At 36.0% G+C, this 144,179-nt stretch overlaps 1 protein-coding gene across 3 annotated transcripts; it reads left to right on the top strand.

The window, feature by feature from the left end:
- Window positions 1-41,133: 41,133 nt before the first annotated feature.
- On the top strand, window positions 41,134-131,874 carry UGT8 (UDP glycosyltransferase 8). 3 transcript variants are annotated; one of them, XM_010340050.2, is made up of 7 exons: window positions 41,216-41,298; window positions 66,963-66,994; window positions 68,852-69,675; window positions 109,749-109,891; window positions 111,422-111,498; window positions 113,725-113,944; window positions 121,092-131,874. In XM_010340050.2, the coding sequence occupies exons 3-7, from the start codon at window positions 68,854-68,856 to the stop codon at window positions 121,453-121,455; spliced, it is 1,626 nt and encodes a 541-aa protein (XP_010338352.1). In that variant the 5' UTR covers window positions 41,216-41,298; window positions 66,963-66,994; window positions 68,852-68,853; the 3' UTR covers window positions 121,456-131,874. The 3 variants fall into 3 exon arrangements, with proteins under 3 accessions (XP_003929485.1, XP_010338352.1, XP_074253072.1); XM_003929436.4 differs by lacking the exon at window positions 66,963-66,994 and having other exon boundaries at window positions 41,134-41,298; XM_074396971.1 differs by lacking the exons at window positions 41,216-41,298; window positions 66,963-66,994 and adding an exon at window positions 41,527-42,023.
- The last annotated feature ends 12,305 nt before the right edge of the window (window positions 131,875-144,179 follow it).

Genomic DNA, 144,179 nt, shown 5'->3' with positions numbered 1-144,179 from the left:
AAATTCAGAATCCACCATACTACAGAAGCCTTGATGCCTGAAATTTTGAACCACAACCTCTTGCTCTTTCAAGTCTCCCAGTAAATACAACGCTCATTACTTTTAGGACCAAATGACTTTCAACCGTCTTTCTTTGCCAACCCTGTTTTTCTTTTCTATCCCTATGAAGTCTAAACCACATAGGTCAATATTTCAGCTGTACATTCAGTGACACCTCAGATTCCTTTTTCCCCTAACCTAAGTCTAACCTTCCTACGAGTTCTTAGTTCAAGGTACACTCAAGCAAATGTACCAGTCCCTTGGTTCTAAATAATCTTTACAGGAAGCATACAACTAGATTGGTTGTCTATAATAAGCCCTCAGTGTTATCTTTCAATCCTTTCATTCACCTATATTTATCTCCCCTTCTCTGTGGGTTCTAGTTCTCTATCCCTAGAAATGATAAACACTTCCCAGGAGGTTTGTTAAAAGGTTTACAACCCAATCTGCATGTAGATAGATAGAATCTCCAAGGTAAGAATCTCTATGGAAATGCATATTTTTCAACAATATTATAGTTGATTTTCATAATCTGGTAAATTTAGGAAACAATGAATGCATAATTCCCAAAGAGTAACTCTTCCGAATTTAAAGCCTTGAAACCCTGGCTCAACTCTTTTTCCTTATTTGCCTAGATTTAACACCAAAAGAGTAAAACTATTTCATTATTCCTCTCTCGCAACTTTGCCTATTCCTTTCCCTTCCTGTCCCTCCACCGTTCAAAGCCTAACCAATCTGTTATAGACCAAATGTTGGTACCCACCCCTCATTCATATGTCAAAGGCCTAACCATCCCTATGACAATATTTGGAAATGTGTACTTTCTGGAAGTAATTAATGTTTAATGAGGTCACAATATTGGGGCCCTGATCCATAGGATTGCTCTCCCTACAAGAAGAGACACAGGAGTTCACTCTCTCTCCAAGCAATGAAAGACTATGTGAGGACACAGTGAGGTGGTAGCCACCTGCAAGCCAGAAAGTGTGCCCTCATGAGAAACTGACCATGCTGGCACCCTGATCTCAGGCTTCCAAATCTCCAGAATTATAAGAAAATAAAAACACCTTCTTTCTCCATTCAATTCCTCATCTGTTTATAACTCACTTAAAACCATTTCTTTACAAAACTTCCCTCATTATCCAAGTGAAAAATGATTCTTTGGATGTCCCATACAACATTTCACTAGTGTGTTTAGCATTGAGTTCATTGTGTTTCTGTTTTTTTATTTGCAAACCCATCTCCTCTAATAGGATTCCCTTGCTAAATAAAATGAGGATTGTTCATAAAAACAAGTATAACCATTAGTTTAGATGTGAACTTGTTTCTTAAACCAAATAAGTGAACATAGTTAGGCATATTCTGCTTGTTTTAAATGGTTTTTCTTTTACTATCTGTTATCTAAAAATATACTAAGATAAACCAAATGTAAATAAGTTTACAAGTTAGTTATAAATATATAACACAAAAATTTGATTAGAAACATTTCTGATATGACAAATGATGCTGTTTTACTGAAACCAAATGACCAGTGCTGGGTTTAATGACAAAATGATATAAAATCAGATTTAAAATGTTCCTATTTTTACAAATTCAATACTACTAACACTTCTTTTGAGCATTTACCCTGCATGAGGTACTATTCTAAGTGTTTTTTTATACATCACTAATTTAATATTCAAAACAATGCTATTAAATAGAAATTGTTATTATCACCACTTTACAAATCGGGAAATGAAGAAACATGTTCAGCAACTTGTCTGGTAAAGTGATGTAGATCTAGAGAACTGTGATTCAGATCTAGGCATCCTGACGCCAGAGCTTGAGCTTTACATGGGGAAGCTACATTCCATTACCGTATTTGCTTAAATTTGTATAGTCAAATCTAGAAATGATGATTGAATGAGGTGTCACTTGATAACAGTACAAGACTATTTTAGTCACTTAAAGAAAAGTATCATGAGAATTATAAAATCCACAGGAATAGAATATGTTATCAATGCTTGCTGGAATGGAAAAAAAAAGTTCTTTTCACATTCACGACTTCACTTATAAGTGAAGTAATTCTGTAAGATAATTGAAGAACGCAATCGAGAAAAATTATAGGTGTTTCCTGGCATGAGCCACAGCACTGCCAATGACACTTACAGTATTTTAAGTTATTTCACACAATGAAGTGAATCCCAACCAGCAAAATAGCCAATTACAGTACATATGTAGTCTGACTACTAAGCGGTCTATACTACTGGGTGTTCTTTGACTCAATTATCCTTTTATTTTCCTTATTTGCTGCAAAAATTTTCTACCTACTGCATTCTGTGGTATTTGGCCTTCACTGAATTAAACATACCTATGAATGAAACAACAAGTAATGGTGCTAGAATAAATGTTTGCCATCCAAAATTACAGAATGCACTAAAATAAATTTTAATTTCTCATAAGAAACTCTAGAGTACCAAAGAATACATAACATTTGAAGAGTTTCTGGCCTAACTGAAAAAACAGCTCATTCTCAGAAAAATACTTCCTGTTCAAGAGGTCTTAACATCATGGAGGGTATAGATGCGAAATAAACTGAAATAAGGAAATGAGGGTCAAAAGAAAGTGAAATTTTTTTGAGGTTTAGAGCACAACTTAAACCATTGTTTTGTGTTTACCATCCTGACATAATCCCCTAAAAGACTTGATCTTATCCCTAAAAGACTCAAGGAGTGAAAACATAGGAAAGCCATTCAAAAGGCCCAACACAAAGACTTTTAAACCCTTCTGAATCACAATGAAAGCTCCGTCCTCAACACTTGGCTTTCACTTATCTCAGCACTTCCATTCCTCAAAGTGAAGGAAGAGGAGTGTCAGATCCCCCCAAATTGCTAAAGTTTAGTGTTTAATAACAACTAGCCCAAAGGTGAGTGAGACAAAAGAGAAGACAGACAGTGTGGACAGGGGAAGTTTAAAAGTCTTGGACTGAGAGTCAGGAGGCATAAAAACTAGCCTTTATCTCACTATGTGACTTGAGGCAAATTAGTTAATTTCTCTGTTCACTAGTTTCCCTTTCTTTCAAATGTGGCATTTGGACTAAACTAAAAGCATTTGTCCAGTTCTGATTTAAGATGTTATGATTCGGCAAGATTATTGTGAAACATGATGGAGGAAATCATAGATAAGTTTTTTCTGGAATTGAGGCACTGATTCCTGGTATCTGTGTTGTTGGATATAAATAATTGAGGTAGTTGTAAGTAACTTTGCCCCTTTGGATAGGTTTGGAGAGGTAACCTCTGTATCCTGTTGTACTCAGAAGAACATATATGGTGTTTCAGTGTAAGTCACTTTAGAAGGTGGAGTAGTACATTTTCTTTTTAGGAACAAGTTGCTCCACTTTTGATCTTAAAGAATATGATGAAGATAAATAGTAAGTTTAAACCAAGAAAAGCAATATTAGCATCACACCCTGAAAATCATCTTCGGGGAAGTAATATTTCATCACAGTAGTAAAGTACTAGTAAATCATTATTAAGTTAATAACCTCTCAATTGTGTGCTTAGTGCTTATTTCACAAGGTAAGGGCCCACATGCTTCTATCTATCTATCATTTATCTATCTATCTCCATCTATGGCTAATTTTATGTGTCAACTCGACTAGGTTCAGAGATATTTGAATAGCTGGTGAAACATTATTTCTGGGCATGTCTGCTCTCAGGGTATTCTGGAAGAGATTAGAATTTGAATTGTTGAACTCAGTAAAGCAGATGGCACTCAGCAATGTGAGTGATTACCATTTAATCAGTTGCGGATCCAAATTGAACACAAAAGCAGAGGAAGAGCAAATTTATACTTTCTGCTTGAGCTGAGACATCTGTCTTTTTCTTCCCCTAGCCAGCAGCACTCCTGGCTCTTGGGCTTGTGAACTCACACCAGTACTTATACATTGATCTCCTGATTCTCAGGCCTTTGGACTCTGACTTAATTACACTACCGACTTTCCTAGTTCTACAGTTTGCAGACAGTGGATCAAGGAACTTCTCAGTCTCTATAAACATTTGAGCCAATCTTGTAATATGGCTTCTCTTATATATAGCTATATTCCATTGGTTTTGTTTCTCTGAAGAACCTTAATATATATTTATCTATCTATCTATCTAAATACACATACATCTATACATACAAGTGTGTATGTGTACATATATTTAATATCGTTTTCAGTGATGATAAAGAACAGGCAATTTGAACTAAAGAATGTCATAATCATCAATTCCAAATAATAGAAGCACATCTCTTTATACTGCATATTATGAAGTTAGTTAAAGGTGGATAATTCTTTCTCTAACTATTTTGAAATACAAACTTACATATCAAATTTAATAACTTCCAAACTGTGTGTTTATAAGGATCACCTGAAACTTTTGCTAAAAACATAGATTCTTTGTCACCACCCCTGACTTTGGGAATCAGTCTGTAGCACAATGGCTCAAAACTCTGGTTGCATTCCTAAATCAAAGTGGAGCTTTAAAAAATACTCATGCCTGGACTAAGCCTTAAGGATTTTGATTCAGTGCGGAATGTGCCTTGTATATCTGGATTTTAAAATGTGCCCCAGGTAATTCTCTTGGGCAGATGAAGGTTTCCCATGAGATGAAACTGGGAAAGCTCTGTTTGAAAAAGTTCTCAGGTAATTATTATCATCAGACTTGTAAGCAGAACAATGATCTAGTACCAAGTTATCTTCAGAATCCACATAGATTTAATTTACATTATGGTCTAGATCCTGATCTCATAAAACCCATCTCCTGGTTCACACTCACTATGATGCATCTAGCTCATCTTCAAAACAATAATTCTGGTGCATCAGAACTTTCTTACCCTTAGTTCATCTTAAAAATGAAGATTCTTGAAATGCACCCCAGGCTTAATGAGTCCAATCTCTAAAGGCGGGCGTCAGAAATTTCTAATTCTAAGAAACTTCCTGTGTGATTCCTGGGTACATCAAATTTGCAAACTACAGCTTTAAAAACTGTGTAGAACGAGAAGCAAAAGAAAACAATGAGACGTAGGAGCCCAAGGGGCAAATGATGTCCTGTTCTCATTTCCTTTCAGTCATAGTGTGAAACCAAGCCATTTTACAGCAAAACTAAAGAAAGCTTTACAAAGTGTGTGGACATGAGAACTATATATAAGAATAATTAATGTGAGCTATAACTCAATGTAATTGCATCCTGTTATCAACAAATATAGTTGATGATATAGACATGTAAGTTTAGGGACATAGCCTAAAACTAAGGAAAGTAGGCTAGTCACTGCTTATTGCTTGGTCTTCTTGAGATTTCTGTGTAAGTTAGGAACTTCATTGAAGTAATGAATCCATTTGCTAGAAAAAAAAAACTTAAAATTTTGATTAGTATTATGAGCCCCAAATATCTGAGACAGCTCCCAGCCAATTTAGTAAGTTTATTTTGCCATGGTTAAGGACTCACACTCGTGACACAGTCTCCAGAGGTCCTGATGACATATGGCCAAGGTAGGTGGGACACAGCTTGGTTTTGTACATTTTAGGAAGAGCTGCGTGATCAAATTTGAGTGATCAAACAATATATGTAAGATGAACATTGGTTCTGTCCAAAAAGGTGGAACCACTGGAAGCAAAGGTGGGACAACATATATATATATATGTGTATATAGGTTATATATATATATATATATATATATATATATATATATAAAATGTATACATATGTGTATGTGTATTTAAAAGGCCTTTATGGTTTTTTTAAGACAGGGTCTCACTCGGTTGCCCAGACTGGAGTGCAGTGGCATGATCTTGGCTCACCACAACCTCTGCTTCCCAAACTCAAGCAATTCTCCTGTCTCAGCCTCCTGAGTAGCTGGAATTACAGGCATATACCACTATTGCCCAGCTAATTTTTTGTATTTTTAGTAGAGATGAGGTTTCACCATATTGGCCAGGCTGGTCTTGAATTACCGACCTCAAATGATCCACCCACCTCTGCCTCCCAAAATGCTAGGAGTATAGATGTCAACCACTGTACCTGGCCAATTTATGGTGATCTTATAACTTCTATTTCAGATCTTATAACTTCTATTTCAGAAATCTAGCCATGAGCTATTAATACAAATTTATCAGCTTGCAAGAAAAAAAAAATCAACAACTGGATCCAAATAGTGATTTTTATCTCAGCAGCAAAGTAACAGCAGTTTAAAGAAGGCAGAAAAGAAAATAGAGAAAAAGAGAGCTTAGGAAACTACAATGTGCAGGTTTACCTCAGGGCTCTTTTTTCTTGAAGTAAACATGCACAAAAACCGTATTTCAGTTTTACACTGACTCTAGCAAGTAGAGGTGCCATAAAACTAATGGAATGCTAAATAGGGGGTCATTCTCGTTTTCATTCTTGGATTTTTCCCACTTTTTATTTTTTTTCTTAGGAGGAACAGAGCTGTGGCCTAGGGCTTTTGTAAAGTGTATGGAAGTGTGCTGGTGTTACCAGTTGAAGGCGTCCATGTTCTTGGCATCTTGAACAAAGAAATGGACAAAATGCACAAACAAAGCAAGAAAAGCATGAAGCAACAACAGCAAAGATTTATTGAAAACAAAAGTACACTCCACAGGGTGTGTGTGGGCCCAGGCAGAGTGGTTCAAGAGCCCCATTACAGAATTTTCTGGGGTTTAAATACCCTCTAGACTTTTCCATTGGTTACTTGTTGTAGAACCTATGTAAATGAAGAGGGTGAAGTAAAATTACAAAGTCATTTACTTGTATGCCCTATGTAAATGGAGAGGCTATTTCCTGTCATAGCTGAAGTGTTTCCATTTGATTTAGTTTTAGGAAGTCAGTGTAAACTGACCTATATTCTCTGCCTCCAGAACCTATTTTCCTGCCTCATTTTCCCCTTGAGAGATGTGATCCCCATAAATCTTTATGGGTGATGGAAAAACTGATGATCTTCTTTCTGTAACTGCTTCATGCTGGCTTGGGGTGTAGCACCTACCTGTGAGGGATCATGAAATTTTGCCCTGCTCTGTCTAGTGGAGTCAGGGTAGTTTCTTGATGGCCAGGGGTGGTCTTCACTTGAAAATGGCTGGAACCCTTGTCACATGATCATCTGAAGTTTGATGGTCTCTAGACAAGAGGAAATGATTTTGGTTAAAAATGTAATGGAGATGTAAGGAAGTAGATACCCATGCTGTCAGGAATGTTTGTTATATGGATTTGCAGGGGAAAAACAAAACCTGGTCTGTGGTCTGTTCTAGGATCTATGTTTTTCCTTAAACTCTTAGCAAGAAGAACTCCATTTTGATTTTGGTTTTATGTGTTGGGGCCTAGTACATGAGCTCAGTCCAAAACAATGAGCTCTCATAATTGTTTTAAAAAATGCCCCACTTTTAGTCAGGTTCTCACAGATGTGAGAGTGTGACCAAAACTTAGGGCCTTAGCACCACCCTCAGTTACCATAATTTTGAGTTTCTGGTCTCAGAATCTTATTCACCAGTTATAGTGTCCTCATGATCATGCATTTCTTTCAGCTCTTGTCTTTCTAAAGAGAGACCATTTGACACTTTAGCAGTCATTGTATGCAAACATTTAAGCCCTTTGAGAGAATGCAGTGCACCAGGGAGACTATCATTATGATTATCAGGAGGAGAATATCAAGAGTTTGTAGCATGCTTCTTACCCAGGGTCCCCATAAACCAAACCTCCTAAAATCAGATAGATCAAAGAATGAGCAAAATCAAGAGTATTCACTTAACTAAGCAGTCTCTTCATTAATCCATTTTCTGTGGTTTAAATATCCTCTAGCGTTTTCCATTCATTACTTGTTGTACAATCTATGTAAATGAAGAGAATGAAATAAAGTTACAAAGTCATTTACTTTGTACACTACAACTGAATCTATGTAACACCTAATATTTTTTCTATAGGCCATGAGTGCCAGCAGCTGCATGGATACTTCTCTGTTCAGCCAATTTTATCATAACCTTCACAAGATTAAAAGTCTGTTGTGTAACTGTAGCCTTTACAATAGAATTTGCTATAGAGCCTGTCACAAGTGGTATATTTCTGATCATTGCTTCTTTTACTTCAAACTAAGAAAATCCTGTTTGTGCTTTTATTTTGACATCCAATTTATGGAAAAACCAGAAAATGACCCTTTAAAATTAGTCAATATATTCACACATGTGTTTTACAAGATTTTTGTTTTTTACAAACTTTCTACAACTTGTCCAAACTATGGAAAAAGGACTTAACAAATGATGCCATTCTAGAAGAGTAAAGGCTTTTTGGCAATGTTCTCTTTAACCCATGATGTGAGTTTAGAGAAGTGAACAAATGTTTTGTTTCTGACTGATAATAGGGTAATATATGTACCATGAATGTTTCTCGCCTACATTGGATCTTCGTATTTTACCTATCAGAGTATAAGTTACTCATGTATAAACTGGCTGAAAACTTTTTCATAAATAAAAGTGTATCCCATAAGTTCACATAACAGACCCCTTTTTTCATTTCTATTGTTCATAGAAGCATAAGCAAGAAAAAAAATACTCAAAGATAAGTTTCATAATAGTGGAGAAGTCTTGATCCATGATTTTGGGAAAAGCTGTTCACATAAAGGATGGGAGAAACTATGCTGATTAGCTTTACCTTAAGGGTTCCAATGGGTGTTCAGGTGCAAGAGTATAGAGGGATGCTTCTCAGTTGTGAGATTATGAACCCAAGGTTTAAGGTCCTCAAGATTTGCTGTAGTGTGGATGGCAAGGACAGTCTTTCTCTGATGTTCTCAGAAGATATAATCTTTGGGTTCTAGATTGTGAAGGGGTTGTTTGTCCTCATCAGTGAACCAAAGGACGCTTTCTTTACCTGACAAAAATACACTGTAGTATAATAATCTACTGTTATAACATCAACCTTCTTGCATGTCAAAGCTTTTATACAACCAGAGAACATGTATTGAAAATGTCAATTGAATGAAATTCATATATATAATGTTTAAATGGTCTATCAGGTGACCCAATGTACCTGAAGCTTTGATTGTTTTCCCAGGAAGATGAGACTAAACATTGATTATCAACTAGTTTAACAATTTATAAATCACCACAAAAAATATATTTAATTTGGATCATTTTGTTTTTTCCATATTGAGTAACGGAATGTAGAACTTCTAATAACAAAAGCTTTAAGGACTCAGGAAGGACAAGGTGACTCATTCTGCTTCTCCATGAGTCCATGCTTAACTAAGTTTAGGCTTATATCCTCCTGAATACCAGTTGTTTCACCAAATTAGGTGCATAGCACTGAAAACTGATGGGTTATCAAGGTAATTTGACTTAGACTGTGGAGTTCATTCAAATTGTATATCTAAACAGTTTCAGTATCTGCTCGTTTAACATGAAAATCTGACAAAGTATTTTCTTGGTATTCAACTAACTTCCTTCGGATTAGTAGCTTTATACAAGGAAATTGGTTATTTTTTTTTATTTACAATAACTTAACATAATAACCATAATTAGAATTGATAGCATGTACTCAGACATATTAGAATTTCAGAAATAGCATACAATTTTAGAAACTATATTAATATCATTCACTAAATATATCCCGAAAATTAAACTTTTTTTGGACAATGCTTCCCATTTAACTAAACATGTCAAATAATCATGTTTACCTCTCTTTTGGATGTTTCAGGAGCCATCTGTAGCATCTCATAGTTAACAGTCAGAAAAGACTATTTTAAAGCTGCAATTTGATTTTGGGAGGACTATCAAATATGTTAAAGGTTTAAAACATTTGATATTATGAAATAGAATTTCAGGTTACTATAAGTCATTCATTTAGTCAAAATGACTCAAAAATTTAAAAGGCAAAAACCTTTACTCATTGATAGAGGGAAGACTCAGCTTTCCAAACAATTGGTCTCTTGTCTTTCCATTTTGTTGGTAGTTTATTCAAAAGGCAAACAAAAATCTTTCACTGTATTTTAACATTACATGAAAATACTGCTCAAGAGAGGAAGCTAAATTTTACTGTTGCATTAGTGTACAATTAATGTCAGCTCCAATTTTTAATAAAACCTTGCAGACAAATCTTTCTAATTTTAATCACTTTAATCATAAAGTGAGATTCTCATAAATCTTTATAACCCTATACAAATTTCTGTTAAAGTAGATATCAGTGCCTTAAGAAAATCCTGTTTGTGCTTTCATTTTGATGTTCAATTTATGGAAAAAACAGAAAGTGCGCCTTTAAAATTAGTCAATATGTTCACACATGTGTTTTAAAAGATTTTTTGTTTTTTACAAACTTTTGACAACTTGTTCAAACTTTTAGCTTTATCCTAACTTAAGTCAATCCTTTAACCCTTTAGGCAGCAGCAGCAACAACAACAACAACAACAATTTACATTCCCCTTGCCTTTTTATAATCTTTTACCAAAACACATTTCACTTTTCTTATACACCTTGCATATAAAACTGTTTCTTCAGTAGTCTCAATTACAAGTTACAATGTTATATCTTAGTGACTTTTACTTTTGGCAAAAACCTTGGTAACTTCAGGACTTGAATTATGTATTAGGTATAGAGCCTAGAACCCAGATAGAAGTGCAGATAAGTTGTGACCCTCTTCACTATCTCCATGTGTCCCAGGCCTTACCCAGCTGTGAAGCAGACACGTTGTACAGTTAAAAGCGATAGTGAAATTTTTGAAGCATTTAGATCGCCAAATCACCTTTAAATTGTACATTTCTTGCATAAATTCTTTCACAACTAACATAGATCCTCTATGACATTCTTTTTTTTTTTTTTTTTTTTTGAGACAGAGTTTCGCTCTTGTTACCCAGGCTGGAGTGCAATGGCGCGATCTCGGCTCACCGCAACCTCTGCCTCCTGGGTTCAGGCAATTCTCCTGCCTCAGCCTCCTGAGTAGCTGGGATTACAGGCACGTGCCACCATGCCCAGCTAATTTTTGTATTTTTAGTAGAGACGAGGTTTCACCATGTTGACCAGGATGGTCTCGATATTTTGACCTCGTGATCCACCCGCCTCGGCCTCCCAAAGTGCTGGGATTACAGGTTTGAGCCACCGCGCCCGGCCTTAACATTCTTGAACGTTCTGATTTTTCCTAAACATTCCACTTTTAAACAACCAGTTATTTTACTTTTAGACAAAAATTTACGATACAAGATCCTTTCTTATATAAAACCTCTTTTTTTCTGTAACCTTCTTTGCATAGCTAGGGGGCATAGCTAAATTCCTGTGTCCCCAGGCCTTATCTAGAATCAAATCCTCCAAAATACATTGAACAATTTAAAAGTCAAAAAAAGTAGTTTATGATTTTTTATGCAAGTCAGTAATATCTGACATGTATAATTTAAGCCAGGTCAGTAATAATTATGCAGGTCAGTAATATCTCACCTGCATAATTTAAGCCAAATATTTACATTTTTGAAGATTTTTATTTTACCAATAATCTTTAAATCTGTCTTTAATTTCTAAGATTACTTAAGACACAGGATCTAAATAAAAACCATTAAACTTTTCTGACAATATATTTGATTTAAGCTCTTTTATTAAACAAATTAATTAAAGCTCTTTTATATTACACATATAACATATTTAAATACAGACAGATAGAAGATAAATGACTTGTTCCGTAAATGAGAAATTGAACCCTAAAGCCATTATAAAAAGAGAAGGCACAGCCATATGGTTACAAGGTCAAACTCCCAAGGACATGGCTGGTCAGTTTGCTGGGCCGTCTATGCCTATAACTACAAAGTTATAGGCATGCATTTTATCCTAAGATTTCCCTCTTTATAACAGAACAATACAGAAAGACATACAAAACACAACAGATTCACTACAGTTTAAGATAAGCCTCAGAATTCTTTTTTGTATTAATCAAAATTTTACAGAGGAGATAAACAGTAACTTTTATTATTTATTTAACCAGTTTGCACAGAGAGAGGGAGGCTACAGTGTGACTGGTAATAAATTTTTACCCTTTTCCTGGCATGCCATGTTTCTGGGTTTTCTCTCCCTGAACGGTCTTAGCAACCCTGCTAAACTGTATGCAAACAAACATATTGCCATGAATTAAAAATATTGGGCCGTGCCGGGCGCGGTGGCTCAAGCCTGTAATCCCAGCACTTTGGGAGGCCGAGGCGGGTGGATCACGAGGTCGAGAGATCGAGACCATCCTGGTCAACATGGTGAAACCCCGTCTCTACTAAAAATACAAAAAATTAGCTGGGCATGGTGGCGCGTGCCTGTAATCCCAGCTACTCAGGAGGCTGAGGCAGGAGAATTGCCTGAACCCAGGAGGCGGAGGTTGCAGTGAGCCGAGATCGCGCCATTGCACTCCAGCCTGGGTAACAAGAACGAAACTCCGTCTCATTAAAAAAAAAAAAAATATATATATATATATATATTGGGCCAGGCGCAGTGGCTCAAGCCTGTAATCCCAGCACTTTGGGAGGCCAAGGCAGGTGGATCACGAGGTCAAGAGATCGAGACCATCCTGGTCAACATGGTGAAACCCCGTCTCTACTAAAAATAAAAAAATTAGCTGGGCATGGTGGCGCGTGCCTGTAATCCCAGCTACTCAGGAGGCTGAGGCAGGAGAATTGCCTGAACCCAGGAGGCGGAGGTTGCGGTGAGCCGAGATCGCGCCATTGCACTCCAGCCTGGGTAACAAGAGCGAAACTCCGTCTCAAAATAAATAAATAAATAAATAAATAAATAAATAAAAAAGAATATTCATAAGCAGTTTATAAATTTTGAAGAAATTGGTGAAATGCGACTCAAATTTTGTTTACAGAAATATTTTCAACACACTTAAAGTATCAGGAAGACTAAAATCCAAAAACTTACTTTAAGGTTAAAAAGCTGGTATGTTCCATCAGTACCTGTGGGGCTGGATAAAGGTAGCCTAGGAATTCAAGATTAATGGAACAAATAATGACTTACTAGAAATGCATAGGAAACAAAAATAACTATTCGCAGAACCAAATAAAAGCCTTCCACTAGAAGCTAAAAAGAAAAAAAGAAAAAAAAGAACAAACTATGGTTTTATATCTGCGTACACAGCCAAAGCCAAAGAATAAACAGCAAATGCATGAAAACTAGAAGCCAAAACAAACAGGAAACCAAACCTAAATTTTCCAATTCAGTCTTCCCAGGAGGCTACGGCGTTATCCAGTACGGTGTTATACAGGACCCTTAAAAATCCTCATAATGAATATTTTTTTCCTGATACACAATTCAATATCCTCAAGTTTACCCATGTCATAAATCCTGCGCAATTAAGAAATTCACTTTAGGCACATGACCAGTAAGTACTCCAGTGCCAGCACTATCCATGCAAAACAGTAAACATAGTATGAAGTAATGCAAGCATGTCTGTGAAATTTGGCTCTACACTAAATCCGGCTTCATGCTTAACTGTATTTACAAAAAGAATTGCCCAACTGTTAACGGCTTTTTTTTTTTTTTTAACAATACTTCTTATTTTACTTTAATCAAGAATCAGATCTTTAACTATGAAAATGTTAATTAGCCAAATGCCTCTAATTCTCTATCAGGTTTTAAAGAATATTTTATTATTCACACATTTCCCACATCTTTCTCCCCTACTCGCTGGTTCTTTACTACATTGTTTCATAAATAACCTTTTCAAATCTATAATTTAAACTTTTAGATAACTTTTGAATTAGACAAAATTATTATTTTCCTCACCTAATAACAAACTTTTCTGGCACATTTGGTATACAGAATTATGTATTAACTAGAATTCTTATTCTTAGTAATCTAAAACTTTAATGAAACTCTAAAAAGCAAGAAATCCTAAACCATCAGATATGGGCATTTATAGATAAAAACAAATCCACAATTTTAGAAACACGGCTCCCCATATCATAACCCTTTTTAAATTGGAAATGATGCAGATATTGAATGAGCATCAAAGATCTTAACTTACACAAAAAGTTTACCTAAAGTGTTATCCCATTCACTGTATTCGATTATTTTATCAGTTTATCTAGATTACTTCTGTAAACTGAGATATTAGATACTATCATTTAAAGTTACTTATTTCCTCGTTAACCACATTTTTTTTAATAGTCAATGAACATCAAGTGCTTACCTAAACCTAAGTAAAAGCCTCAACCTTAAATATGCAGGTATTTTTGCCAATAACTCAGAAGATTTAGTTAACAGTAAATTTGTAAGCCCTCAAAACTTGAGACAGGCCTCAGTTAATTTAGAAAGTTTGTTTTTCCAAGGTTGAATACGCATGCCCATGACACAGCCTCAGGAGGCTTGGTTTTATACATTTTAGGGAGACATGTGACATCCATCAACATATGTAAAATGGAACAACTTGAACTGGGAAGGGGGCTTCCAGGATACAGGTACTGGAAACACAAATGCCTGCATTCTTTTGAGCTTCTTATTAGCCCTAGGGGATGCTGTGGAAAGAAGGTGATCTTTCCCTGAAGCCCAGCGGTCTCTGGCCAGGCGCCCCTCCGAAACCTCACCATCTGATGTTAGCAATATTTATCCATGGTCTCCAATGCTCAGTTACTTCTCTGCTCGCCACTCAGTCACTTTTATCCCCGAGTCTCAGCTGCTTGTGTTGCTTTATTTTTCTTCTGCCAGTTGGGCTGGTTTTTAATAGGCATGGGATAGGTGGCAGGGTGGGAAAAAAAGCAATCATTTGGAAAAATGGGGTCAGCTGCTTTCACGTAAGGTCTAGGTCCCAGGCTTGAGTGTGGAGTGTAGCTGGGAGCCCGGCCCTTTTATATCAGGGTTAGTTGTTTTCACTTAGGGCTGAGGTTCCAGGCTTGAGGATGGAATTTGGCAAGGAGCCCTGCCTTCTATATCAATGGAGGCAGAAAAACCTGCCTCCCTTGTTGGAAGCAAGTAAAACTCAAAAAAAAAAAAAAAAAAAAAAAGTAGCACAGCCAAATAAATATCAGATCTCACATAGATTTTTGGAGATCAGGGATTCTCTGGAGGGAGTGCTTCCAGGCCTCAGATAGATGTCCTATTGGTTTGAGCCATAAAGTTAGCTCAAACTGGTACCAAGCACCTACAAGAAAATTTTCAAAGGTCATGGGCATCTCCACTCAGAATCACTTCGTAGTTACCAAAATGTGAACACTGAATATCTAAGAAAGGTCCCAGTCAATTTAGAAAGTTTATTTTGCCAAGGTTAAGAATGCATGCCTGTGCCACAGCTCAGGAGGTCCTGATTGTCAGACCTCCATGTGCAAGCCCGAACCCAGAAAGTCTAAAGTTCTGCCTGCTTGGCTGACCCGCCCCTCCCACGTGTGAAGCTTCCTCCTGGACGTAAGCTTCCCCTTACCTCACCCTGCCATCTTAACTGTTATTATGATAATGTGAATACTCCTCACCCCACCGGATCATTTTAACTACTCTTATCCCACCAGCTATTGTAACTGAACTTATGGTAATGTATACTCCTTGCCTCTACCCTCACCACTGTAACTGATCTTACTCTGTAACTTTCCACTGTCCACCCCAAACCTATAAAACCCACTCCCATCCCACTGCCCTTCGCTAACGCCCTTTCGGCCTTAACCCACATGCACCCAGGTGAATAAACAGCCATGTTGCTCACATAAAGCCTGTTTGGAGGTCTCTTCATTCAAAGCACGCATCTTTAACACTGATGACATGTGCCCAAGGTGGTCAGTGCACAGCTTAGTTTTATACATTTTGAGGAAACATGAGACATCAATCAATACGTGTAAGATGAACTTTGGCTCAGTCCAAAAAGGCAAGGCAACTGGAAGCAAAGGCTGGACAACTCAAAGTGGGGAAGGGACTTCCCAGTTATAGGTAGATGAGAGAGGAAGGACTGCATTCTTTTGAGTTTCTAATGAGCCTTTCCAAAGGAAGCAATCAGATACCCATTGATCTCAGGGAGCAGAGGGATAACTTTGAATAGAATGTGAGGCAGGTTCGCTCTGAGGAATAGGCAGCTTAACTTTTCCCTTTTGCTCAGTGATTTTGGGGTCCCAAGGTTTATTTTGCTTTCCCACTATCTTGCATATTAAGAGGTGCTTTCTTATTTTCACTCTTCCTCCAAAAAAATAAAAATAAAAAACCCAAAGCTAATACATAAACATTGAATTAAATACTCTATAAAGTACTCACTTTTTAAACATGTTTACCCAGCTGGACCATAAGGGCAGGGCAGGAATTGCATATTCTGTCTTATTTGCATTATAAAACTAGCACTTGGCACAGTACCTGGCATATGAGTGATTAAAATATGTACTGATCAAATGAAAGTCATATCTATCACTTGTTAAAATTCTCCTTGAAAAAAAATTCACAGCTGGGCGTGGTGGCTCACGCCTGTAATCCAAACACTTTGGAGGCCAAGGCGGGCAGATCACCTGAGGTCGGGAGTTCAAGACCAGCCTGACCAACATGGTGAAATCCCGTCTTAAAAAAAAAAAAAATAAATAAATAAGAAAAAAAATTCACTTACAATTGCAGTGGTGTGAAAAATAATAGCAGCAGTAGCAGCAAAAACAACAATCTAGTAGTTTTAAATCTGAAAATAGAAAACTCACAAATTTCTTTATGGCACTTATTTGGATAGATAAAAGTATAGACATTCTAATTATCCATTGTAGATGTGAAAATTTATGTTTCAGACCACCACTTTAGACCAGTAGATAAATCTGAAAGCCCAAATTAGTGGCTTGCTAGCTGAATATCCATATCTCTCCCTCTAGATATAATAATATAGAGAGATATATTGGCTATATTTTGTATATATATGTATATATATACATATATATATATTTTGAGACGGAATTTTGCTCTTGTTGCCCAGGCTGGAGTGCAATGGCGCGATCTCGGCTCACCGCAACCTCCGCCTCCTGGGTTCAGGCAATTCTCCTGCCTCAGCCTCCTGAGTAGCTGGGATTACAGGCACCCGCCACCATGCCCAGATAATTTTTTGTATTTTTAGTAGAGACGGGGTTTCACCATGTTGACCAGGATGGTCTCGATCTCTTGACCTCGTGATCTGCCCGCCTTGGCTTCTCAAAGTGCTGGAACTACAGGCGTGAGCCACCGCACCCGGCCTATTTTGTATATTTCAACAATATAGCCACTATATATCTAGCTAGATATCTATTTACATATGACTATGTATTAGCTATGTTATAGTCATATACATAGTTCTATATCTAGCTATATGGCTATATTAGAATTGAGAAGACTGTTTAAAGAAACCCATGTGATTGTATGAACAATAGTAGATTTAAATTTGAGAGTTTCTAAGCTTTAAACTTGTTTTTGTTATTTCTTTGCTGTTTTACCTCCTCCTATTATATATTTATTTATTTAGAAAATGATGAAAAACAAATGGAATTTCACCTATGTTAGCACAGTGATAAGAATATTTCACAATAGATAGCGGCTGTGGTTGGGATACTGGCCTAACTTTAGTTTCTGAATGTATCACTTAACAGCTTTATGTGTGTGACCTGGTGTGAGTCAAAGTCCACTCGGAAGACCCTGCTCCTATGTATGAAGTTGTTAATTAGGTCAGAACAAAGAGAGTGATCATTAAAATTGAGGACCTTAGGGGAGGGTTCCTGTGGGAGTGGGACCTGGCTCTCTAAGGAGAGGAGCTTGATAAAGCTGGCTCTGCACGTGTTGGATAATCCCAAACTAGAATCTTATACAAAAACTTCTGCTGCTTCAGTAGGGAACTATGCAGTTCTCATGTATGCCGAGTGGGCGCACGACCATATAAGAAGAATACAGGACACCCACAGGAAGCAGCCTTGAAAGTCCGTCTTCCTCCTCCAGCCTTACAGTCACCCTCTTGTGCCTCCTCTTTGGCAGACGCTAACGTAGATCCTGCTAGAAAAGCAGAAATGTGGCTTTCCACCTTTAGAATTTCAAAGCCAGCTGAGGGGCGAAAGATATTTTGAAGCTGAGATACAGATTAATAACTAGTGCAAGTAGCATAGTGACAAGAAGTATTGCATGGTAGATAATAGCTGGGACTTGTAGATTGCTTAAATTTAGTTCCTGATCCCTTAACTTAATAGCTTTGTGACCTTTGACTACTTGCTTGATACAAATCAGTTGGCCTCAGGTATAACATGGGAACAGTGTTAACATCATGAAGTTGTTATGAGAAGTAAATCTGATAATGAAGGATATTCCTTACTGTGCTGCCAAGCATAGCAGTATGTAACAAATATTAACAACTATACATTTTATTGGCCAATAACATGCCCAGAAATTAATATGCACATTTCAAACCACAGGAATCTGACAGTCTACTATCATTCATTAATTTGTAATTTTCCCATTATATACCTATATTTGTCATTATATAATTTACAGTTTAGCTTGAGGATACAGACAACGAAGCAATTACATTAAAGCAGCACAAGGACCAGACTAGAGATGGACAACCAACCCTAAGAAGGGCTCAGAGGATATTTTCTGAAGAAAAGAGACCTAAAGTGAATCAGGCAAAGTTTACAGAGAAGAGAGGCATATTACTTACTTTTTAAAATCAGAAATGAAGAATTTACAAGCAAAGGTCTGCAACATTATTGACAATGGAGAAGCTGGTATTCAAGGAACATGTTAAAGATCTTCATATTGCAGTGAGAATATTTAGTTGTATTTCTTGAAAGGGGTAGGACAATGTCATATGCTTCTTTCCAATCCTTCTAAAGAACTCAGTGGAGTGCTGAGTCAAGACTTAATATACACTTTTTGAGAAGTACAGTTCTATAGTTTTGCATTGTTATGGCTCAGGTGTGTCTGGTGAATTAATGTCTGTTCACACTGAGCTGAACACCTTGACATATTGTAACAGAGATTACAAAGTGAGAAAGGAACAGAATGGTATGCGGTTAATCCAGTGTGTGTGTGTGTGTGTGTGTGTGTGTGTGTGTGTACTATATACTTTCAAAATCCTTTCACATACATATATACATGCGATATATAATATATATGTCATATATATTACATACAGCACTTTCACCAATATTTGTGTATTCCTACATACGAGACTTAGGGAGTGATGCTTCAAAACTGTTGCAACATTTTTTATCCCTCTTGATTTTTGGCTTTCTATATCCATTGTGTTACAGAGACGAAAGAACTATTGTTTTAAACCTCTCATCAGAGTTATCATTTCAGTGGGAAATGACTCTAGATGTTCCTGACTTCCTTTTACAATTAAAATAACAACTTAATTATAAAAGATAAATTAAGGTTTTGTATTGAATTTGCATACATAATGTTATTTGTTGGATAATGTCATTGGCCAGGAAGCATATGCTCTTAGTTCAATTTCAGACTTGCTTTTAAGATCTTGTATTCTCTGAGCCAATAAGACACACTTCGGCCTAGACGACTGTTTCTTTATAAAATACATGGGAGATTTAGCATCAGGCTACCTTCAAGGATTCTGCAAATGACTCCTGTCACAAGGCTTTCAAAGCTATTTGGTCTTCCCTGGGGGACCAGTGCCTTGCATGATATCATCATTAAATAAGAGAACACATCCACGTCCACATGAAAAACAATGATAATTATTTACATTTTGTGTGATCAAACTGTATTAAGAAGAAAAGAAAAACGATAAGGCTAAAATGATTAAAATAATGATACAGGTGAAAGATAGGCAAAGACATCAGGGCAACAGAAGAAGGTGTTCAGATTTAGATCCACATCCTAATCTAATTCAGATAAAAACTACTGTTGCAATAAAACAGAGTCTGCAAAACAAATGCTTAATCAATTGGTCGTCTATTTCTCAAAGCAGTTATTATGTATTTCCTCCTTCTATTCTGCTTTGGTGTAAGAGTCTTGATATAGCTTAGGTATTTCAAGCCATCGTGAACGACAGTAAATCTTCATATTTCTTCCTTGAGTAGTTCTCACCACCTAAATGGCTGTTGAGAAGTAACTGGGCAAATATTTGCCTTTCTAAACATGGATATTACTTTATATATATATATATGTATATATATATATATATATATAAAGAAAAAGAGTAAAATTATAAATCTGTGACTCTTTACTTCCTCTGGTTTATTTATTTTTTTAATAAAATGAGAGAGTGCTAAGAATAATAATCATAGCTTATTGAGTTTTATGTGCAAGGCAATGTGTTTGGACTTTATATGTGAAATCTCATTCAGTGGCAATTAACTGGTAAACTTAATAAAATAATTAAAGCAGTTGTAAAAATGGGTGCAAGAGAGTATTTTTATAATATTTTCTACCATGAAGGGAAGGATGCCAAAATATAAATGTGTCTACATACATGTGTAAGTATGTGTTGAGGAGAAACTAGCTTTGGGGTGAATAATTGAAAAAAACAGAGATTCTTGATGTTAGTTTTAGCAAAGACAGTATACAATTGCAAAATAGGGCTACTCATAGCAAAATCCATAAATTGTTCATTAATTGAACAGAGAAAAAAGACTCAAAAAGAAGAAATGGTTTTCTCAAAGTTATACAAGAAGAGAGAACACAGAGAGAGGAGGCTTATCTTCCAGGCCAGATCAGGTCAATAAATAAGCATGTGCTAAACATTTTCTTTGATAAATGTCAGAGTAAGGTGCCGTTTTTCAGAACTGTTCTGTTTAGTATAGTTTCCAACTCTTCATAGATGTATACCATATTAAGAGAAGTAATGTGTAGGCAAGGCACAAACTTAGGGTCCTTGTAATAAAAATACATCATTCTGCAATACCCAGAGTGACGTGCTGTGATATATACACGTATAGATATATGTATGTATATTACCATAGCCACAGGCTAAAGGTAATGCATTAAGATTAGTTCTGGCTTTCTTTGACCAGTAGCTACTTTGGAAGTATTCTGTATAGATACATGTGTCTGTATCATATATAAATACATGTATATATAGATATACCTTTGTGTGCATATGTGTATACAGGTGTTAAATTACAATATGAATAGGAAAGTTAAAATAACTTTTTTTTTGAAAAACAAAGTAGGAAAATGCAACAGGTTAAAGACAATCTGTTATGGAAATATTTTACACTGGTGTGCAATAAATATTCATCAAATTAATATAAACATAATACACCAAGATCCTATGTTAGTTATACTTTCAAAATATCTGATCATCTTTCATAATTTTCTATTTGCCTGTTATTGTCATATATTTAAGTTAAAAAGGAGATTAGCTCCTTATCTGGGAGGCATACTCATTGATACTAACTTTCTTTGTGGACGAATTTCCCTTCTTTTATGTGTAATTAAAATCAAATGCAACCATTTTGTTAAGAAAACTATACTACTGCCGGGCGCGGTGGCTCAAGCCTGTAATCCCAGCACTTTGGGAGGCTGAGGCGGGTGGATCATGAGGTCAAGAGATCGAGACCATCCTGGTCAACATGGTGAAACCCCGTCTCTACTAAAAATACAAAAAAATTAGCTGGGCATGGTGGCACGTGCCTGTAATCCCAGCTACTCAGGAGGCTGAGGCAGAATTGCCTGAACCCAGGAGGCGGAGGTTGCGGTGAGCCGAGATCGCGCCATTGCACTCCAGCCTGGGTAACAAGAGCGAAACTCTGTCTCAAAAAAAAAAAAAAAAAAAGAAAACTATACTACTGCTCCTCCAGGGTAATTTTTATAAATAGAATACATAAGACTTCTAAATAAACATCTAAAGTTCTAAATAACTTTATGGTTTTCTAATTACTTACTTAGATAATTAATACATTTTACATTTACAGGGCAGAGCAAACTACTTAACTTGTGAAGGGCTGTCTCAACTACAATGATTATATAATCTGTAATGTTTTTATTGTTGCTACCGATGTTGTGGGCCAAGTCCATGCTCAGATACACAATTTTAGATCTATATAATCTATACTGCTTCTAAAAACTTAGACAATTAATTCATATTATGAAGATTCTCATGAAGAAGTATATCTTTGAATATGACAGTAATAAACCAAATGAAAAACACAGGTTCTATTATGATACACTTAAGTAGGCTACTTCCGCCTAAGCTGAATTTCTCAATACTTAAGTCAATAGGGAAACTCAGTTATCTAACAGCATTTATCAAGTACCTATTAGTTTCTTTTTTTTGTTTGTTTGTTTTGTTTTGTTTTTTTGAGACGGAGTTTCGCTCTTGTTACCCAGGCTGGAGTGCAATGGCGTGATCTCAGCTCACTGCAACCTCCGCCTCCTGGGTTCAGGCAATTCTCCTGCCTCAGCCTCCTGAGTAGCTGGGACTACAGGCAGGTGCCACCGTGCCCAGCTAATTTTTGTATTTTTAGTAGAGACGGGGTTTCACCATGTTGACCAGGATGGTCTCAATCTCTCGACCTCGTGATCCACCCGCCTCGGCCTCCCAAAGTGCTGGGATTACAGGCGTGAGCCACCACACCCGGCAGTTTCTAAGCTCTTAGAAGAAATGTCTGTAATAATTATCTCACTTCAAAGGTATACGTTTAAATATATATGTTTTATGCTAAGCTGATATGTTTGAGACTAGTATTATTAAAATTGGCTTGGTTTGAAGGTAATTATACATACACAAACGAATTTTACACATAATTTCTAATATAACTGCCAAAAATAGTATTGTCTAACTAGGTTTTGGGATGCCCTACAACTCTGCTTTCCAAGTAGGTTTAGAATATTCCACTTGGAATTGTTTCTAGAGTATGTTAACAAGGCATAATAAGCATAAAAGATGTTTCTTAGCGGTCACTATTTTTTGACCAAAATATTGCCATACCCACCTTGACTACCTATTCAATTCTCAAGGCTTGGCTCAAAGTGGCATTTCTGTATTTTCAATAAGCAAATTCATTCACTAAGGACAAAGATTTCCTATTACCAAAAGTAGCCCTTAACGATGTGCCACAGGCTAATGGTAATGCTTTAAGATTAGTTTGGGCTTGCTTTGACCAGTGGCTACTTTGGAAGTATTCAGTTTATCAAGGTAATCACTTTATAGGAAAACAATCATGTGTAGGTCTAAGTTCTGTTATTTTTGTTAAAACGATGTTTTATTAATTTATATTACTTGATATAGGCATTGAGAGTTAAAATGTAATAATTATCTCTGCCATTTACAGTTATTCACAGATGCTGCACGTGAACACAGCTCTTATTCCACTTTACTCAAGCTTTAAAGAAATCATTTGAAGCTAAGCATTAAGGCAATAACAAATTTTCAGTTATTTCTACTAATTAATGAATCTGAGGCCAACAAATATCTACTGTCTATATCACAGTAATTATGGACTATCTTTTATGATGTTATAGACACTAATGGTTTCCTTTCTAAGAGTTACTTTCTTCCCATCACTGTTAATAGAAACTCAATTTTGTTAAGGTGTGATGTACCAACACTAGTGGGTGAATTTCAACTGTCTAAGCACATCATAGCAGTACCCTTCCTTTATGTTAGTTATTGCACTCTATAACTTGGCCAGTGAGAAGGGAAATATGCTAAGAAATGTCTTCTAAGAAAGACATTCTTTTCAGAGAGGTGCTCAAGAAAAAAAAAGTCTCTGTTTCTGTGTTCACCTAGCCTTCTGGCTTGGGATACTAGATGTGCAGCTATGGCATTCGTATTGCAACCCTAAAAGTAGAAGACAGAAAAAGCCTAAATCCTGAAATCGCCATTGAGTCACTGCCCCAAACTTCGGATCTCTAACCTCCAGGCTTCTTACTTTATGAGATAAAGGTTTTATCGTTTGTTTAAGCTACTGTAGATGTGTAATGCAGTATTTGCAGATGAGAGCATCCTAACTGATACAAGGAATAAGAAGCATGCAGCAACTTCCCAGTGATTATCAAAAGGCATTTGGATGATATGTAAAAGTTATTGATTCTGTAGCTATCAGAAGCAGAGGTATGGTTTCCCCTAAATAACATGAATTTTAATAAAATATATCCATCAAAATCATTAAGTATTCTTTTGTTAACTTTTTTTTTTTTTTTTGAGACAAGGTGTTTCTCAGTCACCCAGGCTGGAGTACAGTGGTGCGATCTCAGCTCACTGAAGTCTCTACCTCCTGAGCTCCAGGCACATATCACAATGCCCTGCTAATTTTTGTATTTTTGGTAGAGATGAGGTTTTGTCATCTTGTTGCAAAGGACTGAGTACTTCTATCATAACATGTTTATATCACACAGTCTGATTACCTTTCTGTTTATTTTCCAAAGTATCTTTTGCATTTTGCATTGCCATCATAAGTCTTGTATCAGCATTTATGTTTTCTTTATTGTTTTAGAAAATGTCAAGTCTCTTTTCCTGTAAATATATCAGGTTATACTTTTCTTTCAACATTCACTCAGCAAATGTTTATGTGTATGTGTATTTGAGGGGAAGTTGGAAGAGGTAAGGTCAAGTATTAGAAAAAAAAAAAGGTATCATTCATACCTACAAAGAACTCACATTCTAAAAGGAACATGAGGTGTACTTAATTCAGTACAGACTGTATTAATTTTGAGAGAAAGACCTGACCAAAGAGCTATGGGTGCATGATGGAAGCAGCAGAGATCATTTCAGGAATGCCTCACCATGGAGCTGACATTTCAAAGACGGTTTGCATTTCTTTTTAATGGAAATGGGGAAGCATATGCTCTACAACTTTCTCCATATTTTTACCATATAGTACATGTCCATAGCTTGGAGAGTCTTTAGTTTTGCTGGAGTGAAGGTTTTACAATAGGATGCAGTCTGTTCAGATTGTATCTCAAAGAGTCTATCGAATGTCTACAATTAGTTTCTAATTTTTCTTCATTCAATTTCTGTTCATCTGATCAAAATAATTATTCTGTAAGCATTTTTAGTCATAAAAATATTTGGTCCCTCTGAGCAAGCTATGTAAATATATGTATTTGTGGGGAATTGTAATGGAATAAGCAGTTATGCTTGCCTTTTCCTCAACTCCAGACGTCTTTTTAGTTATTTATTCTTATTATCAGATCCTTTCTAGTTCGTAAAATTCTTCATGGACCCCAATGGAAATTGGAATGATCTAAGATGGAGTCATCCAGTTAACCAGCTTGACTTATGCTGCATTTCAAGTTACGTGAAAAAGATAACTATGTCAGGAGTTGCCATAAAAGACATGATTTAACTCTCGAGAAAGTAAATCTTTTCATTCGGGTGCTCCTATCACCAAGTCGACTTTCATTTATTCATCCATTTAACATAGGACTTTCAGCATACCATGAACCAGGTAGTGTTTCCAGCAGTAAAGATACAAAGTTGAACATAAAAACCAAAGTAGAGATTAAATTTTGTGCTAGCTTCTGTTATTTTGAAAATAAATTATCTATCAAATGCTGTTCAAATGTCATTTTTCTTCAGAAAACTTTCTCAAACACTTTTTACGCTCTGTTCCCATATTGCTCTGTTGTTAGTGCTACTAGAATTTTCTGTCTCTATAGCAATAATTTGCATTCTCTCTCTCCTTCCCACTTCATTCCCTTTACCCTTCTTAATAGACTGTCAGCTACTTGAAGACAAAAACCAATATCTTATAATCTTTGTATTAAAGTAAAATATACTCAGTAAATGTTTATGAGTGAATGAATTTAGCAAATGTTCAGTATCCATTCCATTTGTGAAAACTTTGGGGCCTTTTCATCAAAATCCTTTTCAATTTCATGGAAATCTATAAACTGTATGAAATAGAATGCACTGAATAGAATCTATTCTGTATATGGAGTTCTAAGAGTATGAACCAAACTGGAGAATCCATAATACATCATGAATCTTTGATGGTAGATGTTTAATTAGCAGTAAGCAGTTACAGTGTCTTAGCTTGAACCACTAGGCTATGAAATACAAAACTCTTAAAATTACATTGGAGGAAAATGTAGGCAATTGCTCCAAATGTTTCTGAAGGTCAGCTCATTAAGCTGGAATTTATATGATTTAATGTTAATACGGTTGGTAATGATGCTGTGTATTATCTAGTTGTGCCCATGTAACATCATACAATTATTCTATTTTGTATTGAGAGTCTGTGGGAATACATACAAGGAAGTTTCCTAGAAATGAAATTAAAATTTAGTTGCAAAGAAAAGCATGGTTGAACAGTGTACTTCATTTTCACCATGTGAAAATGGGGAAGAAAAACACTTAGAAGTTGAGTAGCAACAACCTGCGAGACTTCAGTTTATGTAGAGTCTACTACATCCAAATTCTCTGCAACAAGGCCTAATCGATTTAGAAAAAAACTGATTTGACTACTGGAGGTAGATTAAGAAGTGACTATTTTTTCCTATAGAGTGTATGACAGGGGTCCCCAACCCCTGTGCTACAGACCGGTACGGGTCTGTGGCCTGCTGAGAACTGGACCACACAGCAGGAGGTGAGTGGTGGACAAGCAGCATTACCCGTTGAGCTCCACCTCCTGTCAGATTAGAAGCAGCATTAGATTCTCACAGGAGCAGGAACCCTATTGTGAATTGTACATGCGAGAGATCTAGGTTGCATACTCCTTTTGAGAATCTAATGCTGATGATCTGAGGTGAAACAGTTTTATTCCAGAACCATTCCCCATCTCCCAGGCCCTGTCCATGGAAAAATTATCTTCCAGGAAACTGATTTCAGGTGCCAAAAAGGTTGGGGACAGCTGGTGTATAGGTTTCCTTAGAAAATGCAAAGTATTCTCAGAAGTGGGATTTAATGACTTACATCCATAATATCTCAGATATTTTATAATATTCTCACATATGCTACTTCATTTAATCTCTACAACACATCTATGAAGTGGGAATCCTGTGGCCATTTTGCAAGTTAGAAAACTGAGGCAATGGTTTGTACGTGCTATACTTAAACTCACACATACTTAGTAAGGGACAGTACCACTGCAAAATTCCAGAGCTCTTTTCACTAGAGACAGCTGCCTCTGTGAGCTGGCCTGATGTAAAGGGAGGCCTGTTAGAGGACAGAGATGATAAGAAAAATTAGTTGACAATAAGGTATGTTGGTAAGTGTGCCGGGTAGGACAAGAACTTGTATATGGAGGTGATTCCCTTCTGGGAAAATTACCAGAAAGTGGGTGTGAAGAAATGTAGAAAATAGATGAGATTTGAGTGGGGACATAGCCAAACCATATCACACTTTTACCATATTCTAGTGACTAGGAGTAGTCACAGGTTCCAGCTGCACACGTAAGGTGGGAATCATAGAAGGCATGGGTGCCAAGGGTTGAGAATCATCGAATCACCTTAGGCTCCATCTGCTATAAGCACCCTCAGTCCCAAAATCACCATCTATATCCTGTCCTGGAAGCCACAGCACTTGGCCTCAGCTTGGTTGCCTGCTTTGCTTTTGTGTTTTATTTCTAGTTCATGAAAATGTTTACCTAATTTTTAAATTTCTCTTATTTTTTCCTTTTTAAATTTGTATCATTTTTCATTTTTGTTTGGAGTACAAGGTTACATGGAAACATCAACTTATGAAGCCATCTTGCTCCATCTGTGTTTTGTTACAATTTTTATTTGATCTGTGTTAGGACAGATTTCTGAAATCCTAGGTATGTTCAATGGCAGGCAATTTTTTAACCAAATGCTTTTGGGAAGATAATCTGAAAGAGAGGATTATTTTTGGTCTAAAAAATAGAGATTAAACATAAAGGGGAATCTTTTAATTAGACATCACATTTTTTTAAACCTTTGTTTTAGGTTCAGGGCACATACACGTGTTTGTTATATAGGTGAACTCATGTCACAGGCATTTGCTGTACAGATTATTTCGTCTCCCAGATAATAAGCTTAGTACCCAACAGTTATTGTTTTCTACTCCTCTCCCTCCTTCCACCCCTCCATCCTCAAGTTGACCCCTGTGTCTGTTGTTCCCTTCTTTGTGTTCATAAGTTCTCATCATTTATCTCCCACTTGTATATGAGAACACGTGGTATTTAGTATCGTTTCTGTGTTAGTTTACTAAGAATAATATCCTCCAGACCCATCCATGTTCCCACAAAGGACATGATCTCATTCTTTTTTATTGTTGAATGATGTATATGTACACCATTTTTCTTTATCCAGTCTTTCATGATCTCATTATTTTTTATTGTTGAATGGTGTATATGTACCGCATTGTTCTTTATTCAATCTGTCACTGATGGGCATCTATGTTGATTCCATACCTTTGCTATTATGAATAGTGCTGCAGTCAACATTTGTGTGCATTTTTTATGGTAGAATTATTTATGTTCCCCAGAGTATATGCCCAACAATGGAATTGCTAGGCTGAATTGTAGTTCTGCTTTCAGCTCTTTGAGGAATCACTATACTGCTTTCCACAATGGTTAAACTAATTTACACTCCTACCAAAAATGTAAAACTGTTCCTTTTTTTCTCTGCAACCTCACCAGCATCCATTATTTTTTAACTTTTTAATAATAACCATATTGACTGGCATGAGATGGAATCTCGTTGTGGTTTTAATTCTCATTTCTCTAATGATCAGTGATATTGTTGAAAGCATGTATGTCTTATTTTCAAAGGTTTCTGCTCATATCCTTTGTCTAGTGTTTAATGCGGTTGTTTTACTCTTGTAAATTTCAGTTCCTTATAGATGCTGGAATTGGACATTTTCAGATGCATAGTATTTTCTCCTATTCTGCAGGTGATCTTCCTACTCCGTTGATAGTTTCATTTGCTGTGCAGATCTCTTAAGTCTAACTAGATCACATTTGTCAATTTTTTGTTGCAATTGCTTTTGATGTCATTATCATGAAATCTTTGCTCATACCGATGTCCAGGGTGCTATTGCCTAGGTTGTTTTCCAGAGTTTTATAGTCTTGAGTTTTACATTTAAGTTTTTAATCCATTTTGAGTTTTTGTTGTTGTTGTTGTTGTTGTTGTTGTTTTTACTATAGTGTAAGGAAAGGGTTCAGTTTCAATCTTCTGCATATGGCCAGCCAGTTATCCCAGAACCATTTATTGAACAGGGAATCTTTTCCTTATTGTTTTTGTCTGCTTTGTCAAAGATCATACAGTCGTAGGTGTGCAGACTTGTTTCTGGGATCTCTATTCTGTTCCATTGATCTATGTGTCTGCTTTTGTACTGGTAGCATGCTGTTTTGGTTACTGTAGCCTTGCAGTAAAGTTTGAAGTCAGGTAATGTGATGCCTCCAGCTTTGTTCTTTTTGATTAGGATTGCCTTGGCTATTTGAGCTCTTTTTTGGTTTCATGTAAATTTTAAGATGGTTTTCTCTAGTTCTGTAAAGAATAAAAATATAACTGAATCTGTAAATTGCTTTGAGCAGTTATGGCCATTTTAATAACATTGATTCCTATCCATGAGCATGGAATGTTTTTCCATTTATTTGTGTCATCACTGATTTCTTTGAGCAGTGTTTTGTAATTCTCATTGTGGAATCTTTCACTTCCCTGGTTTGCTATATTCCTAGGTATTTAATTCTTTTTTGTGGCAACTGTGAATGGCAATACCTTTCTGATTTGGCTCTCAGCTTGGCTGTTGGTGGTGTATAGGAATGCTAGTAATTTTTGTACATTGATTTTGTATTCTGAAATTTTGTTGAAGTTGTTTATAGTTGAAGGAACTTTTGGGCCAAAACTATGGGGTTTTCTAGATATAGAATTATGTCATTTACAAACAGGTATAGTTTGACTTCCTCCCTTCCTATTCAGATGTCCTTTATTTCTTTCTCTTGATTGATTGCTCTGTCCAAGACTTCCTAAACTATGTTGAATAGAAGTGGTAGGGGAGGGCATCCTTGTTGTGTGCCAGTTTTCAGGAGGAATGCTTCCAGATTTTGCCCATTCAGTATAATATTGACTGAGTTTGTCATAGTTGGCTTTTATTGAGGTATGCTACTTCAATACTTAGTTTACTGAAAGTTTTTAACATGAAGAAATTTTGAATTTTATCAAAAGCCTTTTTTCTTCTATAATCATGTGGTTTTTGTCTTTAGTTCTGTTTATGTGTTGAATCACATTTATTTATTTGCATATGTTGACCTAACTTTATATCCTGAGGAAGAAATCAACTTGATCATGGTGAATGAGCTTTTTGATGTGCTGCTGGATTTGGTTTGCAAATATTTTATTGAGAATTTTTGCATCAGTGTTCAGCAAAGATACTGAAATAAAGTTTTCTTTTATTTTTTTGCTGTGTCTCTGCCAGGTTTTGATACCAGGATGAGGCTGGCCTTATAGAATGAGCCCATTCATGAGTCCCTCCTCCTCATTTTTTTTGGGGAATAATTTCAGTAGAAATGGTACCAGCTCTTATTTGTATGTCTGGAAAAATTTGGCAATAAATCCTTCTGGTCCTGGGCTTCTTTTTGTTGGTAAGCCATTTATTATTGATTCAATTATGGATCTCATTATTGTCCTGTTCAGGGAATCTGTTTTTTTTCCTGGTTCAGTCTTGGGAGGCATTATGTGTCCAGGAATTTGTCTACCTCTTCTAGGTTTTCTAGTTTGTGTGCATAGAGGTGTTAAAAGTAGTTTCTGATGGTTATTTTTATTTCTGTGGGGTCACTGTTAACATCCCCTTCATCACTTCTAATTCTGTTTCTTTGGATCTTCTCTCTTTTCTTTAGTAGTCTAGCTAGAAGCCTATCTTATTAATTTTTTCAGAAAACCAACTCCTGGATTTGTTGATCTTTAGAATAATTTTTCATGTCTCATTATCCTTCAGTTTAGCTCTGATTTTGGTTATGTCTTGTCTTCTACTAGATTTGGGATTGATATGTTCTTGCTTCTCTAATTATTTCAGTTATGATTCCAGGTTGCTAATTCAAGATCTTTCTAACTATTTGATTGGGCATTTAGAGCTATGAATTTCCCGTTTAGCACTGCTTTAGCTGTGTCCTGGAGATTCTGGTATGTTGTATCTTTATTCTCATTAATTCCAAAAAACTACTTGATTTCTGCCTTAATTACATTATTTATCCTAAAGTTATTCAGGAAAATATTATTAAATTCCATGTAACTGCATGATTTTGAGCAATTTTCTTAGTCTTGATTTCTATTTTTATTCTGCTGTGATCTGAGAATGTGTTTGGTGTGATTTCAGTTCCTTTGCATTTGCTGAGGATTGCATTTGCTGAGGATACCATCCAATTTTGTGGTAGACTTTAGAATATGTGCCATGAGGCAATGAGAAGAATGTATATTCTGTTGTTTTTTGATGGAGAGTTCCATACGGGTCTATCAGATCCATTTGGTCCAGGGCTGAGTTCAGGTTGTGAATATCTTTGTTAATTTTCTGCCTTGATGGTCTGTCCAATACTGTCAGCAGAGTGTTTAAGTCTCTCATTATTATTATGTGTTATTATACATCTCTTTGTAGATCTCTAAGAACTTCCTTTATGAATCTAGGTGTTCCTGTGTTAGGTGCATTTACATTTAGGATAATTAGGTTTTCTTTTCTTTTCTTTTCTTTTTGAGATGGAGTTTCGCTCTTGTTACCCAGGATGGAGTGCAATGGTGCAATCTCGGCTCACTGCAACCTCTGCCTCCTGGGTTCAGGCAATTCTCCTGCCTCAGCCTCCTGAGTAGCTGGGATTACAGGCATGTGCCAGCATGCCCAGCTGATTTTTTGCATTTTTAGTAGAGACGCGGTTTCACCGTGTTGACCAGGATGGTCTTGATCTCTTGACCTTGTGATCCACCCACCTCAGCCTCCCAAAGTGCTGGGATTATAGGCGTAAGCCACCATGCCTGGCCTAGGATAGTTAGGTTTTCTTGTTGAATTAATCCCTTTACCATTATGTAGTGCCTTTCTTGATCTTTGTTCATTTAAACTCTGTTTTGCTTGAAATTAGGATAGCAATTCCTGCCTTTTTCTGTTTTCAATTTGTTTGGTAGATTTTCCTCCATCATTTTACTTTGAGCCAATAGGTGTCTTTACATATGAGATGGGCCTCCCGAAGATGGCATACCATTGGATCTTGCTTTTTGCCCAGCTTGCCACTTTATGCTTTTTAACTGCAGCACTTAGCCTATTTATGTTCAAGCTTAGTGTATATATGTGTGGATTTGATCCTATCATTATGTTGTTAGCTGGTTGTTCTGGCTTGTTGTGTGGTTGCTTTATAGTGTCACTGGTCTGTGTATTTATGTGTGTTTTTATATTAGCTGCTAGTGGTCTTTCCTTTCTATATCTAGTGCTCCTTTCAAAATCTCTCGTAAGGCAGGTCTGGTGGTAATAAACTCCTTGAATGTGGCCAGGCACAATGGTTCACGCCTGTAATCCCAGCACTTTGGGAGGCTTAGACAGGCGGGTCACGAGGTCAAGAGATGGAGACCATCCTGGCCAACATGGTGAAACCCGTCTCTGCTAAAAAAACAAATATTAGCCATTGGTAGCGTGCACCTGTGGTCCCAGCTCCCTGGGAGGTTGAGGCAGAAGAATCACTTGAACCCAGGAGGCAGAGGCTGCATTGAGCCAAGATTGCCCCACCGCACTCCAGCCTGGTGACAGAGCAAGGCTCCATCTCAAATAAATAAATAAATAAATAAATAAAAATAAATAAATAAACTCCTTGAATGTTTGCTTACCTGAAAACAATCTTATTTCTCCATCACTAAGAAAGCTTAGTTTGGCTGAATATGAAATTTCTGATTATCTTTAAGAATGTTGAGGGTAGGGTTGGGCGCGGTGGCTCATGCCTGTAATCCCAGCACTTTGGGAGGCCGAGGAGGGTGGATCACATGGTCAAGAGATGGAGACCATCCTGGCCAATATGGTGAAACCCTGTCTCTACTAAAAATATAAAAAAATTAGCAGGCTGTGTTGGCACGTGCCTGTGGTCCCAGCTACTCCAGAGGCTGAGGCAGAAGAATCACCTGAACCCAGGAGGCGGAGGTTGCAGTGAGCCGAGATTGCGCCACTGCACCCCAGCCTCGTGACAGCGCAAGACTCCATCTCAAAACAACAACAACAACAACAATAACAACAACAACAAAGAATGTTGAGTGTAGGTCCCCAATCTTTTCTGGATTGTAGGGTTTCAGCTGAGAGGTCAACTATTAGCCTGTGGGTTTCCTTTTGTAAGTGACCTGTTCTTTTTCTATAGCTGCCTTTAGCATTCTTTCTTTCATTTCAACCTAGGAAAACATGATGATTATATGTCTTGGGGATGATCTTGTGTAGAATCTTGCAGGGGTTCTCTCTATTTCTTGAATTTAACTGTTGGCCTCTATAGCAAGGTTGGAAAATTTTTTATGGACAATATCCTGAAATACATATGCAAACCAATGTCCTTATATAAGAGAAATAAGCTACAACTGGCCAGGTTTTTTCTACCTAGCTTGCCCTTTTATGTGGAATATTCACTTATTAAACAGTTTGTTTACTACGCCATAGTTCTTTCTTACAGAAACTAAGGGAGGCAATAAATGAAAAACAAGGCAATGGAGATACAATGAGATTCCAATCATAAAGTAAAATACACACAGATAACATAACAACTCTGAACACTAGGGGCAAAGTCCTTAGGGCTTATTACTTTTCACTGATACAGAAACCTAGTTTCTTTACAGACCAATGGAGGAGCAGGATCTGGGAGCTAGAGCCTGACCTGAGACAGTCACTATTTAAGCATGACGATTTTAAGATAACCAAGTGAAATCATGGCCACAAAATATTGCTTACGCAAATCTGCCAGGACAAGACCCTTACTTCTTTCTTAAAACTAATACAAGTCGTTTTTTAGGTTAAAGAGCAGAGGATATTGCCCTAAAAATACGAGTGGATTTGAGGTCTTCCTTAACCTTCCTTAGTCCATTTTCTGTTGCTGTAACAGAATATCAAAGACTGGGTAATTTAGAAAGAAGAGAGATTTACTTAGCTCAAAGTTCTGGAGACTGTAAAGTCTAAGATTGGGCAGCTGCATCAGATGAAGGGCTCCTTGGTTCATTATATCATGGCAGGAGGGTAGAAGGGCAAGTAAGCACATGCTAAAGAGAAACCAGGAACCAAACTCACTTTATAACTCCCCCACTCCTGATATAACAACATTAATCCATTTATGAAAACTCTGCCCTGATGACTCAATCACCTCTTACTAGGACACATCTCAATCGTTGCACCAGGGATTAGGTTTTGAACACATGAACTTTTGTGGGGCGCATTCAACCCACTGAACTTTCCAGTAAGAGTAAGTTGACTTCATCAGGTGCAGTGGCTCATGCCTGTAATCCCGCCTTTGGGAGAACGAGGTGGGTAGATCACAAGGTCAGTAATTTGAGACCAGCCTGGCCAACATGGTGAAACCCTGTCTCTGCTAAAAATACAAAAATTAGCTAGGTGTAGTGGTGGGTGCCTATAATTTCTATAATCCCATATACTAGGGAGTCTGAGGCAAAAGAATTGCTTGAACCCGGGAGGCGGAGGTTGCAGTGAGCCGAGATTACATCACTGCATTCCAGCCTGGAAGACAGAGTGAAACTCCATCTCAGAACAAACAAACCAAAAAATGGTAAGCTGACTATGCGAGAAACTGTCTGCTTTGGGAAGCACAGAAACCATGGTATCAGGGGGATACGATATAGGTCAGAAAGTTTTGATAGCTTTGAATTATGCTTAATGGAACTGAGAGCTGCCATAGAAGCTGACAATTAATAGAAGATCTGGATGAAGATTAGCATCTATAAGGTAAAAAGAGGATATTGTGACCTCATTCACTCAACTAGTGCTGCAATATTAGAACTACTTGGTATTTCCTGGAGCTTGCAATTCATTTATATAAAATAAAACAAATTATGGTGATACTAAGGTAATATATTATAAAGTTCTTTATTCTCAGGAGGTATTATGACCCAAACACAGAGAGACTATAACAGTAACACCCACAAAATAAGTGGGAAGAAAGCTGTGTTTTAACTTTGAGCCCATGCAGTATTCTCCTTTAAAATCTGGATTGGTCTTTAATTATCAAGGGTTCAATGTAGGTTATTTAATAATCCAGTATAGCAAACTTTCCAGTCCTGAAACGTTCAAGGGTTATATAAGACAGATTTTCTATTTTCATAAATTTCCTACAACTCACCAGAGTTCATCATGAAGTTTTTGAAATTATTTAAAAAGTCTTAACTACTAGGTACTAGACCAGAAAGAAGAGTTTCATTGATGCTATTTTCTAATCATGAAAATATATATCACTTTAGAAGGAAATATAGATATATGTCTACATGATGTCTACAATCATATAATTAAAATTATTAAAAATATAAGCTTTATTTGGTTTGTTCCTTTATGGGATATTCCTTTAGACAGCTTATAAAACATTTAATAAGAGTCTAGAAGTTGTCAGGCAATACAGCTATCACCATCATTTTCAAAGTTCTAGAAATCCCCTTTTCCCTCCTCCGATCCTTCTTCTCTATTAAAGTTTTATCCATGGATCAACATTTTCTCCCCAATGCCTAACAAAATATAATATGTTATTTGAAACAAAATAAATTAATTCATACATATAAAAATGTTCTGTGGTGTATGGGATATATATATATATATATATATATATATATATACACATATATATAAAATAGTTACAACTGATAGCAAGAACCGGTGGTTTGGAAAAAAAATAAGTGATGATGGGAAAAAAAGAAGAAAAGAGCAAAAAGAGAAGGTGAAGAGGTAATGGTGTATTTTGTTATCATATGGATTTTGTGCAGGATCTTCTTTCTGTTTACTATCAGGTTTAGTGTTCCTATAAACATAGCAAGCCAGCATCTGCAGGAAAAGGGAATTAAAACAAAAATGGCACAATATTAAAATTGGATGTATAGGAAAGTCAGGCCTAATTATCATGGACATCTTTGTACTGTGACTTATTTATAAAGCAGTTGCTCTGGGGTAAGAGAGGAGACACACAAGGCAGACTGAGATTATGCGCTACTCGAATTTTTAGTTTCTCAAATGGCCAGGTTGCATTTATATTTTCCCACCACCAAGATTTACACTGTGCTATGAGATCCAGTCTTAATGGCCTGTGTAGTTCAGGGCATGATCATTGACTCATACAGACCTCAATTCGATTTTCAGTTTCGCAACTTTCCAGCAGTGACCTTAGATAAGTTTTATTCCTAAACCCTCTGCTACAGGGATAATAACAGTACCTACTTCCAGGAATTTTATAATTAAAATTATACAGTAATTGCACCTGGAAAACACGACTTAGAATTAAATGCAGATGCCATAATTTTTATCATCATTATTATTATTATGGAGAGCAGCATCAAATTAGACCTAATGAATCTTTGTGTACATTTAGATGCTCTATGTTCCTCAGGTCTCCAAAGTAGACAATCACATTTAAAGAGCTCAAAGAGCAGAGCTAGTTTGTGAAATCAGTTATATTGTCAGAGGTATAAGGTGTCCCATCACAATATATTCAAATAATTGGATCTGTTAGCAAAGGAGTGTTAGAATGTACAGCTACCCGTATTTCTCCCTATGATTGAATTTAAATCCATTCTGCTGCATTCTACTTTACATGATCTACATTACTGGGTCATTTGATGTAAAACTGTCATTAATAATTTATTTTAGAAAGTATCGTTTTTAAAAGTATTAAAGGAAAATTTGTATATTGCTTTTACAGTATTTATTAATTGTGAGATTACAAGAGTATATTCTTGCAAGTAGTTTAATATCTGAACACATAAAAAATTTTAAGCCATGTCAAATTTACTATAAAATGCCTAAAACTCATGCAGAGTTTTGAGCAAACTCTTTTTTTCTCTAGCATTCTTTTTCAAGAGGTCTTCATTTTAAACCTATTCCTGACTTCAGTAAAGTTTCAGCATACAAAATTACTGTACAAAAATCAATAGCATGTCTATACACCAATGACATTCAAGCTTAGAGCCAAATCAATAATGGAATTGTGTGTACAGCAGACACACACACACACACACACACACACACACACACAAGATATCTAGAAATACATCTAACCAAGGAGGCAAAAAGAGTACTACACAACACTGCTTAAAAAAAAATATATATATATATATAGATGACACAAACAAATGGATAAATGTTCCATGCTCGTGGCGTGGAAGAACTGATATCATTAAAATGGCCATATTGCCTAAAGCAGGTTACAGATTCAATGCTATTCCTATCAAACTACCAACATCATGTCCTAAACCTCAGCATCACACAATATACCCAAGTAAGAAACCTGCACATACACCTCCTGAATCTCAAATAAAAATGAGAAAAAAAAAACCAACAAAAACCTTATTTCTATTCTTCTTCCACAAGATGTTACATGTATTATAATATATGTATCTATCAATTTTATGTTCTACTCATTCTTTCATATATTACTTTGTCAGCGGGTAATGTCTCTACTATTTCTACTAAGTACAATTTAACAAAGCGATATATTTCAAGTTTAATATATAGAAAGTACTTTAAAATTGTAATATTTATACTTTAAGGTAGTCGATTTATTCACTTGGTTTATAAAATTGTGCAAGAAGTATTAATAATACATTATTTTATTCCCAGACAAAATATCCTTTAGTTCTTGAAGAACTAAAAATCCTACCTGTTCTTCATGGCCTAGTCAAGTATAATCTTTCCCAATATCCTTTGTCTAAGAAGTCTAGCTAATATTAATCTCACCTTCTCTTCTCTCACTACTTTTTAAATCTGTTCATAAATATAACCACCCCAACAAAATTTAGAAAGCTGGTTAACTTTCCCCATTACCAGTTAGAATCATAGATAGATAATGCAGTTAACATGTATTGAGCACCAATAGGTGACAAGGGCTATGTCCTACTTTATGAAGTAGGTACTATTATTACATTCATTTCACAGGTAAAGAAATCAAAACACAGAGAAATTAGGTAACATGCCAAAAAATCACACAGCTAACAAATGGTAAGGCAGAAGTTCAAGTCTAGGGAGTCTGATCCCAGAGTTAAGGATGAATGATTACAAAGCTTATACAGTATCTCTCATATGGTTGTTTATATTTTCCAATAAAGTTATAGGGGGTGAATAACTATAACAAGTATTTCTGAGAAAAATAACAATTGAGAATACTGACATATGTGGTAGGTAGAAATAATAAGGGAATTTTAATACCATACTCCACATTGGCTGAAACTTTCTCACTACGGATTGCTGTCCAATTCAACAATCCATAAACTAAAGATATCAGGGAGAATCTTGTTTAATCTGGATGGGAGCTTGAAGGATGCACTAAATATGAAAAATATACATCATTTCTTAAAGAGAAGTAGTAAGTGTTTTCATTATTCATTTATTCAACCATTAAGTCAATAATGTTAAGGATTAAATGCTGGAGCATTAAAAAATGGAAAGGTGGGGTGGGCCAGTGAAGTGAACCTCATTTGATTTTATCATTTGGAACTCCAATAGTGCATTTCAAATATTTATATGATGATTGACTAAACTTGTTTTACATTATGGAATGCCCTTACTGGGTAGAGCTGTGAGAAATTCAATAATCAATATATTTGTGGACAACAATACCTAGATGAGAAACAACAAACATGGACATATCCACACATAATATATACTCCTTTTCTATCTACAAGTTTGACAAAAACCTAAACAATGGTCAGTTTACACCATTTTAAGCACAAGGATGTGACAAAACATTTTTAAAGATTTTTTTTTTTTACAAAATAAAATAAAAAACTTTTAATTGTTAATGATCAAGTTTTTAACAAGAATTTACATATGCTCATTGAAACAGCTTGCAACTGAAGCTTGACACTTGAGAAATAAAGCTTTTAAAATAAATGTCTAAATTCTCTTTTCTTGATTATGTTATGTTTCATTTATTTTAGGTTTTCTAGTGCAATTTAAATAAGAAATGTATAGAGGCCAGGCGCGGTGGCTCAAGCCTGTAATCCCAGCACTTTGGGAGGCCGAGGAGGGTGGACCACGAGGTCAAGAGATCGAGACCATCCTGATCAACATGGTGAAACCCCATCTCTACTAAAAATACAAAACATTAGCTGGGCATGGTGGCGCGTGCCTGTAATCCCAGCTACTCAGGAGGCTGGGGCAGGAGAATTGCCTGAACCCAGGAGGCGGAGGTTGTGGTGAGCCGAGATCCCGCCATTGCACTCCAGCCTGGGTAACAAGAGTGAAACTCTGTCTCAAAAAAAAAAAAAAAAAAAAAAAAAAAGAAATGTATAGAGAGTACGGTAATCTCTTTAGATCAGGTACAAAGGCTGTGAAAATATTTCTTGTGTTTTTCACAGGGAATATGTTCAAATTTCTAATCTGCAAAGAAGCAAAGTTCATTATCTTTTTGGAAGTGGCATTTGAAAACCTTTCCAACGGTGGATATTCATGAGCATGTGGATTTTATAAGAACAGCAGGGTATATTAGTTTTTTCATTTATCATTAACTGATAACATATACAGTAAAATATAATTTCCGTTTTATTTTCTAAGGGCGGAAAGTCCCAGTCTATTTCTGAATCTCACTTTAGAACAAGGGAAGAACGACCTGACTTGGCACTTTTGACGTCTAACGTCTAAACACGTAATGTTCGTGTGCTGTGGTAGCATCTTAGCTTCTGGAATTTATGCTCGATATAAAACATAAACAATAAACCATTCAGTTCACGTGATATATATGTGTGTGTATATATATAAAATTATATATATATATATATATATATATATATATATATAAAATTTCACACACGTACACTGTTAGACTTTCTGGGTTTCTATGAAACTCACAATCTACCCCAGGAGTTCAAAGTCACTCGGCCTCTCAGGTCTGAGGTGCCACAGAGAGGCTGCTCCAGCAGCCCTTGGGCACAGTCGCTTGCTGGACAAGACGCCAACTTGGCAAGGTTATGCAGCTGGCAAAGGCAGATTCGTCAGAATAAAGTCGCCACAGGCTCAACCAGGCAAAACATGAATGGCCCTTTCAGCAGGAGCCTGAGAGGAGGGATGTTATTGAGCCCAGCAACCCAATTTACTTTATTTCGAGATCCCCAAACTCGCTTTTTTTTTTTTTTTTTTTTTTTTTTTTTTTTTTTAGGCTTTCCGTTTCAAGGGAGCCAGAATTGAAGCCTGGGTTGGCGGCAGTACAGGTACCTGCTCACCTAAGTATCCCCCTCTTTAGTTTACGATCTCCTCCATCCACTTGCACAAGTACAACTTTTGAACGGATTCAGCAGGAGTGAGGCAGGAAAGACAGGAAGGTGAGAAAAGGCGCGATATCAATACTAAGCTGCCTTGGTAAGAGGCAGGCACAGGCCAGCGCGGTGTCTCACGCCTGTAACCCCAGCGCTTTGGGAGGCCGAGGCGGGCAGATCACGAGGTCAAGAGATCGAGACCATCCTGGCCAACATGGTGAAATCCCGTCTTTAACAAAAAAATACAAAAATTAGCTGGGCGTGGTGGGGCGCGCCTGTCATCCCAGCTACTCAGGAGGCTGAGGCAGGAGAATCGTTTGAACCCGGGAGGCGGAGGGTGCAGTGAGCCTAGATCACGCCAGTGCACTCCAGCCTGGCGACAGAGCGAGACTCCCTCTTAAAACAGCAACAAAATAGGCGGGTCCCGGGACTAGGTGGGTGGTGGCAGAAAGGGCGTGGACCGCGCCTCGCGGAGAGGAAACAGTGGGCGGGGCCGCGTGCGGGCGCCGGAGTTCGCGATTCAAGCGCTCAGAGGGCTCGCCGGAGTCCCAGCTGCAAGCCGGGCGCGCTCAGCGGGCGCGTGGCTGATTCCCGGAGCACTGCCCCTCGCGCAGCCCGCGAGCGCGTGGTGAGAAGGCGCCTTCGCATCCATGCCCCAGCCGGGGGAGCTGGCGGCGCGCGCAGCCCACGGCAAGTGATGCGAGGCTGAGCACGTGGCGGCCCCTGTTGTGCCCCGCTGAGCCGAGCGCGAAGGACAGCGGCGCGCACTATCTCCGCTCGCGGCGCGCGGGGCGGGGCGCGGCCGGGGGGCGGGGGGCCTGGCCGCCCGCGGGGAGCTGAGGACGAGCAGGCGCGCTGCGGACCCGAGGGAGGACACGGCCAGAGCATTGCTATCAAGTGTGAAAGCGGAGAGCCCGCTAAGCCAGCCAGCTAACTCGGAAGCCTCCCTCACACCCCCGAGCCACCGAAGGCGGCGACACCTGATCCCGCGCCCAAACACGGCGCGTTCTGTCCCGGATACAATTACGCGGCGGAGACCCTCTCCAAGTCGCGCGGGGCAGCCAAGAGACGAGGTGAGCGGAGGGAGCACGCCGCTCCGCGGGCGGACGGGGGGCGGGCTGGGAGGGGAGAGGGGCGTTGTTTGCTCCCTGAGGTGAGTGCCGGGCGAATGGCTGCCATCCAGGGGCGGGGGGTAGGAAGCAGAAAGCGCGGATGGGGTTGGGCTGAGGAAATTAGGAGTGGGTAGCGGGGGCCGGCGGGGTACGGAGAACGGCCGGAGGTGGGGGGAGTGTGCGGAGATGGTTTCAGGCTGGCCGCCGAGAGCGCCGGCAACCCTGCTTCTCCCATACGGCATCCGTTCGAGGGTCCTCTCGCGTTTGCGCGCTCGGGGCAGAGCGAGGTTGTAAGAGGGAGGCGATTCGGCCGAGGACCTTGCGCTTGACCCCTGAGGGGATGGGCCCCGTGGAGTCCCGAGGCCGGAGTCAGCTGCCAGGGCAGGGATGGAGGTGGGGGACCAGGCGGTACCTCGGGACCTCTCACCGCTCCAACTCCTCTCGACTCCGTCTTCCTCGGCTGGAGGAACGAGAGCCGGAGGTGTTGGGGGTGGGGAGCGTCTCGGCGCTGTACGCGCCTGCCGAGACCTTTCGGGGCCCGCTGATTCCGCGTGCCCGCGCGACCCCCAGCAATGCACAGTGTACAGGGCTGGCAGGGTCTCACGGGTCCCCGCGCCCATCTGGGAATGGTACGAGGCGCCCTTGCGTTAGAGAAGCCTGTGCGGGCCCCCTGGATCGGAGGAGAGGTGAGCGCCTGCGGGCGGGGAGAGAAGGACGCGCTGCCGGCAGAAAGCAGGGCGCCTTCCACGGACTGGAGGAGCGGCGGGGGGCCGGGGAGGTGTGTTTCGGATTGCAAGGAGGCGAACGGACTCGGAGAGTGCAAGTAGATGCGGTGCTTCAGGGCAGAAGGACAATCCGAGGAGGCGGGCAGGGTACCCACTCTGTATATGCAAACTCACTGGTTTCCTTGAGCTCACTGTTTAATGGACGGTTTATAAAATTGAGTCCCGCTAATGTGCCACAGTGCAGCATTTCCTTAGAGAGGGAACAGCCTTTGTACCTGTGCGGCTGGTTCCCATGCCCTTTCAGCATCCAGGCGGGGAGGGGAGGAGAGAAGGTGGAGAACTTCTGAGAGAGTCCTGAGAACTCCTGCGAAGGGCTGGATGGCGCCAACCCGGCCTTCTCGGCAGCGAATGTCCAATGTCGCCAAGGGAAGGGGTGGGTGGCGGTATCAAACCAGGCATGCCCCGGAGAATCACCTTTATTATGAGCCAGTGTTAGCAATGACGATCAAGTATTTTATTTCTGGTGGGTCCCATTGGTAAAAATCAGAAAAAGACACACTACTCTAAAAATCTTCAGTCCCCTCCGGCTGTCACCTTGTACTACCAGTTTTTCAGGATCAATGACGTGAATGTTAGGCAGTTTGGCTAGATGCCAAGTTGTTGTTGTTACTATTGCTGATAATTTCATGTTGAAAAACATCTATATTCACTCGGCATTGGTGTGCTTCTGACGTATCCTTAGAAAGAAAGGATCATTTGAAGGAAGGATAGAAAGTGCTTTTTACTCTTTTCTTGTTTTTAAACTTTTATTTTAGGGTTTGAGCTATATGTGACGGGTTGTTACGTAGGTAAATACATGCCACGGGGGTTTGTTGTATATCTTATTTCATCACCCAGTTATTAAATCCAGTACCCAATAGTTATCTTTAATTGATATTTTAACAGTGTTAAGAATAACCACACTTTGACCCCAGGAGATTTTAAAATTAACGAGTCATGCACCTCAGTATTACATGATAAAGGAGACCAGAACTTCGTGTTAACTGAATTAAATTTTGGTCGGCTTAGTTTTCTCCTATAAAAACTATCTCTTGGTGGTTTGAGGTTTTGCTTTTGGAATGTGTCTCTGTTCAGCAACTATTCTAGATAAGCCAAAGAAAAACACTCTAGTATTGTATGAATTTCCTGCCACCTACAAGGTTAAGTTGACATCTAGTGTTGTGTGACTTAATATTATACGAATCTTTAAAAACTACAATAAAGCATAGTTCCCTGATATTTAGTAAAAGCTTGATATTCTATTAGGAGGTTGGGCATACCTGAGCAGAAACTATACTTCTTTTTCCAGATAATACTGCTATAGAAATTCAAACTTTTTAAATCTAAGATTTCCAGAGGATTATGCTTGTTGTATTTAAACTTGGTATGCATCTTAGAATCAATATACCAATGCATTAAATAAAGATGCTTGTAACCATTTTTTTGGGGATAAAACCTACTTTCCGTTTAGAGATTTTGACGGTTAACATTTCCCAATAATTTAATTTAAATTAAAACATTTTATTGCACCATATGAACAACTGCCAGCTTTATTACCTTTTAAATATTGCTGAAAATCCCACCTTCATTTCTCAAATCATTTTTAAAATAATGTTCCTGTTTATCAAATAATATTAATTTGTTGCTTTTTAATTCATATTATATTTTCCAACATACACCTGGGAATTTCTAAGATATACTTAGAGAGTGAGAACTTTTGATTATTTATGCAAGATATAATGTCCTATTTATTTGACTTCATCTGCATTGGTACTTACTTACATAAGAACATTTTCTAGGTAGCTGACTCTTCACACCATTAATTACTGAAACTTAAAAAAAAGAGAGACATTATAACATACAAGCAATTTCTAAACCTTACTGTCTTCCTTGTTCCCTTGGAGGATATTGGATATAAGTTATTCTTTCTTGTTCGGCTGTCTTTATGAATTCATAAAGAATTGAATAGTGCTATTCGCTGAGGTGTATAGAGCTGTTTTTGTTTATAGTAAATGGTCTCAGCCTGCTGGGTTGAAATACTAGAATGGAGACAGAAGTACCATTCTTCTTTTTATGTTTTTTTTTCTGGGTTCTCTTTCTGTTATCAGCTATCACTTTCTGCTGCTGTCAGACTGTGAGCGGGCCCTGCTGCTATATTATCTGTTGTCTTTTTTTCCATTAAATGATGTGGGCTATTGCTTGAGTATAAAGCCTATAGACTTTGTTACAGTTTCTTTTCACATGCTTTATTTGTGGTCTGGACTGTGAGCTGAAATGTTTAGGTTTCCAGAAGGGTGGCCTCTATATAAAAGTTTTTAATGTACTTTTTATAGAAAAATTTGTGTATGAGATCTTTAGGAGGGGTCTGAATTTCAGACAGTTTAGTCTTCTGGAAAATCTTAGTGTTTCTGAGAAACTGAAGCAGCTCTTTAAAAAAGTTTACTTTTTGTTTGTTTGAGAAGGTGTTTTGGTCTTGTTGCCCAGGCTGAAGTGCAGTGGCACGATCTCAGCTCACTGCAACCTCCGCCTCCTGAGTTCAAGCGATTCTCCTGCTTCAGCCGCTCGAGTAGCTGGGACTACAGGTGTGCGCCACCAAGCCTAGCTAATTTTTTTTTTTTTTTTTTTTAAGTAGTGACAGGGTTTCACCATGTTGACCAGAATGGTCTGGATCTCTTTACCTTGTGATGCCCCACCTTGACCTCCCAAAGTGCTGGGATTACAGGCATGAGCGAGCCACTGTGCCCAGCCCAAAAGTTTACTTTTTAATGATAGGCCCAGATTGTCTTTATTTAGGAATATATGTACTAGGATATTTTACATACTACTTTCTGCCACTAAAACTTACTAACCATAATGTAGTGTAGTTAACATTTTTCCACCCTGGAAGTCCAGAATAAGAAGTATGATTTGAGAATCCTGCTAACCATACTTGAGAGTAGGTGAATTATTTAAATATTTCACAAAAAATTAGCTGAGAAAGTACATAATCATAGTAAATTTGATTAAAATGGCTTAATTTAATTTGGTCTTGAAAACAGTGGTAATCATATCTCTTTAATCTGAAGCATTTCATAAACAGTCATTCTTTTATTCAACAAATATTTGTTAAAAGCATACCTTGTGCCAGACACTGTGCTCTGGGGATGCGCATACAATTAAGGCCCTGTGAGGACTTTAGGCGTAATATGGGGAGATAAGGAGGAAACAGGGCATTTTCTTTTATTATTATTATTATTATTCTTTAAGTTCTGGGGTACATGTGCAGAACGTGCAGATTTGTTACCTAGGTATACACCTGCCATGGTGGTTTTCTGCATCCATCACCTGGTTATCTACATTAGGTGTATTTCTCCTAATGCTACCTCTCTCCTGTCCCCACATCTCTCTCCTGTACCCCCACTGCCCTACAGGGCCTGGTGTGTGATGTTCCCCTCCCTGTGCCCATTGAAAACAGGCTATTTTCAATATATACAATATAGTGCTGGCTGTTCTGTAAGTGCCGTGATAAGAGATACACACACCATACCCTGAACAGAGATTTGGAAGTGGTCAGTTCTGTGTGGGGGCAGGAGACTCAAGGGTTTCTTAGAGGGTGACATCAAAGATGAATCACTGGAGGCAGGAGCAAGATCATGGAGGGCTGTTTGCTATCCTCAGGAGTATGGACTATTTTCAGGTCAAGGTTGTTTTAAACAAAGGCATGATGTGATCAGAAAACAGCTTTTGTGGCAATCTAGAAGGATGGATCTGAGGAACATGAAATATGAGTGGTAGTTTAGAAGGTATTGGGGTGACTTCGGTAAGAGAGGTTGAGGTCCTTGTACCAAAGTGTTGCCAGTGGGATGAGAGAAAGGGTTTGGTTACAACGATATTCAGGTGGTAGAATCTCTAAGATTAGGTGACTGATTTGGTGGACGATTGGGAGTGGGCGGTATAGGAAGATGGGATAAAACTTAAAAGGACATCCAGATTTGAGAGCAAGAGTGATAGAGTTCAGTTTTAGACATGTAGAACATGAAGTGCTTATAGAAAATCCAACTGGAGATGTGTGTCCAATGAACCATTGCATGGAAGTTTTGGGCAGAGAGGTCCCGGGCTAGAGAGGTAGGTAGATAAATGAATGAAGTAAAACAGTTAGCAGTTTTCAGTGTATAGGTCATTAATAAACAGTGAAAGTTGATATGCTTTCCAGGGCAAGTACCAGAAGTTAATAGGGAAACAGAGGCCTGGGGAGATCCTAAAATCTGAGAGTTGAGTAGAGAAATAGGGAGCAATAAAGAAGAATGAGAAAGTAAATACAGTACAAGAGAGGCAAGAGGAAAATTAGGGGAGTGTAACTTTTAAAAGTAGCTGAAAAATGAGAAAAGTTTAGAAAGTGGGAAGGTCAGGTACTAAAATGAGGGGTATTAGACCGTCTTGTTCCCCTCACCCTACCCTTGAAAAGCTCTGTGACTTTGAGCTCACAATTTAGTTTTGTTTCCTCATTTACCAAATGGGGAGAGAAGCAACTACTTTATAGGGCTACTGTGAGGATCAGATGAGATAAAGTCTGTCATGCACAATGCCTGGAAGGTTACTGGTCTGTGTTTAACAAATGCTAACTGTCTTACGGAAACCAGGACTTGGATTTGTGATTAGAACGTGCCTAGTCATTTTTACTTTCACAAGTACTCACTCTCAGAATTGACAGAGAGTGATTGAAAATACATTTTTAAGATGAAAACTTGATCATACTTTTAACTTTTTGAGTTAGAAGCCAGTAGAATAGCAGCCATTGAAAATTTTGTAGGGAGCAGAGGGAGCTAACTGAACAAAGTCCTTGAAGAGAGAGTGGAAGTTGCCTCAAGAGCATTGCAGAGATGTTGAGTTTCTCAGGACAAGCCATGGTTCCACCAGTCTGGAGGGTATTGTGGCATATACATTGTTTAAAAAGTACCTGGTAATTAAACCTACACGTTTCTAATGTCTTATTTAAAGTACTCTTAGTATTTTAAGTGTGTTCCATTTCCTTAGGTATCATATATAAGGATATTGATTATTCATTTTAGTAGTAGCCGAAAAGAAACTCAGAAAACAATACAGATGATTTCAAAACATAACAAAGTATAATTTAATATTTGATGATTCCAAAGGTACTTCGATATCTCATAGGGTCTTAAAAATCAACATGTGAGAAATAATTATTAGCCTGTGTAATAACGAAAAGACTGATTTGTAGAAGTTGGTTTGATTTTTTTTTTTTTTTCAAATTTAGACTACCATGGTAATATTTGAATATACCTACTTTTTCCCTAGGATTTTCTCTGTTTGAAGGAAGTGATGCTTTATGTTAGAGATAAATACTTTAAATTAGATTTTTATTTTCAGATGTATGTGAATGTTTTTCGTCTGTAATTAGTGTGTAATTTGAGAAAATGTTTAGATCTGTGCACTGGTTTGGTAATCAACCAACAATTGAACATAGTACGTATTGTTTACTAATTGGTTATAAGGCATATTGGTTTTTAATTAGTTATAAATGATGTTTATTGTTTTTTTTTTTTAGTTCAGATTAGTATATCTATTTTAGGTTATTCTGTTATTCACCACTTATCACTTGTTTCTATAGCATTTAGATGAGTACATAGCTTTTAGTACTCCCAATAAATATTTGCTGAATAAAATGAAATTAGATGTTCCATGTTTGTAAGATGAAATGAATTTTGTATGTGTAGTTTTATTATTTGATTATATACTTTACTTGAAAATCACTAGCCACACTCTTTGTTAACAGCACTTCTCTATTTTCCAGTTTAGTTTCAGTGCTTGTTTTCCCCACTGTGCTTAGTCCTTCATGGTTTATGGTCCTGTTATTTGTTTTTTTTTTTTTGAGACGGAGTTTCGCTCTTGTTACTCAGGCTGGAGTGCAATGGCGCCATCTCGGCTCATCATAACCTCCGCCTCCTGGGTTCAGGCAATTCTCCTGCCTCAGCCTCCTGAGTAGTTGGGATTGCAGGCATGTGCCACCATGCCCAGCTAATTTTTTGTATTTTTAATAGAGACGGGATTTCACCATGTTGACCAGGATGGTCTCAATTTCTTGACCTCATGATCCACCCGCTTCGGCCTCCCAAAGTGCTGGGATTACAGGCTTGAGCCACTGCGCCCTGCCAGTCCTGTTATTTGTAAAGCATAGTAATCCGTGCAGGTGATTTTCAGTTTAGGCTTTCTTCTAGTTCCACATTGTATATTCATCAACTCAGTTTTAGACTGTGTACTGTCATGCTCAGCACTCCCTTACAGAAATAACAGTTGCCAAGTTGAAATTGACTTATACAGAATAGCATTTAGGAGTGCATAGCTAAAATAAAATTGTACCTTTGGTTTATGAATGGCAGGGCCTCTGAGACAGTGTAAGTCAGTTCGTATTCTCTGGCTGAACATTTATGTAAATACTAAAATATTTAGATTAGATGGAAAGATGTATAGTAGGAACATTTCAGAGATACACTTCACTTGTAGTCTTGTACTATTTATCTAAATTGGTAATTTGGAGTAATCACTATATTGATTTTATTTTGAAGGTACAATCTATTTCCATTGACTTGATGTAAATAAGAGAAATGCATCTGCAAAGATTCCAGTTCATTAAAGAAATTTACATTCATAACTGATTTGGTAAATATTTGCTTGATTCGGAAATATTAGGTAACAAAATATTTGTGAAATAATTTTGTACTTTTTAATTGTTTTGAAGAAATTTAATACTCGAAATGTTTCAAGACACCATGTCATGACTTTGTAGTTATTACATTAACTATAACTTATTTTAATAAGTAAAAACTATGGGGCTAATTTTCTTCCAAGTGAAACATTAAGTTAAAATAATGTGCACATGAATTTTCAAAGTAGAATCAAATGTGCAAACATGTGATATATTCTGTAATAGGTTCCTGAAAAACTGTATAAAAACTCAACTTTTATAAATTGAATCATGTTTATAGAATTTAAGAAAATAGGGCAAACATTTAATACTTTTTAAATATTAAGTGATGGGCATACAGATGTTTATGTTAATCTTTATATTTTTCTGTATGTTAGAAATAGTTTACAGAAAATTTTGTGGATAGTGACATTAAGGCACATTATATTGTAAATATACACAGGGACTTTGCTATTTAAAGCAATGTCAACATCCAATTTATCACAGAAAAAATTCTATCCTGATTTATTAATACCTGTTTTACAAATTCAAATTTTTCTAATGGGCTTAAGCAGACACACACACACACACACACAATAACAACAACAAACTTGGGCACACTTCTGTAACATAGCTGAATATAGTCTTACCTGCTGAAAGTTTTTAACTTCTACACTTAAGTCTTAATCTGATTCTACCTCATCCTCATAATATCCATTATTCAGAGGAGAGGCATCAACAAGAAGAATTAAATTTTAATTTATTATTATTTATTACTAGCAAAGGAATGAGTGATTTAGTGGTGGTGTCTTTCTGCTTTGAGAGAGCTACTTTAAGACTAGGCAGTTAGGGCTGGGCAGCAGGCCCTTCTTGTGGGTTCTCTTTGTGAAGAAGGACCTTGTGTTTTACATAGATTTTTGCATTTGTGCTGCTGTCACTATTGAGTTGTTCTCACCAAGCCAATCTGGGGAGCTTTGCTTAGGGGAAAACTAGTTAAACAGGTTTGCCAGTCTATTCAAAAGCAGGGAAAAACAGTTAAATGTATTGATAAGAGTCCAGGATAAAACTGTTTTAAAGAATATTAATGCTAATCACTGACTTGGTTTTCTACCGGAGAAACATTTGTGAGAATATATCTTAATGGCGATAAACCTAAGAGTCAGAGAAACTGGAAGGGGAAGTAAGTTAGATATAGGGGATAAGGACAAGATGGGGAGAAGGAAGAAGAAACAATGGAGGAAAAAAAAAAACCTCAAGAAGAAAGGAATAGTGTTTCAGTATCATATCTGGGCTTTATGTAAACTGGGTGCGTTATAGCAGGAAACCATGGTATTGATTTAAGAATGAATTTCATTAAAACAAACAAACAAAAAACTCACATGCCTATGGTCTTCTACATCCAAAATAGGGAACACCTTGCCAAGGCAGGGCTGAAGTTTACTAGGAATATTGGTGGGAAAGTGTTATAGTTAATCGTCTCTGACATTTATTTTCACATGGGGATCCAAAATCTTTATTGTCTAGCTGCTTTCTGATCAGCCTTATTTGTTTCCTCTTACTCCTCAGTAGGATTCTATTCTGTTTACCCAGTGGGGTGTTCCTTTCAGGTTATCCCCCACTTGAGATGTCCTGTCTTTTTTTTCCTCTGCACTTCCAAATTCTCACCCAAGGTTTGGACACTCAAGTCCCACCTCTGACTGTGGCTTTCCAGTCTCTGTCACTTTTCTGTGACTTTGATTTGTATATATATTGATGTTAACAATTAGATTTCATTCTCTCTCTAAGGAGAGTATGAACTCTTGGAGCGTGGAGTCTTTTGTCTCCTCATACTCCTTGGACAAACACTACTGATCGGAGATACGATATTTGAACATGATTGAATGGCATCTTTAGTTTGTTCACAAGGCAATAAGGGTAAGTTTCCTAATTTTTATACATATTTTGATTTTTTATCTGTCGTTTTTTTCCAGAACTTCATCATTCAAACTTGAAACATTCCCCTATTTTTTTTAACATGGTATTCTGCATAGGAACAACATATCCTACAGGGATTGCTGCATTACTTAGTCACAATAGAAAAAAAAAGTTTGATATATAGAAAGATTATATTACAGTTCCATGGAACTCTGCTATAAAATTATAATGGTTTAGTAAGTTTTTTTTTTTTTTTTTTAAATTTACCTGGGGCTTCTAATAGATGGATGTGCATTCACAGCCAATACTACGTAATGCTAATAAAATAATCAAGTGATAACTGTTACATTTCAGTATAAGTATGCTTGATGTCATGAAACCACAGTTAGAGAAAAGAATGATTCTATCCATGAGGAAGATAACTTAGGAAGTGTTCTAATTGTCCAGTTCCCCACTTCCCCATAGACCTTTTATACCAATTAAATTGAAGCACCAGCCCAGACAATATTTCTTTTTTTCATTCTTTTTGCCTATTTCCTCCTTTGGTAATCACAGAATTCTTCTGGCCAAAATATTTCCCTTTCCATCTCCCTCTGAGCAGAGCAATAGGATTAAGAATACATTTTAAACCAGGTGAAGTGGTGCAGGTTGGTGGTCCCAGCTACTCTGAAGGCTGAGATGGGGGAATTGCTTGAGGCCAGGAGTTGAGTCTCAGGCTGTAGTGTGCTTCGGAGATCATGCCTGTGAAGAGCTGCTGCACTCTAGCCTGGGCAACATAGGGAGACCTTGTCTCTTAAAAAAAAAAAAAAATATATATATATATATATATATATATATATATATATATTTAAGACAATTCCTCAGCAAAAGGAAAAGTTAGGTAAGATTATTAATCAGAAGCAATGCTTGTCTGTTTAATTTGCCAGTTTTAAATAATTCTTGAAGGCATTTGAGAGGTCATTATATTCTTTTAGTCAGTTAGACACTACCTGAATATATACTTTGGAATATACTTTTTCTTTAAACTTCTAAACTGCATGCAATATACAGAAATACGGCCCTCTGCCTATCCTCTCTCCTTAATTTTTTTCTCTCCCTTCAGCTTTTCTGAAGATAATTTTCTTGCTTCTTCTAGGGAATTCAGAGGAGGGATCCTAGTGAGTGGTTTACAAGTTTGTGTGGGGAAGGAATGGATAGAGTGGAGATGGGATAGGTGTCTGCCCATCCCTAGGATTTGGTTGGTTGTCCAGTCTCTATGTGAGCTCTACATGCCTTATGCTTTCTGACCATTATTTTTGTCAGCAAAAATGAGGTCGCTTATTTTAATACTACCTAAATGCAGTTCTGTTCCTATTCTACCCCTATTACTCCATCCAAAAGGAGATTGAAAGGACGACATTTTGAACCAGACATGTTTATTTCCTGGTGGACTGTACAGTATCTGTAACATTTAGAATTAATTCACTCATTCATTCAATAAGCAACCTAGTATATGCTAGAACTCTTCTGCCTTAGAGCCAAGATGTATCCTATTTTTTAATAGTCTAAATATTTAAGGGTTTTATAAAGTTTGATAAAGTCATGACCAAAGCTTTACAAAGACTGCTATTTTGATTCATCTATTACAGAATTCAGTAAAAAGTCAAACTATTATCTGACATATGGCAGTAACAACTTTGGAGAGTGTTTATATGGTACACCCAAAGGATGCTGGATTAGGACCCAGGAAACCTTAATGCTAGCTCTGACTCTGCCAGTGAGTAACTGAAGTAGCTGTGTGATTCCAGGCAACTACCCCTTGGAGACTTGGCCACTTTCTCTACAAATGAGGGATTTGAAGTCACCTATCTTTAGTTTTTAAAGTGTGACTAATTTATTTTTATTTTATTTTACTTTATTTTATTTTATTTTTGAGACAGAGTCTCACTTTGTCACCAGGCGTCAGGCTGGAGTGCAGTTGCGCTATCTCGGCTCACTGCAACCTCTGCCTCCCGGGTTTAAGCGATTCTCCGGTCTCAGCGTCCCAAGTAGCTGGGATTACAGATGCATGCCACCATGCCCAGCTAATTTTTTTTTTTTTTTGTATGTGTGTATTTTTAGTAGAGACGGTTTCACCATGTTGGCTAGGATGGTCTCAATCTCTTGACCTCGGGATCCGCCCACCTCGGCCTCCCAAAGACTAATTTATTTTTTAATGGAAATATATGTCTTTAAAAATTTTTGTATCATTTTGGCACAAATATATTAAGTGACAATGTGTAAGTATATTTATCTTATAAGACAACGGCAATGATACACAAAAGGCTTTCTCTGGACATGCATCATTGTGGTGAATAGCTATTATAATCCTAGATACTTAGTACACACAAAACTGTACATTTTAACCTGTTAGTAAAGGAAGATCAAAGAAATTTATTCTTTCTGCAAAAACTACCAAAATTTTTCCACTTCTGGGGACTAAGATAACTTCTATTTTAAATCTAATATTCAAGCTATCTAATACAGTCTTCTCCTAGTGATGATGGTGGAATTCTATAAAACAATAGGGAAGTTTGCTATTTGTGCACCTGTGAAGACTTTCAAGGAATGGAATAGGAAAAATTTTGTTCCTTGTTCTGATTTGCTTTTTGGTTATATTTAGCAGTTTTGTCCTGAAAACATGTTTGAGACATTACATGAAAGTGTATTTTGTGACTCTTAATAATGTTAAAAATACATTTAAACTAGTGATAGTGAAGAAAGGACATCTTAATTAGTTTGGAAACAATCCCGTGATCTTTTGTAATTCTCCAACATTACTGTAGCCTTAAGAATCTCTAGTAATGTATTGAAAAGCTGTTTCTTCCTCATGTGAATGTGTTTCATTGGAGGAGAAGATGAAAATTTCATCTGGAATTTGCAGTATTCTACTAATTAAAATCCCAATAAAAGATAATTATAAAGAATCCTAACAAAACATTTTAAAACATAAAGCATTGTTTTTGTATTTTTTTAAAGGAAATGTATACTTGTCAGAATGTAAAGCCTCAGATAATCTCAGTTGTATGATTTATAAAACTTTTCTCATTTGTATAAAGATGGGATCAGAATCAAAACAAGGAATTTCCATATTGTTTGATGAATGTTCATCACATGATGCAGATTCATGGAGATAACTGTACGAGGCTACTCTTGGGGAACTGCAGAAATAGAAACCCACATCTTATTCTGAAGGATATATATATGTACACATATATCTGTACATACATATATAAAATATATATACATATATAAAAATATATATACATATTTATTTTAAAACTATGTATGTGATCAAGACAAAAGTGTTTTAATACCACTGTTTTCTTTATTAAGGAAAACTGCATTTTTAAAAAAATTACAAACTTGTACTTATATTGTCTGAATTTGGTTTCTGTAACAGAAGCATCAGTGTTACCTGGCAATTTGTTAGAAATGTAAATTTTAGGGCCCATTCTAGGTCTGTAAACTTGGAAGCCATGAAGGCAGGCCCCACAGTGCGTGTTGTGACAATCCCTACAGGTTACTGTGATGCATACTGATGTTTGAGACTCACTTATCTATGATATCAAATATCTTGTCAATTCACACTTTTCTCGGATAATGAAAAATTCTAACATCTTAAGGAAAAAAGAAAAATTCAGTTTATATTTTAAAATACTTTCCTGGTTAGTTTTATAACCTAAACTCATGATATCTGATTTTACTTACTAGTTGGTTATTGAGGCATCAACAAATATTGTTAATTCAGATAAACCCACACATTTCTCAATTTCTGAAAGAAAACAGAGTTGAATTAGGTTTTTTTTTTTTTTTTTTGCTATGACATCGTCTAAGTGTAGCCTAGATTTTCTTGATTTTTATTACAGGAAATGAGGGGGAAGAGAATTTAAAAAGCAAAAAACTGTTAGTCCTAGGCCTCATCCTCAGAAATTCTGCTTTGGTTGAGCTACATTGTAGATGGCAGGTTTTCAGGCATCTCTATTTTTCCAGAGCTTCTCAGGTGATTATTATGTGCAGCCAGAGTGGGACTGTAGCTATGTGTTCAAAGATTGGCACACCTACCACGTATCGGTCCATTAAGAAAATTGCACATTAGATCTATTAGGTTCTTTTATTTTTTTAAAACAAATTGTCCTTTAGTGTATGGTTCATTAAAAAATAATTTCTTTTCCAATTGGTTATTGGTATTGTTGATTTGCTTAATCACATTATTGATCATTTTATTACACTTTATTCTACCTCTTGGTTTTACTGTAAATCCTTGCTCATTCAACGTGTACTCCAAGCACTAGTGGCATCCTCTATTACGAGAGAGCTTGTTTCAGAAATAAGTAATATGAGGCCCCATCCTAGATCTACCGAACCACAATTTATATTTTAATAGTATTCCTATAAAGTGTGTCTTCAGATTACTGATTCTCTATAACTTAAAATTTTAAATCAAGGTAAATTCTATCTCTTTTCATTTTGTTTCTTGTAATTGATTGATCTGGTCTTAACTACTTTTTATGAACCAAACATATCAATCTCATTAAACCTATTCTTAAACCCGGTTTTTTTTCCAGGAAGTTTTAGAATAGTAAGAAATATTCCAAGTTACATAATTTCATCGCCCTACCTGACAGGTGAAGAAAATTAGGAACATAAATTAAATGACTTGGGCCTATGACAAAGGCTACGGATTTGAGGATCCATAGATTCATGCTGCAATCATTTTGTTTCTCTTGTCATTATACGTCATTTAAAATGATACTATCTTTATAATTTAAACCACTTAAAATGTGAACTAACTGAAAAGATAGTCTTAAGGTACCAAGTATCATACATGTCCAAAAAAAACCCAACATTTTAAATGTGCATTAACAATTATTTTAATTACCTATCTTGATAATACTTTACTAGTACACTACTTCAAATTAGCTTAGAATTTGTTTATTAACTAATAATGGGGAAGTTGACTATTAAAAAAAACAGAATGTAAATGAAAGAAACTGCCATGTTTCCTTACTGCTTATTAAGTATTAAAACTATTCATGTGCTCTTGAGAGACTGCTGGTACTTTTGTATACAGAAATTTAAAAAGTTGTTTGGAATTGTTTATTCTGTGTTCCTGGGAATCTGGGGCTATGTGCGTTATGCTTTTCTAAATTCCCTGGATAATTGATGAGCTTCAATTCAGGTCCTGATAGTTGGGCTCCATATACCTTCATTGTATTACCTGTATTTCTCTTATTGCATGCAAGTTGCCAGTGCTAGATCCTTATCTGTCAATCCACTGGGAGAATTGCATAAATATTTCCAGCTGCTTTCTAAAAATTCAGAGTCTCGGGTTTCTCCCTACACTCCGTATAACAGCTTATTTGCTGAGGTGACTTTGGAACCTGCATTTTTATTAAGTACCTGAGGTGATTCTTCTGGATGCTGGAATTTGAAAACAACTTCATTAGGTGATTATATGTTTGTGTTTTATATAGTTAAATTGAATCACTATCATCAAGCATTAATGAAAACAACTTCATTAGGTGATTGCTTATGTTTTACATAGTTAAATTTAATCACTATCATCAAGCATTAATGGGACACATACTATGTATAAGTACTGAGTGTGGTCTGTTGATGTTTGTATTATCTTATTATCTTATTTTTCTTTTTTATCTTATTTTTCTTTCCTCTCTGTATTTTTGTTTTTATCTTACCTTCCTGTTTAATGTTTGCAGAGAAACTCCCCAGGTGGGCCTGCGCCAGCTATCACTGATAAGTGAATAGGGTTGAGTTTCTCATTACAGCTTCACCACCTGTACTGTAGATGTCTGAAAAGAGATAACTGCAGATACTTGTGTTGAAAAAGTGTAAGTGCAGCTAGCTTGGAATCGTACAACAGCAACAACAACTTTCTTTATAAGAAAGAGGTTCTTTTGTGTTCCTCTTGGCGATGTCCCAGGTGCAAAACTGATTTTTTTTGTGGTATTGCTAATAGTTTCTTCCTTTCAGTATTTCATGTGTGTAAAGAAAGGTTTGCCTCTGTAATACTTGTAGAGAGTTCTATTCATCTTATTTTTCATAAGATGACATAATATTGTAATGAATGTAATAGTAATACAATATTTTTCATCACGCTCTTTTAAATGATTTCATTATCAGGCAAACCAATATTTTAAAGGCAAAAGTGATTGCGTCAGAAATTTTTACCGAAAACTTCTGACAGGGAATTTTGGATTATTTCATTAAACGTATGAAACGAAACCAAATTCCTTCTTCCTTTGCATTCAGCCAGCATTTTCGGTTTTATTTCTGCAGTTAAGCTGTGTGCTTCTATGCAAATACCTTTCTTTAATTTTTCTAATGGAATGAAAAACATTAATTTAGTAATGTGGCAGATTTTGAAAATCTAGAGTTACCCATATTTATTTACTGCTGACAGCCAAACTGAGTTCTCTCAGTGTAAGGTTTTCACCCAGATTGTACTCTTAATTAAAGGTGCCACACTTTTTTTTTCTTTTTTTCTTTTTTCTTTTTTTTTGGCAGGTGGTAGTTTTAACCAACCACAGGTGGCTTCAATTTTCTGAATTATTTCTTCTCCTACCTCAAATCAATATGTTCCCATTCTACCATGTGATTTTAGGGCATTCCTTGCTTTTAGTAGTTTTATTGCTAATCACTACCATAAATAACTTAAGAATACCAAGAATTGCCTACAGATGGAAGATACATGTTTAAAACCTGGGTTATTTAACAACTAAGTAGATATAAAGCTGGGTTTTTCCACAGTTTGTCCACAGTTACACTTTTTTTAAGCTTTCTTTTCTTTCTCTCTTCACATGATGGGATTCAAGTACATTAATTTACTAGATACTAGATCTTTGTCCAGTTTTTAACCTCTAGGTCTTATTACCTGTAAACTCGGGGCTACTTTCTTGCCTTCATATGAGTATGAAATGAGATAATGTTTATAAAGCAGGTAATATAAGGAAGGCATGCAGCAATTAAAAACAGCTGCTGTTTATTGACACTCGTGTGTTAAGTCAAAGAAATAGAGTGACCAGTCCGTCCCCGTTGTGCCGAAGACTTTTCCGGTTTTAGCATTGTAAGTCCCACATCCTGGGGTACTTCTCGCCAGTTCTAGGCAAACCAGGATTCTGAGTCCCCCATAGGGCTTCAGTGACTTAGAAAAGGTAGCTTATCTGCTTCATACACAATAATTTGGGCATAAGCAGGCAGGGCTGGTGTTAGGGTTACACAATCTGAGGACCCAAGTGTCTTTGTTGTTACCCCTTTTCTGGTTTATAATTCTGTCGGTATAGTCCAGGATGTTAATCATTACCATGTCTCATTCCAGCTGGCAGGAAGTTGAAAAGTGAACCTCCAAGGGCATACATTAGAAAGTGCACATAGCACTTCTGCTTCCGTCTCACTCTCATTGAGTAAACTCATTTATATGACTAAAACCAGCTATTAGAGAGGTAGAGAAAAATTGTCTTTCATCTTTTTGGCTATGAGCCAAACTGAAGTAGAGGAAGGATTCCATTACTGGAAGAAAGAAAAAAGACCATAGCTGTCTCTCATGTCCCTATGCCTGGCATCTAAGTTCTAGTTTCCTTTCATAATTCTTGTTATTACTGAAGATAATGGCAATTCTCTTGGTCATTTGTAACACTAATGTGAGTGTGTAAGATGAAAGGCCCCAGATTCAAGGAGAAGCTGTAATGAAATCAGTACTTTTACTTGATACTTTCTTCCTCCACTCGTAGTATACATTACCCCAGAAATTTTCCTGTAGTTGAGGTGTGTGAATAACATCAGTGCCTCAGGAAAAGGCTTTTTATTCATAATTTTGTTCAAAAATAAGACAATGCATATAATTAGAAGGTTCATTTATTTAGAATTAAAGAAAAAAGTGGGGCTGGTAGTGTAGATGCATGTGGTCTGTCTATGCATCATGGTTCAAAGTCACAATTGCAGTCATTTACTCAGTAAGTAAATATTAAGTGCTTACTATGTAGTTGGGCAATGAGAACAAAGCAATTACCAAATTTAACTAAAATCCCTACCTTTATGGAGCGTAAGTCATACTAGGGAAAGGCAGAAAAATACATTTTTAAAATAAAATTTATATTTATTTAAAAGTATCAGTAATGATAATATTTATTTTACTGAATTTATATTTATTATTTTGCTGAATGGCATTTTCCAAGACATATTTGTAGAAGGTGCTTTGAAGAGAGATGAAGTTTCTCTTACAATATTCTGTGTAGTACAAAGTTTGACCTCTGGTGGCAATTGATCTACCAATTTGCTCACGTTATTGCAGTCCACATAACAGTAAATGCCAGGGAAACTTAAAAGTACAGAGAACCTCAGTTGTTCAGATTACATAATCTACTTTGGACTACATCATCCCCTTTGTTATTCTAAATATGATTCACCATATACAGACATGATTTTATATTTTCCATAAGCCCTTAGTTTGTTTTTCATTTAATGCAAAGATTCTTTGATTAATTCTTGTTTAAAATAATGAATTGCTGAGCTGCTGGGATGATAGATTCTCAAAAATTAGCTTCTTTCATGTAGTTTATGTGGTTGTCATTTTTTTCTTATGTGGTTCAGTGGTTCATCCACATGAATGCTTTCCAGTTCAGAGTTATTAACAATGAGTAGCTCTTAAATTAGTGAAACTAGAGAAATGATTATTTCAGAAGGTAGTCAAAGGTGATTCCCCACTTTTTAAAAAAAATAACAAGGGTGGAGGGTGGGAGGGGGGAGAGGATCAGGAAAAATAATTGAGTAATACCTGGGTAATGAAATAATCTGTACAACAAACCTCCATGACACAGTTTATCTGTATAACAAACTTGCACTTGTACCCCTGAACTTAAAAATTAAAGAGAGTTAATATACTCCAAAAAGAAAAGTAATGTAACCAGGAGTCATGTACAATATTAAACTCTGGTATTTTAGCTTTAGTATCTTTGGGAAAATGAGAACTACAGGGTATTTATAAAAGTCTATTTTCATCTTTAAAATATTTGAATAGTATATTGGGGTGTTCCTGTATTAAATTTCAGCATATATGAAACATTGATACCTAGGCACAGGAACATTATAGCTAATCTGATTTGTTTTCTGGAGCTCTAAGGGTTTAAAACTCTTCCTTTGGGCTGGGTGTGGTGGCTCACACCTGTAATCTCAGCACTTTAGGATGCCAAGGTGGGTGGATCACAAGGTCAGGAGTTTGATATTAGCCTGGCCAACATGGTGAAACTTTGTATCTACTAAAAAAAAAAAAATACAAAAATTAGCCAGGCATTGTGGTGTGTGCCTGTAATCCCAGCTACTCAGGAGGCTGAGGCAGGAAAATCGCTTTAACTCAGGAGGCAGAAGTTGCAGCGAAACCAGATTGTGCCATTGCATTCCAGGCGGGGTGACAGAGCAAGACTGTCTCAAAAAAAATAAATAAATAAATAAATAAATAAATAAAAAAGAAACCCTTCCTTTGGCCTTGGAGAAATCACTTTTACAGATGAATGTTATGGATGTGCAACATTTAAGTAAAGTACCACTCCAATATCCTGATATGCTTACCGTTTTCCCCAAATTAATTAACACTGAAATGTTAAAAGAGTTTCCCTATGGCAAGTGGTAGACACACCTATTAAAATGCTTTTGGCTTTCTGTCTTGAAGGCAAGCATGAAAATCATTTTTAATAGGAAGAAGAAAGGATAGACTGATATACAGTCTATCCTTTGTTTGTGTAGAGCCTTCAAATTTTTGTACATTCTTCGAATTTTGAATTTTCTTCAAGATTCTGGCAGTATGTTATGCTACTGCCAAAATCTTGTAGTCAAGTAGTAGTAGTATCCCAGAAGCCAAGAGAGAATTTAGAGGAATATGGAATCACTAATAGCTAGTGTTAAAGGGAAGTCCAAACAGATAAGTGGAAATTGGGAAGCGTTAGTTCCCCTAACAATGAGAATTTAGTTAGAATTGTGGTAGATTTAAAGGCCGAGTATGAACATCTGGGGAGTAAGTGAAGACCAGCAAACAGAAACTCATGTTTTAAGATGCTTAACTCCAAAGGGAGGATAAGAGTAAGGCTTCAGCTCCATGGATGTGCCAGCTGATAGCTGTTTTAAGAATTATCTACTTTTGGTAGAAATCTTTGAAAATCCTGAAAAATATAAGAAAAGCAAAGAAAATTGCTCAAGACAACAACCTTAAACTGTTATCAGTTTGCTATTTACTTTATTGTCATAATTACTTTATATATACCTATATGTATATGTCATATATGTAATTTTATTTCTAATCTTAGTGTTTTAAGTATTTTTGGTATTAAAATTATCTTAAAACATAATTTTTGATGGTTCTATAATTTTCCATTTTTAAAAATATACTATAATTAAATTAATCTACTGCTGAATTCATAGTGGTTTCTGGCTGTTTGCTGTCAGCTATGAATGCAGTGGACATTTTTGTACATATGTATTGGTATTTCTGTAATGTTATAAAATAATATGCCAGTTGTATTTCAGAACATTTATACCAGTTTACATTTTCACCAACTTCTTAAGACTACACTGTGCCTTTGCAAAAGTTGAGCATTATCACTAAAAATAACATCCTTGCTGGTTTTATAAGAAACAAGTCTAGTTTGTTCATGTGTTCAGTCATTCCATTGTAGCTCTGTCAATGCCTCATACCACTTCTCAGAACTATCATGTATTTATTCCCTTTTATATTCTTCACTCACATTTTCAATGGAGCTTCTGGAGAAAACGAATGGAAACGCTTGTGTTTAATCTGCCATTTTAAACTGGAAACCTTTGCCTGCTCCACATCTTCTAAATATTCCAAAAATATTAATGATTATGCAATCAAAAGTGTTTTCTTTGCTTCATGCTTAAAGTTCTTTTTCTCTTTCCGGATAATCCTTTAAAGCTAAACATTTTAAATGGGTTTATCTAAAAAACCTTTAACATTATGCTCTTCAATTTACTTTAAGGAAGGTTTAAGGTAGAAAAATGGAATGATTTCATTTTTCAAATATAGAGTAAATATTTAACACAATTGAGTAAGTTTTTCCATCCTCATCTATTTGTGGTACTTCCTTCATTGTATATTATGTTTACATTTATTCAGGGAATTCTAATAGGCTTCCTACACTGATACATTAATTTCATGTAGAATTATTGGGCTAGTTCCAGTTTTTAATTACTGGATTTAAAAATGTGTTTTAATATTTATATGGATATCCCAGATCATTACTGTTTCTTTTTCAAAAATGTATTCTCTCTTCTTTTTATATTTTTCAAATGAACATAGGTATAATTTGATTAAATTCCAAACAAAACATAACAAATCATCCATTGGGATTTGAAAGAATTTTATTCAATCTATTTATAACATGGGAAGGATTAACTGTTTTATAATATTTCCTTTCATTAAAACAAAAGTGTTTCTATACATTTAGAAAATATTCCTGTGTACATAACTTCAGAGGAAGTCTGACCATGTTATAGCCAACAAATATCCTGTGTTGGTAATGTAAAAAGTATGTTGTACACTTTATTGTTTCTGTGAATGAGGTATTTTTTTAATCCTATACTACTTTAAAATTATTTATTTTTCTTTCACTAAGAGTAACACATTCCCACCGTGAATTCCTTTGTGAATACACAAAAGGAAAGAATTAAAATCCCTTGTAATTCACACTATCTGGAGAAAAATGCTACTATTTTGGCAAGTGCCATTCCTATAATTGTACACATGTATATATTTTGCAAAGTGATACATGATCTGTATAATATTTTGTATCCTAATTTCTAGTCAACATTACATCTTGAATGTCTTATGCCACATTCTTTTTATAAGTTTATTTTAGTGGCTGCATTATATCAATGAATGACAGTTTATCTAACCAATCCCCAGTTGTTGAGAATTTAACATACCTTTAAGATTTGCGAATAGTAATAATCCTCTCCTGCACTAAATGAATTCAGAAGAATGCTTAGGGAAGTTGTATATCTATTATGTATGTTGCAGGTTGTATTTCTGGGATATCATTTGTCATTATATTTGTTTATGGTGCATTTGATATGTCTGCATATTTTATTTGTATTACTTAGTTTATTTTCTTTTTATTGAGTGTTTTTCAGGTTGGCTATTATAACAACATAATTATATTAAAATATAAGATAATTATATTACTTTTTATAATTATAATGAATTATATAACAAAAATAAGATAGTTATATAATTATATAAACTCTAAGATAAGTATTATGGGCTGCTTGCATGAAAGCCTTTTAAAAAATTAATTAATTTTATTTTTTAGAGCAGTTTTTTTTGTTCACAGAAAAATTGAGCAAAAAATACAGATTTCCCATGCCCTCTTCTCACATGCACAACCTCCTGCACTATGGACATTCTGCATGGGAGTGGTGCATTTCTTACAATCAGTGAACCTACACTGACCCATCATTATCATCCAAAGTCCAAAGTTTATATTAGTATTTGTTCTTGGTGTTGTACATTTAATGGGTTTGGATACATGTATACTGACATATATCCACCGTTATAATATCATACATAGTCATTTCACTGCCTTAAAAATCCTCTGTGCTTTGCCTGTGTATTTCTCACTTACCCACTAACCTTTGGCAGCCAATAATCTTGTTGTGAGCTCTGTATTTTTGCCTTTTCCAGGGTGTCTTTATTGCTTGAATCGTATATTAGGTACAAAATCATATATTAGGTTGGGCAAAAACCGATTACTTTTGTGCCAACATAATAGTATGTAGCTATTTCAGATTGACTTCTTTTACTTAGTAATAGGCATTTAAGTTTCCTCTATGTCTTTTCATGGCTTAAGGGCTCATTTAACTTTTTAGCACTGAATATAATCTATTGTCTGATATACCAGTTTATTAATTAATTCACCTACTTTGTTGTTTCCAAGTTTTGTCAATTTAGTAAAGCTGCTATCAACACCTGTGTGCGGGTTTTAATGTAGACCTTTTTTTTTTTAGCTTCTTTGGGTAAATACCAAGGAGCATGATTGCAGGATTGTGATAAGAATATGTTTAGTTTTGTATCACAGCCACACTGTCTTCCAAAGTGGCTGTACTGTTTTGCATTTCCACTAACAATGAATGAGAGTTCCTGTTACTCCACATTCTTGTCGGCATTATGCCAGCTTTCTGGATTTTGGCTGTTTTAATGATGTGTAATGTTATCTCACAGTTGTAATTTGCGTTTCCCTAATGATGTATGTTATAAAGCATATGCTTATTTGCCATCTGTCTATGTTTTGTGGTGTGGTGTCGGTGAAGGTCTTTGGCCTATTTTTTTAAATTGAGTTTTTAAAAAATCGTTGAGTTTTAAGAGTTTTTTGTATGTTTTGGATAGCACTCCTTTATCAGACCTATCTTTTCCAAATAGCTTCTCCTAATCTGTGGCTTGTCTTCTTCTCTTGATGTCCACACATTTTTAATGTATTCAAGTCTGTCAGTGTCCATTTAGATCGTTGAGATTTTGATTTAGAAAGCTCTTCCCTGCTTGAGTACTACACATTTTCACCAAATTTTCCATTATTTTATAGCTTTATTTATTTATTTTATTTAACTATTGAACTGGTCTGAAATTTGTTTTGTCTCATGGTTTGAAGTAAATTCCTAACTTCTTATCAAATTTTTAAAAAGTGACAAATCCAGTTATTAGAATGGTTTGCTCATTCACCACTGATTTGAAATGGCAATGTTTAGCGTAATATATATTCATTTACAATACATACTGTACACTAAATTACAAACGTATGTACATGTTTGGGGCTTTTTTTTTTTTTTTTTTTTTTTGCATTGATCCAACTCTTTTCTTCTGCCATTACTGGATTATTTTAATGTAACATTATTTTAATGTAATATTGTAGTATATTTTAGTAACTGAAATTGTAAGCCTACTGATTATTCTCCCATTTCAATGTCTTCTTGCTTGTTTTACAATTTTATTTTTCAGATGGATTTGAGAATCATTTTGTTACCTTTGAAGGGATTTATTACAAGGAGTTTGCGGTAGTTTTAGGTCTCTACTATATTTGAGAAAATTTTATCTTCATACACAGTCATGTTTTCTTTTGCTTCTCTTTTATAATTCTTACATAGTAAGTTATTGAACAAGTTTGAAATAATGAATGATTAAATAATGAGTATAATATTGATTCCCTTTAATATTCTTTGTATTTCCTTCTTGAAAAAAGTGTAAACTTTAGAAGCAGAAAACACTTATACGGTTGATGAAATTCAATATTTATATCTGAGTTTTAAAAAGTCTCAAAATAAAGCCACATTAAAATTCCAATATATATTTTCTGAAGTATTTTTTAATAGTCTCAAATCAGCTAGGACATTCAATACTCAGATTCTTAAGTTAATTAAAATCAACAGCCAAAACTTTTATACTTAGGAAATGGATATAAAAGATCTTTTTATTTTGGTAATATTTTCCAAATGGCTATACAATATGTATTTTTGTTCATTTTTAAAAAATTTTTTCTCTCCTTCCAATAGAATGCAAGCTTCATAAATGTGGAGATTTCTGTCATTTGGGATATTTATTATTTTTGAATAACTCTCAGTGTCTTTCTTAATAATAATAGATTAACATATAAATACTTATTCCTGGTGATCAAAGCTATTGGGAAGTGTGTGTGGTAACTAGGAATCTTGACCTTTCTTTCTAGTTTGCCTTGTTAATTCTTTAGAGTTGCTGTGAAGAAAATCTTCTAATACTCAGTAAGTCTTGTTTTCTGCTTTCTAATTTTTACACCTCATTTATTTCTTATTACATTGAGAAGTATGCTAAATAATGCAAATAATAGGGAAATTTTTCAGTTGTCACTAGCCTTTAGGTTTGACAACCATTGGTCTAAGAGTGGATTTGTGCTTTTGTTGAGTGGATTCATTGCTTGGATGTTACTACACTTAAAGTCTCATTCAACCCTTTCCTGGTGTTATTATGCAGGAAACTATAGACATAACATTTTTTAACCATGTATTTAAAAAATCCAAACTGTTGGCATTTTAAATGTCAAGTGCTACCATAAGTATATTGAAAACGATGGGTCATAGTGAAAATTTTAACATTTTAATGTGGCGTCTAGAATCTTCAGTACCAATATATGACTCAATGAATGCTTATTTGGTTGGTTTGATGAACAAAAATTATAAGTGCTTATATTTTGGCAAGAAATTATGGTACTGTATCCTATCTTATAAGTAAAACCCCTGACTGTAAAAGCTTTAAAAGCAAAATGTTAAAATTGGTATATGATACAACAATTATGTCAGAAAACCACGTTTTCAGTAGGCACACTCAATTAATTCTAGACTAGCAAGAGTCTCAGTGTTTGTTGCTAGTTGTGTTAGTCATTCTGTACAATGATGCTGATGAGATTAAAGTGCTGTTGTAATATTTCATAAATAATTTCTTATTTTAACAGTAGAATGTCATGCTTGTATAAATGATGCTTTTTTTCTTGGTAATCAGTATTGTTTCATGAAGATGTATGATTTTCTAGTAGGCATGATTTTTAGATGGTATTTTGTCACATGAATATTCGTATTTCTGAACAGTGACTTTTAGATTCTACTGTCTTTTAAATCTTATTCTAATATGGTAGTCACTAGCAACATGTAGCAAAACTCAATAAAATTTCTGTTTCAGTTTCTCAGTCATACCAGCCACGTTTTCAACTGTTCAGTAGCCACACATGGATAGGGGATACCATATTGGACATTGAACATATCTGTTATTACAGAAAGTTCTCTTTGACAGTGCTATTCTAAAATATAAACAGTTGTTCATTAAAAAAATATATGATTTATTTTTACTTTGTAGTAATTGCTGAGCTAAAATATTAAAATTACAAAGGAAGAATTAAACAAAAACACAGTGAAAGGATTTGTTCTCTACTATTATTTTAGGTTTAGGTTATTTATGATCAGTAAAGTAGTTGTTTTAACTGTAGCTGAACAGAGTGTGCCTGTAGTCTGCTCAGCTAGATCCAGAATCCAGTGAGGAGAGAGGTTTTCTACCATTGTTCCATCATCAAGTACTATACTCTCAAATATGCAAGTAGTGACAGCGGTGGGCAGTAGCTATGGGAATATCTACCTATTTTGGCATTAATCTCATCCCTGGAGTTCATAATATTTCCTTATAAAACCTCTCATTTTTCCTTCCTCAGATTTGTGAGAAGGCAACATTGGAAAGACACAGGTGAGGCAGTGCAGTAAAGATTTGCAAGGTTTTTCTAAGATAGGCTCCTAATTCTCTTCCTTCATCGATCCTGTAATTGTAGAGTAAACTTTACTATAGGATCAGTATCTTCTCCAAAGTTTATTATTTTTAAAGCCCTTATAATAATTTAAGTGACATTTTTATGTTTGTAATGTGCATTATGTTTACTTATTCTTAATGGTATAATTTCAAGTTTCAAATAGTTTGAAACTTTCCTTAGAGTAGGAGAGGAAAAAAACATCTAGAACTATATGTATTTTAGAGTTCAGTTTTGTTATTGAAAGAATCCATTAGTTGCCTGCTATTGATTACTTTAGATTGTTTGCAGTGTTTGATTGTTGAGAAGGTGTAGTTTTTAAAACTGCATATATGGTGGGAATTTATACAAATAGGAGGGTTAATGTATTCTAAGGAGTAAAAATAGGTATCAGTTTGGTGATGTGTGTATAAATCTACTTTGAGTTTTTTGAAATGTGTCCAATTTGCATGAGTAATTGATTAGATATTTTCTCTATTTGGAGGTCTAACTTAGAGTCTAATAATTAATTATATTGACTAGATTAGTGGGTATATTTGCACACTATATAGTCCCATGTTTAGTATGTTTATCTCTAAAACCAATAGAAGGCAACTTTATTACACATGTCTGTTGACATGAAAAGGTAGGAGAAGTACCAGCCTTCAAGTGTACAGCCATCATCTTACTTGTCATTTGCATCTCAGTTAAAAGTACAAAACAGCAAGTGTGGTCTGAGATGTAATCATTCATCAGTCCTTCTTCAGTAAGTATTTACTGAGATCCATTAACGCTCTTGAGCTTTTCTATTAAAAGTTTCTCTTTTACATAATGATCGGAAATGCATCAGCAAATTGACATAGATTACATAAATATAGATTGCTAGGACACTTATGGTATTTATGTAAAGGGAAAATATATATTAAAGATTATTTTTCCTCTGGAAGAAAAGTCTTTTCTACCAAATTACAAAACTATTCAAAAGAATTGTTTTCTAAAACATAATCTTTCTTTGGTATGCTGTTGAAATAAAATGATTTAAATAAGATACACATGCTGATATATCTGGAAATTAAAAAGTATAGCTCGGCCAGGCGTGGTGGCTCATGCCTCTAATCCTAACCCTTTGGGAGGCCAAGGCTGATTACCCGAGGCTTACCTGGGGTCGGGGGTACAAGATCAGCCTGACCAGCATGGTGAAACCCCATCTCTACTAAAAATACAAAAACAATAGCCAGGTGCAGTGGCACGTGACTGTAATCCCAGCTACTCTGAAGTCTGACGCAGGAGAATTACTTGAACCCAGTAGGCAGACATTGCAGTCAGCCTAGATTACGCCACTGCACTCCAGCCTGGGCTACAGAGTGAGACTTTGTCTCAAGGAAAAAAAAAAAAAAAAAAAAGCTCAGCTCTTCTTCCTGGGATTAATATTGACATTTAATTAGAAGATGAACAGATGTTCTACAGATATTTCATAGATATCATTCTGAAAAGATATATTATGTGTCGTTCAACCTCACCAAAATGTTATTTCAAATATTTGAAAATAGCTTACTAATGCAATTTTCTTCCCAAACAGATCCATTTTTAGTGTATTGCAGTTTATGTCAACTTTACTTTCAATTCTATATTTACATAATTGATCTTTCAAAAACAAAAAGATAATTAGAACAAATTTCAGGATAATATTTAATAGTGATTTTTTTTAAGACAAAGTATTAGATCAGATATTTTTTGGGAAAAAAGCTCTGTGATTGCTTGTTTTGAATGGCAAGCATTGTATTTTTTTTTTTTAAGTTGTTTTCTGGTTGTTGTTACAGCTATGAAGTCTTACACTCCATACTTCATGCTCCTGTGGAGTGCTGTTGGGATAGCGAAGGCTGCCAAAATCATCATCGTGCCGCCAATTATGTTTGAAAGCCATATGTACATTTTCAAGACGCTAGCCTCAGCCTTGCATGAGAGAGGCCACCATACAGTGTTCCTCCTCTCTGAAGGCAGAGACATCGCCCCATCTAATCATTACAGCCTCCAGCGCTACCCAGGGATCTTTAACAGTACCACCTCAGATGCTTTCCTACAGTCCAAGATGCGGAATATTTTCTCTGGGAGATTGACAGCAATCGAACTGTTTGACATACTGGATCACTATACCAAGAACTGTGACATGATGGTTGGCAACCATGCCCTGATCCAGGGTCTGAAGAAAGAAAAGTTTGACCTGCTGCTGGTGGACCCTAATGATATGTGTGGATTTGTGATAGCTCATCTTTTAGGGGTTAAATATGCTGTATTTTCAACTGGCCTCTGGTATCCTGCTGAAGTGGGAGCTCCTGCTCCATTAGCATACGTCCCAGAGTTTAACTCACTCCTCACAGACCGCATGAACTTGTTACAAAGGATGAAAAATACCGGTGTTTACCTCATTTCCAGATTAGGAGTCAGCTTTCTGGTTCTTCCCAAATACGAAAGGATAATGCAGAAGTACAACCTGCTGCCAGAGAAGTCCATGTATGATTTGGTTCATGGGTCCAGCCTGTGGATGCTGTGTACTGACGTAGCACTGGAATTTCCAAGACCTACTCTGCCTAATGTTGTTTATGTAGGAGGAATCCTAACCAAACCAGCCAGCCCACTACCAGAAGTAAGGTTTGCTGAATTCCTTGGTAATTCTTTTTTAATGTAAAAGTCAATTTTGATTTTTGGAAGAGATAAGATTTGTTACTGTTTGATAGCTAACAGTACTCTAAAATGTGATTAGGACATGGGGCCTCAAAATTCCCTTTATTTGGGTTCAGCACTTCCCTGGGAAGCATTCCTGCTTTGAATGAACATTTCTGTAATTCTGAAAAAACTGCTGTACCATATCGTCAATAAACTGTCTGGGAAATAGGTTTCTGATTAAGGAATAGTTACAGTATTTGAGGAGAATATAATTAAATGGTTAGTTTTAATGAGTATAAGTGATTTTACCTTTAATTACACACAGAGTCCCCTCTGTTCTACCCTAATTGCACAGGTATCTATGTTTAGCTTTGGTTGAGTGAACTGAAATAAGTATAAAACAAGTGAATAGAGGTTCTTCTCTGGGAGAGTATAACACTAGTTTATGTCCAATCATGAAAGTGAGGTGGTAACTTCCATCGAAGTAGAGAGTCAGTTAATTTAAGCTAGTAAGTAAATGTAATGGTTTTAAGGAAAGCATACTCTATTGCTATTTCATTTTAAGGATGGAATCAATGGTACTTTAAGAAACTCGGTTCCTTATGTCAAACTTAAATTGTTTTTATTGGTTGAGCCATCAGTAAATCTCTTGGTATTCTGCTCACCATCCTAGTTTGTTTTTTATTAGATATTTTACACTAGCAGAAGCCATAGACATACCTATTGTTGTCGTGAGTTTTCTAATGTCAGACCAAATCTCTAAATTTAACCTCAACATCAGGTCCCATTTACTAGGAAGTGTAGGACTTATTGCAGGATTTTCTCTATTCAAACTATTTGTACTCCTACCTCTGTAAATAGCCACTCAAAACAATTCTGCTAAATTGTTGATTTCTAGCTCTGGTACTACATACTAAAAATTCTGTCGCCGGGCGCGGTGGCTCAAGCCTGTAATCCCAGCACTTTGGGAGGCCGAGGCGGGTGGATCACGAGGTCAAGAGATCGAGACCATCCTGGTCAACATGGTGAAACCCCGTCTCTACTGAAAAAAAATACAAAAAATTAGCTGGGCATGGTGGTGTGTGCCTGTAATCCCAGCTACTCAGGAGGCTGAGGCAAGAGAATTGCCTGAACCCAGGAGGCGGAGGTTGTGGTGAGCCGAAATCGCACCATTGCACTCCAGCCTGGGTAACAAGAGCGAAACTCTGTCTCAAAAAAAAATTCTGTCAGGGCCTTGATGAAGAGTAAATCCAGCTTTTCTCATATAGATGAGAACAATCACAGGGCTGAATTTTGTCATAAGGCAATACAGTTTTTAGAAATATATGACCCGTAGGCTTTTCTAATATGGTCATTAGACTTACATTTAATAAATAATATATTGATATATTTCATGTAACATGGAAACATAGAAATGGCCTGTACACCCATAGCATTTTAAATATGTGCAGCCACTGGAAGCTATGAGGGCACACACTTGTTCTCTCTGACATCAACTGTAAAAGATAGGGATTAATCTCAGCTTATCTTAGCCATTCATGAATTTATCCAAGCTCATTTTGAATTATAAAAACTTCTCTGGCAGAATCATCTTACTAAAGGTAGTTAAAATCAGATTTTAGAAGCAGCTTCTAAAAGATTTGGTAATTGGGTGTGTCTTTACCTTAACTGAGTTATTTATAATGTTACACAAATCATTTTTGTTCTCTCTAGATCTTCATCTTTTCCCAGCTAGAGTACTACCTTTCTGCCAGCTCCTTTTGCTTTTCATCTGGGTGCTCTCTCTCTTCTTCAATCACTTTATTGAAGAAGAAATATATGTTGAAAAGGAGCTGGACACTGTGGCTCATGCCTGTAATCCCAGCACTTTGGGAGGCAAAGGCAGGAGGATCACTTGAGTCCAGGAGTTCAAGACTATCCTGGACAACATAGTGAGAACTTCTCTCTACAAAAAATAAACAAAAATTAGCTGGATATGGTGACATGTGTCTATAGTCTCAGCTACTCAGGAGGCTGAGATGGGAGGATCACTTGAGTTCAGGAGGTCAAGGCTATAGTGAGCTGAGATCACACCACTATATTCCAGCCTAGGTGTCAGAGTGAGACCCTGTCTTAAAAAAAAAAAAAGAATGTTCCGATTGCCTTTTCTTTTCTTCTAGTTCCTTTACATTTGTCTTGAGTTCAGCTACTTGAATGACACAGTGTAAGTATAGGATAATACTTTATGTTTTGTTTTCAGTACTCCCCTTTTCAAAAAGATGTACAGCATCTGAGAATTTTTTTTTTTTTTTTGGTACAATCCATGCATTTTTTTCTCTCATGGATTCCTCTGCACACAGCTGTCCTTACTAGTCTCACTATTTTGTTTTACACGAAAAACATCTTTTTAGTGGTCTTCAGAGCTTGACATAAGGGACTCAAAATCTCCTTTGATTTACCATAATTTCTCATTTCCATTGGCTTGATTTACTTTGTGGACTTCTTTCTTCTATTTCTTCTGAGCTTTCTGTAGTGGTTCTTTTGAAATGTGTTTTTTATTTACAACGTTTGCTTTGTGCCAATTAGTTTGGTTGTACACACGGACATGACGTGTGCATGTGTTATATATAGAATTATTTGAGATAATAAACTGTACCTTTTCATTCTAAAAGTTAATGAGTTTCTCAAATGCCTGTATTATTTGCAGGGCATTAGTTGTGATGATAACACAAGAGGACCCAACAAGTAGCTGTGTAGAACACATGATTCACATACGGCAGCCTAATTGTTAATTGCCTTGGTATCTTACACCGGGAATAGGTTAGGTTTTGCAGATGTCTGTAAATGACTGGACAGTGGGACTAAATTTCACAACCTGGGATGAAAGAGTAGATAAAATTTGTAAAGAACATTTTTAAAGAAGGTTTCATAGTATTTGAGCCTAAAGAAATCCTGTAGAGAGCATATATTTCGGCTCCATTCATTTTATTTATTCTTTCCCATAAAGTAGATAAAATAGACATAGAGAATAGTGCATCCATTTCTCATATAGTAGATACAAAGACTTCATCAAGGGCCACACAGAAAGTCTGTGGCAAAGTCAGGTGTAATGTGGGTCGTTTGCTATTTATTAGGTATTTTGTCAAGGTAATTGTATCTTTTGTCACTCATTTTAGCCATGTACTCATTTATAATTGTGTATAAAAGCATGCAGAGACAGCACTTTTTTGAATCTTAATTATTTTACATCTCTCAAAATATTGTGAGGACTTAATACTCAAGTCAAATGAAACCATATGGACTCTTACTTATGCTTCAGAGATTTTATAAACTAAATCAGCCTAAATTCAAATGCTTTTGATTACAAAATGTGTCAGTATAGAGTAAAAAAATTTGGTGTGCCTTCATACTGGAAATCATTTAAAAATGCATGTTAGAAATGTGCCTGGAAAAACAACTCATCATCTACTACCTGGCTACCTATAATAGGAGTCCTTACACGATGTGGACTAAGGGGAAGAAGTCTGGGTTGGATCACATCCATGTAGTGATTTATCTACTCCATCATTGCAGGCCAGGAGAGAACATGGATACAGATTTAAAAATAAAAAGTCTTTGCTTTGATCAAGAAGGTCTGTAGACAGGCCCCTATTTGAATAGATCCTTTAAATATTAAATGTGAATGAAATAATGACATCTAATTGGAGAGTGATTTTAAGTTGTATTAATTTTATTAGCAAATAATAATACCACCAAAGAAGAGTACATGTTTACTTAGGCAATCTAATAGTTATTAAACATTAAATGTTTCAGGTGATACTTTTTAGATGCCTTCCCATTGGCTGAAATGGCCTGGGCTGCCAGGCAGCTGCTGTCTGCCACTTTTCAGCTTCTACAGCCCCAAACTCTTATAGCACTTGATAGCACTTTAAATGCTGTTTTGTTGTTGTTGTGTGTTTTTGTTTTACATGGCTCTCTTAACTAGAATGTGAGTACCTCAAAAGGTTGATATTCTATAGCCTGAGTGCCTGAAAAATGGTTGACACTCAATAAAAGTTGAATATTTAATGAACTGTATAAATAGAAATAGTTGCCAAAAATAGGTGATTCGGTTAGTGCAACAATGTTAATATTATAACTATCATCTGTTTATTCCAAATTTATGTCTTTATACCATCCCAGCCATTAGGAAAAGCTCTGTGCTAAGTTGTTTTGTTTTTTTCTTTTTTTTTTTTTTTTTTGAGGTGGAGTCTCGCTCTATCACTCTGACTGATGTGCAGTGGCATGATTTCAGCTCACTGCAGCCTCTGCCTTCCTGGTTCAAGCTATTCTGCCTTACCTTCCCAAGTAGCTGGGATTACAGGTGTATGTCACCATGCCTGGTCAATTTTTATATCTTTGCTTTGTTGGCCAGGCTGGTCTTGAACTCCTGACCTCAAGTGATCCACCCAACTTGGCTTCCCAAAGTGCAGCGATTTTAGGTGTGAGCCACTGCCCCACTTCCTCCTAAGTTATTTTAATGAATTAGAATAGCTACTCTAATGTTACTGATAGTGAGAAAAGCAGATAACCATACATTACCCAATTCTGAACTAAAATAGTCTTTTCTCTCTTCCAAATATGTATATAAACAGGGACTGTAGTGAAAGACAAGCCAACTGAGGCAGCATGGCACTCCTTTTTAGGTTCTTCAGAGATGCTGTATTTCTACGTTAGGAGTATTCAGGGCATCTTAATTTCACCAGTTGTGGAGACATTTTTATTTAAGGAAACAGTCATGGGGAGAGATTTAGATTAGAGATAAACAGAGAAAATAGTACATGAGACCAAGGAATGGGCCCAGAGATATTCACTGTTTGTCATTTTTTCGTTTGCTGGAACTCCCTCAGAGAGTAATCTTGGGAACAATGAGAGGTTGAGCAACAGAGTCCTTACATTAGCCACTTGTGAGCAGGTGAATTTATAAGAAGAAAAATGAAACAAAGAAAAAAAATAGTGGCTTTCCATAGTTGGTATTGCTTGATTAACATAGACGCCATTACATGTTCTTACATATGGTGATTGAAATCTGATTTCATCATTAATGAATGAAATCTGATTTCATCATTAATGAATGAAATCTATAGGCTTGAATATGAGACCAGGGCCCTTGGGGCTAAAAGACTTGATTCAGGGTTGCAGCAGATGTGGAAAATTAAGGCCATTTTATTAATAGTTACACATCCAATTTATCTTATGAAATTTAAGGCTGGAGATGTAAAGCTTCATCTATATGGTAGTACTATGCTATGTTGGTAGCTATGTGTGGGGGTCAGAAAATTGAGGATGACAATGTTTACAAGAGACTAATAATTTCATTCCCATTACTAATTCTGAGTTCAGAAATGATAGTACTTTAACTACTGTTTGTTGTTTGTTTTACATGGCTCTCTTAACTAGAATGTGAGTACCTCAAAAGGTTGATACTCTATAGCCTGAATGCCTGAAAAATGGCTGGCACTCAATAAAAGTGTAATATTTAATGAACTGTTAAATGATAGCTTGGCAGAAAAAAATAAATTCCCTAAGGGAACTCATTAATGTAAAATGTTTTTGCAGAAGTTTTATAGGCTAGTCATGTATTTTGTTTTTATTTTATAGTAAGAAACCAAATTACCTTGCTAAAGAAATCTATCCAGGAAGTAAATAAATCAGGCATTGTTGGAACTATCAGTGACTTAATGTTCAGTTCACTGATACAGAAATTTTCTAAGCAGCAATGTGGTTTTAAATAGCTTGTCAGCTGCTCTATAGGCATTATGGGCTTACAAGGATTTCCTGATGTGATAGAATACACAATATACAAATGAATCAAACAAACTTGTGTTTAATTGATATTGCAAGATCTGACATGATTTTAACCGCAGCAGCACACACTGTTAAAGTTTTTAAGCTTTAATAAGCCCCAGGGAATTTTTCATTTGGGTATTAAGTCAAACACTGGCAGTATTTTTAAGGGAAATATTTTCAACTGATCATTTTTAGAAATGACAATTTTCTCAATTAAATTGCTGTTGACACCAGTTTGGGGGAATGATATTCTTCACAAATACTCTTATCCTAAGCCAAACAGGTCTATTTATGAAATTTAAATTGCTACTGCCAAAGAGTTTGTCAGACCTAATTCTGAGCCAGATTTTGACAGGATGGTATGAGCATGAGCTTATGAAAAATTGACGGCACTTAAGACAAACTACCTATTTTCTGGCTTTGTTTATGAAAAATTATGTATCATTTTCCAGGTATTGTACCTGGTATACAAAATAGCAGAGTGGAAAAATGTGGGCTTTTTAAAGTCAAATAGCCCTGGCATTTAGTCTTATCTTCATATGACTCTTTTGGATAAAGGAGTCAGCTTAATTAAAATGAGGATAGGATGTCAGTACTTACTTCAGAGGGTTTTTGGTATATCAGAGCCAGGACAATACCTGCTGATGGTAGTTATTACTCTATTACTTTTATTATTGCTGTAATAACTCAACTTTCAGTGAGCAAAGAGTATGGAATCACTGATCACTTCTTATTTTCCACATGCTGAAGAGAAGAATAGTTCTCAGGGGAGTGCATGGAGATGTAGGAGGGATATGGAGGAAGCATCTGTGGTTTCACCTCTCTTCATTCTGGCGGTTGACACTGATACTTCTGTTTTCATTTTGGGGATTTTTGTTTTTCCCTTTTTCCATCTTTTCTCTCACTGAAGTAGAAGGAAGATGATAATTGAGTGAGATATGTGGTTCTTAGATTATCTGGAGTGTGTTAAGAAATGAGCAGAAATTGATAGATGTATCTTCTCTAGGGTAGAAAGAATGTAGGGGGTAACTTCATCAGAATGTTGGCTTTTTAAATCTCTGGGACACTGTCTAGTTTTTCAGGCCTTTCAGTGGAGGAACTGGGACTGCAGCCCCTCTTCTGCTGGAACCACACCTATGCATTCTCCTGACTCTGTGCTTCTCATTTTTGAGGCACCTAAGGTGGAAACTCTAGAGAAAGAAGTGATTGCTTTCCTTCTAGCCCAGGATTATACTGAATCTCCTCCACACTCAGACCCTGCGGAACTAGACTCAGTATCCTAGAAATGTCAAAAAAGGCTTAGAAGTTTCTTCTAAGATCTAAGGTGCACACTCAGCAACTGACCCCAATATTTATCCCAACTTCTTTCTATAGTTTCTATTAGGTTGGTGCAAAAGTAATTGCAGTTTTTGCCATTAAAAGTAATATCCCAGCAGGGTTCAGTGGTTCATGTCTGTACTCCCAGCACTTTGGGAAGCCAAGGCAGGTGGATCACCCAAGGTCAGGAGTTTGAGACCAGCCTGGCCAACATGATGAAACCCTGTCTCTACTAAAAATACAACAAAATTAGCAGGGCATTGTGGCACATGCCTATAGTGCCCCCTACTCGAGAGGCTGAGGAAGGAGAATTGCTTGAATCCGCGAGGCAGAGTTTGTGGTGAGCTGAGATTGTGCCACTGCACTCCATCCTGGGTGACAGAGTGAGATTCCATCTCAAAAATAAATAAAATAAAATAAATAAATAAATAAATAAATAAATAAAAAGTAATGTCCCATTGTATCCTTTATATTCTCCTTCACTTTCCTCAGTATTGTTTAGATCAGAATTTCATGAAATTCTTGTTAACACATGATTGTAGGCCACTTAGTAGATCTGGGGTAGATCTAATAATTCTCACCATGTTACCTGGCAATGCTGATACTGTTGGGCAGAGGAGCAGCCACTATTTGAGAACCATTAATTTAAACTCACACAATCGATGTGATTCATAAATTTTAATAGCATTATGTAATGTATTTTGTACCAGAATCATTTTTCTGATAATTAAAGATTTTCTCTGTTTTAGAAAGTTATTTTCAGTGTAAATTGCACCCAAATAATGGATATATGTCTAGATTTCAAGAACTAGAAAAGCCCTAGATTACATTCTACATCTGGACAGCTCATTACTTTACAGTTTCATTTTGTGAAACTGAGATGATGCTGTTGAATGATCAATTCTTGCTTTAAGATATAGATCTAAATAGAATGGCCGTGTACAGCCATGCTAATAATAGGTAAGGGCCTCCGAATTAATAACTTTATTTTATTTTATTTTATTTTCTGAACTAATAACTTTCAACTCTTTTTCTTGTTTTCATTCATCTTTGTCATTTGCTTTTGGTTTTTTGTCAAGGTGTATTTTTTTAAAGCAGCATTTATCGCTATTTGTAGGAATAATTTTTAGGAGGAGATTCAAGAATTCTGATTAATATAAACATAGAGAGTTAATTAGTTGGTTAACATGCCTCCATTCTAGAAAGAGCTGTGAGAGAGGAAAATACTATTAGGAGAGAGAAAAAGAGAGAGACAGACAAACCCATCTTCTTTTGTTCTAAAACTTCAAAGAAGTTTCTATAAAAGTGGCCGTTTACTTATAGTATTTTATATGGGTGGCCTTTGACAGGGTGGGTTTTCAGAAAAAAATTATAGTGTTCAAATGCAGGAGGGGAAACTTAAGACCGTGTGGTGGATACTAGTTTCCCTTGATTTTCTTCCGCTTTTTTTTTTTTTTTCTATCTGGATATATGATAGAGTAAAATAAACCTTACAAAGTAAGCTGACTTGGTTTCACAATTCATTAAATATAGTAGCTGGTTAACAGATGTCTATTGAATTGTTTTATAATGAATTAGATTTAGAGAAAAGGGCTTCTTACAGCATTTAAAAAGATTTGATTTGCACAGATCTTTAAGAAAAACATTAGGTTCTAAGAAATGTTAAATCTTTCAGAAAAAATGAGAAAGCAATATTTTTTGAGTAGGGGGATCTCAGGTCAGTCAACGTTTATGTCTTATTCACTTTCATATCTAGTACTACAGCACTTGCACAGTACGGGCTTTAATACACATGTTTTGAAGTAACATAATCTGAAGTTGCAAAAGCCAACGTACTTGCCTAATTTTTTTGCAAAAATGTAGTAAAAGTTTTGTTATACTATATATTTCCAGACCTTTTATCAGTGAAAAGCAACTCAACTGGCTTGATAAATATTGTTAAATCCTTGAGGCTAAGTAAATCCCTTGACTATCATTTTCAGCCCATGATGAGAAAGAGATAAACCTACTTGAACATTTTTTTCACTGCAAAGTCCTCTTAGAACTTTTTCACATGTGTGACATTGAAAAGATTTTACAAACCACAAAGAGATGGCTACAGTTAAAAAGGATAAATGGCCATTTAGTTACAAATTCAGTGCAGATTTATTGGGTACCTAATATGTGACAGGCACTGAGCTAGCAATGCTAATTGCAAGCCATAGTTTTTTTGTTTTGTTACTTCTAGTCTAATGGGGGAAATAATAATGATGTAAACAAATTAATACAATGCCTAATTCCAATGCTGAAGTGCTGTAATAGAAGCCAACAGAATGCAGTGATAGAAAATAAGGAGTCTTCTCAGGAGATCAGCATAATGCCTCCTGAGAAGGTGGAGACAGCCAATAGAGGGAGAGTGTTCCAGACAACCAATACCCAGCCCCAAGTGGGAAGGATTTTACATTTTGAAGAACTGAGAAAGATCAGTGGGGACTAAGAACCTGACGTCAGGGAGCTAGGGTAGAGTGACTGAGGTGACTTTAGAGAGATGAACTGAGATGGTATCATGCAAAACCTTGTGCACTGTCCAAGGTTTGAATTTCCTTCTGAGGCTTTGGATGGTCTTTAACATGATTGGATTCACTTTTAGAAGGGTTCACTCTGGTTGCTTTGTGGAAAAAGCACAATAAAAAGGGGAAGAGAGGAGACAGCGAGGATCAATTGGGTGAATGTTGCAGCTCAGAGATGGGTTGATGGCTGCAGATGATGGTAAGAAGTGGGGTGATTCCAAGTATATTTGGTAGATAGAATTGAATAGGGTGAAGGTGAGTATTTGGATGGATGGTTCTAAAAAAACCCAGTTTTCTTGCTTGAGCAGCTGGCGGATGGCATTTCCTTGATAGAAAAGAGTAGGGCATCAAGGAGTTATTTAGGAAAATACATTGTTTAGTTGGGGACATATTGAACGTGAGAAACCTGTGTGTATTTGAGTGGATTCAAATGTCAAATCGATGTTTGAACATGTGAGCATGGAGTTCACAGGAAAGATCAATGCTCAGTATTCAGATGTGGGAGTTATATTCCCAGAGATTTTCGTAAAGCTGTGGAAATAAATGCAGTAGCTTATAGACTCTCCGAGGAGGAGGAAGGAAGAGGAGTCTCCAAGAATTCTGAGAAGTCATGACTAGGAATGGATAAAGGATAACTAGAAAAAGTGATGTTGTAGGTCCATTCATTATCAGTGTTGGTGAATCGGATGTTTCCATGAGTTAGTTGGGAACATGTACCTTGTGGTCTTGAGTCACTGGACAATTTTAGTTGTTGCTAAGTAGATATGTAGTAATAAATGACTAAATGTTTACTCTCCTTTAGCAGTCTGTTTACATTTGTGGCATCAGGCCAGTGGTGGAGGTGACAGAGCACTCACTGGGAACCAGGTGAATATATAGTCCTTGGCAAGATTGCTTTACCTTTCCTTGTCACTAAATTGTGAGTGGGTCAGTGATAGGGCTTGGACGATCTTTAAAGTGTCTTCTACTTCAGTGATAGTGTGAAAGACAATATTTTGAGCCTTATACATACGTTAAAATATAGACTTCTGTTTTTAAAACATTCTTATTTCTAGTGCAGTTGGCAGATTTCTGATAATTCATAAAGATGGAGTCTTGCAAAGAATGGACAAGAGAGAGGCATAGAAAAGGATCAGTTTCACAATTTGTTTACTAGTGAAGCTGTGACTTGTTTTTTAGTAAACTGTAAGCAATAATTAGAAATAGCATTAAGATAAGTAATATTTGTTTTTTGTTTTTTGTTTGTTTTTTTTTTTCAAGAAAACCAGTGATTAAAAATTCAAGCCACCATCACTTGAGGTCAGGAGTTTGAGACCAGCCTGGCCATCATGATGAAACCCCGTCTCTATTAGAATACAAAAATTAGCCAAGCATGGCAGTATGTGCCTGTGCCTGTAATCCCAGCTACATGGGAGGCTGAGACAGGAGAATTGCTTGAAGCCAGGAGGCACCGGTTGCAGTGAGCCAAGATCACCCCACTGCACTCCAGCCTGGGCAACAGAGTGAGGCTCTGTCTCAATATATTATTCAAGCCAAATATTATTTGATTTTGCACAATATAGAAAGTACATTGTTTCCCCAGGGAATATAACTGAATTACAATTTTTATTGAAGGGCTTTTTTTCTTCAACTATAATCTTAAAGAGAATTTTGAAAAGCATCAAGAAGTATAAATTGTTCCATTATAAAGACACATGCACATGTATGTTCATTATGGTACTGTTAACAATAGCAAAGACCTGGAACCAACCCAAATGTCCATCAACAATAGACTGGGTAAAGAAAATGTGGCACATATAAACCATGGAATACTACGCAGCCATAAAAAATGATGAGTTCGTGTCCTTCATAGGGACATGGATGAATCTAGAAACCATCATTCTCAGCAAACTGACACAAGAACAGAAAACCAAACACCACTCATAGGTGGGTGTTGAACAATTAGAACACATGGACACAGGGAGGGGAGCATCACACACCGAGGTCAGTTGAGGGTGGCTAGGGGAGGGACAGCAGGGGGTGGGGAGGGAAGGGAGGGATAATGAGGGGAGAAATACCAGATATAGGTGGTGGGAGGATGAAGGCAGCAAACCAACTTGCCATGTATGTACCTATGCAACAATCCTGCATGATCTGCACATGCACCCCAGAACCTAAAGTACAATTAAAAAAAAAAAGCATCAAGCTATATACATAATTTTCTTACCTTTTAAAAAGTATACCTTTCAGCTTTTCATGATAGAGAATTTGTAGATAAGATTTTGTAAAATTTTTTTTGAAACATTTTAAGGAAAATATTGAAATTACAGGAAAATGCTTTGAGCCTTGCAAATTTATTTTGGTAAAGTTAAAATGCTTTCCCCCACTCCCATAAAAAAGACAGTTATTTCAGTTAAGTTTTAAGTAACTTGCTTTGTAAATAAAACTTCAAATGAGGCTTGTTTACCAGATCTTTACAGATTTAAGCAGCAGAAATTTATTCTAATGTATAATTTGGGTCAGTTTCCTGTTATAAAGACAGAAAAGTCTCAGTTGTTTCCAAATTTTAGAAGCATTAGATGTTATGAGGAAGAGATATGTAAAAATGAAAAGAGAAGTTATTTATCTATTAGATTATGTACAACTTTTCATATGAACAAAAAAAGCTCATTTTTCAGAACATATAGGATTCTGATAATGTTTTGATATAGATGATATAGTTTGTCTCTCTAGACTTGCTTAGTAATAACTTTAGTCTTTTTAGATTAGTTTAATGGAGATCATATTTAATATGGTTTATATGTGATTTCAAATGAATACGCTATTTAAGCTAGGCTTATTTTCCATCTAGTCCATATAACTTTTAACAGAAATGACAAATAATATATAGATATCAGCTTTATTCACATATTATATATAATCAGTACTTATGTTGATTACTTCTTTCAGCTGAATAGGGAATAGGGCTTCAAAAGGTTTATATTTAGTATTTGAGTACTTTTGTTATTCTCTTTAAAAAGTCAGTATTAGGCACTACTGGTTACTACCAGCTGAAGCCTAACACAGCTGTGTATTTAGCATTTAATCATGCTAAGAATTGCTAATTAGAAAATCAAACCGGACAAAGCGTACCCAGTGGAGTTGATACAATACCATTTCTGTTTGAGAACCATAAATAAATAATCTTTACGCATTAGTGTTTCATTAATAAGCATTTGTACTAAATGTGTAAAGCAGGCAATCTTTAACAAAATGTTTTAACTCACTAGAAATAATTTCTTGATATTATCCTTTCACAGAAATCCATAATCTCTTTAAAATATAGGCAGCTTATCAAAATTAAGTTTCTATTTAGCCTTTGACGTCCCTATTTTTCATTTTCTCCTATTCTGCTTCATTTCAGCCTTCTGCTGCCCCCTTTCCCCTCCCCTCAAACTTCCCGCTGCCCTCTCCACTCTGCGTTGTTTTACCCTACATTGGAACCCTGTGGCCACAAACCAACTGGAGCATCCTCAATTAACCTTATTGTGGCTCAGGCTCCAAAATTCCCTTCACTCACTCTCTCTTTCTCTCTCTCTCTGTCTTTTTTTTTCTTAAATTTAAACCACCTTGTTTCTAAACCTCAGATGCACTTAGCAGCAGCAAAGAATGAGGGCAAAGACGTTCATTCAGCACTATGTGTTAATGGCTGATAGCAATTTAACATATTATCTTTCTAGGAGTAGTGAATATTTTATGCCGAAATTGGAGTCTAGTGACAGTGAGGCATAAATTGGAAGAATCAATAACAGCAGCATAATCTGGTTAGTAAAAGTCAGAGAGGTGATGGTTTCAGAAGATTAGGAGAACACAATATGAATGCCCCTAATACCAGTTTTATGGTCCACTCCTATGAGCGATTATGGCTCAAACTTTTTCTGAGGAAGGAGGTAAGGCAGCATTTTCAGCTGCATCTCACATCTCACGATCATTGTGAGTTCCCAGGTAATAGTGAATGTTACAATGCTTGGTATGTTGCTTAACATCCTTCTGTAGATGTAGTTTTTTCTTTTCTGGTTTGAGAATAAAATAGGCTGGATACATGCTATGTTGCTGTTTAGATTGTACATAGTTTTTTGAGTATGTATTCTTGTCTAGAAATATACATTTTGGGAGGTAAGGAAGTTGCAATTTCCATTCAATAAGTACACACTTAGTTTTAGCCTTTGTAGACCAGCTGTTTTCACTAATTACTATTTTCAAACCTGTCCATGTGGTAACAAAGAGTCCTGGGATTCAAGAGATTGGAGTTTGAGTCTCATGTCAACCACTCACTGATTTTGACATCATGGAACTTGTCACATGAACTTTCCAGATGCAGCTTTCTTATTTGTAAAAAAAAAAGGTAAATAATATTTTTGTCCATATCAAAACATTGAAGATCTATTGAAATAATACTTGTAAGTATCTATAAATTACAGAGCATTGTTATAAAGCCCAGGGGTTTATCGCAACATTACGTAGGAACTATACATGATGAATTTTTAAAAACACAATGCATCATTTTCTAAGATGAGCTGCATATTTAAGAGAACATTTAATGGAAAACCAAACATCTCGAATGTCGCTGCCATTTCTTCTACTAAATCCAGCAATAAACAGGCTTTTTATGGAAGTGTTATTTACTTAAATGACACCAAGAGCCAGAAAGAAAGTCGCAAAGACATTTGAGAGGCAAAAATAAATGCCAAAATGCCCAGGAACTAACATTTATTTACTTGACTCACTGCAGCTGCCCTTAGGCCTTCATCATGCAGCGTTAATTTATTCCAATTATATACCTGCTAAACAGCTTGGTTATTTTATTTCCAAGCCTATGAAGGTTAAAACAGCAAGTATATTTTTGAGGCAGGCATGCTGAAAGCACTGAATGCTGATGATGTAATGACCTGACAGAACAGAGAGATCCAGAAGCACTTCATCATGATAGGCCCCCTTGATTCACTTGCAAAATAAAGAGTTTGGGCTAAACCAACCTTCAGAATTACAGGCTAAAATATGTAACCTCATACATGTTTTCTACCAGATTAATATATTTTAAACCTTTGGCAGATTTCTTGAAATTAACTTTACCATAGAATACATACATGATATAAATTTAAAATGGCATGTGGTACTTGTTTTATTTACTTAAAACAGCAAAGAAATACCCTTTTATCATTATGATCAGACCAGACAATGACACTTAAAACATTGTAAATCGTGTATTCATTTAAATCCAGTGACTATGTTAGCTCCTGAGAAGGCAGGATCTAGCAAAACACACTCGTTTTTTGCCCTCGTTAAACGACTGATCCCATTACTCAACATTTAGAAGTGCTATGAAGGAAAGCATAGAGTGCTAGAGAGTATGATATTAGGGCCTGGAAATAAAAAACAGGGTCATTACGAGCTTTTTACATGAGGTTTCCAAGGGTGTTCCACTGTAGTTTTTGCATTCCTGACTTCTGGATCTTTGCTAAGAAAATGATTACTAGGTAACTGACAAGAAGACCCTCTGGAGAATCCAGTAACTAAAGCTTTTTGAAAGGAGTAGGAAGAAAATCTCCAGATGAGGCAAATTTTAGGAGCATCCATCTGTCCTCCCTCCTTCTCTTTTCCTTGCTCATTTCATTCTTTCAATAGTAATTTATCAAAGGTCACCAAGTGTAAGACACTGCACTGGCTCACTTTTAAACTCATCTCCTGTGACAGGCAGCAAGGACTTCCTCCTTCTCCTATCATGACTGACATTTTAAGTCTTCTGATCTTTGATTAGGCCGAATGTTCTCTACTTTATTGGAAAGTTCATTCATCCCACTCGTCACTTGTTTGGATGATGAATTCTTTATGTCATTTTGTGACTCCTTTAAGTTTTGTAGGTCTGCTGTGTCCAATTATGCTCAGGCCTGACTGGTATTTTTACATTATCTCTTACTGCAGAAGATTTTCTAGCTTTCATTCCAAACTCACTGAGGATTTCTCACAGACTTTCCTAATCTGGTGGGGATCTTAGCAGAGGATATTACTTTATCCTTGTAAAAGATCATGTCCAGCCCTTTATACTTATATCGTTGGCTAATTCCATTACTTATTGGGAAATATTTATTGAATGCCTATCAACTAGAAAGGGCTCCATTAGATGCTGGAGATACAAAATAAAATCCTGTAGCCCTGAAAGCCCTCATGGATCTTGCAGGCAATCTGTAAGTTTTCTAGTTCACTGTGATTCCAGTGCCCTTTCCATTTGTGAAAGAAAACCCAAATGGAAATAAAGGATAGGAATCTCTGGCTTTCTTCTACCCTCATTATCAGACTCCATTCACATTTCATTCATCAATTCTCTCAGTAAATATATTCAGTATCAGGAGCTATTCCAGTCAGATACTCGAAGAACCTGCTGCTCCAAGCCTCATCTTCTAGGTGTTCTGATGTCCCTGGCTCTATTGTTTAACAGAAGGACATTCACATTTCCAATAAACCTAGGCATAGTTGAGGACAAGAGTTGGAATGGGATTATATATCCAGAAAGTGGTACCATGAAAGGCAGCCTTGCTGGCCTTTAGTTAATTTGGAATGAAGAATCTGTGTTTTGTAATCTTTCCCATTATTTTGCTTTGCCTTTTCTTCTTTTATTGTCTCTTGACTTTTCCTTAACAACTGAGCATGGTGCCTTTTGAAAACCATCTTTGAGATTACCTAAGGAGGTTGCTTGGTACTAGATTGAGCACAGGTTTTAACACAAGGCAAACCTGTGTTGTAATCCTGGGTTTACTATTACTAGATGTAAGTCATTGGGAAAGTTACTTAATTTCTCAGAACCTCAATTTATCCACGAAATGAGAAAAATTCTTCTTTTGGAAAACAATCAAATGAATTGTGTTAAGTACCTGGCACACAGTAAATCTGCTTCTCCTTAGTTGCCTAGCATTGTCTTCCTGAAACAGAGCTTGCCTGGAGGAGAAGGGGATCACATGAAAGCAATGAACTGGAATCAGGATAATGGATACCTTATTGCATGTATGAAACATCAATTGTTGACTTCAGTTTCATGTCATATTGAGTGCATTTTCCTTTTCATTTTTAAGATTTTATAGATTGATTGTTTTAATGTAAAAGTATATTTTTTAGAAGAGAAAAGTTTCTCAGGTTTCTACTTCTACTATGTTTTTCAGGAGGAATATATTTATAGCTATTGACTCAGGTAAGCCCTAACTGACATCCAAAATAAAATAAGAGATTGTTTTTAAGTGCTAAAGTTAAAAATATATATGTGATATACCTTAAGGTAGCTGGTTTTATTTAATTCAAAGACATCCTAGGAAATATCATCAAAGGACCTGTATTTGTTTTCACACTGCTGATAAAGACATACCTGAGAGTAGGCAGTTTACAGAGGAAAGAAATTTAATGGAGAGCTCACAGTTCCATGTGGCTGGGGAAGCCTCACAACCATGATGGAAGGCAAGGAGGAGCAAGTCACATCTTATGTGGCTGGTGGCAGGCAAAGAGAGAGCTTGTGCAGAAAACCTCCTGTTTTTAAAATCATCAGATCTTTTGAGACTTAATCAGTATCATGAGAACAGCACAGGAAAGACTTGCCCCCATGATTCAGTCACCTCCCACCAGGACCCTCCCACAACACATGAGAATTCAAGATGATATTTGGGTGGGGATACAGCCAAACCATATTAAGACCTATCTTAGGAAATATCACCAAAAAGATAAGTTTGTCCTACCTTATGTGAATCTTGGCTCTTTGTGACATTTTATCATTGTTGCCAGTCATAGAGTATTTCTGTGGAGAAGTTCTACTAAGCTTTTGAATGTTGCTGTGTTCAAAAAACCTGACAGGCAATGTCTAAATTTAATAACTAAAATTAATAGCCTTTAGAAAGACTAAAGCTTAAGTCTAAATTAATAATTTGAAATGAATCTTTGTCAATTAATAATCAATCGCTGCTGAAAGAGCCACAGAAGCTCTACTGTTGGTGACATTACTGTCTTTATAGACAAAGTTACCTTAAAATAACAGCATCATTAGGTGTTTACTCCTTCCCTTTCATCTGTGGGAGAAATCTGTCCCTCTTTGTTCAGACTCACTTTGTTTCTATTCTCACAATCAAGGCAATACTTGGAATTTGATTACATTAAATTTGAGTTTGGTAACTGACCTGAATGACCCAATCACAGGTTCCAATTCATGGAAGCTATGAGAGAGTTATTTCATAATTTAAAATGTTAGACCTAGAAAGTTTTCATAATATGTTAGTTTTTTTAAAAATGTGGTGTCTGCAAACCGTAATGGGTATTAGACACAGGTTTATTTATATACGTTTGTCTGGCCAGGGTTGCAGTGATAATGAAGACCTCTAGTCTATTGATGATATTTATTGATTCATAAAGTGAGAGATTAACCATTGTAGTAAAGTGACTGTAGGAACCAATATAGTAAGCCACTGTAGTAAATTGGAGAAAAACAAGAGAGAAGAATGGAACAACAACAAAAAAAAGATTTATTAGATTTTTTGGAACCTGAAACGGAAACAAACTTGAAGAAATTATGAGATCAAAATGTCTTCATTGCCTGAATTAATCTTCTCATTTTCTTTTACACTTTGACAGAAAAAGGAAAAGTTGGTAGACATTATATTTTTCCGTATACCTGTGTACTGAAAATAAAATCAATGTGACTGATAGTTTTAAAAGTGAATTTGAGATGTTACAAGATGACATTCAGTAGTTTTTAAGTTGGAAATTTATGTAAAAGGCAAAGAAATATCAATAAAAAGAGGAAAGGGGGCTTCTTATCCTTGTAAAGTAGGTGAGATGTGAATTAACGCAAACTAGATGCTGAGTAACAGCATCTTGTTAAAATTGTTAACAGGACCCTCACGTATGGAATAAAATTGCAAGGTCAGATGCAGCAACGTGTGGCTGAAAGATCATGAGCTTTTTCAACATATATGAACCGTTGTTGACTTTTTTTGTGTGTGATTTATATCTTTGAGATCCTAGGACTTCCTGAGTCGTCTGTTCTCATTTTTAAGGGAAATGATCTATTGTATAGTGATGTTTTGCAGTTTAAATGGGATAATAAAATGAGTAAAGCACCTTTTTCTGCCATGCTCAACACATATTAGGCCCTCAGTGATCAGTAGCTATTTCTTAGCTTGTAGCAAGATTAACTTATATTACAATTTTGTGGGTGGAGTTTAATTTATGTGTTCTTTGCCGTATGAGACTGCTCAGCTAAACTTGATATTTTTTACCAACTTCTCAGGCTATGACTATTTTGCTTCCTGAATCCTCCTCCTGTATTTTCACTTGAATGAGCAGCTATATATTGAATCACCTAGCATGGACAGCTGAATAAACTAGCACTCATCACTATAGTAAAAAAACCTCTCATTTTATTTATTTCATCTTTGTTTCTTGTAGCTGTTTTAGTTTGTAAGCAATAGGATTTGTTTGCTTGTCATTTAGCTTTCTTTTGGTATGTGAGAAAAATGTATTTGTTTAAAAAAAAATGTTGTTTTAAAGGCCCTTAATGGAAAGGTGATAGGAAATAAATGGGGTAGAATTGTTTAATGACAATATTTTAGAAAATTTATTTTTAATGCATAATAGGGTACTTTTATTTTGTGGATTATTTATTATCTATGGGTCTCTGAGGTCAGCTATGAGATCTCTGATTAGTATTGTAACTCAATCAGAACAAAATTAGAAACAACTACTCCTTTAAAGGATTGTTTTTGTCCACAATGGGAAGTAGCTTTTTGAGATATTTAAAAGAAGAACAAAGGGCTTTTTTGATTTTTATTATTTGAATGCCGTTTTAGTTTGTTTAATTGTAGGTGGAAGTCCAAGGTAAAATTATGAAATGGTAGTGCCCAGGACTTAAGATGCACAGTCACGATACTCTCTGACTTTTTTGTTTATATTAAGTTATAAAAACAGTGTCTGGATGCGGGTCAGTGGCCGTGGCTTCTAGGTAATTAGGCACTCATATTCAGGAGAACTGAAAGAAATACCAAAAATCAAGTTTAAATTTTAATAGTTAGACAGGTTTAGGGAATGACAAAGCACTTAAATAAGCCACTTGAATTACAGTTGGGACAATTAGGCAGGAATATCCTTGAAAAAAAAATATTGCACTGAGCCACATAGTGACAAGGAGAAGTTGTTTTTGTTTTGTGCTTTTCCATTTGGTACTGATAAAGAGGAACTTGAGGGGATTAGAAAAGATATTATCACATTTTTCTGAGTGAAGTCAGTACTAATTAGCCTTTAAATAGCTTCAAGGCATTATTTTAGACCATATTTCAAAAAACAAAAGATAAATCACTCCAACTATGTTTCCTTCTGATAATGCTAAGCACAGTATGTATTTGGCATTATACACAGTAGGTACTCAGTGAATCTGCTGGACAAATAAGTGCATTTGTAATTTTTATATCGGTTTCTTAGATGGGGGAAAAACTAAGACTTTAAGCATATTACATAGGAGTTAGAGAAAGGGAATCACTTTGGCTAACACAGGCATTCTTTTTAAATATTCTATTTAGATCTCTTAAAAGCCATGACACATCAAAAATGAAATACACATTTCACAAATTATCAATGCTCCTTTCTGGTTTCAGCAAATACTGGTGGTTCCTCCTTGGAAATGTCATCTATATTTTTCTGTTCAGGTTTATTTCCACTCCCATTTTCTGCAAACTGTTGTGACCTAGCATGTGAACAATCACAGCACCTATGAACCTGTTTTCCAGGCTTTACCCTTCAGCCGTGGTGCCTTTCTTCTCTAAATCTCATCTATGCTGAAAACAATGACTGATTGATCTTCAAACTACACGCACTTGTTATGTGATTTCTCCCTTGAGAAATAGTTTTTTCAGAGCCCCATATGTAGATGATGAAGTTAAAAAACCTGATAACTGGCATTCAGACCTACCTGTTCATTGGTAACCTTCTCATTTTATGCCTCATAGTTATTCACTTCAGGTAAACTGATCTGTTTGCCATTTTTAACATCACTTCACCTGGAAGGCTTCCTGGACCCTTTGATGTTTTTTCCTGAATATTTAGCATATCACAATGAATTGCAATGATTCTTTTACTCATGTTTCCCTCCTTGGACTGTGATGAATTCATTGGCTCCTCATTTGGATCTCTTGAAGTAGGCACTCATTTTATCGTCTTTGTCTCCCTGAGGCTGGCATATTATAGTCCTTTCATAAACACACACTGAATGGATGAATTAATACAATATATAATTCATTATCTATGCATCTTCGAGCCTTTTGCAGCCTAAAGTGTTCTATCTCTTGCTTTATGCCTAGTAAAATCCCGCCTGTCCTTCATTTCTTTCAGTTAATGGTTATTGAGTGCCTCATATGCTGAGTATGAAGCATGGAGTGGTCAACATGCATCTCTGCATGGTCCCTCTACAGCTGAAAGTGGTCCACTTGCCTCTTAAGTTATCATTCTTAGGCAGTACTTTGCTGGAATACATCACATACAGTTATACATTCATATCCTTATGTCTTAATATTCCTAATCTGGTTATTAGCACCGTAAAGCTACTTTCAGCTTCTTCTACTATAATTAATTCTGCTATGTTTTTCTACTATAATTAATTATAACACGCTACACAGTCTGTCTTCACACAAAGACAGACTTTCTAACCATCTTCAAGGTTTGGAAAATGTAAGGAAACTTTGAAGGGAGAATTCAGGCTGTGTTTATGGTGAAGAACATTCAGTGAGCAAACAAATTAACAAATCCCAATATTGGTGAGAAGTTGTTACCAAGCCATGGGAAAGTTTCTTGAATGAGGATAAGCATCAAGAGTTTCAATACCAAGGTCTCTTTAAAACAATCCCAGTGGTGATTGTTTGGTGAGTGCTTACCGCGAGGAAGTAGAGTGTTGAGTGCTTTGCATGCACCATTTCATTTTGTCCTCATAATATCCTGTAAGATACAAGAAGTATTGGCAACCTCATTTTCCTTATCAGGTAAGAAAAGATGAGTAACTTAATCCAAGTTGCATAGTGAGATATCAAGCCCAGGTCTTCTTGAATGCCTGTGTTTTTAACCACTATTTTTGAATGCTGTAGAGTTAATTTGTTATTGAAATAGGCTAAACTATTAAAAAAATTATTGGAGGTTGAATAGTATTTTCCCATTTTCTGGATTTCTCCTAAACAGCATGATTAAATTTTTATCATCAGGCCATAATATACTAATTTTTGTGCTTATATATCACATTTTTAGAAAAAGACCACAAATGGTAATTGTGTACTAAAATTTCTAATTTTATACAAGATGAAAAATAAATAGAGACAATAAGGAAAATTCTCTTATGGTCATCACAGAAAAACCTGCTTATACTAAAGAAGTAGTCATCCAATATATACCAAAGACCTTAAGTTAACATGCCATCTGGGAAAAGACAATTTCACAAAGGCTAGATTTGTTAGATTTGTGCTTTGATATGATACACATATGTTTTCTATTTATCTGAGTTGTATAGGGAAAGGTTAGTGAAATCAGTAGATTATACACATTTCAGGACACTGTTGATTTAGCAAATGTTTATTGAGTGTATACTATGAGCTAGAGCTTGTCTAGGTTTGAGGGACAGAAGAAAGAATGAAACAAGAATGTACATTTTTAAGCAGGAAGTCTGATGTAAACAATTAAATAGATAACTGCGCAGAGACACAGTATCTTTTTGTCCTATTATGTGGTATATGTAATAAGAAATATCGCAGACTATCTATTGATCTTTCAAAGTGAATTAGCTCCGAAGATATACTTAGATATACTGTTTTGCAAGATTTATGTGTGATATGATACTTGAAAAACTTCATGGGGTTGATTAGTGACAAAACAAAAGTGCCTTTCAGGGAAAAAAATTGACATTTATTTTCGTTGCTAATTAAAAGAGACCCTGAATCAGATATCTTTAGTTGAACAAAAGAGCAACATGAACTATTTATTTGTTTGAAATTCACTGTGAAATAAAGATAGCTGTTAATTTAAGACATATTAGATGACACATATGTCTATGTATATAGATATATGTATACAGATATCTGTATATATATTTATATATGCATAATAAAACACTTCAGCCTCAATCAATGTCATAGAAACAATATGGTAAACAGTGAAGTTGTCATTGTCCTGATGATAATCATCAAGAGTACCATGGGACATAATTTCTGTTTTAATAAAAAAAGTTATTTTCCAGAAGTAGGATTTTACAACTGGGGTTGCACAGGAGAATAAAGCCCTGCAAAAAATGATTTGAATGACTATTTTCTCAGTTCTCCTAAAGATGACACAGAGATAGTACCATTTCCAGATGCATTCGAGAGAGGTTAATTCATTGCACGCAATGGACACCTTGGATAGGGCATTAGGTCTAATTCTCTCACAAAACCAGAGATGGGAAAGGATCTTGGCTAGTCTCTTAAAATAGATTTCCATGCTATGTGATGCTAATAATTCATGATTATGATGTAGTGTTTTCTGATATGCCTAGAAATGACAATATTTTTTGTTTCAATTTGTTCAAATTGTTGGGGCCACTGCCACTTTCATGTTAGAGTCACAGTCCTGCAGAAATGCACTTCCACAATCACTGGGGACAGGCTTTTGCAGAAGTTTCAAAGATTGAAACAGTACTAAATGTTTTGGAATTCAAAAACATGACTAATGATCTAGGGAAAGAAGCATGTTACCATCACTGGGATTTAGTCTGACCTCTTCATTTGATTTTGTTTGTAAAAGTATATACAACTAGAACCAGATTGTCAATTTCAGTAGTAAATAATTTATTCTTTTTTAGAAAGTCATATTGACATCTGTAGAGATTTTATCAAATTTATCAATTATAGCTTTAATTAGTAAGTAGTCTCCAGTGGTATTGCTTGAAATGTTATAAAAGACGTCAACTGCTTTCTTCCTGAGGAGAGGAGCTATAGTAATAACTTCTGATTTTGTTTTAGGTCGTTACTTAACGATGATAGTTAAATAATAATAGCCAATGCTCACTGAATGCTTTTTTATATCAGTTACCATTCTAAGCAATTTACATAAAATTAGCTTTTTTTTTTTGGTTTGTTTTTAAGGGAGCTCACTCTGTTACCTAGGCTGGCGTGCAGTGGCACTATCTCAGCTCACTGCAGCCACAGTCTCCCAGATTCAAGCGATTCTCCTGTGTCAGCCTCCTGAGTAGCTATGACTACAGGCTTGTGCCATCATGCCCAACTAATTTTGTGTATTTTTAGTAGAGGCAGGATTTCACCATGTTGGTCAGACTGATCTCAAACTCTTGACCTCAAAAGATCCACTCCCCTTGGCCTCTCAAAGTGCTGGGATTATAGGCATGAGCCATTCAGAATTAGCTCTTTCAAGCCTCATAACATCCCTATAAGGTAAGGATTGCTTGCATTTCCATTTTGTAGATGAGAAACATGAGGTCCAAGGAGGCTAAGTGACCCTAGGGTACTGGAATTTGCCAAGATTACATAGCCAGTGAGGGGCAGAAGACAGAACTTGAACTCAGGCTCCTGGCTCCTAGGCATCACCATGCCTCTGTCCCTTATCCCCTTCTATTACTTTGTCCTTGTTTTTGATTGTTAATTGACAGAACTCTGGAAGACATTTTGTGAACATAGACAGATATTTCAGTTCATAGACAATGTAGTGTTCTTGCTTATTTTTATGGTTAGTTGATGTCAATTCAATGTGCTATTTGTTAGAGAGATTTTTTTTATTTCCTGAAGACTCTAAAATCCGCTTAATTCAGCCTGCCTTCTGAGATCCTTTGCCTAGTTGACTTTTCATATATAATAAAAGATTCCTTATTTTGATTCCCTTTCTTTTCATTGTCTAGGATAAAATGCCATTTCAACGTATTTGAGCTTTCTCCGAGCAGATCAGTATGTGATAACATTTATGTACATTATTAATACTCAAAAGCATATGAGAAATGAAGAGTATGCACTTCTTACTTGTGGTGCGGAAGGAAGGGTTATAAATGGTGTGAGCATGTATGTTCACTAGCATCATTCATATGTGATCTCAGACACAGAAAATCTTTTTTTTTTTAGTCAAATCAGATTCAGGATACTTAATGAATGGTATGTAGGCTCTATTGTAATAGTTTTGGGAAAGGCATTATTTTTCAAAATCTTGCCATTATGGAACAAAAATGAGATTTCAGGCATATATAATTTATTTCAATTTTGTCGTAGATTGTAATTAAATAAGAATATATTTATGAGGAACAAGCTGTTGACATATTTTTAAAACTCCAGCTGCAGAGCTTATGGTAGATGAATGCCTATGCACTAAACACATTTTTTTAAAGGAAAGAAAATAATTAAAAAATTAATAGAAACTACAAAGTGTTTACCAGTTGCAAAATTGGTTAAGATTTCTTTATGTATAACATTGCTTATCCCTGCCTTCAAATATATGGCATGGGAAAGAAAAAGAATGTAACTTTTGGGAATATAGTACAACATAATTTCTTTCCATTGAGCAAATTTGTAAATACTTATAAATTGCTTCAATTTATTAACTTTATCCTTTTGAGGAACTTTAAATAACCTGGATTATTTCATATAGTGTATAGCCATGCTAATATTTTAAGATGGAGGGCACCGCATTAAAACTTAGAACTGGAGCTTAATTGTAGCTCTGCTTCTGGTTACCGCCTAGCAGTTAATATCTTGCTTCAATTTCTTCAGCTGGAAAATAAATTACTAATACAATATAATTTCAGCTTTTCTTTAAAATTAATGATCCTGGATAATATTGAATTGCATATTGGATATGCAATTTCTGATCCCTAGGGTATTAGAGGTTGCCAATGTAGTGTGGGTAGAGTATTCTAGTTTTAAAGCAACATGAATGATCCAAAAATTAGTATTATACTAATAATTTACTTTGCAGTGCTTCTCAGATCTACACACCACAGAGGAATCAGTTTGCCTACTTGAGTGTTACTGAGCTAGCCGTATATAGTCTATCAGAAGTGTGATATTTATTCATTTATTTAAAGTCTCCCGTTTTGTATTCTTTGTGGTTACATCACTTAGGGTAAGGTTTTAGCCCATGTAATTGAAATAAAATAAGTAGCGATACACAGTAGAAGTTTACTTTTGTGTCACATCAAGAAAGTTCTGAGATAGGCAGTCTAGGGTGGTATGACTGCTGAGAATCAGTAGGGACCCAGGCTCCTTCAACACTCTGCTCTACCACTCCTCTGTGCAACACTTAACCCCACAGTCAAGATGACTGCTGCATTCTAGCCATCAGCTGGTACATTTTTAGTACATGTCATTGGCCAGAACATTGGCTAGCCATGTGTCCACAATTAGCTTCAGCTAAGACTAGAAAATGTAGTCTTTAGCTGGGCTGCGTGGGGTTGCCCAGCTAAAAGTTAGAAGTTGTTACTAAAGAGGTGGAAGCAGTTTCTTCCACAATGATCTACCTATGTTTGTTTTATTAGTTAAAAAACAAACAAACAAACAAACAAACAAAAAAAAAAACCCTTGAACTTTATTTATAAATTACTATTAAAATTTTAGAATAATATATTCATCTTATATCTTTATAGTATTAATTCCCTGGTATACTTTGGGTTTTTCCACTTTGAGAAGTACTGATTTATATGTGATTATTTAAATTCAATAAACACTGATTTAAAATTGGATGTGACCTGCTAATTAAAAGCAGCAATGTTTTGGATCAGTGGGTTTTTTAACCACTTTCATTGGTATGCAGAGATTTTTCCCAACCTGAGCTCACATGGCAATTCTGCAATTGCCCGGAGGACTTGAAGTGTTTTAGGATCATTGATTCTCCTCTCCGCAGGTGCTAATTCTTTTGCAGTGACTTCAGCTGTGTGGTCACATTTGTTGCCTTTGGAGTTGCATTATTTCAGAATGCCTGACAATTGGCTGGCATTGGAGACCTTTTCCTACCATCTTACCTGTGTGTTATCCTCCTGGAATGTTTTGCAAATAGCACTTATTAAATAATTTTTCCACATTTATGTCTATTTAACCCATTTATGCCGGAGGTTGCAATTTCTTGAGTTTTTGCATCAGTGGAAAATCAGACCTTGGTGATGACTTGAACAGTAGGATGTAAATAACTCCCCCATATTTAGCATTCCAATAATGGAACACTAGGCATAAGTAGGTGTGAGCTATTTTTTAAAGCCTCATATCCTTCAAAGCAGTCTGTTACTACAACTTACAAATACATTAAAGTTGATTTGTCAATTTTTATTTAAAGTGATATACATGTATTCATATATATTATGAGATACTTAGTCTAATATTATGACTATGATTTCCTGTTTCATCGAAATAACTGTTTTCCTGGGGACATTTCTGACTTTTGGTCATTGGTTTTTAATCTATTTTGAGGTGTATGCAGTTCGTCAGAATCAGCCTTCAGGTTACAGGAATCTATAACAAACATAAATTCAGGGCTTTGTTTAAAAAAAAAAGAAAAACCTTTGCACCTACTCTTTCACTGATATATTCATTTCTTGCTTTTTTATACAAAGGTTTTGCTTCCGCAAATATGCAAGTTTTCCTTCTGCAACACTTTTTGTTTTTTAATAGAACTTGTCATTTCCTTTGCCCAAATGTCCTTTTTTCATCCTGTCATTTTCTTTCTCTAATACAGACTTTCCTACCTGAAACTAACCTTTTCAAAAACTCCTTCCTTGATTGATCCTGGAAAGATCTGATCTCTACTTTACTCAACATGCCTTCTGTACTTGTGTTCTCAGATTGCCTAATCTTAGACTCTGGTTTTTAGAACTTGACAAGATATTTGAAATCTTTGCCAGTATAGTTTTTCTTTGTAGCTGTTAATTTAGCAGGGAAAAATTGCTTCCCCATTTTTTCAGTGTTCATTCTGGTGAGTAGTTTCTTTTACCAATCAATGTTTCTGTGAAGTTACATAGTAAAATAAAGTACACCAAGAAAATATGCGAACAGTTTGACTTGAAAAGACAAGTTACGATTGACTCTTTCCATTTTTCTACAATTGGGAATGCTTCAAGTGTTCTTTTCTAGGAATTACTTAAGCTTTTTTCTTTAGACATGTTTCTCTTTTATAAATATAAAAGTCTCACATCTCATTTTAATCTTATGTGAAATTTAAGACAATTTCAAGATTAAAAACAAGAACAAGCTAGTTTTCCATAATATACACCGCTTCTGCTCTCTTGCTGAAATAAACTGATAACAGATTTTCCTCCTGCCCTCTTTGTTACAAACATATCTTAGAGCATAAGCTCTTTAACATGCTCACTGTTACGCATATGGAGAGAATCTGTCATTCTCTGGTGCCCAGGATTAGAAGTAGAGAACATTACTTTGTTGTACCCAGGACCTTAAGGTATCTTCCAAATGTCTTTTGAAGTAATAATCCAAAATACACCTGAAATACCGAAGTAGGACTTTATCCTAAATTACCATGTGTAACGGTAACATTTTGGGAAAATGTGCATAGATTTCTGAAAAGATTTACAAGTGAATTATTGGAATAAACTCTTAAAAGTTGATAATTATTTTGTGGATTTGATTTAAAGCTATCAGATCACTATTTATTGAATGTACACAAATTATGGGCAATACAGTGTTTTGAATGCCTTGAAATTAAAGGAATTTATGGTCTGCAAAAAAGATGACATGTATATAAATAATTTTTTATCACATATGCAAATATGAACAGAACCAAAGAAGCTATAAAGTATTATCAAAGAAGATATTCCTAAATGTGGCCTAATTAGACATGAATTGATACAGTAAGAGGAATCCTTCCGTTTCAACTGACATAGAAGGATCTGTTGAAGGTAGCATTTGAGTTGAGCTTGAAGGACCTGTTGAATTTCAACTGATGGAAGTACTTCTAACGAAAGCAATCATAGTGAATAAAGTCACCAGAGTGGTCAGGGTTGGGCTAAGCTAAGGGAATGTAGAACCGTGTAGTGTTGGTCAAAGTAGGAAGTAAGAAACAGAAAGGCCTTGGATGTCAACTGGTAGTTGGACCAATGAAAATTTCAAGATTTTTCTCATGGGTAATTTTCTTTTGTAAGTAACTAATATAGAGAACTTGAGCATTAGCATTGAATAGAGAGTATTTTAATAGGACTTTTAAAATATACTGGTTGGCATTGGGAATTGAACTTTTAGGTGAGGGCCTAGGAGTTACAATAAAAAGAAATTGATGAGAAAGTACATTTTGGGCTGCTTATTCGGAGAGATACTTCTATTATAGACTTTTCTGTGAGCATAATGATAAATTGTATTAATGGAAAGAAGTCATGAGGTAAATCCAAATTTTAGTTCCACGGAATAGACTCTATAGAATATAATGAGATGAAAGAGTGCTCTTGGCAGGTCAGCTCCTGGAGGGAAGGCTGAAGGTCATAGCAACCCCATGTAGCTATGTTTGATAACTGATGTTTATTCTAACGTTGGAGTCTTTGCTGGGTCCAGTTAGGATTTTTATCTTATTCTTATCCTCTCATTGTTTATGCAAGCAAAGAATAAGACTTAATTTTAAATTGTCTTTATATAAGGTGGTACATGGAAGAGTACATAGTCTAGCAGGCACTGTTATCATGGCTCTGCATATTTCTGCCCAAGGTACAAAAGCTTTCCCTGATCTGATCAAGTCACTCATCCCAGGATTAATGCACCATTGCCCATACCCTTCTGGATCATTGACTTTGTTGCAGACGAGTTTACTTCCTGAATAATTGTAGGAATAGATTATGAAAAGCAGGGAGTGAGATGGAGGAGAAGGGGCAGATCAGTTCCTAGTTTTCTAGTCTATATTGTCACTTACCCCATAAAAGTTAAAGACTTTTCTTCCCTTGAACATATGTGCTATTCATGCTCATAGAAACACTAGAGCTAATGGAAATATACATGAGGTCATAGTCATAAGATAGGACCTTATTGCATATTGTGATCTTTGTTTAGCTTGGTATGTACTACATTAGGCATTTGAGAGAAGCTGACTCAAGTATACTTTGATATTGTTATTGACCTGGAAGGGTCTATTTGAGTGATTTACCCTGGAAACGATGTGAACTAGACTGATTTTAGCTAAATCCTGTATTTACTGCTTTTCTCTATAGTGGTTTATAATCTAGAAATGCTAAATATCAGTATTACATTAGAAAAAAAAATTACTTAAGAAGGGATTCTTTAGTTGCCAATGAATGTGTGATATTTAATTTAACTGATTATAAATTTATTTATAATTGGTTTGAAAATATTGGTGTGCAACCTTTAATTGCCTATCACCAAACTGTTCCTTTGTAAATTCAACTCTGAAATCAAGAGAAAACTGGGCTGTAATTTACACAGATTTTATGTAAGTGCATTTTTGGAAAATTTTTTATTTATTTTCAAGCTCTTTATTTCCCCAGTCTTCAGGGAGGAAATAGGGCAGAAGCAGTATTAATGTGCTGTTAATGAAGCTCGTGAGTCTGAAATGGACTATGAACTTCTGGGGAGGAAACCATATCTTACTCTCTTATATTCCTGGCACCTGGTGCCTGGCACATAGAAGCTGACCAGTAGAAGTTTGTTAACAGATACCGAATTATTGATGAAATGAATATGCATGCAGGTTAAACAAGATCTGCACCGCACTTTGTCTTTGTTGGTAATATCACTGGACTTCAAATGGGGATATAGCTACCCGAATTATTTTGGAAATAACGCAGTAAGTATTATATTTTCTCTATTGAAGTAATAATGAGGACCATAGGTTAATGGATTAGAACTAGGTTCTTTGGTATTATTGGGCCTCAACTTTATCTATTCTCATATTTTCTTAGAAAATAAGAAAATAGATAACTAAATGGGTTTAAAGTCATAAAATACATATTCAGTGACTGTTGCTTATGTTCTATTCTTCCTGATCTTTATGAGAAGAAAAATATGCTAGGGACCTTATGGATCTCTTAGTGCTGTTTTTTCAGATCCATTTATGACCCTTGAGAAAGAAGCCAAATGAAGATGCATTGAGACATTTCAGTTCCTAGAGCTGTAAAATCCACCCTAGTGACATTTAAACAACCATCTATCGTACCTACAGGTGAGGAATTCAGACAGAATAGCAGGAACAATTTTTCTGTGCTCTGTACTGTCTGGGGCATCAGCTAGAACACTTAAGAGCTAGAGGCTGGAATCATCCTCAGGCTTGTTCAGTCTTACGTTTGGCAGTTAAGATTAGCTGTTAGCTGAGACCTTAGTTAAGCTGTTACCTACAACACCTACTCTTGTCTTCTTCATGTTTCCTTCTTTACTGAAGTGGTGGGAAAGGAAGGGTGAGTATTGCAAAAGAGAGAGAAGTAGGTGTCAACTGTATCTTTTGTTATGATCTACCCTTAAAAGTCGTGTAGGATGACTTCTGTGATCGATTGATCCGAGAAGTCATGAGTCAGCCAAGGCTAACCTGTCCAGGTTTATACAGTGTGGACATAGCATCTCTTGATGGGGAGGTTCTGAAAGCACATTGGGACTGGAAATATTGCTTTAGCTGTTTATGGGAACATACAGTCTGCCATGCAATATAATTCCAATGTCTTTTGCAATGGCTTTATAATTTTCAACTATGACTAATAATTTATATTTTCCTACATTGTTTTTTCCAAATAGACCACTTACCAATTCCTGGTCTCTAGTTCTGTTTAGTCTTTTTTTAAAGTAATTTGCATCTCATTATGTTAATCAGATTGTAAAATTGATGGCAGGAAGTTTAACTTTAAAAATAAAAATTGATTATCTAGATTTTTCCACAATAAACTTTTATTTATTTAGTTTGCATCTGCAATCCTGGGGTATTTGTTTTTTCTGTAAAACAGTTTATTTGGTTATAGCAAGTGTCTGCAGTGCTGGATACACGTGCTGTTTCAGACCATAGATGCACCTGAGAGGTTGGGAATAAGGAGAAGCTTTTAAAGACAAAGGAAGTCCATATAAGTTGTCTGGAAACAAAGATTATTGGTTAGAGGGGCTTATTCTGGATGTGGCATTTGTTACTTGGTGGTAATTGTTGTTGATAGTAAACCATATTTCTCTTGTGGAATTGTTAAATTGAAAGCTATATTCCTTTTATGTATTTATTTTTATGTAGTGTAATTCCCAAAATTATATTTTTAAACAATATTAAGTCTACAGGAAATTTGCAGACTCAGTTCAAAGTTGTTTTTAACCAGAACCATCTGATAATAACATTTCTATATGATACTCTGTCACCCTCCAAACTTTGATATACATTTTGTACACAAGGACATTTTTTTTTTCTTTTTTTGGGATGAAGTCTCACTCTGTCACCCAGGCTAGAGTGCAATTGTGCAATCTCGGCTCACTGCAACTTCCGCCTCCCTGGTTCAAGCAATTCTCTTGTCTCAGCCTCCTGAATAGCTGGGACTACAGGCGCTATTAGTCACCACACCTGGCTAATTTTATTTTTAGTAGAGAACGAATGTCACCATATTGGTCAAGCTCGTCTCGAACTCCTGACCTCCGGTGATCTGCATGCCTCAGCCTCCCAAAGTGCTGGGATTATAGGTGTGAGCCATCGCACGTGGCCACAAGGACATTTTTCTACATAACCATAACACAAACCATCAAAATAAGAAAATTAAGAATGATTTATTACTACCATCTAAGTCTTATACCTCACTGAAGTTTTGTGAGATCCACTAATACTGTCCTTTATAAAGAAAGAATCCAGGTCAGAATTACATGTTGCCTTTATTTGCCATATGTCTTTAGGCTCCTTCTTCTTGAATTTATTCAGTGTTTCTTTGATTCTAATGATTTTGATGCTGTTGTAGGCTATCAGCTTGTAGTGTAGAATGTCCTTCAGTTTGGGTTTATCGTATGTTTCTCATAATTGGATTCAGGTTATGCATCCTTACAGGAATATCACAGAAGGGATACTGTATTCTGCACATTGTATCTGATTAGTTGGTGCATGATTTTGACTTGCTTCATTATTGATGATGTCCACTTTGATCATTTGATTAAGGTGTTATGTACAAGGCTTCTTCACTGTCACATTACTAATTTTACCTTGGTAATCAGAATTGGGAGCTATTTAAATATACCTCATCAAACACAGAGGTGTTTATGGCATAAAACTGATCATCATGAAACAAATGTTGGGTGTTTTCTTTCTTTTTTTTTTTTTTCCTGGAAGGAAAAAGACTACCTTTCTTTTGTTTGTGTACATCACGTAATTTAGTAGCTAAGCTTGATTTTTAAAAGAAGACTTTTTTTTTTTTTTTTTTTTAAGTGCTCAATAGTTTGTTTTAAGTTCTAGGGACACGACAGTGTTATTTATCCAATTAACTAAATGACAAAATAAAGTGGTGTACTTGTTGTTTATGCTTTCAGAGATTTAGATGACTAATAGCTTTCTTGATTTATTAAAAGAAATAAGTATTGAGTACCTACTGCATCTCACACATAGGAGAACAAAAGTCTTGTGCATAAATGCACATGCTACAAAAAGTATGGTAAGTGCCCTGTTGAAAGAATAGGTCCCACGGGGGAGAATAATAGAGGGGATTCTTTGTTGTGACTTTGGTAAGTAACTGTGACAGGAGGGGGAAGTTTCAGGCACCCAATGTCACGCTGTATTTGAAGGAATAGAGTAGATAAAGTATTGGTACCTGAGGAGTCTGAGGCCAGGTTTCAATACTTTATCTGATTTTCATTTCCTCATACCTAGTTACTGTAGGTATGGCCTCATTAAAAAATATAAACTCTTTGAAGACAGAACAAACTCTTTGATATGGTGCCTAGAAGAGTGTTAGGTATGGTACATAGCAGCTGATCATGGCTATTAAATAATCACTTATCAAATAGTGACCTAGCAAATTATTTGGGTTTCCAAATCCATTCATCAATTTTCTTTTGTAACGTAAGAAAGAATTTGATGTCATTTCTATGGTGATTTTTTTTTTTTTCTGGTGAGAGTTTCACCTCCATTTATTATTTCTGTCCTTTTTCGTATCTTGTGGTTAATTTCCATATCTCTTCAGTACCTTGCCATCATCATATCCTTGGGATGTCCCGGCTGCTTGTGTTCAGTTACTTGAAGGTCTTAAGAACCTTGAAAATTTAACTTTTCAAAGTCAAATCAGGGTTTCAAATTTTGCTTACTTATTTTAATTGTCACTGTACTGGCAAAATTAAGCTCACAATGAAGAAAAACCAATACTGCAGAATCTCAGTGGATATGAATACACCCTTCTGGGTGTTTATTTCATTCTCCTGAACTTTCACTGTGTTAATAAAGGTATCTTTGGAGATTTTTAAAATAGAACCATTGCCTTGACATTGATCTTTTTATTGCTTCTGTAGGGTAATTGTAGTTTATACTCTTTTAGATCATCTGGAAAATCATTTGAGTTTTCTGAAAAGCTGAAAACTAGATTTGATGCCGCATGTAAATATTTTTTGTACTATTTCTCATCTATGTATTTTAAATAACTTTATTCTGAAACATCTAATACATAGTGAAAAAAATATAACTGAGAGAATATATCTTGGTGCAGAATGACCTCTTTTTTTTTTTTTCCTTTTCTCAATGTGAATATCATTTCAGTCCATAATCTGTGTATTACTTATCAGATATCCCGGCCAAAAATGAACAGCATAATTTTTAGTTGACAAAGCACTTTTATATATTTAATATCATTTAATCTCTGCAATGTCCTTGTAACATATCAGAAGCATTTTTAGAGATGTGGAAGCTGAGCCTCAGAGAGAATAGGTGGCATCATTAAGATCATACAAATTGTGTAACTGGGGTTTGAAGCAAACCTTTTGTTCCACAAATCAGTGAAAACTGATTGGTGCATTTTTACTTTGAATGGTGACCTTTATATTTTCAGTGCTTTTTTTTCTTCTTTGTTTAATAAGTCTTGGTTAACTATATTAACAGTAGTCAGAGATCACGTTTGGTATCCTAAGATGTTTTTTAAAACATTTGTATCAAAATGTTCACTATTATTTTACCTACTAAATTTTGCAGAATGAAATTCCTTGAAACCCACCTGACCAAAGCAGAGCATTCTTTATATCAGAAACATGAAATGGGAAAAGAGCCCTATTGATGTTGGTGCTGGGAATAAGAAAAGCAACTCCAATACCAGCCTCCTCCCCTTTATCCCATTATCATCTCTGTGTAGGATTCTCTCACAGTCCAGGCATTCTTTTCCTCAAAATGGATGAGGCCAACAAAGGATGCAGTGTTATAGGTTTCTCCACTGTGCTGGGCCCTTCTCAAGGCTCCCATTCTTGGGGGAGAGAAAGGAGTAGGTTTGGGTTGCAGGCTGGTATCAGGAGAGCTCTGGGGCACAAGCATGACAGCCTAGTGTGTCTCCATGCCTCAGATGTGTTAAAGTTCCCTCTAGAGGTCTAAAAGACTCTGACGTCCTCAGAATCCAGCATACCAAGGATGGAGGAGGGCTTGCACCATCCAACTTTTAATTATTCTTGCATTGGTTCTGAAACTCACTTTTTAAGAAGCTACTTATGATTTTCTGGCATTGGGATATAATTACACTAGCCACAATGAATAGAAAGTTTCTTTTTATTTTTGGATAGGGGGATGAGTATATTTTAAAAAAGGAATTACCCAATGATTATCTTCTCTAAAAGTTTCAAGATCTTGCTTTCCACTTCTTTGAATTTTTTTTTTTTTGCCATATTCTATTGTTTGATGTCCATAATATCAAAACATTACCTGAAAATAATGCAATTTTTTTGCTTTGGGCAAAGTTGCTCCCAGAGTCTGACTCTGGTCCTTAGCTTTTGTTCTTCCCTGTCTCCAGCCTCACAGAGCTAGACTGTTTTACTAGCTTATGCTAGACAGCACCACATGGCGGGATATGGGTGGCTGGGGAGGACAACATATCCCTCACTGCTTTACTCTTCCTGCGGCCCAGTCAAGGCATTTGGTGAATAATTACTCTAGGACAAGAATTCTGGCAATACTAGAAACAAATCAGTATCTATCCAGGTCATGATCATTAAAAATAAATGCAAATACTTAACATATAGCATCTTATTGTGGTAAATAGAATGTATATTATCCATGTTTCCTTATTATGCTACTTTTTCACATAAAAGACTTCAGCCAGATGACTTAATCCTACAAGAAGATAAAATGATTACTTTTATTGTGAGGTGGTCTTTTCAAAAGACACAGCAAAGTATAGGTAGATATCGGATACTTAATTTGTATAAGAATGGAATTACTCATTCTAATATAGTGAAGGGAATGCCTGTGACTGTTGCTGATTTTCGGTTCAGTATTTGGTCCCTTATTGTGTTCATTTTCTTTTCAATTTGAAAATATCAGCTTTTCCCCTTGGTTTAGTTTCTCCTGTACCCATAGAGGTAGTCCGGGTAGAGGCATGTAATGCAGGTTGAGCCCAGATGTCGCTCCATTCCTGTCCTGCCATCTAGTGGAGAAATGTGCCGGCAGTGCTGGCCACTGTAAAACATGGTGCAATTTCTAAATTCCTATACTGAGTGAAACAGAAGGTTTAGTCTGTACCTTATGCCCAGGTATTCATAACATATTTAAGAAGTAGTAGTACTGGTAGTAAATGGCAGTTGATGAGTTACTAAAAAAGATAAGTCCTTAAAAAATGTACTAAGTATAAGAGTAACTAATGGAATCCCCAAAATGAAAAGTAATAAGAAAATCTACCATTGCAAATACAAAAATGTAAAATAAAATTATTTGGCACTGGCACAGAGATGGGTAGATAATTGCAACAGAATATAATTCAGAAACAGACTGTGAGGGTGGCATTTCAAATAATAGAGAAGATGAAATATTAAATAATTTGAAAGGACTGGCTAACCATTTGATTAAAAATAAATATGAATGTTAGTGTTATTCTTATCTTTAAAATAAATTCTCATTGGATAAAATGTTGAAACATTAAAGAAATGATACTGTAAAATTCTGAAAAGAAAATATGGACCATTTAAAAGATAATCTTGAAGTGAGAAAGTCTTGCTAATAAGACAGTAAACCCAGAGGCCATTTCAGAAAAGACATTTATCCTTCCAGCAAACAATATGAAAACAATTTAAATTTGTTTCTCTGATTAGTTGTGTGGAACAAAGGTTTTTTTATGTTTATGCCATTTAGCTTCCTTCTGTGAATGGGTGCTTTCTGGTTTTCTGGTGCTTGTGATTTAATCTCCATTTTTTTTTTTTTTTTTGAGAGGGAGTCTTGGTCTGTCACCCAGGCTGGAGTGCAGTGGTGTGATCTCAGCTCACGGCAGGCTCTGCCTCCTGGGTTCAAGTAATTCTCCTGCCTCAGCCTCCTGAGTAGCTGGGACTACAGGTGCATGCCACCATGCCTGGCTAATTTTTGTATTTTTTAGTAGAGGCAGGGTTTCAACATATTGGCCAGGATAGTCTTGATCTCCTGACCTCATCATCCGCCTGCCTTGGCCTCCCAAAGTACTGGGATTACAAGTGTGAGTCACTGCACCTGCCCTTATTTCCCCTATTTTATTTTAGTATTAATCCTTTATTATGTGTGTTGTAAATATTTGTCAGTCTATTATTTTGTTGATTTTTAAAAGTCCTTTTAAATTATAATTCAATTTAACTTTTAATTTCTCTTTGACTTATATTAGTAGAGGGATAGAATCTCATATTTTTTCTTAAATCAGCAGCTGATTGTCTCTGTCATCTTGTTCCATTATCCCCATTTATGCAGGTTTCCTTTTTTGTCCCTTAGTAAAGTTTTCATGTTTTATTCATGTATATTTGGTATATTTCTGTCAAATTTATTCTTAGGTCTTTGGATTTTGTTGCTACTACAAATAAATTTTTTATTCCAGTTTTAAAATTTGGTATTTGACCAGGAGTAGGATTCTCAAGTACTTTTACTTCTAAAAATGTTACATTTGTGGAGTTAGGATGTGTGTGTGTGTGTGTGTGTGTGTGTGTGTGTGTGCGTGTGTGCGCTAAAAACATTTACCATGAAGTTTGTTTTTTAAGCGCTGTTATTAAGTAAATTTGCCTTTTATAACTGATAGATCTTAAATTCCAAAAAATCCTGTATTTTTATATATAGGTGAGACATCCTGAGGGCCTCCCAATGCACAGGAAGATATCAGTATACAAGTTCCAATTTCAAAATTTTGCCATGAGTTCAGCAAATTTAAGATCGCTTCCACCTGGTCAACTGAATCCAAAACCCAACCCCTTCAATTGTCTTATGAAGTATCCTTCACACCAAATGTTCTGTGAATTTAGGCTGAAGACTAGAGATCATGGGGAGGGGTTACATCAAGGGAGAGTGAGGCATCCACCTGCTTACTATCTCTGCTGTGGCCTTTCACCTCTGACTCAGAAAATAGCAGTTTGCATATCACCTTGGTTCCCACTCTTCCTTCTAAGCCAAGTGGAATATTATCTTCTAAAAGTACTGAGTATTTTTCCCGAAGGAAACCATGATGAATATAATTTTTTCTATTCCTTTACAACATATGCGTTCAAGTGATTTTACTGTGTAGCATTTATATTTGTTTTAAGTACCTCTATCTTAGGATTGTACATAAAATTTTAAATCATTCTGCTCTTGTTTATTACTTTCAATCCATATATAATACTATTACATTTTCAGCACCTTTGATATTCTTGGTAAATGTAGCAAAATATAAAAGTTTTAATTCAAAGTTGGTATAGCCTCTATTTGTTTTATATATAGATGTTCTTTGACTTACAATGGGATTCTGTTCTCATAAGCCTAGTGTAAGTTGAAAATATTTCAAGTCAAAATGTGTTTAATACACATAACATACCAACGTCATAGCCTAGTCTAGCCTACTCTAAACATACTCAGAAAATTTGCATTAGCCTACACTTGGACAAAATCATCTGCCAAGACAGCACACAGTTATGTGTACATCTCTTGATTTCATTGCCGACTAGCAGCTACAGCTCACTGTCACTGTCCAAGCATATTACCAGCCTTGGAAAAGATCAAATTTTAAAATTTGAAGTACAGTGTCTACTGAAGAAGTATAGCTGACACAGCATCATAAAGTTGAAAAATCATAAGTCAGGGATTTTCTGTATTTATAAATAGAGCTTCCTGGAACATAAGATGTTTTGGTATGGTTTTCTTCCCTACCAAATAATCGTAACCTATTTTACTCATTCAGTAGCTAGAAGGATGCACCTCCTTTCTGTCTTGGTCATGCAGTGACATTACTAATTAATTTTGGGGGGACATAAAATGTGGTGTCTCTGTCCCCTGCTAAGAACGAGTGCAATAAAGAAAGTTAATACAAATCACTTTAGGTGATAAAATGAGTAGAAAAGGGGAAAAGGGAACGGAAAGAAAACTTAGGCTTAATGTTCCATTAAATAATTAAGCTGTGCAGTGATGCCATTGTGATGATACTTCTTATTGTGCAGTACCCTTAGCTACAAATCAGGTTATGTTACAAATTGGTGTGAAATGCAGAAGCATGGCTGACACAGCCATGGCAATAACTCATTCTTCCTGAGCGAGAGACCTGCAGGGTCTATGAGATATAACTGTGGCAATTCACTCCACACATTATGAACACAGAATGGGTCAGGCCCCTGCTTTCATGACTGCAGTATGGCATAGGAGTCATCAATGGACAGCAAGTGTGCCATTCTTACAGTGGAATTAATGTGTTCCTCAACATGTCATGGCTCTATTGGTTTTCCTATACTGAAGCTGGGTGTCTTTGGCAAAGATTTATTCAAAGGGACGACATCCTTAAAAGCAAGTTTGTGCCTATAGAATAAAATGAAGTAAGGATGGTATTCTTAAAATGAACTGCTTTGATTTTCAATGCAAATCAATCATACTGGCAAAAATTTGTCAAAGATGTATTAACAAATTTTTGCCAGTATAATTGATTTTTCATATGTTTAATCCACATCTTTTGCTTGTGTCTGCATACAAATTTATCTCTGACCATGTATCTGTTGTCATTTCCATTTTTTGACCTTTTTCTGAGATTTTAAGGCTTTAGCTACTGATTTTTAAGTTGTTTTTTTACTTACTGATCTTACCAAATAAACCGTATGTCCGGTTTATTTCAGTTATGTCCTTATTTCAGTTAGCATTATCAGGTGAAATATTGTAAACAACAGCAGTTACTTAGAAGAAAATATCATATTCTTTTCTTTACTAATTGTTTAAGAAATTACTTGAAAGATTATGACACCAATTATAAACTAGATTGGTCTTTGTAAAACTTACTGCCCTGTTTTATTTACAGGATCTCCAAAGATGGGTAAATGGTGCTAATGAACATGGCTTTGTCTTGGTATCTTTTGGAGCTGGTGTCAAGTATCTGTCAGAAGACATTGCTAACAAACTGGCTGGAGCTCTGGGGAGATTGCCTCAGAAAGTGATATGGAGGTAAAGTAATAATGCAGATTGCTTCTTTGCTATTGACACTCAGTATCTCCCTGTTTAGCCCACAAGACCTGGTAAAGCGTAGCACATTGTTTCCCTGGCAAGACTAGCAAGATGCCCTTGACTTTTCATTTTGTTTCTTAGCGTATTCAAGTCTAGGAATTAATTCATAAGGCTCTATAATGAATAAAGAAACCTCCAACTTATGGCGTAGAAAGAAGGTATGATTCAGGATGACTTTTCCTTGTGTCCGATGCATATTTATGTTTCCCTCAGAGTTCTACCCTCATTAACTCTTTTATTATTTATTATAATTTTTAAAATTACTTATAATTGCATGCCTTTTTATATACTCCTTCAAATCAGTTTTTTGAAATGGAGAAGAAAATGATGGATTTTGAATACCTAAAATACCATGGACTCTTTTGGACTCCCACTTTGTCCCCTTTGCATGTGTTTTTGATTTATTTTATTCAGGAAACCTGGCCTTTACAAATACAATCACTTACCATTTAACACAGTTTAAGACAGAATGATAGATTGACCCCAGCTTTTTTTTTGGAATGTTTTGCCAACACATGACTATCTTCAGAAATTGCAATCCAATGTTGAAAAAAATCAGACATGAACACTTTCTTTAGCACATATTTATTGAGCACATACTACCACTGTTGAACTCTGGGGAGACAACGTTGGTCCCATAGTTACTACCAAGAGTAGAAGAAAGTGTCCCTCAAGCCATTGAAAGCAGTCTTTGAGTAACAGATTTTCCTTTTATAACAAATGGGTAAGGATTAGCTTCTACTTCTCCTGGCTGAGCTCTGCAGTGATACCTATTTTATTTAAACTGTTCAGGACTTTTCCCTTCAGATTCCACTCCCATTGGGTTTCCTCTATTAGGCTGAACCCCAGAAAGTACCTCTTCTGCTTCCTTTAGCACAGTTTATACCTACTCCATTTAGACTCTTTGTCACCCTCTCAGTTGTTAGGCATATTTATGTTTTATCTTTTGAAGATCAGACAGGAAACACCCTGCTTTGCCCCACAAAACTTTTATCTCTGGTGAAGCTAAAGAAGAGAACATTCTAATTTCTTTCAATACTTGTGCCTTCCCTCAGGCTCAGGATGTTCAGGATTAGGGATATTGACTGCCCCTAGCAATATCCAAGAGGCGGCCCTCTCTGCCCCTTCTTGTTCTAGCTTCTGGGCGTTTATGGGGAATGACTTTCTAGGGTAGGTTTATTCTTTATTTTATTTTATTTTTTCCCATCTCTGTATGTGTAGAGGGTGAGGAGCCAATGGAAAATAGACCTCTATATAAACACATTATTTGTTTTTCCCCCAACCAGTGACAGTTTTTATTAAAAAGAAACTTAATTAAATATTTATTGTTACCAAAGCATGGATTCATTCTTAAGAATAGCAACAAAAGATCATCTATGTTTTATTTTAAATCCCATACTTTAATCAGAGAGCCCATACTATGAGTATGGTTTGATTTTTAAAAGATTAATTGTCTGGTGTACATTTTAGGTTTTCTGGACCCAAACCAAAGAATCTGGGAAACAACACTAAACTCATAGAATGGTTACCACAGAATGACCTGCTTGGTAAGTCAATGCTGTGTGGTTACTTATTTGGCTGTTAGGTTTTAATACATAAATGTGATTTTTTTTACTTGAGAGGTTCATATGGTATGTATGTAGTATATGGTAGAGTTATTATGTTTTTTATCCAGGATTGCAAGTCTTAAATTTGAGGCCAAAATTTTAAGTCTTTATTTATTGGAAAAGAATTTGTAAAATGTAAACATTTGGGTCTCTATATTAAAATTTTTAGACCAGTCACCAATTTTAATTATCTGAGAGTTATTTACTTAATAAACTATATAAATTAGTAGTGAATAATATTATACCTGTTAGAGAAATCAGGTGAAAGTAGAACAGTTAAAACAATAAGAATGCAGATTTAGGTTACAGTTTTATTACAGATGGTCTGAGAATCAAGAGAAATTAGAAGTTATTCATTTATCTGAAACCAAAGAGAAGCAGAAGACCAGAGGAACAGTCAATTTATTTTAACTTTAATTGGATTATCTGCTTCTATTTCCTCCTGAATCACTGGGCAATATTTAATTTTGGGGATTCTTATTCTCAAAATTAAAATAGTAACCATTATATGCATATCTTTTAAGTGTGTTTGAGTCTAGATAATTTAACTCTAGATAATGTTCAGATAAGCACAGAGAGTAAAAATGTAAATTTTTATTCATTAAAATTTTTAGAAAAACTTAATGCCATAGTATCCTTTAATATATTATCAATTAAGGAAATTATAAAAAGGTTTTTGACAATATTGACCACCATTTATTCCATATTACTAATGCCTGACATTATGTAAAAGTGGCTTTGATTTTAAATTGTTTTTAAAAAAAGAAATTGAAACTGTATTTTAATCCAGTTATAGTAATTCTCCTAAAATTTAGCAAATTGAATTTTATAACTAAAAACCCATAAAGAATTTTATGTATACAATTTCTTTCATCTAGCTTATTATAATACTATTCTTTTTTTTTTTTTTTTTTTTTTTTTTGAGACGGAGTTTCGCTCTTGTCACCCAGGCTGGAGTGCAATGGCGTGATTTCGGCTCACCGCAACCTCCGCCTCCTGGGTTCAGGCAATTCTCCTGCCTCAGCCTCCCGAGTAGCTGGGATTACAGGCACGCGCCACCATGCCCAGCTAATTTTTTGTATTTTTAGTAGAGACGGGGTTTCACCATGTTGACCAGGATGGTCTCGATCTCTCGACCTCGTGATCCACCCACCTCGGCCTCCCAAAGTGCTGGGATTACAGGCGTGAGCCACCGCGCCCGGCCTATAATACTATTCTATAGATGCTAAAACGGGAGGAAAAAAAGAGTACAAGGCAATTTACCTTTCTTGATACTTGTATTTTTTTTTCTTTTTAAGTCTTTTATGGGTTTACTATTATGAGTTAGATTCCTTAGAAGATAGGAAAGAAGCAGGAAATTTAAGTGAGATAACTTGACTATCAGCTATCTCAGTGTTAACACTGTTACGTATGAACATCTAAACTTTATTGTGTCAGGGGTTTTCCGGTTGTTATTGTTTTCCTTTTTCTTTTCTTTCTTTTATGTTTTTTGTTTTTGTTTTTGTTTTTGTTTTTGTTTTTTTACTGTGAGGCTCTTCTGCAATGTCCATTCTTGAACGTCCTCCTCGGGTTCATAGCTCCTCTATGCTTCTCAATCTCAGCTCTCTGACTTTTTCCAAGATTGGTATCCTTTAACAATAGGCATGATCCTTGTGAGTCCTCTAATAGCTTCTATGATCAAAAGATTCTTCCAGGATGAGAAGTGGGAACCAAATCAGTGTCTTTCCCCTCCCCTCATAGTCGCCCCCTCCTCTCTACGTAGCCGCTCTGCTTTATTTTTTACTGTTGGGCTTCCTGGTAGGTTTTGTTCAAAGAGAGGAGTTTTTGCTAAAAATAAAGTTCGAAATCCACTTCTAGGGAAGATCCTTTAGTTGGACCTAAGAGTCATGGAAGCCACTTGTGTGTAAGGGCTAGAGACACTAACCAATTCCACTAAACTTGAGAATGGAAGAGCTTCAGGAACCCCATTGAGACCATGGTTCCCACAACAGTAATTTTGTACCTGGCACATGTATATTTTCAAAGATTGAACTGGTGAAATTATACCTTTAGGAATCCTTTTTCTGAAATGAATGTTTACTGTAGTGTCAATTTGTAATAAATTTATGGGAAAATCTCTTATGTAGAGTAATAATGTAAGTTGTTTACTTTTTCATCTTTCTTCAGGGCATTCAAAGATTAAAGCCTTCCTGAGCCATGGTGGTTTGAACAGTATTTTTGAAACTATGTATCATGGTGTGCCTGTAGTGGGAATTCCACTCTTTGGAGACCATTATGATACTATGACCAGGGTACAGGCAAAAGGCATGGGGATATTACTAGAATGGAAGACAGTTACTGAGAAAGAGCTCTATGAGGCACTGGTGAAAGTTATCAATAATCCCAGGTAAGGTTTCAATTAACATTAAAGCTGATGAATGTACACACCACAGTATATTGTCAGTAGCCAATTATTTTTAATAGATTGTTAATAAATTAGAAATTATGGAAATATCCTTTAGATTCCTGTGATAATGCTTTATGCATGTTTTCTATAATTTAGAAAATAAAAACAGCAGTCATTTGACTATCATGTTATGATACCAAATAATATTCTACCATGATTTTCCAAACTGAAGGAGAAAATACAATGTGAACAATCTTTGGGCATCTACACGTGTCAAAGGTTGTGTGCTTTATTTCATTTTCATACTTGTAACACCTGTATATCATAGTGTTTATTACCCACATTATACAGGCAGGGCACTTGAAATTCAGAGAGCTTAAGTAATTTGGCTCACACAGCAGCAGGAGTCCAAAGTAGACGCCAGGACTGTCTGACTCCCAAGACAGTGCCCTTTGTATTGTGTGATAAGCCCAGTGCTGCTGGGTTTCCCTAGCACTGAGTATTGCAGAAATACTGAGATTTATTTACACAGGTGAATGATGAAGCAGAATCTTTATTTTATTTTGCTTTTCAAATTCTTGATGGGTCCTGAGTTAAGCTAGTTCACAAATGAATCTCAAAGGGTGAAGGTCTGGCCTATGTAGTTTTAAAACAAAGCAGCAGTTTTCTTCATTTTTAGACATGATATTTAATTTATCTTGCATTTCCACTAGCATTAAAGATTAGAAGAGTATAACTTTTTCTGTTTATAGCCAGGGGATATGGCTTAACACTGGCTTGAGAAACACTGCCACATTCTAAGGAACAACCAATAATAAAAAAAAATCATTTTATATAAAAAGATGCAGCTTGCATATAAAATGCTGAATTCAACTGAGGTTCGTTATGCTGCCTTTATGTGAGCTCAGGGGTGACCTTCATGCTTTAGTTTCTTAAAGGATCCCATGTCAGATACAGCTCTGGCATTGGAGGAATGTGTTTCATAACTAGGGTTGCCTGCGTATCCGTAGTTTTTCTTTTAAGGTGTGCTTTTCAAAACATGATGTTATTTCATGTATGTGTGTGTGTGCGCGCGCGTATATTTCCAGTCTTTTAGGAAGATTCGTAAAATATAGTCCTAAGTAGAATTATGGGGAAACAGTGGCAGAACTGCTGAGATTGGGTTGGTTAAAAAGGAAAGAGCAAAAATCTAGGTTATTTACAGGAAGTTAGTCCAGCTGTGTTTTCTGAGGCATGAGCCAGGCTGAATCAGAGCAAGAACAGGTTACAATCTTAAGTCACACTGCAATTAAATTCCAGCTATAGAATATTGAAGATACGTAAGTGCTTATTTAAGAATTATTCTGTGCAGTGAATAATTCCCAAAAGTGTGCATATCATTCCCAAAAGTGTGCATATCAGATAATGAGTTAATTGCATGTAACTTGAAAACCTTAACTATTTAACTGAAAGGCTTTTGTACATAGAAAGATGTCGTAGTCAATTTAAAAATGCCAATGATTTGTGTAGCATGTCCTTTGCTAAAAGTCATTATATAAACTAAAGTCATTTATCTTTCTTTGTTTCAAATGTGATACTATTCCACATTTAACAGGTGATAATTATTGAAAAGGTTAGTTTGCTTCACTAATATTGTGTCTGAGATATTCTAGTTTAAACCAAGTAACTAATACTGTAAAAGAAGTATTCCTTTTATGAAGCAACCATCATCCTGATACCAAAACTGGGAAGAGACACAACAAAATATGAAAACTTCAAGCCAATATCTCTGATGAACATCGATGCAAAAATTCTCAATAAAATAGTGGCAAACCAAATCTAACAGCACATCAAAAAATTTATCCACCATGATCAAGTCAGCTTCATTCCTGGGATGCAAGGCTGGTTCAACATATGTAAATCTATTAACATAATCCATCACATAAACAGAACCAATGACAGAAATCACGTGATTATCTTAATAGATGCAGAGAAGCCTTTGATAAAATTCAGTATCCTTTCATGTAAAAACCTCTCGATAAACTAAATATTGATGGAACATATCTCAAAATAATAAGAGTTATTTATGACAAACCCACAGCCAATATACTGAATGGGTAAAAGCTAGAAGCATTCCCTTTGAAAGACAGCACAAGACAAGGATGCCCTTTCTTACCACTTCTGTTCAACATAGTATTGGAAGTTCTGGCTAGGGCAGTCAGGCAAGAGAAAGAAAGATATCCAAATCAGAAGAAAATAAGTCAAATTGTCTCTGTTTGTAGATGACATGATTGTATATTTAGAAACCCCCATCATCTCAGCCCAAAAACTTATTGAACTGAAAGGAACTTCAGCAGTCTCAAGATACAAAATCAATGTGCAAAAATCACAAGCATTCCTTTACACCAACAATAGGCAAGCGGAGAACCAAATTATGAATGAGCTCCCATTCAACAATCAGTACAAAGAGAATAAGATACCCAGGAATACAGCTGACAAGGGATGTGAAGGACATCTTCAAGGAGAACTACAAACCAGTGCTCAATGAAATAAGAGAGGACACAAACAAATGAAAAAAATTCCATCCTCATGGACAGGAAAAATCAATATTGTGAAAATGGCCATATTGCCCAAAGTAATTTATAGATTCAATGCTATTCCCATCAAACTACCATTTATATTCTTCACAGAGTTCAAAAAAACTATTTTAAATTTCATATGGAATCAAAGAAGACCCCATATACCCAAGACAATCCTAAGCACACACAAAAAAAGGCTGGAGACATTATACTACCTGACTTCGAACTATACTACAAGGTTACAGTAACCAAAATAGCATGGTACTGGTACCAAAACAGACATATAGACGAGTGGAGCAGAACAGAGACCTCAGAAATTACAACAGACATCTACAACCATCTGATCTACAAACCTGCCAAAAACTAGCAATGGGGCATGGATGTCCTATTCAGTATATGATGCTGGGAAAACTGGCTAGCCATATGCAGAAAACTAAAACTGGACCCCTTCCTTACACCTTACATGAAAATTAACTCAAGATGGATTAAAGACTTAAATGTAAAGCCCCAAACCATAAAAACCCTAGAAGAAAACCATGTCCAATATCATTCAGGACATGAACATTCATGACTGAAACATCAAAAGCAATTGCAGCCAAAGCCAAAATTGGCAAATGGGATCTAAATAAACCAAAGAGCTTCTGCACAGCAAAAGAAACTATGATCAAAGTGAACAGGCAACTTACAGAATGGGAGAAAATTTTTGCAATCTATTCATCTGACAAAGGTCTACTATCCAGAATTTAAAAAGAACTTAAATATATTTACAAGAAAAAAACGACCCCATCAAAAAGTGGACAAAGGATATGAACAGACACTTATGTGGCCAACAAGCATGGGAAAAAAAGCTCAACATCAATGATCATCAGAGAAATGCAAATCAAAACCACAATGAGATACTATCTCACACCAGTCAAAATGGTGATTATTAAAAAGTCAGACAACAATAGATGCTGGTGAGGCTGTGGAGAAATAGGAATGCTTTACACTGTTGGTGGGAATGTAAATTAGGTCAACCATGTGGAAGATACTATGGTGATTCCTCAAGGATCTAGAACCAGAAATACCATTTGACCCAGCAATTCCATTACTGGGTATATACCCAAAGAAATACAAATCATGCTACTGTGAAGACACATATACATGTATGTTTATTGCAGCCCAATTATAATAGCAAAGACATGGAACCAACCCAAATGCCCATTGATGATAGACTGGATAAAGAAAATGTGGTACATATGCACCATGGAATACCATGCAGCATTAAAAAGGAATGAGATCATATTCTTTGCAAAGACATGAATGAAGCATCATCCTCAGCATACAAACACAGGAACAGAAAACTAAATACTACATGTTCTCACTCATAAGTGGAAGTTGAACAATGAGAACACATGAGACATGGGGGAACAATGCCTCAGGGCCTGTTGGGGGCTGGGAGGTTGGGGGAGGGAACTTAGTGGATGGGTCAATAGGTGCAGCAAACCACCATGACATGTGTATACCTATGTAACAAACCTGCACATTCTGCACATGTATCCCATTTTCTCTTTTTAGAAGAAGAAGAAAAAAAAACAACCCAAGAAGTATTTCTTTTTTTAAACCTTCAACTTAAGTGTAGTTACACATCTTACATTTCTGCTTCCTAATGCTTTGGATTCATTTAATAAAAACCTACTTTTTTTTTTTTTGTATGTTTGAGAGGTTTCTTTTGAGTCTGGAGCTGTTATTGTTACATGATAAGTTAGAAAGATGGAGAGTTGATTATTAACTTAGCACATATCGAAACTTTGGTCAACTTTTCATAGAAGATATTAATACTTTTATAATATTTAATGTGTATATGAACCCCATAAAAGGTAATTGTTTTATTTAAAGGGCTTTATTTAAGAGATCCCTTGGACTAACTTAGAAATGTCTCAAGTGACTATTTTAATCACACTATTTTTTTTTTTTTACAACATTCATATTCTTGCTGGAAGGAACTTTGAATTGTGAAGTAAACAGGGCTCATAGGACAATGCCACTGCACTAAATTTGAGGTCAATTTTAGCATGGAAAATGCATACCCCTCACAAATTTATCGGAAGTCTCTAATATTCCTTTCCAGTTGATCCATAGACCTCCTCTGAATAGAATAGTCATACGAAATCAAATTAGTAAGCAATCAACTTTTTTTTTTTTTTTGAGATGGCATTTCACTCTTGTTGCCCAGGCTGAATGAAGTGCAATGACATGATCTTGGCTCATTACAGCCCACCTTCAGGGTTCAAGTGATTCTCCTGTCTCAGCCTGTCGAGTTGCTGGGATTATAGCTGCATGCCATAATGCTTGGCTAATTTTTGTATTTTTAGTAGAGACGAGGTTTCATCATATTGGTCAGGCTGGTCTCCAACTCCTGACCTCAAGATAATCCACCCACTTTGGCCTCCCAAAGTGCTGGGATTACAGGCGTGAGCCACCGTGCCCAGCTGCAATCCAGCTTTATGAGTCTACTCCTAGGTGGGACTAAGAGTCTCACCGATGAAAGTCCTTGTTCAGATAAACTGAGACAGATGCCAAGAGCTTTAGTGATCTGTGACCTTTAGTGATCTATGAAATATTGAAGTTCCATATGAGTTAATAATTAATTCAAGAGTGCACGAAGTCAGTTTTCCCACAGAAGCATCTCTTTAATCTGTTTAATCATCTCTATAGAAAGGGTTATATACACAGTGACATTAAGGAACCTGAACACTTAAGATTGTTTTTATCCTCCTTTTCCATCTTTGTTAAAATAGAAGGTTGGATTTTATTTTCTAAGATGTCACATTTCATTTTTGTATTTTAAAGAGACTCCTTTTCTCATAAAATGGAGTAATAGAAACTTTCTAGTTTCCCTTTTATCATCAGTTAGAAATTATGATAAATTACAAAGCAAGGGAGGATGGCCTTTTAATATTTGGTGAGGCTTTTATATTTTTAAAACTACTAGATTTATTATATGGTCGTAATTCTCTTATGAGGCATTGATGAGAGAGAAAACTTGCCTGTTAATTACATGCTCTTATGTAATAGCTTTAATTTGCTTTTTTCCTCTCGCCTAACAACCTTCTGTCCACTGCCTTTCAAATTTGTTTGCATAATTGTTAATGTTTAGGTCTAGCATCAAACCATAAAAAATAAAGATCAAATCAACTCTTAAATATCTGAGTAGATTTTTCATTAGACTTTGTAATCTCATAGCTCCATCCTGACATTTCAAGCTGCTTTCTCACCTTTACTTTCATTGCATTCCAAACTGTAGTCATTTCCAACAGCACGTCCTGTGTTCTCTGTTACTATGTCTGTTAATTAACTCTGCCGTGTGAGTCATTCAAACTGGAAACATTGCAGTTACATAGGATTTCTCCCTTTCCTTTCACATTTAATCCACATTCTTACCAATTCCTGTCAACATGTCAGTCTTTCATTGGCCATTGTTGAGGTCTTTTTAATGGACTCTCCACCATGAGTATCTTCCTTCTGGTTTAACAGGCAGTCTCCCTCATCTAATGGCTTCTTGGTTCTAAGAAAGAAGCTATTATATCTTGTCATTCAGAATACCCATGGGGAAGACATGTCTTCTTCCAATCTAATTTCTGACTAAACTTTATACTCTCCAAATGAATTTGTTCTGAGGATATTCTCACTCTCCCACTTTTATGACTTAGTTTACACTCTTGTCTTGACTTATCTTCACACGTGTCCAATCTTTTGTTCTCCTATAATGCAAAACTCAATAGTGCTATATCATCCATGATAGATTTTGTATCTCTTAAGGTGGAAATTATTTTTTATGTCTAAACAATACAAAGTTCAGTCAGGGATTCATGCAACGGGACTTCAGCCATTTGTCAAAGATTGGCACAGGAATGTGCAGTCACATGTTTTTAGATTAAAATAAAATGCTTGTATTTTATCACTATGTGATTCCTCATTTTCCTTGTTTTCTTAGCCATTTAAGAGGGTTTTTTCTTTATACATATATACATGCATGTACTATCTGTACATATATACTGTGTATAACATCAAATCTGACTTCAAGGTGTTTCTCAACTCTTTTTTTAATCTCTTTAATAAGTATATCTTCACCCCATATTTAACGTTATTTTAAATTAAAACAAAAATATCATTGCTAAAAAAAAGTGGTAGAATGAAGTTCTGTATCTTTTTTTCCATCTTTCTTTTAGAATCTAATAAATTTACTTTCCAACCTGGTTGAGACTTGTGGCTTTATACTATTTAAAAGTATGTGGAGAGAAAATCTATATGTAATGTCGTGTGGAAACAGGATAGAGTTGGGAGTCAGAAAATTCTGGGTCTCTACTTTGTAACATAATCAAATTACTTAGTCTCTCTGATTTTCATTTTTCTCACCAATTTAAAATATATTTTATTGAGTTAACGTAAGATAATGTGCCTAAAGCACTTAACATAGTGCTTGTGCATGCAAAGTACTTAATAAAGAATAGTTGTTTTTGTTATTTCCCCTTTTTAAATGGAGTTATCCATAAATACAGACGTTTATTATAAACATCAACATTCTGTGTTTTGTCCCCTCTCCATAGCTACCGTCAGAGGGCCCAGAAGCTTTCAGAAATTCACAAGGATCAACCTGGTCACCCTGTCAATCGAACTATCTATTGGATAGATTATATTATTCGTCACAATGGAGCCCACCACCTACGTGCCGCTGTCCATCAAATCTCTTTTTGTCAGTATTTTTTACTGGATATTGCCTTTGTGCTTTTGCTTGGTGCTGCCTTGTTTTACTTTCTCTTGTCTTGGGTGACAAAATTTATCTGCAGAAAAACCAAAAGTCTGTGGTCTAGAAGTAGACATAGCACAGTTAATGGACATTACCACAATGGAATCCTCAATGGCAAGTACAAAAGAAATGGCCATATTAAACATGAAAAGAAAGTGAAATGAGCCAACAGCCCACGTGATAGAAATAAATTGGTTCACTCATTGAATTTTTATTGCTATTATTTAGTCTAACAGCTACTAAAAGTAAAACATCAGTAAACAATTCTAACACACCCGTATGAGATCTTACTAATGAAATTCTGTGGAATTAAGATGGCTGTAAAAAGCACAAACCTAAAATGCAAAAGTGTATTTTATTCAAATACTGATGCAGAGAGTTTTGGCACTGAACCTTTTAGAAGCCTTAATTATTTAAATCAATTAAGTGACTATGTCAGACCTTAGTTTTAAATCTTGATACGTGTGTGTCCCAGATCAGAAATGGTTTCATTTTACTTAATAAGTTTGTGTGTCTGTGTGTGTGTGTGTGTGTGTGTGTGTGTGTGTATGTATGTGTCCTAATTAGGAGAATTTTTACTGGCTGCTTGTTACATTTGTTGAGGGTACAACACATTCAAGATAAAGCAAAAAGATAGTCAGGATCCAGAGGTTTCTTTTCTAGCATTTAATATGTGTGAACTCAGAACACTACCATGAAAGAACACTTTCCCCCAAAACTGGATGCAGAGGAAGAAAAGAAAAAAAGAATGGCACACTTTTTATTCTTTTGTATTTTTTGTTTTAGTTTTTTGTTGTTTTGTTCTTGTTTTCTTTTCTGATAGAGGATGGCCACTTCTGGGGGAAAAACATGTAATTAAGTAAATGTATACATTGGTTTTCACATTTTGTTTTCCCAATACCAATAATTTTCTTCTAGAAGAATTTCACAGTTTTTTCTATTTCACCTTAATGAGTAATATTATGTTAAATGCATAAGTAAGACAAAGCAATGAAATTCTGACTTTGTTCAAAGTACTGAAGATTATTCCTTCTAGGGCATTTTTAAACAGCACCATTGTATTGTTGAATGTTTATGTAACTGTTGGATGGCTTTTCTATGATGTAACTTTTGAATGTTCAGGTGGTACATTTCCAAATTTTTACCTTTAAAAAAAAACCATCTTCTGATCCCTGTTATTGCTTAGGCCACACAATCTATATTAGGTGCCAATATTAAATTCTTTTAAATGGAACATTTTCAGTTTTCCATATTGGTGCCTGCTTTGTCTGGAGAGGTTTGAGATCTTGTTAACAAATCCTACTTTACACTGTATACAGACATGACAGATAAATTGTACCCCTTGTTTGTAAAAATGAGTTCCAGTCATCCTCCTTATTCCCTCAGACCCCACCTCAGCAGCCTTTTCTGGTCATTGTGGCTGACATGGAACAGTGACAGTATTCATTTGAGAACAGGGATGCAAGTCACAGACATAAAATCAGGGCCTCACTGCTGAAGCACTCACTAGTTGGCAACTATGAATTTATTCCATGTCATTCTGTTTACTTAGCACTTGCACTACCCTTGTTGGTTGAGTGTATGCTTTATTTGTTTGTAGTTTGAAATCCCACATTTGACAGCTGAGAGTAGGCAAATACAACATTTACCTAATGTCATTCACTAACATGGAAGAGTTGTGAAAATTCTAGAATGCTGTAAATCCTTGGCATACACTATGACAAACAACTTCATTACTCTCCCACCAGGAGCTGTTCTCCTGTACTTAGAAATAATGTCACAAGTAGTTTTCTAATGTACAATGCAGACAAATGTACTGCTCTCTGAATACTTGAAGAAATGGTATTATACCTACATAGAAACCTATTAGTTATACCTTTTCACAATCTTATTACGATGTTGCCGTTAAAAGGGAAAAAACATACAGGCAATGAATGGTGGGATTGTAAGAAGACTTAGAGTGTATGAATGAGTTGGTTTTACTTTTTTGGAATTTGATTAAGTTGACAGTAGGCACTGATTGGATGATTAAGCATAAGTTAATCTCCACTGTGATAAAAACTTAAATAATAAACATGATTTAAAATAGAGAAGTGTTCTTGGAATAAAATTTTTATTCAGATTTTATTTCATAATATTATATATATATATATTAAACGTGTTTCTAAGAAAGGTCTCCCAACTTTTGTATGTATATATGAGTGTGGAAACAATGTATTAAATGTGAGACTGTGTTTTTTTTTTTTTTTTATTGTTAAACAGAGGAATTTACCTTACGAGGACATCAACGTTAATCTTAAAATTCTGTTCCAGAATTAAGAATGTTAATTGTAGGTATTCACTGATTATTGTTGTTGTTGTCTGTTTTTTTTTTTTTTTTTTTTTTTTTTTTTTTCTAGTAAGATTATTGTTAGCTTTGGTAAATAGGTTAATTTTTAAATTTTCCACACTTGAGCTAGAGTCTATAATAAAGTAAAGTTTTCAAGAAGGTATTTATTCATTTATTATTTAGAAAGAGTTTCTGCAACTATTAAAATATTTCCATAGCTGGCTGTCATCATGTCAAACACAAATGAGAAGACATTTTTCCTCTAGGGTGGCAACTTCTAATATCCCTCCACAGAGACATGAGGGCAGGATTTGGATGTCTGGGGTTTGTAAGAGCTGATGTTTGGGTTAAAGTAATAGTTCATGCTTGAAGCTAGAGATTCTCTTCAAAACTCAACTACTCACCCATTCCCCAATGCTATTAAAACTGAACAACTCCAGTTCAAAAATAAAAGGTTTGTAAATGAAAGAATCAAAATAAGTTAAAGAAAAATCTCAAGGGATAATTCAGCAATCTGTTTTATTGAAAGTATAATTCATATTTTATTCTAGCTTCTAAGTAATTCAAACAGCTTGTAAATATAAAAATCACATTAGAGGATGGTTATTTGCAATCGTTATAGTGAAAAACAGACTGAAATTGAAAACTTCTACATTTCATATGATGAAGTTTGAGAATTATAGGAGTTCTATTATTGAAACTTCTCTAAAATGTGCATCAAAGAGCTGTTTATCATGCTTCTGAGATGGTAATGTTTTAGCCAGCTTTTGAAGACATATGTTTCATGTGCGGACACTACTGATATTTTTGACAGCAAAAACATTTTTCCAGCAAATTTAATTAGAAGGGTCTTAGATGTCTGCATAATTAAAGTATTGATATTGTCATTTTTCTACAAGTCCTGCAAAGTGTTAAAAATCCCTGATCGCTTGGGTGTTGGGTTGCGGAGTTAGGGTTAGCAGGGCAGGTAAGTGTATTGGTACCAAGATTCCTAGCTTTTAAAATACGGAAACCAAAGGCACACAATCCTTATGTGACTCATGCCTTCACTTTGGGTAAGGCAGACATGATGTAAGGGAGAATTCATTTATCTTGTAGCCTGCGAGATTAGTCATCTTTCTTACTAGTATAAGAAAATCAGCAGATTATTTTTAGTGGAGTAATATATAATCCAAGTTCAGACTGGAAAATCAGAACTATGGGTAGAATTATGTTATTCAAATAAAACAATTATAATGTCAGTCTACTTAAAGAAGTCCAACATCAACATTAATCTCAGGTAATAATGTTATCTCAGGTTTTTCATTAACCAATAAAACCTGAAGTTCTTGCTGAATTTTATAGAATTAAAACTGTTTTATTTATGTGTTAGTTTCTATCTACAATTTGTTTTCACTTTTCAGGAACCCTATTTTGTGCAGTGATTATTCCATATTCCTAAGAGCAGAGGTGACTTGAGTTCCACTGTGTCAGTTTAATATTTACTTAATTAGTTTATTTATTTGGAGACAGCCTCACTCTGTAGCTCAGACTGGAGTGCAGTGGCGCAATCCCGGCTCACTGCAACCTCTACTTCCCTGGTTCAAGTAATTCTCCTGCCTCAGTCTCCCTAGTAGCTGGGATAACAGGCATGTACTACCACACCTAGCTAATTTTCATAGTTTTAGTAGAGATGGGGTTTTGAGATGTGGGCCAGACTCTTCTCCAACTCTTGGCCTCAAGTAATCTGCCGCCTTGGCCTCCCAAAGTGCAGCGATTACAGGCGTGAGCCACCGCGTCCGGCCGATATCTGTATTATTAAGAAGATAATACCTACTAAACTATGAGGCTTAATCTTAATCTTAGGATCATATTTCCATTGAAGTAAAAAATAACTAAAAATGCAGAGAGAAAAATTTTGTTGCTGAGATCCTTTATGCAAATAGATAATACTTTAATTGAGGGATCTATTACTCTTTTACTTAGCGCAGTACTGCATTAGAGTATCTAATGTGTTCAAAGGATGATTTTCATATGTTCATGATAATTTTGCTTTAGTTACCCTTGTAGGACTTTGGCTGAAGGCCATGAATATTCTTTACTTTTAACAGAAAATGAAAACCTTTGAATGTAAATGCATTCGATAAATTGCAAAGTAACATTAAACTTCAAATTAGCAAGGGTGTGTATCTCTGGGTAACTTATTTTGTCTACAAATCAAAGGAACTGGCAGAGATCAGACATCCAGAAAAGTCCAACACTATGAAATATTAAAGATTCTCAATTCTGCTTCCAATCTGGATTCTGCCCTCTGGGTATAATGAGAGGTTCAACTTATGAGTAACAAGGCAAAGCAAAGGTTCTTAAAAGTAGCAAAGTGAACAAGTAAGTTTGGGTCATTAGAAAAAACAAATGCTAAAGACATATATTAAATTGAACAAAAATACTTATTATTAATACCGTTTATATATATTTATATGTGTAGTTAGCATTTAAACTATCCTCACAATTCTTTAGAAATTTGATTTTTGAAACATTTAAAATGCTTTCTCAATTTTTTTAAAGGGAATGTTATGAACTTGAAGTCTTTTAAGATACAAAAACTCTTTTTTTAAAACTAAAGTTCAAAAGGACTGGCAAGTTTTAGAAACTTGGTCAGATGTACCCTCTGTTAACAATTCTTGCTTAAGATACTAGGAATAAATAGGGTGAAATTGTTACAAAATAAAATCAAGTCACTTCTTTGAATATATTCATCTTTCTTGTGCTTCTGTCTTCTTATTCTAAAATGAAAAACATTTTGAGATTTAGAAATTTAAACTACATTGAGATTATAGTATAAATAACATTTTTCTTACAACTGATACATGACTTCTCATTTGCAATCTCAAAGAAGATGAAGGCAAGGAAGAAATTTACTTTGGGTACCTCTGAGTAAATTTTATGAATCCAAGAGAATGGATACACCAGTTGCACCATTTGAGAAAGCACAATTAATTCTGAGTTTGAATATGCCATACCCCAGATCTAGATTTCATACTACTGACACGACATACCCTTCCTTACCTGTTCTCTCCCAGCTTCTTGCTGCTAAGCTTTCAGTTTCCTCTTTGGTTTTCTATTATTCTTAGGTATTTTCCAAGCTACCTTATCCTTTTCAAGTTTATGGTGCATAGATTGTGCCTATGTATCAAATGTGTATCTAATAATTTTTTTTTTTTTTTTCAAGACAGAGTCTCGCTCTGTTGCCCAGACTGGAGGGCAGTGGCACAATCTTGGCTCACTGCAACCTCCTCCTCCCAGGTTCAAGCGATTTTCCTGCCTCAGCCTCCTGGGTAGCTGGAACTACAGATGTGCTCCTCCAAACTCAGCTAATTTTTGTATTTTTAGTAGTTACGGGGTTTCCCCATGTTGGCCAGCATCTTCTTGAATTCCTGACCTCCAGTGATTCATCCACCTTGGCCTCCCAAAGTGCTGGGATTACAGGTGTGAGCCACTGTGCCCAGCCGGATGCTTTGTATTTTTTATTATTTTTAACAATGTGGAAACACAATCACCTCAAACATTCTAATTTACACATGCAAACCAAGAGAATATCTAGCCTTTTAAAAAATCTTTTATCTGTACTAGATAAATGCCATTTAGGATGTAAGAACGAAAACAATGGATGTGCATATGGTGCTTCTTACGGGTATTGGGAGGAGGGCTACCACTGAATGAGCATGGCACTCCCTCAGGGCACTGTGTGGAGCTCTGGATGTGGCAGTGCATGACGTATGTGAGGCATAGCTCAATGGTCTCTAAACTCTCAAGCCACATATGCCCCTTCGTATCCCCAACTTGGTCAGTTAAAATTTTTAGACAACTACCTTGTACAAATAGAGATGTTGGCTTTCCACTGTGGACACCTGCCTCAAACATTTATTCTTGGTGCTCCTAATAGGATCCCTTTGCATCAGAAAATGAGCATTGTCTCTGATTCTGTAAATTTCACTTAACATCGCTCATATCCCCAATGTTACAATATGCTAGAACTACAGCCAGATGTCTGCTAGAGCACAAGCAAAGCACAAAACAAATAGATGGCAGGTATTCAAAAACATATCTGAATCTAGGATCACAGCAGTAATCATCTTCCTTATAACAATGAACAGAAAGCTGTGGATAGCAAAGGCCAGGATAATCTGGGAAGAAAGCAGCAGTGAGTGATTACAGATCAAAAACTACCTCAGAATTCCTCTTATACTTTTCAAAATGTATTTTTATTCCACTTGGTATTTTTCAGTGATGTTCCAGAGAGGCTGATCTAAATTGGATAAGTGGGGCCCCCAACTATGCAATCTATATTTTGGAATGGTCATCCATCTTTTTATTATTATCATTTCATCTGAGAGAAGGTGGGAAAGATAAAAAATCAAGCAAAGAACTTGAAAGGTCTTGAATGTAAGACCCAAAGATGTCAATGGAATTTGCCAAGTGCAAGACTTTGGGAATATCTAGGCATCTATAGGCATATGGGCCATATCATGTCATGCATGTTTTAGTGATGTAGATTTCAACAGAAATGGATTTCCTATCTGGCAATGTGGGTATACCACTGAAAGTGTAGGTGGCACCAACTCATATGTTTGTGCATATCAAGACAAGGTGCAGAACATCTCTCTGCTGTCTATCATTTATTATATCAGAGGTAAATGACAGAAATGTAACAATTTTTTGTTCTCCAATCATAAGTAAATTTAGCATTAGGTAACATGGAATTTTATTTGATAGTCGTGTGTTCTATTCACCTACCAGCTTTCAGATGCCAGGTCTAGTATGTTTGTTCTTCCTCACTGGTTGAGAAACTGCTCCTAGATATGTACAGTAAATCTGTTCAAATTACGTAAGATATTCTATGAAAATGAAATAGAAAAGAATGAGATGAGGAAACATTACAATTTTTAAAGGTATTTTAGATTCATTAAAATTTCACATATTTATGTTGATTTAATTTCTTATTTCTTGAAATGAGTAGTAGCCTTATATCACCACTTTATAATACTCAAGCTTTAAAGTTTAACAGTATTAAGAGTGCCATCCTAAAATCCTATTATGAAGTACGAAAGGAAACTAAATATATAGCTTGCAAATATATAACCCATCTATTCATGCAATTAAACAATGATTGTCAGTTTTTTTTTTGTTTGTTTTTTTTTTGAGACGGAGTTTCGCTCTTGTTACCCAGGCTGGAGTGCAATGGCGCGATCTCGGCTCACCGCAACCTCCGCCTCCTGGGTTCAGGCAATTCTCCTGCCTCAGCCTCCTGAGTAGCTGGGATTACAGGCACGCACCACCATGCCCAGCTAATTTTTTGTATTTTTAGTAGAGACGGGGTTTCACCATGTTGACCAGGATGGTCTCGATCTCTCGACCTTGTGATCCACCCGCCTCGGCCTCCCAAAGTGCTGGGATTACAGGCTTGAGCCACCGCGCCCGGCCGATTGTTAGTTTTTTAAACTCTATCCTTGTGTATGGCTTGGGATGCCAGGTTTATTGCTACTTTTCAGGTTTTTCTATAAGCTTTGCTTTTTGGATTTCAATTATAAACTAACAATTGAAAATGTGGGTTGTTTGTTAATTTTCGACTATAATACAGAACATTGTTCAAGACTACTTGTCACTTGACCATTATTGATATTCCAGCTCTTGAATCCTCTTACCAGTCAGTCCAATGCTCTTATTAGTTTCAGGGAGGAATATATCTTCTTGTTATCAGCATCTAATAGCTCCAGTTGTTCTTGTTCTGGTGTCTCTTTTCCTAGAAGGCTCTGTATTTCATTTTGAGTTAAATATCCATTTGCATGGCTGTCAGTGTTATAACTGAGCATGTTAAATGGGAAGCGCTGCACTCTGAGTTCGAATCATGAATCCTTTATTGCCAGTGTCCGAGAGTCAGTTCACGCTCAAATCTCTCAGCCCCGAGGAAGAAGTGTGATTTCCTTTTCTATTAAGGGGCAAAGCAGAACTTTACAGAAGCAGAATAAGCAAGTAAGGGGAGGAAACTGGTAACCAGGGGAGGTGGAAGTTCTCATGATTGTTCGTTACTAAGAGAGTTGATCACAATGAGCAAGGGACTTGCCAAGCAGGATGCGGTTACAACGGCTGCAAGATTCTGGGCACAGGGTGACCTGGAGATGCACAGCGTGACCTAGTTGTGCACCTGGGGGAGACGTGGTGAGGGGAGAAGCTAAGATGGAGTCAGTTAGGTCTACATCTCAGATGGAGTTAGTTTGGTTTATCTCAGTCAGCACCACAAAAAAAAAAAAAAAAAAAAAAAAAAAAAAAAACTTGAAGATCTATGAAATAAAAAGTTTTGTATATTTCAACTCAAATTTTCAATGTTAACCCAAACATCTACACCTTTCAGAACAGCATTTTGTCTTCCTGGGGCTGGTCTTCTTTCTGGTCCTCAAACATACCTAGGTCATTTCTAGCTCCCACCTTGGCTTTCATTGCACATCCCTTTACCAGTTTAGTTGCTCCTTTCCTCTCTCAATATCCAGCTTACTACTTTTCTTTATTCTACTTGAATTATCTGATCATTTGCTTTAATAATTTTTCTTCCATGATCTGTATTCTCATGATGTTTTTATATCTAATCATAAAATAGTGTTTTCATCATTTTCTGTTTGCCTCATTTCTTAATATGGGCATGATAATAGGATATTCTTCCTCACTGGTAGTGCAGTTTTTGATATATTCATTGGATCTTCTTTCTCTCCTAAAACTGTTTTAAAATTTTCTGTCTGGCTACATTTAAAGGATCTTTTCATCACAGTCTTTGCACTTACCATGTTTACATTCATTTGCTACCTTCTGTCTAATAATTCTTAACATTATATCAAAAGATGCCTACTTACTTTGCTATCAATTCTAAACACATTGACATCTTTTATACTCCTAAGCTAGTAAAATGTATTACTTTGTAGAGAATCATATGTTTCTTCATTTATAACACCACCAAATAATATTCCTTTGTCAATATTCTTATTATTCTCTTTATCTCACTGCTGTAAGTACTGCCTTTATTAAAACACAAACAAACATTGTTTTCTGTTTCCAAAGTGCCAGGCACTATATGGGATACTGGAAATGCAGGGATGAAGAAGCCATAGTTTCTGACTTCCAGGGGACAAAATCAGCAAGTAAGCAGTTTCAATAAGCAATGGAATATATACTGTAATGTGGGTACAGATACAGACAATGTGCCATTGAAATAGAGGAGAGTGAGAGAACTTTCCACCTGGGGATTGTTTTAGTTGAGTCAAAAAGGATAAGTAGAAGCTCAACAGTTAAAGAAGTAGATGGAGATAATTTTTGGAAAGTACGAGTCTGTGGTAAAGGCACTGATTTACAGAAAAGTGTGGCATATTAAGGAACTGCAGGTAGTTTGCTCTGATAGGAGTCTACATGATGAACTGATGTGACCCCTATGCTAAGCAAAAACAAACCAACACAACTCTTTTCTAACTGACTTCAGTCTTACTTTTGGCTCTTCAGTTTATTACTATAATACAATCTGCCTTGCATTAGCTATTCAATAACTTTCCCCAAGATGCATGCTTATGTTCCTGAGTGTTCAATACCTGGTCATATAGTGCAACTTTCCAAACAGCTGGTGTCAAGCTTCTTGTGTTACAGATGATTTGGCATAACGTGGCTTTCTATTCAAGCTAAATTGTAGATAGACAAAAGGGTAGCACTCAAGTTTACTTATGCTTGACTTAGGAAATCTGCAAAACAGCTACAGCTTCTTACTAGTTTACTAGTTTGCAGAAGAGAAATGAGCATTTTTTTCATCTTAAAATATGAAAACCAATATGTTCTGGTATAAAAGAATCCAGCAAATCCAACAACTTATAAACCATTTTTTACTTAATATAATAAAGAAAAATAAATGCCTAGGAGTATTGACTGACAGTAGTGTTCAACAATAACAGTGACAGGCCAGGTGCAGTGACTCATGCCTTTGGGAGGCCAACATGGGCGGATCACCTGAGGTCAGGAGTTTGAGACAGCCTAGCCAACATGGTGACACCCCCTACTAACAATATGAAATTAGACTGTGTGGTAATGTGCACCTGTAATCCCAGCTACTTGGGAGGCTGAGGCAGGAGAATCACTTGAAACCAGGAGGAAGAAGTTGCAGTGAGCTGAGATTGCGCCTCTGCACTCCTGCCTGGGCAACAAAGTGAGAATCCACCTAAAAAAAAAAAAAAAAAAAAAAGAATAACAGTGACAGATTAAGTATATAAGAATAATAATATTACAATTATATAAGCAATCATGAATTAAATAGGTGTGCATAGATTACTATATAATATTATCTTTGGTATAAAAATTACTACATTAAGGAGTTATTATACAGGAAATACAACTGAATGTCATATATTGTATGTTTTAGAGATTTAAACTGTAGCCATTCACATTATTCGATCAGCACTTGCTTCTTCCTGCAGTTCTTGGTTTTGCTTGAGTAGTTACTACTCTGTTTTTATTAATCTCCATTTCACAAAAGTATGCATTCCAAATACCAAACCTACATCCCAGAATCATATAAAATGTGGTTTCTAAAGCTTCCCAAATGTTTGAAAGGAAAAAGACAGGTAAAACAAACTTCTGTATGGCTGAAGGAACTGAGAGCAATAATGAAGTGTGGTAAAAGAAGTAATCCCAGCTACCTGGGAGGCTGTGGCAGGGGTATTGCCTGAAACTGGGAGGCAGGGGGTTGCTGAGAGCCGAGAGATTGTGCCCTTAGATTACGCCACTGCACTCTAGCCCAGCAACTGAGCGAGCGAGAGTCAGTCTAAAAAAAAAAAAAGTAATCAAGACATTTGACTATTAATTTAACAGCGCTCTTCTCAGATTTAATATAGTTTACCTGCCAACAGGTAATGAACACAGACTGTAAAGTAATAGAATTAGGAAAAGTTTCAAGTTTGTGTGTGGAGCCCCTGTGGATACAGTACAAAGATTTGATTAGATTGTTCTAGCTAATTGAGCCGATTATATCCTAGGAGTTGGCAATAAGCAATACTCCTCCTCCTTAGGAATGAATGAAAATGATTTTTCTTCCTTGATCCTGATTCATTTTGGAAAGAAAGTGAGAAAACAAGGCCAGAAAAGCAAACAGCTTAGAATTTTCTTCCATTAGTGGCGAATGATATATCATCTAATAAATTAAAAACCACAGACATAGAATTTTTTAAATCCATATTTGAAAAACGTTGTTTTCATATTAAGCCCAGTGCTACATTTATATGAGGATTAAAAAACAGGATGTAACTGTCTGATAGGCTGTCAGAACTGAGAGATTAAGATAATAGAGCTGGCTGAGCAACGTAACATGAGGTGGGAGAATTTAGATTGGCTCCATGCCTCTACAACAAAAAGTCATTGAGATGTCAGCTCCAAGAGGACATTCGTTACATCCCTTGTTGCTCCTCCCTCTAGGATTTTTGCTGAAGTTATTTTGCCCAAGAGGGAATCAAAAGCTCCTTCCCTTCACATCATGTCAACCATTTTCTTCTTCTGAAAACCAAAGTAAAAAACACAAACTACTGTATGCAAATAATATTTAAATTAAAAAACCCAGGAAGTATCACTGACTTATTTTATACTTGCTTTAGAGAGCCTGAGCTAAATCATTTGCACAGGATGTTCTATGCAATGCATACGACTAGTTCATGTTCAGGATGCCTACTCCTCGGCCAACGTTTATTGAAGGTCACACCTTAATATACTTTTCTGTTTAAGGAGGTTGGACTAGTGGCCTTAAAAGTCCTTCCAATACTGGTGGGCCATCTGAAAAACTAATATCAGATTCTCTTGGTTTTGTCAAAGCCCTTGACCTTTTCCTTCCTTCCTCTTCGGTCAGCAACTCCATTCCAAATCTGGGGCTTTGCATCCCTCACCCAGGGTCTCCTGACTTCTGAGATACTCCAATCTAAGATTTCCTCTCTGTTCTTAGCCTCTTAACATTCCAGTTCCCATTCCCACCACATTCTATTGATGTTCAGCTCATAACTGCTCTTTTTGTTCCCGTCGCTCTAAGAGATTCCTTCTGGATACACTTTATTTGATGATCAGTCTGGGCCTTCGATCTCTAACTTACATCGTTCTATTGCCTACACCCACAAAACTTGACTCTACTTTCCTGCTACACTCATGAAGAAAAAGTCCAATCCCGGATAAACCCAACCACCTGTGTTCTCCACTCCTGTACCTGGACTGGTAAGAAATATTGCAGAAATCAAACAGCCACGTGGATTGGTGCTACTAAAATTGAAATCCCAAAGGCCAAGGGCGTCATCTGAGTTGAACTGTCGATGGTATCTACGTATCATTTTATGTGTTCCATTTTGACTCCCTCTCTTATTGTTTGTAGCTATTTCAAACCTTCACCATTTTCCCCTCAGATTTTTTTTTTTTTAATTTGCCAATTTACCTCCATTGTTTTCAACGGACTTTCTTTTTTTACTTACTGAAAGAAATAATTCCCAAAGCAAGTGTTTCTTCATCTTGCTGCCACTTATTCTAACTTATTTGTATCCATACCTCTATTTTACTTATTTTCTATGGTTTCAGTTAAAAAGTAATATAACAAAAAATTAACAAAACACACACACCTTCTCTTCTCTTGCCTAAATCAAATCTCGTTTTCCAGATTTTACTCCATAGTTCTTTATCAAACTATACAAATGAAAATATCCTGGAGGAATTTTGATACACAAATCTAGAACTCAAGAAAGCAAGCCTGGTTGGAGATTCATGGTTGAAATTCAGCAGCAAATAAAGCTGAATTAAAACTGTGACAGAAGAACAGTGGCTGGCACATATAATACACTGAATAATATCAGTCCGTTCTTGTCTCTGTTTCTCTAATCTCATGCTCTTCCTCATTTCCTTTCTTTTTCTTTTCTTTTTTTTTTTTTTTTTTTTTTGAGATGGAGTTTCGCTCTCGTTACCCAGGCTGGAGTGCAATGGTGCGATCTCGGCTCACCACAACCCCCGCCTCCTGGGTTCAGGCAATTCTCCTGCCTCAGCCTCCTGAGTAGCTGGGATTACAGGCAAGTGCCACCACGCCCAGCTAGTTTTTTGTATTTTTAGTAGAGACGTGGTTTCACCATGTTGACCAGGATGGTCTCGATCTCTCGACCTCGTGATCCACCCACCTCGGCCTCCCAAAGTGCTGGGATTACAGGCTTGAGCCACCGCGCCAGGCCCTCTCATTTCTTCTTAAATAGTGACACCAGAATTAACACCACCACCCAAGTCGATAAATCCTTGGGTCATCTTAGATTTTTTCCTCACCCATCATCTTCAACCAGTAACAAAGTCTTGTTAGTTTACCACCCTGGTATCTTGTGAGTATCTGCTGTTTTCCGCTTTCTTCCTTCAGTTGGTTAGCATCTTTCACCTGGCTTATTGCCACTGTTTCCTAATTGTTCGCTCTGCTTCCAGGCTGTCTTTCCTGCAACCTATTTCCCTTCCACTTATTGAATTGTCTGTGTACACATGCAAATGTGATTATTCTATTTGTAATTACTCAAGGTCTTTAAGCAGTTCCCTATTCACAGTTAGATAAAACCTGGACTGGAATATAACACCCTTCATTATTTGGTGCTTAACTGCATCTCCATCTCCAAACTCATTTTTTATTTATGTTTTTTATTTTTTACTTTCTACACTCCCTACCTACTAGATCGAGTTAAATGAAATTTCTCACATGCATTATTATTATTATTATTTTGAGAGGGAATCTTGCTCTGTCACCAGGCTGGAGTGCAGTAGCAGGACCTAGGCTCACTGCAACCTCCACCTCCTGGGTTCAAGCGATTCTCCTGCCTCAGCCTCTCAAATAGCTGGATTACAGGCACCCGCCACTACTCCCAGCTAATTTTTGTATTTTTAGACAGGGTTTCACTGTGTTAGCCAGAATAGTCTCCATGTCTTGACCTCGTGATCCGACCTCCTCAGTCTCTGAAAGTTCTGGGATTACAGGCGTGAGCCACTGTGCCTGGCTGCATGATGCTATTTTTTTTTTTTTGTTGCTGTTGTTTTTTTTTTTTTTTTTTTTTTTTTTTGAGATGGAGTCTCTCTTTGTCGCCCAGGATGGAGTGGAGTGGCACGATTTCGGCTCACTGCAACCTCTGCCTCCCGGTTCAAGCCATTTTCCTGCTTCAGCCTCCTGAGTAGCTGGACTACAGGCACCTGCCACCACTCCCAGTTAGTTATTTTTATTTTTAGTGCAGATGAGTTTCACCATGTTAGCCAGGATGGTCTCGATCTCCTGACATCATGATCCGTCTGCTTCGGCCTCCAGAACTACTGGGATTACAGGTGTAATCACTACGCCCTGTGGCTTTATGCTATTTTTAATAAACATAAGCGTTAGTATCTCTGTTTCTTTCTGGAGCTCCCAATACTTACCATCTTTTTCCTTACCTCTTCCTACTTCTGTCCTCACCCTCTCCTTGGGCAGACGTTTCCTCTTCAAATCATAACCCTAATATTCCCTTTTGGAGAAAGACTTCTCAGTCTGAGTTAAGCTCCCTGTTCCCAAATTTTCTTCTGGTTTTCTGTGCTCATGGCTTCTGATCATAATTGCTCACATAGTAGTTTCTCCACTAAAGAAACCATGTCGGCGACCTTTTGATGTTCATTCCCATTACTTAGTGGAGACCTAAGACATGGGAAGCACACATAAAACATTTGCTGAATGAACAAAAGAAGCATTCTAGCTCATTATTTATCCTAACGCTTTTATATCAGTATATGTTAGGATTTAGGATGAGAATTTGTGTTGGGAATAAAGCTAAATTTATGTAAGACGAGACAAAATATATTTAACTGTTAACTGTTGGCCACTCTGACTCAAATAAGACCCCCTTGTTGGCTTTCTCTGAGTACTAAGCACATATATACATTTTCCCCCTTCCCTCTGGGCTTTAAATTCTTCCACATCAGGGACCATGTCTGTCTAGTTCATTGACCTATCCTCAGCATCAAGCACAGGATGTTTTCAATAGAGGTCGTGAGGTTTACTAAGTAATTGATTCTCTGGAGAAAGTCTAGTGGAATAATTGTTCTTGATCCTTCGTACATTTATTTCTGAATCTTTATTAAGTAGTTGCCTTTCTTCCTTGTTGCCTTTACAAATTAAAGCATAAATTCACTGATTTTATACAACAGATGTAACTTACGTGTTAAAATAGATGGGATGTGAATTAGAACTCAACAAGGATGTTATTTTTAAAAATCAAATCAGAAATGTATACAAACATGTTATTTTAACTTAGTGGAGAAAGCTCAAAATAATAACATGTATCCCTGTCAAAGGCGGGCAACATACAGTCATTATATAATAATAGTGTTTAGTAATATTCAAGGATAAATATTATTTAGAATAAGGCAAGTCATTTGGAGACACTGCTTTATACTTAATAAATCATTTTCAGATGATATGCTTGGACATTCCACTTTGTTATTAAATCATGAAACTTACCTGTAAGATTCTTTATGAATGGAACAATTATCTTGGATTTCCCTTTCAACATTGCAAAATCTATGTCTTTAGTATCTTTTCATGCTGGTTCTGGAACAGTTTTATGAAGAAAATGGCACAATCAGTAACCCTCATCTAAGAGATGTAAGAAAATGAAGTCACATTCTTGATATCGTATGCCCAAATAATTGTAGGTCTAAATTATCACCTTATAATCATCTCACCAAGTAATCTGCAACAGAATATTTAATTCCATGCTCTTTTTGTTGTAAACACAATTAAAGGCCTACCTATTTTCACACGTTAATGTTTCATTTTCTTCTCTCTTCTTGCTTAATGCTTGTCTGTGTATGTTATTTTAGATTCCTCAACAGAATAATACACTTATTTGTTCATTCAGAGAAACATGTGCTGAGCACCCAGTCTGTGCTAGGCACAGGACTATGTGTTGTGGGATACCAAGTTGAAAAAGACGTGGCCTTTGGCACAAAGACCCTACTGTCTAGTGACAAGTTTGACAAGAGGTTTTTGAAGGTGTGATGTGTAGAAAATGCCCAGGCTGAGATTTCTAGTATAATTAATGTTTTCAAAGGGAGTATCAGCCAACTCTTTGATAAAAGAGCCATGGTAACAATACAAAACATAAGAAGAATTACTTTAAGTACTCAAGAAATCAAGCAACAGCTAATAATTTGACAACTCTAAGATAAATTTTGACTAAATACACAATGCTATGTGGCATGAATGGAAAGAGTCGTAATAGGCCAGAAGAATGGAATACCCCCTGGAGTTTTGAGAATGTTAGAGAATAAGAAAGAACAGTTTGCTGTGGTTCAGTTCAAGTAACATGAGTTAAACTTGAAATCTCAAACTTTGTTAAATACAACACTACTCTTAACACCAAACTCTGGGAGTGCAGTGGCTCTATAAGCATCATTCATACAAAATGGAATTTTTCCTGCTCAGAGTCATGTAGTGAAGACAGAAGAAAATCTCACTTTAGTTCAGCAAAGGTACACTTCTAGATGTTATGCATTGGGCTAATCACTGCACCAACTCCCAGGTATGGCTCTTTAGCAAACTCCCCTGGGAAAACCCAACTATCTGCCTACTGTACATCCACACCAAAACAGCGGAATATTGCTAGAGAACACCATGGTGCTGACTGGTTTTTCTCATTATACCTATGACTCCAATCTTAAATAGCCTCTCAACACTCCTATCCATCTCTTTACCCTTTCTTAGTGGATGCACTATTTTTAAATTCTCTTTCATAATTCATTAATCTTTTTGTTGTGGTGGTGGTTGTTGTTGAGACAACCTCTTACTCTGTCACCCAGGCTGGAGTACAGTGGTGCAATCACAATGCACTGCAGCCTTAACCTCATAGTCTCAAGTGTTCCTCCTGCTTCAGCCTCCTGAATAGCTGTACTACCAGCACGTGCCACCACGCCCAGCTTTAAAAAAAAATTTTTTTTTTAGAGATTAGTGTGTCATTCTGTTGCTTAGGCTGGTCTTGAACGACTGGCCTCAAGCAATTCTTCTGCTCAGCCTCGCAAAGTGCTGAGATAACAGGTGTGAGCCACTGCACCCAACTTTTCCATTAATCTTTCTACACTCTTCCCTCTCATATTCAGGTGTTGACTATACATCATATTTCTTTTAGACAACAGAAATAGTTATGAACATCCTTTTATACTCACCGTCAAACCTGCCCACCTTCCCTGCCTCAGTATCTATATTATTTTTGCCCTGATTCCTGTTAAAATACACAATGTCTCAGCACCCACAAAAAGTTAGCCAGGCTGGGCGCGGTGGCTTACGCCTATAATCCCAGCACTTTGGGAGGCCGAGGTGGGTGGATCACAGAGTCAAGAGATCGAGACCACCCTGGTCAACATGGTGAAATCCCATCTCCACTAAAAATAGAAAAATTAGCTGGGCATGGTGGTACATGCCCGTAGTCCCAGCTACTTGGGAGGCTGAAGCAGGAGAATTGTTTGAACCAGGAGGCAGAGGTTGCGGTGAGCTGAGATTGCGCCATTGCACTCCAGCTTGGATAAGGAGTGAAACTCCGTCTCAAAAAAAAAAAGAAAAAAAAAGTTAGTTCCTCTCCGCTTATGGTTTGGATCACATTCTGGTTTTTCAAAGTTTTGCTCCAGTAATTAATCATTGTCTTTCTTATGCAATTTCTCGCCATATATAGGATAATAGGCAGCTGAATAAAAATATTTCTTGGTATCTCTCATGTCTTGAAAAAAAAATTCTTAATACAGTGTCTCCTTCCAACAAATTTATGTTTTCTTTTTCTGTTTTATAGCAAAACTTCTCAAAAAAGTACCATTATTTTTTATAAAGCACACTTTTGTGGAACTCTCACATTCATCCTATTGAGCCTGTTTTTTTCCTGAGACCACTAATGACCTCCCTCTTGTCAAATAAAAGGTTCACTTTTATGTCTTCACCTTAGTCAAGCTCAACCTCTCAGCATATTTGACACACTTTCCTTTTTCCTAAAATGCTCTTCTTAATTTTTCTCTTTCTTAGTCTATTCTTCTACAACAGGAGATAATAGTACCTGGGTTTTACCTACATCATGCGGCTGTTGTGGGGATTGAGGAGCTAATACTAATAGATAAATGGTATTAAATGTGCCTAGTACATGATATTTCCCCAAAAATGAAAGTTGGTACTATTTCTTAAAGAGGTACTCTCCTATTCCCCCTCGTTTTTCAATGACTGTTTCAGTTTGGATTTCTGGCTGTGCCTCCGCTGCCTGACTTAGGAACGAGCCACACCAGGGCTCGGTGCTGGGTCCTCTTCTCTTGGCTGCCTGACTTTCTGCCCTGTATAATCTCACAGAGCCTCATGTCTGTGATTAGTATACGTACATCACCATCTCAAATTTATATCTCTACCTCTCATCTACGTCTCAAGTTGCCAACTTAACTACTTGTCATCTCTATTTTAAGTCTAATAAGGTTTCCAAATTTAAAATACCGTAACAGAAACCATAATTTCCCCCAAGATTTCTCCATGTTGTAAATGATATCAATATTTATCCAGTTACTTATACACCTCTTATTTTGTCTAATAAGGATTTCAAATGTAAAATGCCATAACAGAATTCATAATTTTCTCTCAAATTTTTTTCATGTTGTAAATGATACCAGTATATCCAGTTACTTAAACACCTCGACTGCTGTACTTTTCTCACTCTTCACATACAATCAAGTAATTGAGTCTTACTGATTTGACCACTATAAGTTTTTCTAAAACACTTCATCTCTTGCCACCCCCAGCCATGCTCATCTCTTGCCTGGACTGCACAAAGCTCCTAGAGTATCTCCCACCTTTCATCCTTGGTTTTCTAATATTAAATTTCTTTTTTTTAAATTGCATTTTAGGTTTTGGGGTACATGTGAAGAACATGCAAGATTGTTGCATAGGTACACACATGGCAGTGTGGTTTGCTGCCTTCCTTCCCCTCACCTGTATCTGTCATTTCTCCCCATGCTCTCTCTTCCCACCTCCCCACCCCCCGTCCCTCCCCCATTTCCCCCCAACGGACCCCAGTGTGTAGTGCTCCCCTAATATTAAATTTCTACTCAATAACCAGAGCCCTCTTCAAGAACGATATAACCTATCGTTTCGCTTCCCTCTCAAAACGCTTGGGTTTTCTGAGTGTCCCACCAAGTCCTACTGGTGTTTACCTTTTCTTGCCACTGCCTTTATTTTCAATCTGACATTCTACCACATTTCTCTTTACTCACTAAACTTCAGCTTTCACTTGTTTTTCTTTCTCAAATATGCTAAGCCAGTTTCCCTTCAAGGTCTTTGCAGTGCTGTTCACTTTTCCTGGAATACCTTTTCTTCAGATTTGCTTGTGGATGCCCTTTCTTCTCCTTCACTGTCTAAATGCCTTTTGCTCAGAGAGGCCTTTCCTGATCAATCAATTTAAATTGGACTTCTCCAGTGGTTTACAATCAGATCACCCTTTCAATAACTCTCACTATTATCTAAAACCATGTTGCTTATGTATTTCTTTCTTTACTTGTTTTATGTTTATTTCTCTCAATGAGAAGGCAATCTTCACAAAGGCAGAGACCTTTGAATACTGAGTCCTCATTGACCAGAGCAATGCCTGCAGATAGAACTTGCCAAATAAATATTGTTGAATAAGTAAATGTTTAAGAGGAGATATTCCCAATAAAGTGTGAGAACAACTCAGAGCAATTCATATGTTCTCTCTGTTGGTAAAACTGAGTTTTATTGATATCATTTCCTTAAATATAAGTTAACAATTTTTCCCTTAAAGCATGACAATTTCTGCCAACCACTACATTTTGTCAATATGGACTTGAATACTATATAATATTGAGGTTATAAGAAATATGGAATATCATATTAAGGTTTCAAAGAAGTTTGTTAAAAACAGTAACTTATTCTCTCGATTTATCTCAAGTTGCTGTGACTAGTTGGACAATTTTCTTATTTTCTTCACTCCTGAATTGTTTATAATAATCTCTGCTTATCTGCAAGTATAAGTTACAAAATAAATGTCCTTATGTTAAAATTTGCCAATATGTTACTAACATTAATATTGCAAGTGGCATTGGTATTACCTACAGAATTAAAGATTCATATAGAAACAGCCAAAAATCTCTCTTCTCATGATTACTGCCATGTAATATTCATGCATCTATTTGTTTCTTCTACAGATACATATAGAATATCTAATATTTGCCAGGAAATATACCTGAAGATATGCAGCAAACCAAATGCTTAGTATGCTCACTCTTTTCTGAACATCATACTAACGCAAATTATCAATATAACCAATGATCAACTTACCAGAAATATAAATTTTGAGTTGGCCTTATATATGACAGCCCTGGAATATATAATTTCTTTTCTTTTTTTGGAAGGTTTGAGTTGGTGATTGAGTATAGAATTTAAATATTCCATCATAATCAATATATTCTGCAAAAATATGGAGATTATTTTTAAGTTGGGAAAGTTGCAAGAAAACATCATTCAGCTCCTAGAAAGCAAAGTACAATTAATGAATGCTCAAAAGAAGAAAGAAAATGCTTAATCAAAATGGTTCCAATTATATTACCTTTTATCTTGAAAAAAAAAAGATACTACAAGGCAGTATCAGGGAAAATATTTAATATCCAAAGTGATATTTGACAGCATGTTATGAAGAAAAAGTCTCTATGGAAGAGAATGTACTGTTTATTTTATTATGAATTTTTCCTTCCTGATCTCTTTTAGTTTGGAAGTATGCCAATTCAAATGAACGTCAACCTACTTATTCTAAGCAACAAAAACAGATTATTAGATAGGGTTTTCAAATAAAATGATTCATGTGGCATGAAAGTTTGCTTTGGAAGTCTACCATAAAACTACATGAGGCAAATTATTTCATTATTATTTCTTGTGAGAATAAATACAATGAATGAAAAGTATATATTAAAATTATTTAAGCTAATCAAACATGTAAATTAATTATCAAATTCTCCATCTTGGGGCTGATAATAATTATTATAATGATATGAACAGTTTCAACTCCAAATAGTGTTATAATCCTCCCCATTGGTGAGTTATCTTACAGTAAAAGAGGGCAACTTGTATGTATTTTCCAATAAAAATGAGAGAAATTATATGCACATATATTTCTAATAAATATATATATGTATTAGTTATAAAATTACTCTCACATTGGCAAAGCCTATTAATTACATCTATTAGGAATTTTGAAATGATAAAGTAACTTCTATATTAACATATATTTGGTTTATTTTTGTGTATTTTTAAGATATTGTTGCATATGGAAACTCATTATTTAAACATTGAGGAATTAGATAAAATATTTTACTAAAATTATTGTTTTCTGATTATGATGAGAAAGAATAATTTTTCTGGCAGAGGTCAAATGGCCAAAAGCGGGATGCTGATGTTTTGATAAACAGATCTTTGATGACATCTAGTGGTGAAATGTAGATTTATTTATTCACTGTTTTCAAAGTTTAAAGATGTCAATATTGTATATATTTTGAGAGACATTGACATAAGCTGGAGTTGAAATAAACTGGAGAAATTTCGTAATTTTTGTCTTCAGCAAAAATATCTTAAAATGGTTAAGAACAAAGGTGTAGCAGAAAAGAGATAAACAATTTTTAGTAAAGATTTTTACATTTAAATTCTGATAAATTTGTGTAGAGAACAGAATTTTAAAAAAATTTTCAATAGCTTATATTATAAATATATTTCTTTGTGCAATTATGTTTAGCTGATGTAAATATGCTCCATTTCTGTGTATAAGCACCATACTTATTCTGATTTGGTGAATTTTAGTAATATACAGACTTTTAAGAATATTAAATGAAAGCCAAGAGAAAGCCTGTGTATATATTTTCCATTTATGATAATCTATCATTATTTATATTTTTAAATGGCTGAGTAGAGATGTCCTTATAATTAATAGCCACAAATTGTGTTGACCTAGGCTTATTTTATGCGTGTTTTAAGCAAAATTACATCATGAACAATGAAGTCTGGTATTTACTAAGTTTTCAGGAGCAAAATTATGTTTACTTTTAACAAATCAACTCAGACCTTTAGTCAGTATGTTTCAGTGGCACAAATGTGCTGGAGACTGTCAAAGCTTGTCTTAAGACATATATATATATATATATATATATATATATATATATATATACATACGAGCAGAAATTGGGGGAAATTATTTAATATCATTAAGCCTGAAACTTATTTTCAGACTGAATATGCTGGATTAGATAAACTCCAGGCTCTCTTTGAATTCACATATTCTTTGATTTTTATATGACCAACTATATGCTTTATTTACTCTTTGGGACAAAATTTTACCAAGGAGTAGGGGAAAAATGTTGCAATTATATTTCTAAGACTCTGTTTACATATTACAAGTGAAAGAGTTTTGTTAATTATCCAGTTAATTTAATTACTTTAGGTGTTTACATCCAGACTCAACTTTTCATAAC

This window comes from Saimiri boliviensis, chromosome 3, assembly GCF_048565385.1.
Source record: "Saimiri boliviensis isolate mSaiBol1 chromosome 3, mSaiBol1.pri, whole genome shotgun sequence".
Taxonomy (NCBI): Eukaryota; Metazoa; Chordata; class Mammalia; order Primates; family Cebidae; genus Saimiri; species Saimiri boliviensis.
Note: the sequence above shows the minus strand (reverse complement) of the source record. Positions and strands in the feature narration are given on the sequence as shown.

What these genes read in the sequence shown, in the direction of transcription:
- UGT8 (XM_074396971.1), top strand. Translation starts at nt 41,678, where the DNA reads ATGGGCCCCGTGGAGTCCCGAGGCCGGAGTCAGCTGCCAGGGCAGGGA. An exon ending in CCTCAGAAAGTGATATGGAG is followed by an intron (nt 109,892 to 111,421) that starts GTAAAGTAATAA and finishes TGTACATTTTAG; the next exon opens with GTTTTCTGGACCCAAACCAA. An exon ending in AAAGTTATCAATAATCCCAG is followed by an intron (nt 113,945 to 121,091) that starts GTAAGGTTTCAA and finishes CCCTCTCCATAG; the next exon opens with CTACCGTCAGAGGGCCCAGA.